General features: G+C 40.9%; 3 protein-coding genes across 4 annotated transcripts; 1 reads left to right on the top strand and 2 right to left on the bottom strand.

Moving 5' to 3' along the window:
- The first annotated feature begins 23,971 nt into the window (after positions 1 to 23,971).
- ANKRD22 (ankyrin repeat domain 22) lies at positions 23,972 to 58,892 on the top strand. 2 transcript variants are annotated; one of them, XM_004020017.6, is made up of 6 exons: positions 23,972 to 24,182; positions 44,968 to 45,159; positions 47,137 to 47,244; positions 50,719 to 50,796; positions 54,135 to 54,233; positions 54,496 to 58,892. In XM_004020017.6, exons 1-6 carry the CDS (start codon positions 24,162 to 24,164, stop codon positions 54,571 to 54,573), a joined length of 576 nt encoding a protein of 191 aa, XP_004020066.1. In that variant the 5' UTR covers positions 23,972 to 24,161; the 3' UTR covers positions 54,574 to 58,892. The 2 variants fall into 2 exon arrangements, with proteins under 2 accessions (XP_004020066.1, XP_042094419.1); XM_042238485.2 differs by lacking the exon at positions 54,135 to 54,233.
- LIPM (lipase family member M) lies at positions 56,879 to 82,927 on the bottom strand. The gene is made up of 9 exons (XM_004020016.6): positions 82,601 to 82,927; positions 74,823 to 74,940; positions 67,258 to 67,456; positions 66,156 to 66,265; positions 64,717 to 64,853; positions 64,440 to 64,586; positions 61,504 to 61,575; positions 60,049 to 60,120; positions 56,879 to 57,478 (listed from the first exon to the last, which is right to left on the bottom strand). Exons 1-9 carry the CDS (start codon positions 82,745 to 82,747, stop codon positions 57,218 to 57,220), a joined length of 1,263 nt encoding a protein of 420 aa, XP_004020065.4. The 5' UTR covers positions 82,748 to 82,927; the 3' UTR covers positions 56,879 to 57,217.
- Positions 82,928 to 102,780: 19,853 nt separating this feature from the next.
- LOC101123254 (lipase member N) lies at positions 102,781 to 124,960 on the bottom strand. The gene is made up of 10 exons (XM_027960402.3): positions 124,886 to 124,960; positions 123,506 to 123,621; positions 122,034 to 122,151; positions 120,020 to 120,218; positions 118,261 to 118,370; positions 114,571 to 114,707; positions 109,793 to 109,939; positions 108,809 to 108,880; positions 108,202 to 108,273; positions 102,781 to 104,480 (listed from the first exon to the last, which is right to left on the bottom strand). The coding sequence occupies exons 2-10, from the start codon at positions 123,608 to 123,610 to the stop codon at positions 104,247 to 104,249; spliced, it is 1,194 nt and encodes a 397-aa protein (XP_027816203.1). The 5' UTR covers positions 123,611 to 123,621; positions 124,886 to 124,960; the 3' UTR covers positions 102,781 to 104,246.
- Between the last annotated feature and the right edge of the window lie 6,481 nt (positions 124,961 to 131,441).

Below are 131,441 nucleotides of genomic sequence, written 5' to 3'. Positions count from 1 at the left end.
CTGGCTAAGGCACTGTCATGTAACCTACTTTATCCATGTCTCTGAATCTGGAATCTGATTCAAAGAGACATTTTTGAAATAATACCATTATCTGTAAACTGGCTTTCGTGCCCATAAACAGCAGTGCCAGAGGTGTCCTACGAAGGCTGTTTGGGTGGTGATTCCAACTACCCCGTGGCCCTGCCTGTTTGATGAGCCTGCTTTTCCAACCTTCCTGTCTCTCTGGTGTTCTATGTAGTGGCCTTCCAAGACATTTCCCTTCTGCTTAAGTTAACCAAATTGGTTAACTTGGTTTCAGTTAATTGGTTTCAGTTTTATCTACGAGAACTCTGAATTGGTTAACTTGGTTTCAGTTAATTGGTTTCAGTTTTATCTACGAGAGCTCTGACACAGTGCCATTGGGTTGATCCAAACTTTGCTTCCCTTTCATTAATTAAATTAATGAGAAGTAGGCACAGAGACTGGAGAAGGCAATGGCACCCCACCCCAGTACTCTTGCCTGGAAAATCCCATGGACAGAGGAGCCTGGTAGGCTGCAGTCCATGGGGTCGCTACTAGTCGGACACGACTGGGCGACTTCACTTTCACTTCTCACTTTCATGCATTGGAGAAGGAAATGGCAACCCACTCCAGTGTTCTTGCCTGGAGAATCCCAGGGACGGCGGAGCCTGGTGGGCAGCCATCTATGGGGTCGCACAGAGTTGGACACGACTGAAGTGACTTAGCAGCAGCAGCAGCAGCAGCAGCAGCAGCAGCAGCAGCAGCAGGCACAGATACTTCCGTGGTGGTCTAGTGGTTAGGACTCCATGCTTTTAATGCAGGGGGCACAGATTCAATCCCTGGTTGGGGAAGTAAGATCCCTCACCCTGCACAGAGGGGCTTCAAAAAATAATAATAAGTAATGACAATGACAACAATAATAAAGTGGGCACAAGTCTACTATACAACTTTTAAAAATTAATTAATGTTAGTTTGGCTGTTCTGGGCTGTGTTGCTGCAGGGGCTCTCCTCTGGTGGCAAGTGGGGGCTACTTAGTTGCCATATTTGGGCTTCTCATTTCAGTCAGAACACAGGCTCAAGAGCTGGGCTTCGAGGATATGGGATCTTCTTGGACCAGGGATTGAACCCGTGTCTCCTGCATTGACAGGTGTATTCTTTACCACTAACCCATCAGGGATGCCCTACAACTTTTATCTCAGAGAATTTTAAAGTGTTCTATAATTTTTCTTCCACTTGTGGAGATTCTATTTCAGCGTTAATCCCTTTAAAAGATAGGATTTTTCACTTTTATCCATTATATTAACAAAGATTGTGTATAAAAATGTTGACCTCAACGCTAGTGAGGATGCAATAAAATGAGACCCTCATCTGGTGGTACAATTTGGATATACTCCCAGGGATGGAATTTATCAGTATGTTAATTTATTTAACAGAAGCTATAAAATACCCACATCTCTTTGCCCAAAGTAATTCCACTTCCGGGAAGCAATTTATCCTAAGGAAATTGGAAATGAGTAAGATGTTTTTCCACTGAGATATTTATCACCAACTCTGGACTTTAAAGTTATGTTTATTATGAAGCTGCTTACAATACAATATTAAATACATAAGAATGGTACAAAACTGCATATATATATATATATATATATATATATATATATATATAATTTCAAGTAGGTAAAAACAGAGGGAAAACACATAAGATAATTTATTAAAATTACCCCCTAGAGATTAGTCATGGGCAATTCTAATTGTCTTCTTTATACATTGCTGTAATTTAGATTTCCTGTAAAGGACATGATTTTGTCTTATTCAGAGAAAAGAAATATTAAATAAAAATAAACAGTATTGTAATCAGAAAAATAGTAATGTTTTACCTGTCACAGTGGGCTTCCCTGGTGGCTCAGTGGTAAAGAATCAGCCTGCCAATGCAGGGGATAAGGGTTTGATTCCTGGGTCAGGAAGATCCCCTGGGGAAGGAAGTGGCAACCCACTCTAGTATTCTTGCCTGGGAAGTTTCATAGACAGAGGAGCCTGATGGTCTACTGTCCATGGGGTCTCAAAAGAATTGGACAAAACTTAAGGACTAAAACTACAATAGTCCATCACTGCCTCATTCGTAATAGTTACATGACAGATGTTTGAGAAAAATCTAAAGGTAGGAGTAAAGAAGGGAGGGAGAAAGGAAGTAAGGTCACACTATTTCACAAAATGAATTAAGGATAGTGTCTCCCCTGTCATTTGCTTAGTTGATGGTACATGTAGAAACTGTAATGCCATTCTAAATTGCTTTATTAAGTAATACTGCATTTGAGTATTTCCCAACTGTAATAAGTGGCAAAACAGTAATACCTTTCTCACTGGATGAGTAATAGGGAGATTTTTTTTTTTCCCTGTTCCACAACATCAGCGATAAGTCTGTTCAGAGAAGTTGGATGAGCACAGGGTGTTAGTGTTTAAGACAAACAGGCAACTTCTTGCCTCTGACTGGCCTTCACCTGGCTGCTTGCCAACCTTCCTTGGGGGCACCCAAAAGTCCACAAGTTTGGAGTAGTCTTTGTTCTTCCCATCAGTCAACATCCTAATAGAATCTTATTTGCTGAAACTGACAACACTTGCACCTTGGAAATAAAGCTATGGGACAAACCTAGACAGCATATTTTTAAAAAAGATACATCACTTTGTCCACAAAGGTCTGTATGGTCAAAGCTGTGGTTTTTTCCAGTAGTCATGTAAGGATGTAAGAACTGGACAGTAAAAAAAAACCTGGGCCTGAATTGATGCTTTCAAAGTGGTGCTGGAAAAGACTTTGGAGAGTCCCTTGGACAGCAAGGAGATCAAACCAATCAATCCTGAAGGAGATCAACCCTGAATATTCATTGGAAGGACTGATGCTAAAGCTGAAGCGCCAATACTTTGGCCACCTGATGCAAATAAGCTGACTCATTGGAAAAGACCTTGATGCTGGGAAAGATTGAAGGCAACAGGAAAAAGAGGCAGCAGAGGATGAGATGGTTAGATAGCCTCACCGACTCAATGGACATGAATTTGAGCAAACTCAGGGAGATAGTGAAGGACAGAGGAGCCTGGCATGGTGCCGTCCAGGGATTCTCAAAGGGTTGGACACAACTTAGAGTCTGAATAGCAACAATGGTGCAAAGAGAAAGTGGGCAGGGTTGAGTTTAGATTGATTAAGAGACTGAAATTGCATTTGTGCATTCCCCAAATTGTTTGGTGTGTGCACATAAAATGGTGGTCTTTGGAATGCTTCCCTGGTGGCTCAGATAATAAAGAAACTGCCTGCAGTGCAAGAGACCTGGATTTGATTTCTGGGTGGGGAAGATTCCCTGAAGAAGAGAATGGCAATCCACTCCAGTATTCCTGAGTGGAGAATTCCACAGACAGAGGAGTTCTCTGTCCGTGAAGAGTCGGTCATGTCTGAGCAACTTTCACTTTCTTTACTGGGGGTCCTTCCTGAGACCAGATGAAGTGGAATTCTTGTTCTTTGTTTCACAGATTTAAAATTTCCTGACTCTGGATTATCTTTAAAATCAAGGGGGAAAAGTGAATGAAAATGACCAACTCATTCTACTGGAAGAAAAATTCATCTCATAGATTGTGTATTTAAAAGCACTTACTTTAGAAATTATTATATTTTTAAAAACATTTGTTCTTAAAACTCTCGGGTTTGCAGTTGTTTATACCAATGGTTCTCAAAATATGGAAGTGACCCTTGAAATCTTTTCAGACAGTCAAAACTATCCAGTCTGTTCAGCAAGGTCAAAACTGTTTTCATGAAAACATAAATCCATGATTTGACATTTTTGTCCTCAATTTCTTATGAGTTCGTAGTGAAGTTTTCCAGAGCTGTGTGGATGATGTCTCCACAGCTAGAGTGCAGACACAGGTGTGAGAATCCAGTCATGTCCTATGAAGCCAGATGCTGAAAGAGATTTGTAATGATATAAAATAGGGCCAGTTTTCTTACTAATTTGCATTAAGTTTGGTGAAAATACCATTATATTGTAATGAAAGTGAGTTTGTTTGGTTTAACATGGGATCAGTTTATTATTTTTATTACAGGGATAAATATTTTAAATGTGTCTATATTATTTTCTAGTATAGTAAAAAATGGATAGACGTAACTCACATAAATAAAACTCTTTAGAGTCCTCAATAATTCTGAAACTTGTTTTAAGATTGTATAGATGTACACTTAAAACTAACACAACATTGTAAATCAACTATACTTCAAAAAAAGAAATTAAAAAGAAGATTGTACAGAGTTCTGAGGCTGAAAAGTTTGCAAGCCAATGATCTGTGACATCAAGGAGTTATTAATAATAAGGGGCTTGTTATTATCTAAATAGGGACTTTCCAGGTGGCTCAGTTCGTTTCACTCAGTCGTGTCCGACTCTCTGCGACCCCATGAATTGCAGCACGCCAGGCCTCCCTGTCCATCACCAACTCCCGGAGTTCACTCAAACTCATGTCCATCGAATCAGTGATGACATCCAGCCATCTCATCCTCTGTTGTCCCCTTCTCCTCCTGCCCCCTTCTCCTTCTGCCCCCAATCCCTCCCAGCATCAGAGTCTTTTCCAATGAGTCAACCCTTCGCATGAGGTGGCCAAAGTACTGGAGTTTCAGCTTTAGTATCAGTCCTTCCAATGAACACCCAGGACTGGTCTCCTTTAGAGTGGACTGGTTGGATCTCCTTGCAGTCCAAGGGGCTCTCAAGAGGCTTCTCCAACACCACAGTTCAAAAGCATCAATTCTTCGGCACTCAGCTTTCTTTATAGTCCAACTCTCACATCCATACATGACTGCTGGAAAATCCGAGGTGGCTCAGGGGTAAAGAATCTTCCTACTGAAGCATGAGACACAGGAGACACAGATTCGATCCCTGGGTGAGGAAGATCCGCTGGATTAGGAAATGGCAAGCCACTTCAGTATTCTTGCCTGGAAAATTTCATGGACAGAGGAGCCTGGCAGGCTGCAGTCCATGGGGTCTCAAAGAGTTGGCAAGACTGAGAACACACACCACCACCCAAGCTCTGAATAACCTATTTTCCCCTCAAACCTCATTGAGGAAATATATCATAACTATGGCAACTAGCCTGTGTCAGTAAACGCAGGAAACAACTGCTTCAAAAATGGAAACTGCAGGCACGTTTGGCTTTTTCCACTCCTGAGATTTATTTTGGTGCTCTCTTCCTGTGAGTTACTTAGGCTTCAGAGAATTCTATGCCCATTATGTTCTCATATATCCAGTATACTAGATACTCAATGAGGTTTCAGAATTCCTGGAAACTTGTCTTCTCCTACGAACTGCCCTGAGTCTCATCCTTCTGAGCCTAATTTTTCCTCCAGAACATGGGAATGATGGCCACGTTACAAAGGGGTGTGAAGCTCTTAATGAAGTTACAAAACTGATAAATACGAAAATATTTTGGAAACGACAATGAGCTTTACAGATAGAAGGCTTACTACAATTTAACATTTTGACATCCAGACTTTTGATGAAAATGTAAATTCTTTCTTCAACTGGCATTAATCCCTTGGATTCAGGTACATAAGATGTTGATAAATGTGGATAAATAATAGTAGTGTTTGGAGCAATAGACTTTTCTCTAAAGACCTGTGTTTGCAGAGGGGCTTACATATGGACATAAAGGATGTGTTTGGAGGGACAGACAGGTAAAGGAAGAGCAGGAGAGAGATGGTGTTAATAGAAGAGCATCTGACCCCTACCCTGACGGTCACAACATATCCTGTGATAGCAGCATCTCCCCTGGGGCTGCTTCATGTAACAGAAATCCTTCTGCGGTAAGCTTTGACTATTATTTAACAGCTATTCAGTAGATTCAAGCAGAAAAGCACACAGGATAGCATTGTATTTGTTATTTAAATTTGAAATGTCTGGGCAATGGAAGGAGAATATCTTCTGTTTGTAGAAAAATGTGCCCAACTGAAGTTTTCATCGGAGAGAATGAAACCTTCCTAAAATACAACTCTTAAACTTAATCTATTGCTGTGTGAGCAAAGACATGGCCTTTTCCAAAGACAAATAGTAAAAATAGCAGATCTCTAAAGATATCTGTGCAGCTGGGCTTAAAATTAGTCTCATAATGTAGATACATGCTAATGTCTTTGTCTGCTCAGGCCACTGCAACAAAAGGCCACAGACAGCGTGGCTTAAACTACAGAGTTTTCCTCATGTTTCTGAACACTGGCAAGCTCCTGTTAAGGTGCTGGCTAACTGGGTTTCTGGTGAGAGCACTCTTCCTGTCTTGCAGGCACCAACCTTCTCTCTGTGTCCTCACATGGAGGCCCAGGGGAGAAACAGATCTCTCTCTCTCTTCCTCTTATTGCTGCTACTAAGTCACTTCAGTTGTGTCTGACTCTGTGTGACCCCATAGACTGCAGCCCACCAGGCTCCCCCATCCCTGGGATTCTCCAGGCAGGAGTACTGGAGTGGGGTGTCATTTCCTTCTCCAATGCAAGAAAGTGAAAAGTGAAAGTGAAGTCGCTCAGTCGTGTCTGACCCTCAGCGACCCCATGGACTGCAGCCCACCAGGTTCCTCCATCCATGGGATTTTCCAGACAGGAGTACTGGAGTGGGGTGCCATTGCCTTCTCCGCTTCCTCTTATTATAAGGCCACTAATTCTTTAGGATTAGGACTCTACCTTTCTGACTATTTAATCTTGAAAAGAAAGTGAAAGTGTTAGTTACTCGGTTCTGTCCAGCTCTTTGAGACTCCACGGGCTGTAGCCTGCCAGCTTCTTCTGTCCATGGAATTCTCCAGGCAAGAATATGATGGGTAGCCATTCGACCCAGGGATTGAACCCAGGTCTCCTGCATTTACCATCTGAGCCATCAGGAAAGCCCTTATTTAGCCTTCAGTTCAGTTCAGTTCAGTTGCTCAGCTGGGTCCGACTCTTTGTGACCCCATGGACTGCAGCACGCCAAGTCTCCCTGTCCATCACCAACTCCTGGGGTTTATCCAAACTCATGTCATTTAATCACTCCCTAAATGTCTTGGGACACTCCCTCATGTCCTTAATCACTCCCTAAAAGTCTTGTCTTTAAATATAGTCATATTGAGTCACATTTGGGGGCACCCAATTCAGTCTCTGGCAACACATTTTCCAGGTATGCGATACAAAATAGAGCTTGAATGAAGCCGCATAGTTTCACACGAGCCTCTTAGGAACTATAGGATTCTTCTACCCCAGGGCACAAAACACTTATGACTCTCATGTTATGCACTCACTTACTCAGTTACTCTGAATAAATGTCAAACTTTGTCATCACAGGTCCCTCTGTCATAATGCATTATGTTTTTAGACTCAAATAAATACAGACACAGTCTGCCCTGCAAAAAGAGAGGGCAGACCAAGTACTGAGAAGTTATTGTTATTCCCTGTCTTTGACTTCCTCATTTTTTTAAATCAGAACGATTTTGTTATCATTTTTTTGAGGTAGAAAATAAGGTACATTTTCCTGAACAAGCAGAATTTTCAAGTTTGAGAATCCGAAGTTACCGCAGATATCATCTAGCCCAACTTCCTTGCTTCACAGAGGAGGACACTGAGATCTTGAAAGTGGCAATGACTTGTCAAGGTCACTGTAGACTGCACTACAGTTCAGTCTTGAATCTGTTCCATTACAGTCAGGAAACATGGTCAGCTCACCACTAGCTAGGGTTAGATTTTACTTTTACTGATTGTACATTACTTTCCCAGGCATGATATTGATTGGTTAGTTCTCTTAACCCTGAGCAACTAAAAGGTTGTATGCAAGGCCAAAAGGTGAGGGATTGTGTTTCTAGAAGGGGTAACAGAAAAGAGCAGAGCTGAGAAGACTGAAAATCTGCAAAACACATGACAGTAAGGGTCAGAAATAAAGTGGAACTCCAGGGCCATATAGACGCAAATGGATATCTGTTCTGCATGATGGAAGATAAATGAATTTGTGAAGTTGGATGTGGGGTGGCAAGATAGTCGAGGACAAAACATGGAGGCTTTCAGTCGGACAGACTTTACATCAAGAGCGAGATGGTTAAGGGACTTCCGTGATGGTCCAGTGGCTAAAGCTGTGCCTCCGCCTCAAGGAGTGGAGGTTTGACCCCTGACTGGGGAAACTAAGATCCTACATGCCGCGTGGTAGCATGACCAGAAACTATAAACAAATGAATTAAAAAATTAAAAAGCAGTTGATTTATCTAAGCCTCGGTTTATTGATGGGTAAATACAATAGAATTCTTATGAAGATTAAATAAACCATATTTAGCTTCTTCTGTATAAGGCAGGAAGGGATGGAAGGAGGTTTTAGTCTGGACTACAAAAAGAATGGTGCTGTTTTTAACCTAAAGCAATAAAATAGCCATTTATTTATTTATTACCACAAGCAGATCTATTTGGGAACAGGAAAGGCGAGGAAGCTGTACTTTTATAGAGGAGACTAGGACATTGGGAAAGCCTGTTGTTAACAAGAAGTCCGTTGGAGGAAATTGGGAGTTCAAAGTCTAGTAGCTTTTCATTGGCTGAGTTGTGGCAATCTCTCAGTGGAGCTGTTACTAGGTAAGAAGAAAATCTTCCTCCTGTTGGTGGTGAAGCAGTGTCACTTCCTGCCAGAGGTGCAAGGTACAGCTCTTTTTGTTGGAATCTGTATTGATGGCAAGTGGTAAATGTGTGAGGGCTCCCCCTACTGGGCCCCAAATCTATTTTCATGAGTTTCCCTTTATTAATTTTCACACTATTTTTGCTAGGAAAAAATCAAGCAATTACATAGGCTATGTGAGATGGTGCTGTGTTGGCAATGAATGCAGAGCTGCTGCTGCTGCTAAGTCGCTTCAGTCGTGTCCGACTCTGTGCGACCCCATAGACGGAAGCCCACCAGGCTCCCCCATCCTTGGGATTCTCCAGGCAAGAACACTGGAGTGGGTTGCCATTTCCTTCTCCAATGCATGAAAGTGAAAAGTGAAAGTGAAGTCGCTGAGTCGTGTCTGACTCTTCCTGACTCCATGGACTGCAGCCCACCAGGCTCCTCCACCCATGGGATTTTCCAGGCAAGAGTACTGGAGTGGGGTGCCATTGGCTTGCAATCCTGAGACTTTAACCTTAAGGTATAGATTTGGAGATTAGTTGCTGAATGGTGATCAGAAAATAAACAAAAGCCTAAAGGCTTAATGGGAAAGGCCTGAGCACCATGGATTTCCGTGTGTGCTGGGCTGAAGAAGGAAGAGGAGCTAGAAAAGAGCAATCTTAGAAGAGAGCCAGGTATAACTGAGTGTGGGAAATGTTGTAAAAACGCTGGCTTTTCCTGGCCCATTTGCTTACATCCTCTCACTTAATCCACACAACTCAACAAAGTAGGTTATATCATCACCTTTATTTTCCTGGTGAGAAAATGGAGTGATACAACCATGATGAAAGCTGGCATTCTGAACCACAGGGAGCAGAGGATCTCATTAAGTAAGGGGTGGTGAACAGAGCCAAATGCTGCAGGGATGGCAAGAACAAAGTCTGAAGGAAGGCAACTGGATTTTCCCATTTACGAGTCACTGGTCCTAAAGAGTATGCTTTCAGGAGAGGGGTAGCACATCAATCAGTTTACAGGGAAGTGAAAAGAAAGTTTTGGGAAAAAAATGGGAAGCCAACTGTGCATCAGTTACCCCAAAGGAAGGCAAAGACTAGACTGGTAATCAGGAGGTCCCCAGAGCCGAGCACTGATAGCTTCTTCATCTAGTCAGGGAAGCAAAGGGAAAGACCAGGTATCAAAAGGCATAAAGAAGACTGTGCAATATGCAAAGAAGTAATGAAGACAGCTTCATTACTTCTTGGGCTTCCCAGGTGGTGCTACTGGTTATGGACCTGCCTGCCAGAAGACTCAAGAGACCTGGGTTCAATCCCTGAGTCAGGAAGATCCCCCGGAGGAGAGCAGCAACCCACTCCAGTATTCTTGCCTGGAGAATCCCATGGACAGAAGAGCCTGGCGGGCTACAGTCCATGGGGTTGCAGAGTCAGACATGACTGAAGCAACTTAGCATGCATCCAGTGAAGACAGCAAGATCTTAAAGGATGGGATCAATAATGCAGGGAGAGAGGAACTATCCTACCAAATAAAATAATTCAATGGAAATCTGCTTCACTGACCCTAAACTATTCAATTTTAAGTTTCAAGGTGGGATCTTTGAGTCAAGGTTTGAGTGCAAGACTCTTTACTCTTGGTTCAGCATTTTCCTCTGAACCTGGATCATTATAACCGTGAACACAGGCTATGTCTGCCAAAAGCAAGGTCATTTACGGCAATGATTAAGAGAGAAAGTGCTTTGGAGTCAGACCTGGGTTTAAATCTTAGTACTGCCACTTTGCAGCTGTGTGACCTTTGAGCCAGTGAATTAACTTCCCTGAATGTTAGTTTACTCATCTATAAAACAGGGATAATAATTTACTTCAAAGGGAGTTAATCGCTATGCACTGAGCTGTTATAGTATGTACTTAGCACAGTGATCAGCACCCTGTGGGCACTCAAAAACTAGTCACCATTACAGTTAGTGGTGAAAAAGGAGTCCCTGGTTAGCAGGTCAGTCAGATGGGCAGAGTCAGATGGAGAGACTTTTCTGAGCCATCCCGCAAGTTCTTTAGCTACAAAATAGGATCAAACCAGTCAATCCTAAAGGAAATCAACCTTGACCATTCATTGGAAGGACTGATGCTGAAGTAGAAGTTCCAATACTTTGCCCACCTGATGCGAAGAGCCACCTCATTGGAAAAGACCCTGAGGCTGGGAAATATTGAGGGCAGGAGGGGAAGAGATGCAGAGGATGAGATGGTTGGATGGTATCATTGACTCAATGGACATGAGTTTGAGCAAACTCCAGGAGATAGTAAGGACAGAGAAGCCTGGTGTATGGCAGTCCATGAGGTCACAAAGAGATATGACTTTCACAAGTCATAAAGATATGACTTTTTCTCTCACAAAGAGAAACTGAACAACAAAAAAAGTGTGTTTATGGGCTAGGGGTAGGGGGCAGGGGGTACAGAGTCTGTCTATGTACTTACAGGCTATTTAGCATGCAAATAGCCAAGCTTACTTTTCAGGAAAGTGATGTGTTCTACTTGGAAGCCTTTGGATACTCTTTCAGTACTGGAGCGGGTTGCCATTTCCTTCTCCAGGATATCTTTCTGACCCAGGGATCGAACCCATGTCTCTTGCATTTCGGACAGATGCTTTACTGTCTGAGTCAGCAGGGAAGCCCTATATAAAGCCAAAAAGATATACTTGCAATGCAGGCTAGACTAAGGAGACAAATGCATCTGTCAGCAAATACTTCATTAAAATCTGATTTAACCTGATTAAAATCGGTTTTGACTTAGCCTAAGGAAGCTATTGGAATAGAAATAACTTACTCTAGCATTATATCAGTGACTAGAGAATGACTTGAATTCTGGAAAGCTCTTGGGTGATGGGGGATGGATTCATAAGTGATTATAAGCTTCTTCACTTTTTGCAGTTTTTCTAATTGTATGGTTTTTCTATTTTTTCAATATTTCTGCAAAGAACACCTATTACTTTTATAATAATAAAACTTTTAAACGTTATAGAAGAAATACATGTCTTTCACTAAACACCTCTTTATGAAAAGCCAGTTTGAAAGGGCATCTGGGCACTGTGTTCAAGATGGTTTGGAAGAACTTCCCTGGGGGTCCAATGGTTAGGACTTGGTGATTTCACTGATGGGGCCAGGTTCAATCCCTGGTTGGGGAATTAAGATCCTGCATGCTGTGTGAAGTGGCCAAAAAAAAAAAAAAAAAAAGCATTTAAAATTAAGTAGTAAAGGAGAAGATGACTTTTAAGGCTTTTCTCATTCTATCAGTCCATTATTCTTTAAATTAAGAGAGTTTTATGCAATATTTAATTAACTTGAAATGTTGTTCAGTTGCTTAGTTGTGTCTGACTATTTGTGACCCCATGGACTGCGGCATGTCAGGCTTCCCGGTCCTTCACTGTCTCCCTGAGTTTGCTCAAATTCGTGTCCCTTGAGTCGATGATGTAATCCAGTCATCTCATCTTTTATTGCCCCTTTCTCTTGTCCTTAACTTTCCCAGCATCAGTGTCTTTTCCGGTGAGTTGGCTCTTCACATCAGGTGGCCCAAGTATTGGAGTTTCAGCTTCAGCATCAGTCCTTCCAACGAATATTCAGGGTTGGTTTCCTTTAGGATGGACTGGTTTGACCTCCTTGCTGTCCAAGGGACTCTCAAGAGTGTTCTCCAGCACCACAGTTTGAAAGCAGCAATTCTTTGGTGCCCAGCCTTCTTTATGGTCCAGCTTTCACATCTGTACATGACTACTAGAAAAACCATAGCTTGAAATGTAGAGTTGGCGTTTAATCAAAGTAGCTACTCTTAGAGGGAAGATGATACAATATACACAATCCATCTTAGAAAACTGTTAGAATGAAAAAGAAAGAGAAAGTCGCTCAGTCGTGTCTGACTCTTTGTGACCCCACAGACTATACAGTCCATGGAATTCCCCAGGCCAGAATACTGGAGTGGGTAGCCTTTCCCTCCTCCAGGGGATCTTCCCAACCCAGGGATCAAACCCAGGTCTCCCACATTGCAGGCAGATTCTTTACCAGCTGAGCCACAACCCATGGCTCCTAACAGAGATGTTTATGCCACTTGGCAAACAATGCGCCAGATGGCACTGTAAGCAGTAAATACATTTCATTTCTCTCTCTGTGTGTGTGTGTGTGTGTGTGTGTGTGTGTGTGTGTGTGTGTGTGTGTGTGTATGTGATCAGTCATGTCTAACTCTTTGTGACCCCATGGACTGTAGCCTGCCTGGCTCTTCCGTCCATTGGATTTCCCAGGCAAGAATGCTGGAGTGGGTTGCCATTTTCTACTTCTGGGGATCTTCCCAACCCAGGGATCAAATCCAAGTCTCCTGCATTGCAGGTGGATTCTTGTGGATCCCTGTGCCACCTGGGGAGCCCTACCAAGTTTTCTACTTTCTTCTAGCTGCACTGGATGATTTGGAGGAGTTGTCTTGATTTTGTTTATTTGCTTGTTTCATGGCTTGTTGATAGAAAGGCAAGTCAAGGCACACCAGAATCCTTCCAAGAGAAGAAGAGAGATATGGCCAAATTCCAGTGTTTCTTTTCATATAGCTCAAATAAGATGGTTTCCTGTAGAGTCACGGATGACTCAGGGTTAGGATGAGGCAAGTTACAGGCAAGTCACAAGGCCTGCCAGAACCATTATCATCACTGGGGTTAACAAGGTAAGGGGCATGGCTGAAGACGGGATGACTCCCCAAGAGAATGGTGAGTTGGCAAACATGGGAAAGCAGCACCAGGGGAGAGGGTCCTAGGAAATCATGTTTGTTAAGCCTGCTGGCAATGGGCTCAGCCCATGGTAAGTGATAAATAAATGAGAGCTGTTATCTTTGATATCAAGGAATGGCTAGGTAGTCACTAAGAATGATGTTAAAGACTATTTTATAACATGGAAGAGTGTTACTATGTACTGTTGAAGGGCAAACATAGGATGCAAAAAAATCATGCAAAAAATGTCATTTCTTTCCAAATAGCTAAACAGTGTATACATATTTATAGGAAGAATAGTGAAGGGTATATAACCCCAAAACACTTTATTATAAATTGGAACCAAACACACAAAATCCCATAACAGCTTGAGACTGCATTTCATAGGCTTATAGGACCATCTCATAGGACCTCATAAGGGAGTAGACATAAATCCTTTTTTTTTAAACCCTGAAAAGCACCAGGAATAAAGTAAACTTGTAGGTCACAGTGTAAAGTAGGCTGCATTCTTCATTCTGGGTCAGAGTAATAAACTCACACCCTGAAGTGTATCGTTTGTTTCATACTGTGAAACTGGGTTTACAGCGAAATTGAAAGAGACTTAACAATTTAAGTCATCCAGCAGATTCTTGAGTCAGTGGAGAAATAATGGAAAATTTGCAGAAGTAGGTAGCTGTATCTTGAAAGAGCCATCAGTGTAACAAGATTTGTCAGTAATATATTTACTTCCTAAGTTTTACTTTCTGTTTTTACCAAGAAATACAAATAAACTCTCCTGTTTCTTGTTAAAGGGACTCTTGAGTGTCCCTTGGACTGCAAGGAGATCAAACCAGTCAGTTTGGAAATCAACCTTGAATTGGAAGGACTGATGCTGAAGCTGAAGCTCCAATATTTTGGCCACCTGATCTCTAGATCTCTAGATCATTATATCAGTGGGGACAAGCACACTAGTTACTTCAAAAGAAAGATTTAATATAAGGAATCAGTTAAGTGGGTATTGGAGGGTTGGAAAAGGAAAGACAGAACCCTAAACTAACTGAGAGAGTTCAGGGGCAGCCACTACCTCTTGGACTGGAGGAACAGAGAGCATAGGTTGGGATCATCAGAGTTCAGGAACTTTCAGGAAGGACCCTGAAATTCTTGGGACCCAGGCACGAAGAGGGGCCATTGTCTGGTTGTTGCTAATGCTGCAGGAGCTCAGCAGAGGTGCTGCATCAAGTTGGGAGAGAGAGAGCTGGTCCTGGGACCGCTGAAGGGTGTGATTAGGTTGGTTCAGGGAGTGTGGAAGGAAGCTGGACCAATGGCTATTCCTAGAATGAAAGGCTGTCCTGGGCTTACGCTGATACGATCAGCAAACATGGAGGAATGAGGGAGTCTCTTTCTCCCTCATTAGCTGTGTAGTCTCCCTTGAAATTTCCCTATTGGGAGAACCTAACAGGAAGCCAATGGAGAGAAAAGAAATGGTAGTTTACAGAGTTCCGATGTCAGCATCCCAGGCTAAAACAGAAAGCACTGTGTTTGGTGCCAGGGGATAGTACCCATCAAATGACAAAAATAAAACAGTTCAATATGATGTCCTTTGTTTAAGGGAAAGCAATCCGTGGATTGGAGGAGGAGAGAGGTTCAGAAGCAGTGGAGTACTCTGCCTGAGGGATGTTTGGGCAGGAGTGAATTTTATAGGTTGTTAGGAGCAGTGACACAGAAATAGGGCATGATGGGTTAGGAGTATGGAGATTTCTTCATAAGCCTGGCAGGTCACTTACAGAATAAGGAAAATGTTTGGACTTTTGGCTTAAACTGATTACTCTGGGGTTGCCCATCTGATCTTATTCGTTTATTCATTTATTTGGCCTCGCTGAGTCTTAGCTGCAGCATGCAGGTTCTTTTCAGTTGTGGCATGCCAGCTCTTAATTGCGGCATGTGGGTTCTAGTTCCCTGACCAGGGATTGAACTCAGGATCCTTGCATTAGGAGCACCGATTTCTTAGTCATTGGACCACCAGGGAAGTCCCTCTGATCTTATTTAGAACAAAGATATGAAAACAGGTTCTTGATGTTTGAGGACTGGCAGGCTGGAAATACTGTGGTTTTGGTCAAACTGTGTTTTTGGTCAATCAGAGCATTTATAAGAACACAAAAGTTAAGTAAGTTTTGGTCTGCTGACCTGTCTCCCTGCGGCCTTCAGAGTTCTTCCTTTCCTCTCCAATCCCACTACGGCTCTTCTGCTTTTGGAACCATAATCTCTCATTGACCTAATGCAACATCCTTCTCTCTGGTCTTGCTGTTTTCTCTCTTGGCTGCTTCAAATCCAGTCTCCACACAATGGCCCAAGTGATAGCTTTATTATATAAAGGAACTTCTGATCATGACATTCCTTTACTCAAGTGCCTGCTATGGGAGCCCTTAGACAATGTGATACGTCAAGATCTCAGAGGAAAACTCTGAGGTTGCGTGGACCACCCTCCCTAGGTATGCTCTACTGAACTCTCATGAAGATCAAGTCTTTGGGTTATACCTTGTAGGAACCTCTTTTTCCTCACAGACAGTAAGGTGCTGGGCAGCTGGAGTTGACTCTGTCCACAAAGGGGGCAACAGAGGATGAGATGGTTGGATGGCATCACTGACTCAGTGGACATGAGTGTGAGCAAACTCTGGGAGAGAGTGAAGGACAGTGAAGCCTGGCATCTTGCAGTCCATGAGGTCACAAAGAGGTGGACACAACTGAGAGACAGAACAACGAAACCCATATGAAGTGGACACTTAATTTTAAGGCTGCCAGTGTCTGACTCAAACATTGTTTCATGATAGAAGGCATTCATGGGTGAAAGTTGTTTCATAGAACTTTTTAACCCCCTATAATTATGGCTCAGTTTCCAGAGCATAAACTCTAAATAGGTTTAAAAAATTATGTTTCTCATACTTTAGTGGGCTTCCCTGGTGGCACAGCTGGTAAAGAATCCACCTGCAATGTGGGAGACCTGGGTTCGATCCCTGGGTTGGGAAGATCCCCCGGAGTCGGGAAAGGCTACCCACTCCAGTATTCTGGCCTGGAGAATTCCATGGACTGTATAGTCCGTGGGGTCGCAAAGACACAACTGAGCGACTTTCACTTTCAGACGTCATTATGACAGTGTTTCCCCATGAGGGCCACCAGAACATACTCCCCCTAACTATGCTTCTTTGGCAAATGAATTACTTTATTGAACTAAAGTCCACTGAGGGCCAGCAGATGCAGGAAAAGATTTAAAAGCAAGATGCAAGTTTTCTTTTTGTGAAGAAAATTTGCATCTATAATGAAAAAGCTGGAACCCTGGAGCTCCCTGCATTGGAAGCTGGGAGTCTTCAACACTGGACCTCCAGGAAAGTCCCTGTTGTTCTCTTATTAATCTATCTTTTCTTAAGAGACCCTCGGAATTCTTTGGTGGTCCAGTGGTTAAGGCTGCCCTAGTGTTTAGGACTCAGTGCTTCCACTGCAGAGGGCATGGATTCAATCCCTAGCGAAGTTAACTAAGATCCCATAAGCTGAGAGGCACAGCCGAAGGAAAAACAAGCAAACAAACTTTCCAGTTGTTAAGAGCCCCCAGCAAGAACCTAGAAGGGTAGAGGGAAAAATAAAAATTTTTTTCTCCTCTGCAGTGATACTCCATTCTCACACTACAATTGATCTGTCCTCTATCTTCACCTTTAATTCTCCTGTTGGCCTAGAAGAGGGTTTCTCTACCTCAACACTATTTGGGGAGGATAATTCTTGGCTGGGAGAGACTGTCCTGTACCAGGATGCTTAGCAGCATCCCTGGCGTCTACCTTCTTGAGACAAGTGGTGTGCCCCACACACCTGGTTGTGGCAACCAAAAATGTCTCCAGATAATGCCAGATGTCTCATTTTGAGTTAAACAGCAATTTCAGTTAAATGACATGATTATATAGTATAAGCATGTCCCATGCAACATTTAAGAAATTGATCTAAAATTTACATTTAACTGAACATCCTGTATTTTTATGTGCTAGATCTCTGGCTGTCTTACCTGGGGAAGAATAGCATCCCTGATCGAGAGGCTCTGGTTCAGAGGTTAATGAACGTGTTTCACCACTTGCAATGAATCAGCTGCTTTTTTATTACTTTGCTTTTAGTGTCTGCATCACGGACTCAGTGGGTATGAATTTGAGCAAACTCCAGGAGACAGTGGAGAGCAGAGGAGCCTGGTGTGCTGCAGTCCATGGGGTGGCAAAGTCGGACATGACTTAGCCACTGAACAGTACAACAATACCTACATTCAAACATTTGATTTTTCACGATTATAATAAGTATCATGCCTTTAGAAACGGATTATAGGGCAGGAAAAAGGATTTTCCCTCTACTCTTCTAGATTCTATGGCTGAGAACTCCCTTGTAATAAAGGCAGATTAACAAGAGAAAATGGAGCAGAAGTTTACTAGCATGTATATACCTCATGTACTGGGAGAGAACCAGGGAAACTCTTGGAAATGGCCAAGTCACCACCTTCAATACCATCTTCAGGCAGAAGAAGATTTTGGGGGAGCGGCAGTTATGGGAGGTGATCAAGAAAGCACAGGAAACAAGGGTAATGGTGTTAGGCAGATTTAAGTCATTCTTTCTCCTCGGATAAATTTCTAGAGATTTAGAATCACTCTTTCTCTCTGATGGGGTTTCCCAGGTGGCTCAGTGGTGAAGCATCTGCCTATAATACAGGAGACGCAGTTTGATCCCTGGGTGAGGAATATCCCTTGGAGAAGGAAATCGCTACCCATTCCAGTATTCTTGCCTGGAGAATTCCATGGAGAGGAACCTGGTGGGCTACAGTCCATGGGGTGGCCGAGGCAGACAGACTTAGCAACTGAGTAGGCACACGCACATTTTCTTCCAGGTACAGTGAAGGACACACTACAAATGGAGGCTTTCATTTTAAATGTAAATCTCCCTTGCAAAAGAGTAACTTCTGCTGTTTTCAGATCACCAGTCCAGGTTCGATGCATGAGACAGGGTGCTCAGGGCTGGTGCACTGGGATGACCCAGAGGGATGGGATGGGGAGGGACGTGGGAGCGGGGTTCAATATGGGGAACACATGTACACCCATGGCTGATTTATGTCAGTGTATGGCAAAAACCACTACAATATTGTAAAGTAATTAGGCTCCAATTAAAATAAATACATTTAAAAGAGTGAATTCTACTGTTTTCAGAGATTCTCTTGAGAATTTGCAGTTTTAATAATAATCAATTCAAAATAATCCTTATGTCAAAAAGGCCTATTTTAAGATGGCATATTCTGCTACCATTTATCAGGAAGGAAAAAAAAATTCTCTACTCTTCTAGGTTCTTTGGCTGGCCTAAAAATTAGTTGACAAGAAACAGATTAACAGGAAAAGATCAGATTTAATTTTGTACACACTGGAACCACACATACATGAGAAGTTCAGAGAGAGAAAAGTGAATGAGGTATATATGCCATCCTGAGCTAAGCAATGGAACAGGGGCCTGGGGCTTCAAAGGACAAGAAATTCATTTGCAAGATAATAAGAGGACATGTTTGGTAATTTAATATTTGCCCTGCAGTATTAAATGAGCCACTTAGATAAAATTTATCTCCAATAGCAAGGCTTTTTTTGGGAAAAACTCCAAACTTAAGTTCATCTGGGTAGTCAGTTCAGCTCAGTTCAGTTGCTCAGTCATGTCCAACTCTGCAACCTCATGGCCTGCAGCTCGCCAGGCCTCTCTGTCCATCACCCACTCCCAGAGTTTACTCAAAGTCATGTCCATTGAGTCAGTGATATCCCACCGTCTCATCCTCTGTCATCCCTTTCTCCTCCCACCTTCAATCTTTCCCAGTATCAGGGTCTTTTCAAATGAGTCGGTTCTTCACATCAAGTGGCCAAAGTATTGGAGTTACAGCTTCAGCCTCAGTCCTTCCAATGAATATTCAGGGCTGATTTCCTTTAGGAGGGACTGGTTGGATCTCCTTGCAGGCCAAGGGACTCATAAGAGTCTTCTCCAACACCACAGTTCAAAAGCATCAATTCTTCAGTGCTCAGCTTTCTTTATAGCCCAACTCTCACATCCATACATGACCACAGGAAAAACCATAGCTTTGACTAGATGGAGCTTTATTCACAAAGTAATGTCTCTACTTTTGAATATGCTGTCTAGGTTGGTCATAACTTTTCTTCCAAGGAGCAAGTGTGTTAATTTTACGCTGCAGTCAACATCTGCAATGATTTTGGAGCCCCCCAAAATAAAGTCTCTCATTGTTTTCACTCTTTCCCCATCTATTTTCCATGAAGTGATGGGACCAGATGCCATGATCTTAGTTTTCTGAAAGTTGGGTTTTAAGCCAACATTTTCACTCTCCTCTTTCACTTTCATCAAGAGGCTTTTTAGTTCCTCTTCGTTTTCTGCCATAAGGGTGGTGTCCTCTGCATATCTGAGGTTATTGATATTTCTCCCGGCAATCTTGATTCCCAATTTGTGCTTCATCCAGTTCAGCATTTCTCATGATGTACTGCTGAATATAAGTTAAATAAGCAAGGTGACAATACACAGTCTTGACGCAATCCTTTCCCGATTTGGAACCAGTCTGCGGTTCCATGTCCAGTTCTAACTGTTGCTTCCTGACCTACATACAGATTTCTCAGGAGGCAGGTCAGGTGGTCTGGTATTCCCATCTCTTGAAGAATTTTCCACAGTTTGTTGAGATTCACACAGTCAAAGGCTTTGTCATAGTCAACAAAGCAGAAGTAGATGTTTTTCTGGAACTCTCTTGTTTTTCGATGATCCAACAGTTTTTGGCAATTTGATCTCTGGTTCTTCTGCCTTTTCTAAATCCAGCTTGAACATCAGGAAGTTCACGGTTCACATATTGTTGAAGCCTGGCTTGGAAAACTTTGAGCATTACTTTACTAGCGTGTGAGATGAGTGCCATTGTGCGGTAGTTTGAGAATTCTTTGGCATTGCCTTTCTTTGGGACTGGAATGAAAACTGACCTTTTCCAGTCCTGTGGCCACTGCTGAGTTTTCCAAATTTGCTGGCATATTTAGTGCAGCGCTTTCACAGCATCATCTTTCAGGATTTGAAATAGCTCCACTAGAATTCCATCACCTCCACTAGCTTTGTTCGTAGTGATGCTTCCTAAGGCCCACTTGACTTTGCATTCCAGGATGTCTGGCTCCAGGTGAGTGATCACAGCATCGTGATTATCTGGATGGTGAAGATCTTTTTTGTATTGTTCTTCTGTGTATTCTTTCCACTTCTTCTAATATCTTCTGCTTCTGTTAGGTCCATACCATTTCTGTCCTTTATTGTGGTCATCTTTGCATGAAAATTTCCCTTGGTATTTCTAATTTTCTTGAAGAGATCTCTAATCTTTCCCATTCTGTTGTTTTCCTCGATTTCTTTGCATTGATCACTGAAGAAGGCTTTCTTATCTCTCCTTGCTATTCTTTGGAACTCTGCATTCAAATGGGTATATCTTTCCTTTTCTCCTTTGTCTTCTGCTTCTCTTCTTTTCAATGCTATGTGGTGTAGGGCCTCCTCAGACAACCATTTTGCCTTTTTGCATTTCTTTTTCTTTGGGATGTTCTTGATCCCTGCCTCCTGTACAATGTCACGAACTTCTGTCCATAGCTCTTCAGGCACTCTGTCTATCAGATCTAATCCCTTGAATCTATTTCTCACCCACTGTATAATCATAAAGGGATTTGATTTAGGTCATAGCTGAATGGTCTAGTGGTTTTCCTACTTTCTTCAATTTAAGTCTGAATTTGGCAATAAGGAGTTCATGATCTGAGCCACAGTCAGCTCTGGGTCTTATTTTTGCTGACTGCATAGAGCTTCTCCATCTTTGGCTGCAAAGAATAAAATCAATCTGGGTAGTTAAGAGAGGGGCAATGGATTCTCTTGAACCCACTGGATCTCCATTGCCTTTAGTTCAAAGCAATCTTTATGTTAACATGGCACATTTGGGGAAGCTTGTTTCAAACTCCCACACCTTCAAGATGCAGTCAAGAGAGAGATACAGATTCCAGTTAGAGGAGCTGTGGTCCTGATAGGAAATTAAAGGAGACTTCTCAGTTCAGTTAGGGTGTGAAGAGCTTGGAGAAGCCAGCAGCAACCTTAGCGTGGAGGTAGTGAAAGTGAAGAGTTCTGTTAAATAGGTTAGTTAGAAGAGGTTACAAAGGAAGCTAAAAAAGGTTACAGAAGATTTACACAAGAGTGAAGTACCCCCTGGAAACAGCATTGATGTTTAGGTCAATGGGAAAGACACTGAATGTCTTAAGAATAAAGAAACGCAAAATCGAACTAAGCCGAAGAGGAAGTCAGCTGCAATCTTAGTGCATATTGCAGGCTTCCGTCTCCAAGTCTCCAGCAGAAGTGTTAGCTAATTCTTAAAACAATTGGGGGGTTGGCGCCAAAGCGAAGGCATAGGGGTGTATAATTCTCATGATAACAACAATAAGGCTAGCCCTCTGCATCCATCAGTGGAGTAGAAAGAATTTCCCTGGGGAGGAAAAGAAATTCAAGAGCTCAGGTTGAATCCTAGCTCCTTAATCTTGACCAGAAAGAACCTCAGTTGATCAGAGAGTCCCATCCGTTTGCTTGAGATGATTGAACTCTTCTCTTGAGTGTGTGTTTTAATTCTGAGAATGTTTAGCACTTTGCTGTGATTGTGTTAAGTTCAGAGAAAATGTGTGAATATTTTGTATTATATTTGGTACCAAATATGACAACTTCCCTGGTGGCTCAGCTGGTAAGGAATCCACCTGAAATGCGGGAGACCTGTGTTTGATCCCTGGGTTGGGAGGATCTCCTGGAGAAGGGAACTAACCACTACCCACTCCAGTATTTTTGCCTGGAGAATTTCATGGACAGAGGAGGCTCTGAACTGGCAGGCTACAGTTCTCGGGGTCACAAAGATTGGGACATGACTGAGCAACTTGAACTTTCACTTGGTATATAAAATGTCTGGTTTTCCTAGATGGAGCTGCTGCTGCTGCTAAGTCGCTACAGTTGTGTCTGACTCTGTGCGACCAGAGAGCAGCCCACCAGGCGTCACCACCTCTTGGATTCTCCAGGCAAGAACACTGGAGTGGGTTGCCATTTCCTCCTCCAATGGCGCCTGTGGTAAAGAATCCACCTGCCAATCCAGGAGAAGTAAGAGAACTCCATTGGGTTGACTCCATTGGGTCAGGAAGATCCCCTGGAGCAGGAAATGGTCACCTGCTCCAGTATTCCTGCCTGTAATATTCCACTGATGGAGGAGCCTGGCAAACTACAGTCCATGGGTCTGCAGAGAGTCAGCCATGACTGAGTAACTGACTATTCACACACACACACACACACACACACACACACACACACACACACGCGCACACGCACAATGTCAACAGTGCTTAAGAGATTTGGCATGCTAGCCTATTTGACCCCGTGGCCTGGTGATTCCATGAAAAATGTATTGTTGTTGTTCAGTTGCTCTATTGTGTCTGACTCTTTGTGACTCCATGGACTGCAGCACACCAGGTTTCCCCCTCTTTCATCGTCTCCCAGAGCTTGCTCAAACTCATGTTCATTGAGTCTGTAATGCCATCCAACCATCTCATCCTCTATCGTCCCCTTCTCCTCCTGCCTTCAGTCTTTCCCAGCATCAGAGTCTTTTCCAATGAGTTGGCTCTTGGCATCAGGTGGAGAAAGTTTTGGAACTTCAACTTTAACATCAGTCCTTGCAATAAATATTCAAGATTGGTTTACTTTAGAATTGAATAGTTTGATCTCCTTGTAGTCCAAGGGAATCTCAAGAGTCCTCTCCAATACCACAGCTCAAAAGCATCAAGTGTATAGTAGAGATTTTAGACTTACGATTTCTAAATGGAATATTATAAATTAATTTGACTAAATTTGAAAAAAGAATGTTTAAGACAATTTAATATTTGTTTCATTAGAGTAAGTTTATTACATTCACAAGGTTGTTTAGCCTTGAAAGTATTACTTGTTATGCTCAGAATTACAGTGCTTATAAAGGAAAATGAAATATGGTAGTACTATAAGTATAATTTAAACCTTTCAAGGTAATTGAATTGACTAGAATGTAAATGGGACTAATTTTTCCAAAAGTTAGTTTCTTTTTGAGTTGCTCAAACTTTACTCAGAGATGCCCTTGAAAGTCATTATATTTATTTATATAAAATAGTATAGCTCACAAATTGGCTTTATTATTTTAATTAGTTTATATTAAAACATCAAGGAATGTTAAACAAACTTATCTGTGAATAAAGATAGCAATAATCCATTAGTTTTAAAGTTGATTTTTCACGAAGGTCAAGTCCTGTGCCAACATATATGGGTCTAACAAGTGAGTTTGTTTGCACTTAGCCTTTCTCAATAGCTACTGAAAACCAGATTTCAATAGGAAATGTCCCAAACACAGTACCCCTTTTGAGCCCTGAGTCTTTCCTGCCCCTGTGAGAACTTTCCTTCCCTCTTCAACTCTGCTTCCTTCTTTTCACATGTCACCATTGGCAGAGTAGATATGACTCAGAAACTGGTTCCTCAGGGTTGTAACATTAGATGATGCAAGACTGGGTCATTCATTACACAGTAAACTAATACTCTTGCTTCCCCGGGTTGGGCTCACTGGAAGGTGTGTTGCTGCCTGGGCTGCGGAAAGAGTACTCACCGGCGTGGGAAGATACGACTTGCCACTGACTGACCTGGGCTTCTAGAGACCTTTCTCTGGACAGGGAAGGATTTGGATATTAACTGGAAATACCTCGAGAAGATTCAAGAAGCTGTAGAGGTGAAGTAAATCCGTGAAGGACCAGCATGGGAATCCTATACTCTGAGGTATGTAAGTTCTCTGGTAATAAGATTCCCAGGGTGTTAAGACTGGCTCCTGCTTTTCAAATGGAACTTCCTATCCCTCTTAATATGTCTCCATTTCTCTTTTCTAATTTTCTGTAAGGGCACTAAGTCGAAATAAGGTCCTGTGTGCTAGTCTTTTTGATATGTTTAATATTGTTAAGGCAATATTATTTTGCAGCTCTAAAACTTCAGCTAGACAGAGTCATAGTGTGTACAAGTCATGATGTCCAGATGTTTATGGGGGTAATTTGGATTCACAAAATGAAATTTATGAAGATGGAGTTAATGGAGTTGTGTTTTTTGATGTCAAATATCCAGGGGTTAAGTAAAAATTGTCCTCAGCTGAATTTTCTAAACAGACAAAAGATAGCCTGGTTCTTTTAAGGATCCATTTGTATAATACAGAGTAACACCTTTTTTCTTGGTATTTGAAGGGAAATTCACCTCTAGCAGTTACTAATAAAGCCTCTGTCTATATAGAAGACAGATAAAAACAGAATATATTTTGATATTTTTCTTTTCACGTCTGATGGATACAGAAATACTTTGTCCTATATTGAGAGTAACCAGTTAGAATCAAATAGATTTTTACTAATGTTTTAAAGGAGAACAAGAGAGTGATGTTTAAATAAGAGAGGAAATGATGCTATTATTCACTATTTGCTCCCTCTCCTCTCTGACACAAATAGCCTGTCTGTCTGCATTTCATTGCAGACGCTCAGTAGAACCTCTTTGAGTGGTTCGTCTGTTACTAAAGGCAGTTTCTCAGTGTTGGCAGTTTTGTCTAATGCCAGTTGTGGGTGTGTGTTTCTGTAGTCAACTTGTTCTTTAATTAGTTTATATTTCTAGGTGTGTCTTGACCAATGACTGTAGGCTGGTGAAAAACTCACATAGATGAAAGTGTCAACACGTATAATATTCTAAAATGCTACTCCGGCTTTTCTTAAACCATAGATTGCCTAAGTGCCGGGGAGAGGAACTTGTTGAAAATGCAGTTTCAAGGGCCCCCACCCTAGAGAGTCTGTTTCACTCAGTTTGGGGTAGGGTCCAGAAACCTACTTTGTAGAGGAGCCTCTCAAGTGATCCTGACGTAAGCGATCAGCTTACCACCTCTTGGAGAGAAACACTGCTTTATTTATTGATTTTATATTTTATTTTGCTTTACAATGCTGTATTGGTTTTGCCATACATCAACATGAATCTGCCACGGGTGTACACGTGTTCCCAATCCTGAACCTCCCTCCCTCCTCCCTCCCCATACCATCTCTCTGGGTCTTCCCAGTGCACCAGCCCCAAGCATCCTGTATCCTGCATCGAACCTAGACTGGTGATTCATTTCTTATATGATATTGTACATGTTTCAGTGCCATTCTCCCAAGAGAAATACTGCTTTAGGCCAGTGCTTTTCAAATTTTAATGTGCATACAGGTCACTCAAACATCTTGTTCAAATATAGATTATTATTCTGTAGGTCTGGCTGGGCCTAAAATAATGCTGCTGGGCCAGGACCACAGCTGCGAGTTTTAGTCGTCCCCTTCTCCAAGGGATCTTCCCAACCGAGGGATCGAACCCAGGTCTCCTGCATTGCAGGCTAATTCTTTCCTAACTGAACCAATAGGGAAGACCAGACTGTAGTTTAGGCCCCAGAAATAACTACTTACAGAAATTCCTGTGTGAGCAGTGTAACTGTTAATGGCCTGCTGATGTGGCAGGTGGTTGAGTCAAGGCAAGGTAAGACATAATGAGTTACTTAGCAGTATCAATGTGGGCTTCCCTGGTGGCTCAGAGGTTAAAGCGTCCGCCTCCAATGCAGGAGACCCGGGTTAGATCCCTGGGTCAGGAAGATCCCCTGGAGAAGGAAATGGTAACCCACTCCAGTATTCTTGCCTGGAGAATCCCATGGAAGGAGAAGCTTGGTAGGCTACAGTCCACGGGCTCGCAAAGAGTTGGACACGACTGAGGGACTTCACTTCACTAGCAGTATCAATGAGAATATCCTCAGAAGCAGAATGAATGGTTCACTTTTCAGATATATTGAGGACAAAGCAATGTGGAATTTACTGTCATATCTGAAAGCAAATACAACAACCACATGCATATACACACATCACATGCTTACACAGTTCAGTTCAGTTGAGTCGCTCAGTCATGTCCGACTCTTTGCGACCCCAGGAATCGCAGCACGCCAGGCCTCCCTGTCCATCACCAACTCCCGAAGTTCACTCAGACTCACGTCCATCGAGTCTGTGATGCCATCCAGCCATCTCATCCTGGGTCATCCCCTTCTCCTCCTGCCCTCAATCCCTCCCAGCATCAGAGTCTTTTCCAATGAGTCAACTCTTCGCATGAGGTGGCCAAAGTACTGGAGTTTCAGCCTCAGCATCATTCCTTCCAAAGAAATTCCAGGGTTGATCTCCTTCAGAATGGACTGGTTGGATCTCCTTGCAGTCCAAGGGACTCTCAAGAGTCTTCTCCAACACCACAGTTCAAAAGCATCAATTCTTTGGCGCTCAGCCTTCTTCACAGTCCAACTCTCACATCCATACATGACCACAGGAAAACCATAGCCTTGACTAGACGGACCTTAGTCGGCAAAGTAATGTCTCTGCTTTTGAATATACTGTCTAGGTTGGTCATAACTTTTCTTCCAAGGAGTAAGCGTCTTTTAATTTCATGGCTGCAGTCACCATCTGCGGTGATTTTGGAGCCCCCAAAAATAAAGTCTGACACTGTTTCTACTGTTTCCCCATCTATTTCCCATGCAGTGATGGGACCAGATGCCATGATCTTCATTTTCTGAATGTTGAGCTTTAGGTCAACTTTTTCACTCTCCTCTTTCACTTTCATCAAGAGGCTTTTTAGCTCCTCTTCACTTTCTGCCATAAGGGTGGTGTCACCTGCATATCTGAGGTTATTGATATTTCTCCCGGCAATCTTGATTCCAGCTTGTGTTTCTTCCAGTCCAGCGTTTCTCACGATGTACTCTGCATAGAAGTTAAATAAGCAGGGTGACAATATACAGCCTTGACCTACTCCTTTTCCTATTTGGAACCAGTCTGTTGTTCCATGTCCAGTTTGAACTGTTGCTTCCTGACCTGCATACAGATTTATCAAGAGGCAGGTTAGGTGGTCTGGTATTCCCATCTCTTTCAGAATTTTCCACAGTTTCTTGTGATCCACAGAGTCAAAAGCTTTGTCATAGTCAATAAAGCAAAAAGAGATATTTTTCTGGAACTCTCTTGCTGTTTTGATGATCCAGCGGATGTTGGCAATTTGATCTCTGGTTCCTCTGCCTTTTCTAAAACCAGCTTGAACATCAGGAAGTTCATGGTTCACGTATTGCTGAAGCCTGGCTTGGAGAATTTTGAGCATTACTTTACTAGCATGTGAGATGAGTGCAATTGTGCGGTAGTTTGAACATTCTTTGGCATTGCCTTCTTTGGATTTGGAATGAAAACTGACCTTTTCCAGTCCTGTGGCTGAGTTTTCCAAATTTGCTGGCATATTGAGTGCAGCACTTTCACAGCATCATCTTTCAGGATTTGAAATAGCTCCACTGGAATTCCATCACCTCCACTAGCTTTGTTCGTAGTGATGCTTTCTAAGGCCCACTTGACTTCACATTCCAAATTGTCTGGCTCTAGATCAGCGATCACATCATCATGATTATCTGGGTCATTAAGATCTTTTTTGTACAGTTCTTCCGTGTATTCTTGCCACCTCTTCTTAATATCTTCTGCTTCTGTTAGGTCCCTACCATTTCTGTCCTTTATCGAGCCCATCTTTGCATGAAATGTTCCCTTGGTATCTCTAGTTTTCTTGAAGAGATCTCTAGTCTTTCCCATTCTGTTGTTTTCCTCTATTTCTTTGCATTGATTGCTGAAGAAGGCTTTCTTATCTCTTCTTGCTATTCTTTGGAACTCTGCATTCAGATGCTTATATCTTTCCTTTTCTCCTTTGTCTTTTGTTTCTCTCCTTTTCACAGCTATTTGTAAGGCCTCCCCAGACAGCCATTTTGTTTTTTTGCATTTCTTTTCCATGGGGATGGTCTTGATCCCTGTCTCCTGTACAATGTCACGAACCTCATTCCATAGTTCATCAGGCACTCTATCTATCAGATCTAGGCCCTTAAATCTATTTCTCATTTCCACTGTATAATCATAACGGATTTGATTTAGGTCATACCTGAATGGTCTAGAGGTTTTCCCTACTTTCTTCAATTTCAGTCTGAATTTGGTAATAAGGAGTTCATGATCTGAGCCACAGTCAGCTCCTGGTCTTGTTTTTGTTGACTGTATAGAGCTTCTCCATCTTTGGCTGCAAAGAATATAATCAGTCTGATTTCGGTGTTGACCATCTGATGATGTCCATGTGTAGAGTCTTCTCTTGTGTTGTTGGAAGAGGGTGTTTACTATGACCAGTGCATTTTCTTGGCAAAGTCTATTAGTCTTTGCCCTGCTTCATTCCACATTCCAAGGCCAAATTTGCCTATTACTCCAGGTGTTTCTTGACTTCCTACTTTTGCATTCCAGTCCCCTATAATGAAAAGGATATCTTTTTTGGGTGTTAGTTCTAAAAGATCTTGTAGGTCTTCATGAAACCGTTCAACTTCAGTTTCTTCAGCGTTACTGGTTGGGGCATAGACTTGGGTTACTGTGATATTGAATGGTTTGCCTTGGAGATGAACAGAGATCATTCTGTCGTTTTTGAGATTGCATCTAAGTACTTCATTTCAGACTCTTTTGTTGACCATGATGGCTACTCCATTTCTTCTGAGGGATTCCTGCCCGCAGTAGTAGATATAATGGTCATCTGAGTTAAATTCACCCATTCCAGTCCATTTTAGTTCGCTGATTCCTAGAATGTCGACGTTCACCCTTGCCATCTCTTGTTTGACCACTTCCAATTTGCCTTGATTCATGGACCTGACATTCCAGGTTCCTATGCAATATTGCTCTTTACAGCATCAGATCTTACTTCTATCACCAGTCACAGCCACAACTGGGTATTGTTTTTGCTTTGGCTCCATCCCTTCATTCTTTCTGGAGTTATTTCTCCACTGATCTCCAGTAACATATTGGGCACCTAATGACCTGGGGAGTTCCTGTTTCAGTGTCCTATCATTTTGCCTTTCCTACTGTTCATGGGGTTCTCAAGGCAAGAATACTGAAGTGGCTTGCCATTCCCTTCTCTAGGGATGCTTACTCACATCCCTAAAAGACTTTAACTTACTCAGAAACTCATAGGTAATTATTCAAAGCTCATAATTAATATTGAATCTTGAATAGTATTGACTGAAAAATGCATGCACAACCTAAAAGTTGAGAGTTATGTTTTATTCAGCAGACACTCTGAGGACCAAGCCCAGAACGCAGCATCTCAAGTAACCCTCAGAAAACTGCTCCAAGGAGGTGAAGGGAAGCCAGGATATATAGGAGCTTTGCAAGCAAGGGCAGGGAGTAGGAACAAAAGATTACTGTTAACCGAAGAAAGCTAGATATCTCAAGTTAAAGAATTTAGTGCTTTTCCGTGTATGGAAAGACGCCAGAGTCTGGGCTCACTGAAATCATTTCTTTGATATGCATCTCAGCTATCTGGGGCCTATATCCTGGTTTCCACATCCTGAGTGTTCTCAGGGCTCACTGTAGGTAGTGGCCGCAGTCTGAAGGCAGGTTATTCTTTGTTTTCTTCCGGAGTTCCCTCAGGGCTCACCAGGTCACCTTTGATGGTCAGAGGTGGCTGCAGCCTATGATGATTTTGACATCCTTTGTTTACTGATGTGGCAGGCAATAACGTAGTGATGGGATAAAAGGTATTTCCATGCAACTAATTATCAAATGCTACTACTCTGGGTAACTCAAAGAGGTGCTTACAACTTGGGCTCACATGGCATCTTAACAAAAGAACAACGAGTTTGTATATCAGTGGCAAGATGGGAGGAAAAGAACTTTGGGTTCCAAAGGCAGAAAATTGAGGGAAGGCAAATACATAAGCTAGCTAATGGAAGACGAGAGCTAGTTTCTGTAGATTGCTTTGTTGCCTCCTCTGGGCTGACAAGGGTAATATTGTGTTTTCTGGTAGAGAAGGAAGGGAGATACCTTCACAAATTTATATTCTGTTTTTAGTTAAATAGGAGGGCAGAGAACAATCTTTGTTTCTACTTTTTCTCAATTGCTTTTACCTGAAAATAACTGTTACATTAAGAGGTGAAAATTGGGGTGCATATTCTGCTACTCTTTAGAGTCTTGCATTGCTAATAGTTATGCTATTTTATATTAATATCTATTTATATTAATACCTAGCATATATATATTTATTGAGATATAACTGACATAACATTACATTAGGTTCAGGTGTATAAAGTTATGATTCAACATTTGTATATATTGCAAAAGATCACCACAATAAGTCCAGTTAACATCCATCACCATGTGTAGTTAGAATTAAACAAAAAATTTTTTTGGCCATGTGGCACGTGGAATCTTAGCTCCCTGATCAGGGTTTGAACCCACGCCCCTGCACTGCAAGCTTGGAGTCTTTACCACTGGATTACCAGGGAAGTTCCTAGAAACTTTTTTGATGATAACATTTAGGATCCACTCCTCTAGTTGCTTTCAAGTAAGAACTGTACTGTTACTAACTATAGTCACCAAGCTTACATTGCATCCCAATGACTTACTCATTTTATAACTAGAAGTTTGCACCTTTTGGCTTCCTTTACCCATTTCCCCCGCCTTCCACTTCCTTCCCTCTGTCTCAGGCAACCACCATCTATTCTCAATATTCATGTGTGCGTTTGTGTGTGTGTGCTTGTTTGTTGTTTTTCATTGTTGTTACTTGATTCCGCAAAGAGTCAGACATGACTGAGCAACTAATCACAGCACAGAAGTTAGAGCATCTGGTATTTATCTTTTTCTGTGTGACATACTTCACTTAGTGTAATACCCTGAAGGTCCATCTTTGTTATGAGCCCCTGCTAAGTTGCTTCAGTCGTGTCTGACTCTTTGCAACCTCATGGACTGTAGCCCACCAGACACCTCTGTCCATGTGATTCTCCAGGCAAGCATACTGGAGTGGGTTGCCATTTCCTCCTCCATCTGTGTCGTTACAAGTGGTAAAAGAAACTCGCTCCTTTTTACGGCTGAATAATATTCCACTGTAGATATAGATATACCACATTTTCTTTATCCATGGATTCACTGATGGACATTTAAGTTGTTTCTAATATATTTTTAAGAAAGAAGGAGAAACTAACACAACATTGTGAATCAAGTATACTCCAATAAATTTTTTTAAAAATAGAAGGAGGGAATGAGGGGGCATCCCAGAGTCATTCCTAATGGCTACAGTAGGGGATATGCTCAGAGCTCAGTGAGAGAAGTGGAGTGATCACTCCCAGTTACGCAAGCTGGATTTTTAAACAAGGCTGATTCATTTAAACCTTTATGACACATATCTGTTCACACTATTTACAGTAATAACAAACATATACTTTGGACTTTTATGTGCCTGGCTGCGCCTGCCAATGCAGGACACGTAAGAGATTCAAGTTCCTTCCCTGGGTTGGGAAGATCCCCTGGAGGAGGGCATGGCAACCCACTCCAGTATTCTTGCCTGGAGAATCCCATGGACAGAGGAGCCTGGCGGGCTACAGTCTACACGGTTGTAGAGTCGGACATGACTGAAGCGGCTTAGCACGCATGTACACATGAGGCAGAGACAGTTTCAGGAACCTGCTCAGAGTTATGCAACTAAAGAATACTTACTGGCTAGAGACCTGTGCAGGGGAATTCTGCTTACCTGCTGGTGAACCTGCTAAACTCTTTCCCTAAAGCTCTCTAAACAGGCATGTCACTCTCCATAAAGAAGCTGGCCTTAACCACTCTGCTCCCCACGAAGACACACTACGGCCCTTTCCCTTAGTTAGAAGAATAGGGTACTAAATCCAGGTGCCAGTGAGGTGCATCTTACTCTCAGCTGTAGAGAAGCGTTGCACTGGAAAGGATTGTTGCCAAACAAAAATTAGAAAGCAGAAATATGTATAAAAACTTAAAGTGCTCAAGACTTCATGCTTAGGAGACCTATAGAATCTTCTCTAAGCTCTTATACTTGTCAGCTGGGGAAGCAGGCCCTAAGCGGAATATCTAGAGAATCATATGATAAGTGATGTAGCCCTTTAAACTTTAGGAAAGTTAAATGTTAAAATTACCTATGAACAGAGGTGCTTACAGACACACACACACACACTCTTAGTATTAATGTTTTAGAAATGAATCTATTTTTCAGATAGGAAGATGATGCCGTAGCAAAAGAGCATACGGTTTAAAGAAAAGCTTATCATATTGAAATAAACAGTGAAAGAAAGCAATTTCAGCTGAGCAGGGCTTTTTGGGGAGAGCTGGTACCCCTGAGGAGGAGAGCTCAGTGGGGAGAGAAAGAGAGATGTAATGAGTGGAAAGGCCATAGGAATGGAAATCCGGAAGACCTGGAGTTTAGTCCCCATTGTGCCAGAAACTCTTGGCCCTTACCGGATACCATTTAACCTCTCCAGGTCACAGTTTTGATACACATAAAGCAAGAGGGCTGGGTGAGATCCAGTTCAGCATGAAACACTGCGTCATTTCAGATGAGGGAAAAGGAGAAGCAAAGGCAGTTGAAAAACAAAATTCTCCCTCTTAATTTTGCAAGCTGTGTCTTCTTTGTTTGTATATTGCTCCCTTTGCAAAATTTTGGCACTATGTATTTAAAAAGAGCACCAAAGAGCACCCGGCTGATGTCTTGATTCCTTCCTTGTATATTTTAAGTATTTTACAAATGATAATAAGGTACTAAATCACTTTTCAAAGAGGAAATGATAACCTCAATGTATGAGCAGAAACCAGAACTAAGTGCTAATAAATATTTATTCATGCATTCAGTCACCTGTTTGTTTAATCAACAATATTGATCACATACTACATTCCAGGCCCGTGCTAGTTCCTGGTACATAGTGATAAAAAATAAAATAAAAGTGGATCTGGACCTCTTGGAGCTACCAGTGTGAAATGAATATACAAATTGAAAAAAAAAAGAATTATATGAAAAATAATTATAGTGAAAAGAGGAAGCAAGGAAGCAACAGGATAAAGAAAAAGTATCTAAGAGGGGTGTATGTATGGAATTAGATTTGTCCTGAAAGGCTTCTCTGAGATAGTGACATTCGAGCTGAACTCTGGGGAAAATGAATCAAGCTTAGAATCTACTCTTGGAGATAGTGTCCTGGACAGAGGATGCATGTGTGGAGAATCTGAAGCATGGGAGGTTGGGCCAACTGGACTAACTGAGCAGTGTATGCAAGGCATGCTGGTGAGAACAGTTCATCTAGGCACAGGCAAGAAGAAGTTTTATTGTCTATTCAGAATTTGTGCTTTCTTGTGCTCAGGTTGTGTCTGACCCTTTGTGACCCTATGGACTGTAGCCCATCAGACTTCTCTATCCATAGGATTTTCCAGGCAAGAATATTGGAGTGGGTTGCCATTTTCTTTTCCAAGGGATCTTTCTGACCTGGGGACTGAACCCACATCTCTTGTATCTCCTGCATTGTCAGGCAGATTCTTCACCACTCTGCCACCAGGGAAGCCTGGAATTTAAAGATTAATGAATCTGACTCAGGATTGATTTGCTTTTTGTCATCACTGCTCCGGTGATTCTAAATAATGTCAGTTTAACATGGTCCTCCCCACCCTTGGGCCGTCATGGTTTGGCAGCAAGTCCCGGAGTACAGAAAGCAGGAAGTGTGACGTTAATCTCTGTTGGTTTCGACCTATAGCAGCTGGAAGCAGAGTTCTAGCTCCTGGCAGAGACTGATGTTGGGCTACGGCAGCGAGAGTGTCAAATCCTGGCCACCAGACCACCAGGGACCAGTGATCGATGACAAGACCCTGGCCCCGCAGCTGTGTGGAAATGAATTTCCACGTAGAGATGGACAGTTGTGAAGCAAGTAAAGTGTCTATTAGCAGAAAAAAGAGTCCATATGGAAAGACACACAGGCAGGCTCAGAGAGAGAGAGTGCTGTCCCCCTGGTAGTTTGAATTACTTTTATGGGGCATTTCTTCTGGGTTTCCTTTGGCCATTCACCTTGCTTTGCTTGGTTCTGATATATTTGGTGCACGCCAGGATCCTCCTAAGTGTGCGTATGCGTCTCTTAGCCAAGATGCATTCTAGCAAAGAGGCTCCTGGGAAGTTGACATCACTTGCTATGAGGTGATGCTGCCTCCCTTTCTGACCTTCAAGGAGTCTTTCTGCACATGCGTCACCTGGAAGGTCTCCTTGCCTTCGAGAATGAGGAATATGTGATCGTTTATCTCTGACCTGGGTAGGGCTCAGCTCCTCTCTTGCTCCAGCTATTTTGGAGTATCTATCCACAGGGAAGAAACCCCAGCTGTTCAGACTGGGGCCCATCTATCTCCTGCCTCAACACTACTTCCTCCTCAAAGCTCTGCACTTACTTCTTTGGAGGTCTGAGCTGGTGGGGAGATACAGGGCTTCTGATGTGTGAAATCTAGCAGTTAGAACCCATGCCTCCTCTGCCCCTTCTCCGCAAGCAAGCCTGCCTTCTCCTGGTCCCCATCACTGACCGCAGGGCTTCTCAGTCTCAAGCGTGGTAATGATGCTTCTTTAGCTTTCTGGCAGTGAAGACATCATCACATTCTCAAGAGGATATTTGTTGGAGAAAGAATAGAAAATAGATAAATGTGTGCCTTGCCTTGATTTCCCCTTCACTGCTACTACTCCTGATAACCCAACCACTGCTGAGACTATCCTTCACGTAACATAAAGGATAGTGGACCTAAAGACAAAAAACAGCAACAACAACAAAAACATCTTGTGCCTTTTTAAAAAATTTGTCTGAAAGAAAGAATTTACTGGGAAATTTAAGTCACAGTATGTGAAGAAAGAAGTCATCAGAAGGAAAGGCTTGAGATTTATTGTACAAATAAAATTAAACCTTCATTATTGTTCCTTAAGATTTCCTGAATTGAAGAGGAGGAAAATGCTTTTTGGACTTTTCTGGGAAGACATTTCGTTAATATACAAGGCTCTTTACCTGAACCATGTTGCATCAAAAGCCACTCATCCTCCTCAGAAGTTGTTAGGGAACATTTTAATTCCCCCCCACAGACCTTTTTTGCCATGCCGTGTAGCATGCAGGATCTTAGTTCCCCAGCCAGGGATCAAACCTGTGTGCTCCCTGCATTGGGAGTGCAGACTCTTAACCCCTGGACCACCAGGGAAGCCCCAGGGAACATTTTAAATGAGTGGATCTTCAGTATGGAGATGGTTAGCAAGCAACTTATCAAGGCAGAGTTCCACATCACCTTTCTTTAGACAGACAGCTTAGGAAGATCCTCTGCACTTAAAGGGAAGCAATACTGAGGACGGCAGTGGTGGGAGAAACTTCACTTTCAGAGAGTCTCTAATGGTGCAGGGAGCTCAGATTCTTCCATGTTACTAGAAATGCAAACCCGTGGACTGTAACCCACCAGGCTCCTCTGTCCATGGAATTCTCCAGGCAAGAACACTGGAGTGGGTTTGCCATTCCCCTCTCCAAGGGATCTTCCCAACCCAGGGCTTGAATCTGGGTCTCCTGTATTGGCAGGTGGATTCTTTACCCTCTAAGCCTAAAAAGGTGAGATACACAGTGGGCAGAGGTGGGCTTCCAGCACCCAGCTCCTGACTATTTTTAAGGCCAGACACATACACTTCCTCTTCTTCTGGCTGATCTGCGAATTAGATGGGCATGAGGAAGATACACAGGAGAAAATCAATCGAACGTTTGATAACATGTTTACATGGGAGAGACCCAGGATAACTGAGGAGCTCTCCCAAATGGCTGAAACCCTCACGTTAAATACCATCTTCAGCTAAATATGAAGAGGATGTCGGGGTAGTGATTTGAGACTTCAAAGGGGAAGAGGGCAATTCACGTAAAGGTGAAAAAGCACAGAACTTCCCTGGTGGGCAGGTGGCTAAAACTCCATGCTCCCAATGCAGGGGGCTCAGATTTGATCTCTGCTCAGGGAACTAGATCCTCATGCCACAACTAAGACCCGGTGCAGTCAGAAAAACAAAATGAACGTTTTTCTTTAAAAAGATGAAAAAGCAGATATTTGGTAGATGGATGTTTGCTGGGCCTGCATAAACAGTGGGACACAAAGTGAACTCTGACTTTTAGGCTTTGCTGAATTTTCCCATATTCCTTGCAGAGACCTCTGGTGATAGCTCTATTTTGGAACGGGCCTTTTTTTAAAAAAAATTATAGTTGATTTAGAATGTTGTGCCAATCTCTGCTGTATAGAAAAGTGATTCAGTTTTGCATATACATACATTCTTATTTTTATTTATTTTATTTTATTTTATTTTATTTTTATAAATAAATCACATTTTAATCACCTGGCTTTGTTTAATCCACAAGATCAAGTTCACAGCTTTTTATAGTCTGTTTTCCCAAACCATGTGACCTAATGTGTTCTCTGAAACCTTTCATATTTTAAGAAAAACTTGTTCCACCTTTCATTTTGCAACCCCAGAACTGACTTTCCCTACATTCCCCATCAATGGCCAAAGCAGTCACCTCAAAGAAACAGTGCTGGAATGGTGGTAAACTACAGTCTCAAAGACCCCCAGAATAGTTAAAAGAAAAAGAAAAAAAGTTATCAAGGAAGACAGCCTCCAGTTTTCCCTGGAACGGCCCTCCCCGAACATCGCACTCGCTGAAACCTTCCATCCTGTGGCCGCTCTGGCCAGGACCCTGGAGCATCCCATTCCCTCCGCCATCTGCAGCAGGCTCTGCAGGGCTGAGAAGGTGTCGCCGAGACAGGTCTGAAATTTGTTTCTGCTGGCGACCCACGGGGTTCACACCCACACCAGGCCAGCAGCTCTCAGCCCGTGTGCCCTGAGCCAGCCGAGAGCCAGCAGCAGCTCTCAGCCCGTGTGCCCTGAGCCAGCCGAGAGCCAGCAGCAGCTCTCAGCCCGTGTGCCCTGAGCCAGCCGAGAGCCAGCAGCAGCTCTCAGCCCGTGTGCCCTGAGCCAGCCGAGAGCCACGGCAGCTCTCAGCCCGTGTGCCCTGAGCCAGCCGAGAGCCACGGCAGCTCTCAGCCCGTGTGCCCTGAGCCAGCCGAGAGCCAGCAGCAGCTCTCAGCCCGTGTGCCCTGAGCCAGCCGAGAGCCAGCAGCAGCTCTCAGCCCGTGTGCCCTGAGCCAGCCGAGAGCCACGGCAGACGGAAGGCTCGTGACATGCATCTCACAGTCCCTAGACAGACAGAAACAGGTATCATTTGCTGTACTTCCCACTCTTCTGGGAGTTCTCTCCCGTGGAGGTCAGTTTCCCTGGAGCTGAACTCCTCAGCCCTGGAAGGAACACAGGTACTGTGGGATTCGCACGCCTTCCCACCAAGTCCCACTTAGGTGTCACTAGTTTGGCAGAGATCTCTGGAGTTCAGAGAGAGAAGAGGAAACACCCCTTGTTCTGAGGGTATCAACTGTGACAACACATCTCTGCCATCTCAAGTAGCAAACTCTAAGGAAGAAAAGTTTCTACATGGTAATACTAATGCAAAAATCTCGGGCCAGGATCATACCAATTCAATGGCCTATATAGGAAATTCCTTAGGTTTCTCTTACCCATGGGTAAGAGAAACATTCTTATTTTTAAGTATCTTTTCTATTATGGTTTATCCCAGGAGACTGGATACAGTTTATCCATTCTAAATGTAATGGTTTACATCTGCCGCTGCTGCTAAGTTGCTTCAGTCGTGTCCGACTCTGCGCGACCCCGTAGATGGCAGCCCACCAGGCTCCCCCGCCCCTGGGATTCTCCAGGCAAGAACACTGAACTGGGTTGCCATTTCCTTCTCCAATGCATGAAAGAGAAAAGTGAAAGTGAAGTCGCTCAGTCGTGTCCGACTCTTAGCGACCCCATGGACTGTGTAGGCCACCAGGCTCCTCCATCCATGGGATTGTCCAGGCAAGAGTACTGGAGTGGGGTGCCATTGCCTTATCTACCAACCCCAAACTCCCAGTCCATCTCTCTCCCTCTCCTCAGCCCCCTGGCAACCACAAGTCTGATCTCAACCAATAGTCTATGAGTCTGTTGCTATCTCATAGATAGGTTCATTTGTGCCACATTTTAGATCCCACATGTAAGTGATATCACATGGTGCTTGTCTTTCTCTTTCTGACTTACTTCCCTTAGTATGATGGTCTCCATATTGCTGCAAATGGCATTAGGTTCTATTTCCATATAGGTCATTTCCGGGCATTGAGTAGAGCTCCTTGCGCTATACAGTGGGTGCTTTCTAGTTATCTATTTTATATATGCTGCTAAGTCACTTCAGTCGTGTCCGACTCTGTGCGACCCCATAGACAGCAGCCCACCAGGCTCCCCCATCCCTGGGATTCTCCAGGCAAGAACACAGGAGTGGGTTGCCATTTCCTTCTCCAACACAATTTTATATGTGGTAGTGTGTATATGTCAATTTCAATTCCCCAGTTTACCCCTCCTCCAATAATTAGTGATGGGGCTTCCCCAGTGATGGGGCTTTCCAGCAGTAAAGAATCTGCTTGCAATGCAGGAGACACAGGAGACTTGGGTTCGATCCCTGGGTCAGGAAGATCCCCTGGAGTAGGGAATGGCAACCCACTCCAGTATTCTTGCCTAGAGAATCCCATGGACAGCAGGTCGCAAAGAGCTGGACACGATTGAAGTAACTTAGCAGGCACAATAATTAGTTATGTTGAGCATGTTTTCTTGTTCCTATTGACCCTCTATATGTCTTCTTTGCAGAAATGCCTAACATCAGTTGGTAAAGAATCCACCTACATTGCAGGAGACCCCGGTTTGATTCCTGGGTTGGGAAGATGCCCTGGAGAAGGGCCAGGCTACCCACTCCAGTATCCTTGGGCTTTCCTTGTGGCTCAGCTGGTAAAGAATCTGCCTGCAATGTGGTAGACCTGGGTTCAGTCTCTGGGTTGGGAAAATACCCTGGAGAAGGGAAAGGCTACCCACTCCAGTATTCTGACCTGGAGAATTCCGTGGTCTGTACTGTTCATTGTGTTGCAAAGAGTCAGATACAGCTGAGTGACTTTCATACACATGGCAAAGAATCATAATAGGCCTTTTTATCTAAATTCTTCAGGTAACTAAGTGGGAGGTAAAAAAGAAAGACTTCCTGAGTCTTCAGTTTCTTAAAAATAACCAGCCTAAATTAATCCTCATGCCAAAGAGACATATTTTGGGGTATCAAATTTTGCTCCCCTACATCATTAACCCATTCATCTATTTAAACATAATTGGTATTTATTAACTATGTCTATATTTATTTATGATAAAAACATGTTAGCATAAAGCATGAAGGTCAAACCTCAGATTTTCTGGCAAAAAACTCAGCTAATATAAAGTTCTCTATATCTTGACTATCTTTTCTCTGTTGCTTTGAACCAAACTGTTCAAATTTCCTTAGCACCAAATTGTCATTCTCTTTAGTAAGGTTAATGCTTTGACTTCTGTTTCCTATCCCATCATTACTCTTTCAGTAATTATTTATCTGATAACCATCTCTGCTCATCTTCACTGGCTCCTATGTTTTAAAAAACTAGTTATAAGGGTATAGTTTATATTAATTGAGGGTTTATTATGAGTCAGACCTGAGCTATGTGCTTATCTATACAGTCACACTTAATCCTTTTTGTAACCTAGTAAAGAAGATGTGATTATTAAATGAAGAAACAAACTGAACACAAATTGTTTCAGTTGTCCAAATAGCACAGCTGTTGAATGGCAGAGCTGAGATCAGAACCTAGGAACTTTGCTTCCAGTGCCCGTGTTTATAACCACTTGAAACCACCGTCTTGTCTGTAAGGGGGGTAGAACTTTGGCTGGTCCCTGCTACTCCCCTCTGGGTACCCACTGGCTCCCTCTTAGCTTTCACTACCAAACTTACAACCCACTCCAGTATTCTTCTCTGGGAAATTCCGCAGAGTGTGATCAGAGAGGAATTTGTGGCAAGTTTGGTGTGTGACTCAGTCATGTCTGACTCTTAGTGACCCCATGGACTGTAGCCTACCAGGCTCCTCTCTGTTCATGGGTATTTCCAGGCACTAGTACTGGAGTGGCCATTTCCCTCTCCAGGGGATCTTCCCAACCCACGGATCGAATCTGGGTCTCCTGCATTGTAGACAGACGCTTTACCGTCTGAGCCACCAGGGAAGTCCAAGCCTGTATGATCTTGATCTCTGAATGGTTATTAATGATCAGATCCAACAATCTTTTCTTGCACTTGACTTTCTTTTTTTTTTTTTCAATTTTTATTTTTACTTTATTTTACTTTATAATACTGTATTGGTTTTGCCATATATTGACATGAATCCACCACAGGTGTACATGCGATCCCAAACATGAACCCCCCTGCCACCTGCCTCCCCATAACATCCCTCTGGGTCATCCCCATGCACCAGCCCCAAGCATGCTGTATCCTGCATCGGACATAGACTTGCGATTTGATTCTTACATGATAGTATACATGTTTCAATGCCATTCTCCCAAATCATCCCACCCTCTCCCTCTCCCTCTGAGTCCAAATGTCCGATATACACGTCTGTGTCTTTTTTGCTGTCTTGCATACAGGGTCATCATTGCCATCTTTCTAAATTCCATATATATGTGTTAGTATACTGTATTGGTGTTTTTCTTTCTGGCTTACTTCACTCTGTATAATCGGCTCCAGTTTCATCCATCTCATCAGAACTGCACTTGACTTTCTTAATTCTATCTTCCTTCTTGAAATTTTTAAACTTTTTTTTAAAGCAGATATTGCTAAATACAGAAACTATGTGTCTAGGTTATAAGAAGCCTAGGAATGATGGAAAAATAAGGTCAAGTTAATATTGTAAGTAATGTCGCTCAAATGGGATTGAGAAAACACACCAAGGGCTTGGCAACTCTTGCAGGAAAACTGTCCACTTTTCCTTTCCTCCTCATATGTAACTCTCAATGGAGATTTTGAGCAGCCCAAGCAGAGGGAGCTTTGTGTGGTGTCCTGTGTGAATTGTGGGCTCTTAAAATGTTTGATCTGGAAAGCCAGATTACTACATGAAAGACTCCACGTTTTTAAATATTGTCAACAAAAATTTAAAAAAAAGAAAAATTAACAATTCGTATAGGATGTCTAACCAAGCCAGGAAGACACTTTACTTTTTAACAGAAAATTTAACTCTAGAGCCACCTGTTTTTAAGTTTTGGAGACCATCATTTCCCATGAGTAGTAGTGATCAGAGGCAAAGTTTCACAGGTATATGGTTAAATTTTTAAAAAATGAAATGGGTTTTCCCAAACCGCTCAATCTAGCTAATATGACAGACTGTTTTTCCCTTCTGATTAGACTGTTGTCAGTGCTTTTATGACTCCGAGCTGCCCCCTAGTGGAGATATCGTGTATAACAACATAGAATTTTCTCATCTGCTTGTACAAGTCATCCAACAAATCATTGTGTGATGTCTAAATAAAAGTTGAGAGTGAAGGTGTAGTCGCTCAGTCGTGTTCGACTCTTTGAGATCCTATTGACTGTATGTAGCCGCCAGGCTCCTCCGTCCGTGGGATTTTCCAGGCAAGAATACTGGAGTGTGTTGCCATTTCCTTCTCCAGGGGATCTTCCGGACCCAGGGATGGAACTCACGCCTCCTGCATTGCGGGCAGGCTCTTTACGGTCAGTTCAGTTCAGTTCAGTTCACTTCAGTCGCTCAGCTGTCTCCGACTCTTTGTGACCCCATGAATTGCAGCACGCCAGGCCTCCCTGTCCATCACCAACTACCGGAGTTCAGGCAAACTCATGTCCATTGAGTCGGTGATGCCATCCAGCCATCTCATCCTCTGTCGTCCCCTTCTCCTCCTGCCCCCAATCCCTCCCAGCATCAGAGTCTTTTCCAATGAGTCAACTCTTCCCATGAGGTGGCCAAAGTATTGGAGTTTCAGCTTTAGCATCCTTCCAATGAACACCCAGGACTGATCTCCTTCAGAATGGGCTGGTTGGATCTCCTAGCAGTCCAAGGGACTCTCAAGAGTCTTCTCCAACACCACAGTTCAAAAGCATCAATTCTTTGGCTCTCAGCTTTCTTCACAGTCCAACTCTTCACATCCATACACGACCACTGGAAAAACCATAGCCTTGACTAGACGGACCTGAGTCGGCAAAGTAATGTCTCTGCTTTTGAATATGCTGTCTAGGTTGGTCATTACTTTCCTTCCAAAGAGTAAGCGTCTTTTAATTTCATGGCTGCAATCACCATCTGCAGTGATTTTGGAGCCCCAAAAGATAAAGTCTGACACTGTTTCCACTGTTTCCCCAGCTATTTCCCATGAAGTGATGGGACCAGAGGCCATGATCTTCGTTTTCTGAATGTTGAGCTTTAAACCAACTTTTTCACTCTCCTCTTTCACTTTCATCAAGAGGCTTTTTAGTTCCTCTTCACTTTCTGCCATAAGGTTGGTGGCATCTGCATATCTGAGGTTACTGATATTTCTCCCGGCAATCTTGATTCCAGCTTGTGCTTCTTCCAGGCCAGCGTTTCTCATTATGTACTCTGCATAGAAGTTAAATAAGCAGGGTGACAATATACAGCCTTGACATATTCCATTTCCTATTTGGAACCAGTCTGTTGTTCCATGTCCAGTTCTAACTGTTGCTTCCTGACCTGCATACAGATTTCTCAAGAGGCAGGTCAGGTGGTCTGTATTCCCATCTCTTTCAGAATTTTCCACACTTTCTTGTGATCCACACAGTCAAAGGCTTTGTCATAGTCAATAAAGCAGAAAGCTCTTTTTCTGGAACTCTCTTGCTTTTTCCATGATCCAGCGGATGTTGGCAATTTGATCTCTGGTTCCTCTGCCTTTTCTAAAACCAGCTTGAACATCAGGAAGTTCACGGTTCACGTATTGCTGAAGCTTGGCTTGGATAATTTTAAGCATTACTTTACTCGTGTGTGAGATGAGTGCAATTGTGCGGTAGTTTGAACATTCATAACAATCTAATTTTATAATTAAGAAAAGCTTTGCCTCGTTTGCATTTGGGCCATATCTTTTCCTGGCTTCTCTTGCAACCTCTCTGGACACTATTTCTTTACCTCTTGGCAGATACTACTGATTAATTTAATTAATACTTGCTTTAGTCACTAAATTATGTCCAACTCTCCACAACTCCATGGACTGCAGTCCGCCAGGCTCCTCTGTCTATGGGATTCTCCAGGTAAGAATACTGGAGTGGGTTGCCACTTCCTCCTCCAGGGGATCTTCTTGACCCAGGGATCGAACCTGTGTCTCTTATGTCTCCTGCAGTGACACGCGGGTTCTTTACTACTAATGTCACCCAGGAAACTCATAAGTGATAATAATAGCTTCCATAAACTAAGTATGATTCATGTGCTAGGTATTTTTAGTGTTTTTAAATACTGTCTAATTAAAATCAATCTGAAAATACTTAATGTTTTTCTCCTCTTTCCCCAGTGCTGCCCAACACTGCATGACCTCTGAATGGTCATTAATGATCAAATTCAGCACTCTTTTCTGGGGCTGTGATGGTGAATAGAATTAAGTTGTTTCTATTCAAGTGGAATTTCTAGCCTGAGCTTCAGTGCTTCCCCACACTCACTGTGGCCTCAACACCTCCTGATTCACACTGGTGTGAAACACACAATTATAAATAAGAAAAGAGGTATAATTATGCCAGTTGCTGTAAAGGAATGCTGCAGTCAGGAAAAACTTGGATGAAAATAACTTATGACATGAAGGATAAGCTAGAAGTTAGCCAGGTGAGGAGAGAGGTGAAAAGTGTTTTGCTTAGCTTGTTTATTTTGCAGAGGGGGTAGTAAGGGCAGAGGCCCAGATGGGGAAATTAAACATGGGGTTCCCTGGTGACCCAGTGATAAAGAATCCATCTGTCAGTGTAGGAGATGTGGGTTTGATCCCTGCGAAGACCCTCTGGTGAAGGAAATAGCAATCCACCCCAGTATTCTTGCCTGGGAAATCTCATGGACAGAGGAGCCTGGCAGGTTACAGTCCATGGGGTTGCAAAAGAGTCTGGCATGACTTAGTGACTAAACATCAACAAATTGAAAAAAAGAGAGAAGTTCAGAGGGAGAGCAAAGAGGGAAAATTAGGCAAGATTAGGTAGGCTCAGAACCTCCCATTGTGTTTTGCAAAGTTCCTTATAATGCTTTCATAAAATAAACAGCATCTAATTGCAACTAATTACATAATTCATTATTTGTATATTATTTGTCTGAAATAGGTCTTTCCCACTGTGCAGAGCTCCTTGGTGGGGTGTGCGGGAAGGGAGCAGGTGGTCATATGTCCTTAACCCATTACTTGCTGCTGCCCTGAACTCCTCCCATAGGCCAATTCCATTTTAAGTAAAATCCTGCTTTCCTGACAGACATTAATCCATGAACCCAACACATGATTTCCTTACTGAGTTGGTAATATTGTATCCATTCTTTCACTCGCTGGTCTTGGATGGACATGCCTGTGTGCCAAGCAATTTAGGAAGTCATAACAGGTTCCTTGTGTACTTATGCTTGTCCCAGACTTAAAAGTAGGCATAATGGAGACTCAAGATCTCATCTACAAAGCAGAGGACGACTGTTCCAAAACACTGAATTTCAAGGTATCAGGTGATTTTTTTTTCTGTAGTTTAATTATTCCTGTATTTCAAAACCTGCATTTGTTTTCCTCTCCTCAGCCCATCTGCCAGGCGGCCTATCAGAATGACCTGGGTCAAGTGTGGCGGTGGGTGAGGGAAGACGGCAACTATATCAACATCCAAGACAGCTTTAATGGAGACACCCCCTTGATCTGCGCTTGCAGGCGGGGGCACATGAGAATTGTTTCCTTCCTTCTGAGAAGAAATGCTGATGTGAACCTCAAAAACCAGGTGAGGCTGTGACTACAGTAATGCCTTTCCCCTTGGCCCAGTGGAAGCAGTGGACTTCATTTGCTTGTTGCTTGCAGCTCTTAATATCAACAAAAATTTTTTTGGCCTTACTTTAGAGAGACTGACACTTACTGAGGCCATGTTATCAGGCTAAAAAGCAAAATAAAGCATAGTTCCATGAGCAGGCATATTTTGTGGGTTTTGTGGCAATTATGTCCTTGCATTTATGAAAAAGCAAAACAAAACCGGAATGGTTCACTCATTTGTCTGCCAAGAGCGTCTTCCTTTCTTTTCCTCTTTCTCCTCCTCCCCAGGCTTCTCTTTGCCCTTCTTCTTTCCCTGCTCATCTTCCTCACTATTACAAACGTAATTGGCAAGAGTTCCTGGGAAACAAGTACTGACCTGGTGCTGCTATTTCATTAGTTAGACTTTTGTCTACTATGTCAATGTTCTGATCTCCGAGAGATTCTATAATTTGCTTATGGACTAAAAGAACTTCAGTAAGAAATTTGCAAAGAACAAATATGAGGCTACTTGAAACCAGACAGGAGATGCTGTGAACATCCTTTCAGAACCCGATGGGAATGTCCAGTTCTGGCATCACAGTAAAGTCGGCATTTAAAGGACACTGAGTAAACATAAAAAGTCACTCTTGTAATAACCGTGCATGTCCAGTACCCACTCAAGTACGTTCAATGACGGAAAATAGCCCATAAGGCCCCACCGGCCCCTTCCAAGTCACTTCAAAGTCCACATTTGGAGTAATAATTTATTACCAGAAAATGGATCACTGCTGGACTTTCTTGTTTGTGCTTCCTATTTCTTGTGTTGTGGGGCTTAAAAGCAAGTCACGGCTGGGCTGAATCTAACAGATAGGGAGTTTAGTGGAGTGTGACATGATTGCCCCAGCACCCAGCTGAGGAACCAGGTAGGTGGCCTTGTGGTGAGAGCGGGTGGCCAAGACAGATGTGTCTGGGTTCATGCCCTCTCAGGAGACTTGGTGTTTAGGAAGCTGAGAGAGGGAGATGTTTGTCAACACCAGGATGGGCTGAGGAGGCAGCTTAGCTCTGTTTGGCAGAGAACCTGAGCCAGCCTGCTCATGGAGGTCATGGAAAGGACTTCAGTGGCTACTTAAGAAGAGACTTTATGAGAAGTGGTATTTGGTTTGCAATTTAAAAAATATTTTTAATGTTTTTTAAAGGTTTAATCTGTTACATTTTCCCCTATTATTAATTCTTATACATTAATAATTTGAACTGGTGCTTTCTCATTTCTTAGGTCTATGAACTGCCTTCAGGAAGTTCTCCTAACCTAGGAGTTAGGAGTAAGGACTCCTAACTGGAGTCCTTAAAAGCAAACAAACAAAACGCTCTGGTGTGTACCATTGATGATTAAGGAGGGGCGGTGGTGGTAGCTTGGTTGCTAAGTCATGTCTGACTCTTGTGATCCCATGGACTGTGGCCTGCCAGGCTTCTCCGTCCTTGGGGATTCTCCAGACAAGAATGCTAGAGTGGGTTGCCATGCCCTCATTCAGGGAATCTTCCTGGCTCAGGGATCAAACCCAAGCCTCAAACCTGCACCTCCCGCCTTGCAGGTGGTTTCTTTATTGCTGAGCCACCAGGAAAGCCCAGATTAAGGACTAACTATAGATTTTCATACTAAATTCAGTCCTTTGTTTATATCTCAATGCATTTTCCCCCCAAACAGAGTGCGATAATCCATCTTCTGATAATTGGTAAAATGTACATTTTATTTACTGTCTTCTTCTGTGGCCCAACTTTTCCTTTAGACTTACTGTGTTCAATATTCTGGCCAATGGCAAACGGGGTTTATTTGTTAGATGTACTCTTCAGAAAAGGGGGCCATGGGTACCACAAAAATAAAAATCACAGACTAAATTTTTTGATATTATAATTTAAATATCTGAATTTTGAAAAAGTGTTTTATTAATAAAGAGTCCTTTTATGAATTTTTTAGAAACAGAGAACCTGCTTGCATTACGCCGTGAAGAAAAGATTTACCTTCTTTGATTATCTACTCATTATCCTCTTAATGCCTGTCCTGCTTATTGGGTATTTCCTCATGGTGAGTACAATACTCATGAGATAAGTGAGTAAGAGTTCGTCAGCATGAGTCATTAAGATTTGCTACACTGGTGAGATGTAAATAAATGGTAACAAAAATAAGCTCTTGGTTTGTATTCTATAAAGGGCATTACCAACATATATGCAATGCTATGACTGAAGTAAAGCAAGAAGAAAGGAACCCAGGTCAATCAATCAATGATAAAATAATCTATACAATGTTTGTTTGGAAAAATAAATTAATTTTGATTACGAATCTTCTGAAGGAAAAGCAAAAATTCTAAATATTAAAAAAATCCCCTTCCTACTGTTTATTTTCTCTCTCTCTCTCTCTCTTTTTTTTTGTAAGGAGAGTGTAAGTCTGTACATATCTTTCTGAGTTTCTGACTTTTAGGACTCACCCTGGCGTGAATTAAAAAACAGATCCCAGGAGATTTGCATCAGAAGCTGACAAACATAAGAGATCTTTACAGAGAATTTGAAGCCCACCTTTCCCCTTGGTAGATTTATTCATGCTTGAAGGAAGCTTTGGAGTGCAATAATCTGCTTGCATAAAGAAAGATGCAGTTGGTATGTGAATACAGTCCTATTATGAGTAGAGAATGAAGCTTGAGTTTTTTTCCCAAATAGAATGGCAGATTTGCACTAACTCATTCACTTTTTCCCATCTGGTTCCTCTTTTGGCAAGTTCCACGTTTGAGAGATGACTCAACATATATGCAATTCATTTCAGTTAAGTGACCAACTCCCTTCCCTTCTTGCTAATAGAGTATGGCTGTTAGTTATTCTTGTCAACATAAGCTCCAGAACAAACTCTGCTGGTAGGCAATGTGATTATCACCTTGAGTAATTAAATGTTATAAATTTTGAAGAACTATAATTAAATATGGTAACATTGATTCTGATACTTGGATTTATGAGAGAGCAGGAAAACTATAATTCACTGACAAACATATAATCTGTTTATACTCTCAAAAAGTTCTTAAAAATGTATATTTAGTCTACAGCATTCAAATATTTGTAGTTTTGGTGTGTGTGTGGGGGGAGCAGAATCTGCCATTCACTTCCAAGCCTTTTTAGAGATTATGAAGAAAAAGTCTCAACTAGGGTTGGTCAGGCTGTTTCAGAATTTGTTGACACACAAACTTGCACTCTAAAACGGTGCAATGTTTAAAGCTGGAGCCTGGGCAAAAAAGATGAATTACAGTGAATAAGTCAGCTCTGATTGTACATGTATTATATTAATTCACGGGGCCTGAAGTTGTGGATATAATGGTCATCTGAGTTAAATTCACCCATTCCAGTCCGTTTTAGTTTGCTGATTCCTAGAATGTTGATGTTCACTCTTGCCATCTCCTGTTTGACCACTTCCAATTTGCTTTGATTCATGGACCTGACATTCCAGGTTCCTATGCAATATTGCTCTTTTACAGCTTTGGACCTTGCTTCTATCACCAGTCACATCTACAACTGGGTATTGTTTTTTCTCTGGCTCCATCCCTTCATTCTTTGTGGAGTTATTTCTCCACTGATCTCCAGTAGCATATTGGGCACCTACTGACCCAAGGAGTTCCTCTTTCAGTGTCCTATCATTTTGCCTTTTCATACTATTCATGGGGTTCTCAAGGCAAGAAAACTGAAGTGGTTTGCCATTCCCTTCTCCAGTGAACCACATTCTGTCAGACCTCTCCACCATGACCCTCCCGTCTTGGGTGGCCCACATGGCATGGCTTAGTTTCATTGAGATAGACAAGCTTGTGGTCCATGTGATCAGATTGGCTAGTTTTCTGTGATTATGGTTTCAGTGTGTCTGCCCTCTGATGCATATTGAAAAGCAGAGATATTACTTTGCCAACAAAGTTCTGTCTAGTCCAGGCTATGGTTTTTCCAGCGGTCATGTATGGATGTGAGAGCTGGACTGTGAAGAAAGCTGAGCGCTGAAGAATTGATGCTTTTGAACTGTGGTGTTGGACAAGACTCTTGAGAGTCTCTTGGAGTGCAAGGAGATCCAACCAGTCCATCCTAAAGGAGATCAGTCCTGGGTGTTCTTTGGTGCTGAAGCTGAAACTCCAATACTTTGGCCACCTGATGTGAAGAGTTGACTCATTGGAAAAGACCCTGATGCTGGGAGGGATTGGGGACAAGAGGAGAAGGGGACGACCGAGGATGAAATGGCTGGATGGCATCACCGACTTGATGGACATGAGTTTGAGTGAATTCTGGGAGTTGGTGATGGACAGGGAGGCCTGGCGTGCTGCAGTTCATGGGGTCACAAAGAGTCAGACATGACTGAGCAACTGAACTGAACTGAAGTTGTAAATTTATGATGCATAAGGAATAAATGACATGAGAGGAAATAATCTGGGAAGGGATCAGAAAGGACTGTGTTTCATTAGAGGACAGGAGGAGAAAGGCAGATATTGAGGTGGGAGGGAACTGCAAAGAGAAGACAGCTGGATGGAGCTTCCTAAATGATAAAGGGGCTTAACTCCAGGACACACCCACTTGAATAGGGACAGCCATGCTCCCTACACAGTGGAATGGTGGGGGATGCTCAAAGTGTCCCCCAGAATCTCAGAAGACTAGACAGGAAAGGTGGATTTCTGAGGAGCCTAGTTAATTTCATTCATGTTTTCAATCATTCACCTTTTTAATTATAAACCTTTTATGTGCCAGACACGGTGCTAGGTATTAGCAATACAATGATGCACCAAACAGGTTTGATCCTTGTCCTCATGAGAGTTAGATGGTAGTGAAGAATGAGTCACTCAATCAAACAGTGAAAGAAACTTATGAAACTCTCATGAGGTAGTTGGTACACAGAGGTGGTCAATGGAGAGGGATGTTGCCTGGACAGGTAGGTCAGAGAAAGCCTGCTGGAGGAAGAGGGGCATAGGGTGAGATATTTACCAGGCAAAGAAGAAAGAGAGGAGGCTTCTAGGCAGAAGAAACAGTCAGTGCAACTCTTCTATGGCACAGTGGAGCCTGTGGGGATGAAAGATTAACAGAGGCCAATGTGGCTGGAGCAAGGTGAGCTGGTGGCTGTGGTTGAGATGGCTGAGGCCATACGTGGAGGGCAGAATATATAGGGATTGCCACAGGCTGAAGATTTTGCTTTTGTCCCCAGAACAATGGGATGTTATAGAAAGGTTTTGAGTGAGGAAAAGAAAGACAGGTCACTGGACTCCAACCTCAGTAGCATTTGGTGGGTCTGGCGTGGCGCTCTAGATTTTGCATTTCTAGGTCCCCAGATGCTGATGCTGCTACTCCAGGATTACACTCTGACAACCATGGCTTTCCCTAGTTGTTATGGGGGGGCAGGGGGGAAGTGGGGAGAATTTAAGAATGATACAGAGATGCAACGGGATGTTGGGATTAAAATAGAGCCTACTGATGGGAATATTCCAGATATAAGATGGAGACCATGTTTGTAAATAACCCTCTCTTGTTCTTCTTGTGCTTGCTGTTGTAACAGGTGTCAAAGACGAAGCAGAATGAGGCTCTTGTACGGAAGCTGCTTAATGCTGGTGTCGAAGTTAATGCCACAGACTGTGTAAGCTTACATTTTTAGTCACTTTGAAATAACATTCAAAATGGCATTTATGGGTAGTATACTGCTAAGTCGCTTCAGTCGTGTCCGACTCTGTGTGACCCCAGAGATGGCAGACCACCAGGCTCCCCCACCCCTGGGATTCTCCAAGCAAGAACACCAGAGGGGGTTGCCATTTCCTTCTCCAATGCATGAAAGTGAAACGCGAAAGTGAAGTCGCTCAGTCATGTCCAACTCGTAGTGACCCCATGGACTGCAGCCTACCAGGCTCCTCCATCCATGGGATTTTCCAGGCAAGAGTACTGGAGTGGGGTGCCATCGCCTTCTCTGTATGGGTAGTATACTTGTCTCGAAAGAGTCAGACATGACTTAGCAACTAAACAGCAACGATACTTGTCATCTATAAATTGCTTGTTTTTTATTTTGTGAAACACTTGAACATTTAGCTGCTCCTTCCTCCTTTCTTGCCTTTCTTCTTCCTGCCCTCCTTCTTTGCCTCGCTCCCTCCTGCCCTCCTTTTTCTTCTTCCTTTTTACTGTGTCAGGCAACCTTGAGATTGCCACTGAACTCACGGGATTAATACTTTTATTGAATACAGGACATTTTTAAGAGAACTGCTCCACCAGTAGTGGGAAGGTAATGAAAATGGAGGCTCTGATTACAAAATTCCATTCTCAGAAGTTAAGCTGGGATCCCAATGCCTGTGCGTAAACTGACAGATCCCTTGCCAGTTTTTACGTATGCGAGTTGTGGCAAGTTTTAAACTTGCCTGACTCTTGGGTGGTAAGATGAGGACATCACTAGTTCTTACAAGGCTCTTCATGTGAGGCACTGAGCAGAGTGACTGGCACACAGTAAGGGCTCAATGAATCCTAACAGCTGTTGCAGCCAAAACCCCAACCCACTGGTGAGAAGGTCCCCAACTGCAAACTAAGGAAAAATAAGGGCAAAGGGCAAAGAGAAACCCAAATGACAGTAAAGACAGTGATAACAGAAGCAGTGTAAGCTACTTTCTTCCTGTTTAAATATAAGATTTTGAATTCGCCTTTTGCCCCATACCCTTGTACTCATCTTCTCTTACATGATAATATAGGGATCAAAAGTTTACTGGCATGAAATTTTGCTTATATTAGTAAAATGAAACTTTGATTCCCAGTTCTTTATTGAAAGGGCACGCAAGTTGAAATTTGATCCTAAGACAACCAATATTCTTAGGTTTTCTTTATGATCCATGCTTGTACATCCATGCTGTGTATTTTATGCTGTGTACATCTGTGTGTGTGCGTGTCTATTACCATTTTTCTGTGATAGAGAAAATGTCCCCACCCCTGTTTGCATTATTGTAATTTTAGTTTTGGTTATATTGGTATTGTTTAAATGGAGGTAACACACTCTGTGTGTGTGTGTGTGTGTGTGTGTGTGTGTGTGTGTGTGTGTGAGAGAGAGAGAGAGAGAGAGAGAGAGAGAGAAAGAGAGATATAGTAGGAGAATGCCCAAGAGAATACATTTATGAAATGAATGTTTTCCCTTTTATTTAGGGTAGAATTTTTGGATTAATTTGGCTAGACTGTGCATCATCATTTTCTTAGATAACTTTGAAATGTATTAAGTAAGATGTTTAAAAAGCCTAAAATATTTGTTGCAGGTATTGCTTGGTCTTCTTATTTAAATTCAAAAGTGAATTTTTTTTTCTTTTTTAAATAGTTTTTGCTTTAAGTATTATCTAGCCACTTGCGGTTAGAGACTTTATTGGATGACTTCTGATGTCTTGTCTAATTCAAGATTCTGCTTATTTAGTGTTATTTGTTGGAGAAGGCAATGGCAGCCCACTCCATTACTCTTGCCTGGAAAATCCCACGGACTGAGGAGCCTGGTGGGCTGCAGTCGATGGAGTCGCTAAGAGTCGGACGCGACTGAGCGACTTCACTTTCACTCTTCACTTTCATGCATTGGAGAAGGAAATGGCAACCCACTCCAGTGTTCTTGCCTGGAGAATCCCAGGGACGGGGGAGCCTGATGGGCTGCCGTCTATGGAGTCGCACTGAGTTGGACACGACTGTGGCAACTTAGCAGCAGCAGCAGCAGCAGTGCTATTTATATAACTAAAAATATGTAAAGCACGTGGAATGTCTTAAAAGATCATTTCATCCAGAGCTTTTTAGTTTCTAACTTAGTAGTTGATGATTTTCAACGTGCTACACCAAGGATGTATATAAATGAGTCAACAGAGAGTGTATCTATTTTAAAAAATGTGTTCATGATAATAATTGCAAACTTAATTTCCCTTAAAAAAGGTTTAAAACTTTGCCTATGACTGAAATTTCCCTAGCACATTTTTCTCATTATCTATGTCTCTCTCCATCTCTGGATAGAAAATCACATTTCTGCATACACACAAGCACACACATGCAGACACTCTCTTTCATCACTATTTTTCAAAAACCATCTGAATATTAAGGCCCCTTTTCCAAATCTAAGTAATGTAGTATATTGCATTTTTAGGTAATTAGATCCTATTTATTTCATATGGAAAAACTCAGATCCAGATCTTCATTTAACATGTTATCATTTAATAAAAAATAAATGATTGCAGCATTATTTCCTATGATCTTAGAGGAATTTCTGGGGAATAAGATCCAGAGTCAATTTTATTAGTCTTGACAGTCAAGCATACTATTTCTTCACTTCTTGAATATTATTATTCAAAATCATAGTTATTTGGCAGCTTCTTAAAAGACAAAATTTTGGGCATGAATATCTCAGCTATAAATTTCCTTTGACTGTCAGCTAGTGTTTTAAATTAGACCCATCTAGTAGGTCTGCTATTGTATAATACATAATATAAGCTACAACAAAGCAAGGATGGGCAATGACTATGTGGACCAACACTGATTTCGTAGGTGTGCTATAACATCTGAGCACCAGCAACCTTCTTCAGACTGGAGGGGTTTTGATTATGAACCATAAAGGATGATATTTGTAAAAACTTGGGAACTTTTTAAGAGAAAAGATGGTAACATAATCAAGGTGGTGATTGTCCAGAACTGTAGAAAGAAACCTTGGGATAGTTCAGCATCAGCCTTTTATAAGCGGAGTTTGTTTAGTGGAACAGAAAACAAGGGAAGATATGGATGACTTACAGGCTGTTGGTAATATACACACCAAGGCAGTACAGACGTTTTGAGCACAGGAAATGTAATTGCACGTGGATGGTTTGCAGACTGTTGGCTTGGCTTAGCTGTACAAGACAAACTATGAAAAAATGTGTGCTAAAGAAGCCACATGCTCAGTGTGTAAGGGTTCCGATGGGTCCATTGCAGTGCTGGTCTTTTGCGTTTCAGTATGGCTGCACTGCGCTACACTACGCCTGTGAAATGAAGAACCAGACTCTCATTCCTCTGCTCCTTGAAGCCCATGCAAACCCCATGATAAAGAATAAGGTAAGGATCTGTGGACCACGGTCTGAGGTCCTTCCAGCAGCATCGCCTTCTAACGTTGGCCTTGTGTTGACATAAATAAATTGCCCCTGCAGTTGTTAATAGCAAGTTATTAAGGAATCAAGTTATCCCATTAAAGTTAGAACCCAGTGGCATTCAAAGCCCTTGCCAAGCCTGTGAGTCAGTCACACTAAACTGTTTACTAGAGCCTTTGCAGTGACATTTGACTTTCTTGGCGATAACTACAGTTTCTTTTTCTTCTCAGCATGGTGAGACTTCCCTGGATATTGCACAGAGATTAAAATTTTCCCAGATTGAATTAATGCTAAGGAAAGCATCATAATCTTTGCGATCTCATATGAAGAAGTTAGGCCTGGATTGTGTCTCAATCTTGGACTATGGGTCTGCAGACCACTCACTCTGGAGACCCCCGTGGTATGGGGATAAGGTTGGTTGCCATGGGTAACATTTTTGAAGAGCTTTGTATTTCTAATGTCTTTTGCTCAGTGGAGTTCATTGTGGTCACAATCCTTTTCAGAGAGACACTAAAGATGTTGGACTCTCCACATCAGTCAAAAAAAGTTGGTGTTTCAAAGTCAATTTCTCCTGAAGGAAAGGATCAGTGTTCTTCTCTCTTTTCAGTTGCACTGCTCTTATAAAGAGCATGTCCCGTCCGTATCCTGCCCCAAGAGATAAACTGTTCCTCTGAGGCTCCTTTGAGTAATAAGACAAAGAATCAAGCATATATATTTGTACAGAATGGTATATGTATGTGTGTAGGTTTAGAGATTTTTATGTAAATATTCCAACTTCAACAAAATCATGTATCAGTTGTCAACCACAGATATTGGCAAATGCTTCCAGTCAGCTTTTTTTTTTCCCTTACAAAGAGCCAGTGTACCAGCACATCTCGAGATGTTTTGCTATCAGTTTACAAATTAGAGCCGTCTTGATTTCAAACGTGATTATGTGACTATCAGGTTGTTTGTTCAAAAATATTTTTATGATTCTCTTGTGAATGCAGGGCAGTTACCTTGTCGGTGTAATTTTTATTGATAAAATAAAAATATTGTAAATTATTTGAATAAAATAATTCTTTACAAGAAAGAACTATGTGATGAGGTGGCGTCTGGATTAAACTTCTAGAAGAGAGATAGTGAACATTGAAATATCTGTCTCAAGTTCTTTGTCAGTGAGACAGAACAGAAATAAGCACATTTAAAAATAATTGAATTTTGCAAAGCAAGACTGCATCTTAATTATTTTTATCCATGGACTACACAGTGTGTAGAAACAAATGCAGTCTAAGAATGAAAGGTTTACCATCTCCAAACGGAACAAAGGTCTAACAAAAAAATAAAATCCAGGAAAATTTATTGAACTCTGCACAGTTCCTTAAGTACATACTTTGTGAGGGAAGTAGTTGTGTGTAGATATAGATTCTGAAGCCCTTAAATGTCTCTTACTACATTGTCTAAGATCCATTCACATTGAACTGAGTTATAAGGTGACTTTGAAGATTTAAAAACAAAAAAGTGAAACTTCCAACAAATTGCCAGTATGCCTTTGGTTTGGTGTCAGAGTTCTGCAAAATCACCATATCATGTAATTCATAACTGCTGTCTTTGAAACTGTGTGAAAATTGAACAATTTCCTAAAGAAATAAATCCAGATTTATAAACGAGTTACTTTGCCAACAAAGGTCCATCTAGTCAAGGCTATGGTTTTTCCAGTATTCATATATGGGTGTGAGAGTTGGCTTATTAAGAAAGCTGAGCGCTGAAGAATTGATGCTTTTGAACTGTGGTGTTGGAGAAAAGTCTTGAGAGTCCCTTGAACTGCAAGGAGATCCAACCAATCCATTCTGAAGGAGATCAGCCCTGGGGGATTTCTTTGGAAGGAATGATGTTGAAGCTGAAACTCCAATACTTTGGCCACCTGATGTGAAGAACTGACTCACTTGAAAAGACTCTGATGCTGGGAAAGATTGAGGGCAGGAGGAGACGGGGACGGCAGAGGATGAGATGGTTGGATGGCATCACTGACTCAATGGATATGAGTTTGAGTGAACTCCGGGAATTGGCAATGGACAGGGAGGCCTGGTGTGCTGCAGTCCATGTGGTCGCAAAGAGTCGGACACAACTGAGCAACTGAACTGAACTGAACTGGGTATGGTAGTCTAATAACAGTATCTCTGTTAAGATCAAAACATGTTGTATTATGTTCATGATATTTTTAAAACTTTCTTCCTGGTATTTAACTTTTGAAGGCAGAAAACTGGGCTGGACATTTGTAGCCAGTAGGTCTCCTAGCAACAACCTGTAAATTATCAAAGAAGCTTGAGCTAGAATCTAGGTACTGAAATACACACGCATACTTTATTGGAAAAACTCATAAATATCCTAGAAGATAATCTTCTTTGACTCTCAGCTATGAATCTTGGCCTTTTCATCTATACTGTACATTGATTTTTCTTTTTTGGTTAAAGCAATTTGGCTTCCTGAGGTAGTGTTATGTCTCTGTAGCAATAAGGTAAAAACATCTAGCTTATTTTTTCAAATTCAGCAACCATCTGGAGATTCAAGACCTCTGACTCCAGTTCATCATTTTATTTTATTGCTCCAAAAATATGGCTCATAGACATGAACAAAAGTTTTAGGGAAGTTTATTTGAATGATGTAGAGAATGACTAGATAATTCCTAGCTGTCAGCTAAAACCTACCTTTCAAGATGACAGAATACACAATAGAACATGAAAACTGTGTTTACCCAATGAGCAGTTCAATTAACTGAAAAAATTAAATGTCAGTTTTAGCCTCAAATGCAAAAATCTGAAGAAATGAGTACAATCTTAACCCTAATGTCTGCCCTCCCTTTAACTAATATGGTGGGTTTCCAATGCTGAAAATCTTTAATATCTTTCATTCTTGGCCCTATCATTCATAAGGTTTTTCCTAAGACTAGTTAGTAACAGATGCTTCACAAGCTTACACTGATAGCTCCCCAGGAAAGGGAACTTCTTCCTGTTTCATCAGATGTACAATTTCATTGTACATACGGTGAGGAGCATCCAGACCCCAGATGAAATCCACGTGAGCCCATTCAGGAATGTTCTTATGGTAGATGAGGTTGGTCACCTCGGAGAGCAGTGTTCTCACATCCTCCGGATTTGAAAGCCAGTCCTGACCCCCGGTCCACATTGCCGTAGGAACTGTCATGTCTCTAACTCTGTACCTTACGGGAGTTGGCTAGAGAAAAGAAATCGTTTTTAACTGTACAACATTTGGACTTCCAAACTCATAATCTACTTTTCTAATAAACACAGTGAATGTGCTCTGTGTTGTGATGAAAGTGCATGGGCACTGGAGCCATTCAAAACTTCATTAAGAGTTTCCACTCCAACTCCTGCTTAAGCTCATTTAACCTCGGTTTCTTCATCTGCAAAACGTGGATGATGCCTGGAACAATTTACCAAGTTAAATGAGAAAACATCTCAGTTGCCTAGCCCCTTTGGCACTGCATGTTCAATTCTTTCCCTTCCTATTAGTAAATATTTAATATATAAATTGCCTTTAAAAGATAATACTCCTGTTTTTTTCAAAGATAATTTCACAACATTTCGTGAGGTCAGATTGAAGAGAGTCTACAGAGAAAGGGAAGAGGATGGAACCTACCTAGAAGGACTTGGCTGTTCACAGGGGTTTTCTGTTCTGTGTCTCCAGAAACATGGGGAAGCCAATGGCACAGAAACTTAGGGAGTTTGAACCCAGAAGTGGTGAGAATTAGACCCCTGCTCTAGTCGCCCATCACCCAGAGAAAGGATATCTAGGATTCCTAGTTCTTGAGATCTTCTCTTATTCAAACAGAACTACCAGATCAGTTTGGCTGGCTGAGAGCCCTTGATGTTAATAAACAACGAGAACTCTCAACAGAAATGTCCACGCCCACTTCTCAGAAAATCCACCCTGGACCCAGGACTCCAATCCTGGGAGTCTTTATTTCTCTTTGTGGCTTTTAAGAATTTGAAGGTACAGCATCTGATACTGTGAGTTATAATAAGACATATGTGTATGGTCTTCATCCACGTTTGAGGTCAGATCCACTTTTTAAAGAGTAACTAGATGTGAAAGGTTGTAATAGTCTATGGAACCTATAATATGTTTTTCTCATCTAACAGGTGAAAAGGTTGAACTGAATATCAGGACTGGCTCTAAGGCTGTGTGCTTCTGTGATATCTTTTTGTGTAATAACACCTTTTGGTATGTGTGTTTTTCTTTCCATGACATTTTCTGTCACCTATTTTGCATGCTTTGCTTTCTAACTCATGACCTTAAATATTGATTAATTAAATATACCTTGGAACTGGTATGCTTTCTCTAAAGATATATTTTAGGAAACAAGAAGGATCTAAAAATATATAGCTGATACTGGTGATTGAGAGTTTGCTCTTCAGTGGCACTGCGGTGGCCTCTCCAGTTTCCTATACTTTTATATCTAGACTGTAACAGAAAAATGGATGGTAAGTATGATGTGAGACTCTCAAGAGATTCACCTGTGTGTGTATTCTGCTACCTCCAGCTTTGTGTTTGCATGGTCAATATCTGTTTACATTCATGTATGAGCTAACCAATAAACTTCAGTGGAGATTTTATGCTCAGAAAAGTTTGATGCCCATTACTTTTACTTTAAATTTTAGTCCATAGCACTTACCACACACACATTTTCTTGGGTAATATTTTTTCATATTTTTCACTTGTAGATTACAGATTCATTAAAAGTGTAACCAGGGAGAATTCTTAAAAGTTACTTCGTCTAATAATTTTCATTTTAAAGAGAAACAGATTGAGGCCTGAAGAATTAAAGCAGTCTAGCCATCATTACACAATTTTGTAGGGTAGAGGCCCAACTAATGCAATAATTCTCACTTGTTATTAATACTCCTTTTATTGTACCATGAACCAACCTCACTCCTGCCATCGTCATTTTTTTCTGGTTGTCATTGTTGTTTTTAAATCTTGAAAGATCTTTCTAGCAGCCACCAGACTACACCCTTCCCTTCACTGTCTACCCAGTCTTGCTCCTAAGAGGCCCAGTCCCTTGTTCACAGAGGCAGCATTACCAGAAAAGTTCTCCTAAGCATTATAACAGTTTTTTTTTAACTTCTAAAAATCTCTTGTCAAAGCTTTAAATTTTCTCATTCTTAAGTGAAGTTGAACCAGAACTACTTTCTACTTGAATTCTTTTTTAAGAATTTATTTTATGCCATGCACATAGTTGACTGACAATGTCGTGTTAATTTCTGCTGTACAGCAAAATGATTCAGATATATATTCTTTTTCATTTTCTTTTCAATTATATTCACCAGATATTGAATAGAGTCCTCTGTGCTATACAGTAGGAGGCTGTTGTTTATCTATCCTATATATAATAGTTTGCATTTGCTAATCCCAAACTTCAGGTCAATCCCTCTCCTAACCCCTCTGCCCTGGCAACCACAAGTCTGCTGTTCTCTTTGTCTGTAGGTCTGTTTTGTAGATAAGTTCATTCGTGACATATTTTAGATGCCACATATAAGTGATAACATATGGTATTTTTCTTTCTTTTTCTGACATGCTTCACTTAGTGTGATAATCTCTGGGTGCATCCATATTGCTGCAAATGGCATTATTACATTCTTTTTTTTTAAGGGTGAGTAGTATTCTATTCTACTTGATTTCTTGTACTTTATTTGCATTTCTAGAATAAACTGCCAGGATAACTTTTCTCTCATGCATTTCAAAAGGATATGTTTTCAGCAAATGGTATTCGATTTTCTTACCTGATTTCCTTTTTCCAGATTTTTGGTCTCACTGCCCCAGTCAAATGCCCGGAGTTCCCCAGAATTCATTGCCTAAAAGGAAACAAAAATTTAGATGGCATTCAAATGTGTTAAGGGGTAAAGATGGGAGGAAGGGTGGAAACTGCTGCCAAATCTGCAGTTATGAGGGAAGCAGAGAATAAAGCCTGAAGCTGCTTTCCATTCAACTTCAGGATAATCTTCAGGAGACTGTAAAGACAAGAATAAGGTCCTTCAGGAAGAAAAATGAGCTATAGAACTTGACCACCATATTATACAACCCCGGGAAGTGTATTCCCATCATAGTCTGTGTAGGTGGATATCCTGCACAAACCTACAGTGGGAGAGTACCCCGTACAGTTGTGCAATGTAGTGACTCTGGAAGAAGAGGACCAACACTTAATCCAGTTTAGAAGTCTTTGATTTTGATGATAAAATGCCTCTCCCCATTCTTCTCTCTCTCTTTCTCCTGCTCTCACACACATCTACTAAAATATAACAATGACCTTTGAAGAACAATTTGACTAGGTTCTAAATTAGAAAAATGGACAGTACCAATATTTATGATTTATTAATGTCATCATAACTATTACAACTTTTTGTTGAGTTAAAAGTCTCTCATTTTTAAAAAACAAAGTAGTATTTTTAGTATATATGTATATACATTAGCTGCTCAGTCATGTCTGACTCTTTTGCAGCCCCATGGACTTTAGAGTCCACCAGGCTCCTCTTCCATGGAATTCTCCAGGCAAGAATACTGGAGTGGGTGGCATTCCCTTCTCCAGGGGTATTTTTAATAGGTGAGAATCTAAGGTTGGTGAGGTTCTAACTCTCTGTCCTATGTGCATTTTTATTCCCACAGCCAATTGGGGTCACTCTGTAGTATCATCTCTAATGAGCAATATCAGTTTTGTTGCTTCTTCACATGTGAAAGAATAATTACCAGTCATGTTGTTCCTTGAACCAATGCAGAACAAACTCACCACACTGTGCCTAGAGAGAGTTCCTGTAACTATTAATCAGGACATTCCTTCCTCGGCTACAGGTGAAATCTGCAGCACAAAGGACTTCCCTGGAAACCTCTTTGGGGAATTAGACCTGCGTTTGCATTTTTTTTTTGACCATGCCGTCCTGCTGGAAAAGCCTATCTCCAGTCTCATCTTTGAGGTGGCTAGGGACTGAGAAGGTCTCACCTGGACCGTCTGAATTCACATTTTCAGAAGTCTACTAAAGATGTCCTAGGGCCAATCCTTTCCTCCCATATTTTGAAAAGTTTCAATGTTCTAGATCAAACTCACAGTTGAAATAGTGTTGGCAGAATCACGTGTCATCTTGGAATAAAGGTGAAACAACTCCTGGGCTGTCCGAAGAGCGTTGACTTTTCCAGACAAACTGCACAAACACCTTAAACAAAGACTACAAATTCAGCATCCTTACCTGGCTCCAGTGCAGGATATTTTGCACAGATGTTCCTGAAGGAGTATGAGCAACATAGACATTTGCTCGGCTCTGTAACAAAGTATGAGTAGTTTGTGGGACATGAATGGAAAAACTCACAAGATTTGCACCTTGTTAAGATCAAATCTTCAGGGTGTCAAACTCAGAAAAGGGAACATCATTAAAGTCTCAGCATTTATCCATGAAATAGAAAACTACATATGCAGATAATTTAAAAATGTCCCTAAACCTATCCCAGGCACCTAAATTTTTCATCTGAGAAAAGCTTCTCATTAGACATCTGACTTTACCTTTTAAAAAGTTTTCCTAAAGTAATTAAGGATAAAGATGCAAAAACTGAGATTGCATTCAAATCTCACTTCTGCTGTTTAATTTTTAGGAGAAATTAAGAGCATAGCTTAATCCACTAAATGACAGGTTATTAATCTGTAAAGTGGGAATATTGATAATACCTGTCTCATAGGGTTATTATAGGGAATAATAGCCTGACATACAATAAAATGCTTATCAAATGATAGCTGTTCATCATATTTTTGATTAAAAAAAGGCAAAACAATCTTCAGGAATTAAAAACATGTTCCTCCAACTGTTGACAGATAGCCCTCTGCTGTCTGGTGTCCTTGGGGAACTGTCCCCTCTGCAGAGAGCTGCACTGCCCATCTCCCCATGACTGGTGCTGTCTGCATTAAATGACTATTTGATGTGGGGGTTATAAAGACCCAGCCCTCTCATGCTAACTTGGGACAATTCTGAAGGATCATCCCATCTTTACAGATCCCTAGAGGGTCAACTGCCGGGGTCCAGTCCTCGTGGATCCACGGTAATTCAAAGCAGGGATGGCGTGGCGAGGAAAAACTTATTTATTTAGAAATATAAAAAGAGATTATAAAGAAAGAGTATAGTAGAAAAATTAGTAGAGAAAAGAGGCTGAATAACTTGGTTTCCATGGAGAACTAATAAAACCTCAGGACAAGAGCTTTGCACCATCTACGTTAGGCCACTGGTGCCTGTTTGAATAGTGGAAGGTGCCCCGCTTTGGGCTCCCTCTATCATGGATCTTAGAAGCTGGGGCATGTAAGTAGACATGGCAAGCCTCCATGCCCCAGATGGGAATTCAGCCTGAAAATAGAGTAAGAAAAGAAGACACGGGGGAAACCAGTCTTTCCAGTGACTTGCCCATCCTCTTTTGTCCGGAAAGGCCTTACATACTTTTGATTTTACATAGAGATCAATGGATAATACAAAATTATGCAGCATCAGCAGCCCTGACTCTTATCGAGACCAGGTTTTCTCTCTGCATACCTAGTTGTATATACAAGTCTTAGGTGATTTACATCATCTTCAGGCCAGAAGGCCAATTAACATTTTACAGCCCTTTTCTGATAAGGGTTTGTCAACCAGAGACTTATTTGTCTTAAAAGTGTTGTTCTTCCCAAAGTCTGGTGCCACTCTCAGAAAGCACTAAATAAAGTTACATTCTTACATAGGAAGGACATAACAATTTATAACAAGGAAAAGGAGTGCAGTGATTTATAACAAAGAGAAAAGTAATTAACTCAAAAGTCTAGTGTTGCTAACGTCAAAACTACTATATTCCTTTTTCTGTATTCCAATTACATTGATTAGTATCCTTCAGGTGCCTAAAAGATAAAGAATATGGAGGCCTGGAAGCAGTCATTGACTCAACAGTGAAACCCGTCACCAATATAATTTTTAGCTCTTTAGAAAAAGGCTTTGTATCTTTAAGATGCTTCAAGCTTTGTGCCTCTCACCATTGAGGGGCTATAAACAATTCACAAGTTATAAAAGTCTGGGCAGACCGGTCAGGTAAGTTAGAAAGCTATCAAAGGGGTTTAAGCCAAGACATTCTTTTTATATGCAGGAGACTGTTAACTGGAGCCCTAAGTTAATTCCTTTTAGAGGCAGAAGAGTGGAAAGCACAGTACAATAAGGCAGGCAGACTCTGGTTTTTGGGGGTAGATGTTCAGGAAAACCCAGGGGGAACCCCTGAGGTCAGATCACGCCTTTGCGTATGTCTGGCTTCCTTCCTCATAACCTTTGCTACGGGCGGGATTCCTCATGTTGGCTCCCGGCAGTCAACTGAGGTTCTCACTAAGGCTACATCTCAGTTGGACTTTTTTGATCTACCAAGTCCTGTTGCCTTCCCTTTCCTATGTGTTGTTATCCCAAGGCCATAGCCTGAATCATTCTGCACACAAATCTCCATCTCAGAGTATGCTTCCTGGGGAACCCACTGTCATACTTGCCAAATGTCATACTATGCCTTGTCTGTGCTAAGTTGCTTCAGTTGTGTCTGACTCTTTGCAATTCTATGGGCCATAAACTGCCAGGCTTCTCTGTTTACAGGATTCTCCAAGCATGAATACTGGAGTGGGTTGCCATGCCCTCCACCAGGGGATCTTCCCAACCCAGGGACCAAACCTGTGTCTCTTACATCTCCTGCATTGGCAGGCAAGTTCTTTACCACTAACACCACCTGGGAAGCCCTGGGAAGCTGTCTTAGCCAGACTGAAACTCCCAGGCAGCCTATCACAGAACTTGAACTACAAACCGGGAAAGTCTGAGTAAAAAGAAGACATGGATGGTGCACAGCAGTTTTCCCTTTTGACTTATGGGTTCTAATCACATATTTTTGCAGATGTTAATTCACTATAGTAAGGCTGCTTTCAGACCTCTTCAATCTTGAATCTATGGAGTTAATGTGTCATCATGTTAAACTTGACTCAGCCCATGTTGAAGTATTTTTTGCATAGTATTCTGATTTGAAGAAAACTGAGTTTCTTGGAGCATCACTTCCCTAAATCTTTCCTGGCGTTAGCTCACCCTCAAGGAGGGAGACTAATAATTGTTTGCTTTGTTCTGGGACACTGAGAATTGACTAGGCTGCCACTTACCATGTTCATATTCTTTGCATTAAATCCTCCCAGGAGTAAGATGATGTTGCTACAAATCTGATCCATAATCACCTGGCCACAAAGGTAAATAACAAACTGTCTAAGAAATCGGGTCTGGTAGAGAAATTCTCTTTTGCCAAACAATCCCTGTAAAAACATGAAATGAAATAGTCATTATAGGAAAAAAGAAGTGTCTCTAATGTAAAAGTGTATTTCCTAGCCAATGGGCTGGAAAACTCTTGTGTATAGGCAAGGAATTTTCTGAGGAGTCACATACCTTGATCATCATATCTGGCAGCAGCAAAAATTTGGTCCCAGGGCTTTTTGCATATTTAATAGTAGCTATGGGTGCTAAAGCAAAATACATTTTTATTTTCTGAGCCAGCTCTGGCATGGTGGAAAATGCAATAAAGCCTGCAAAAAAGAAATATGTCAACATGGACATCGAATATCCTAGAGTGAATAAAATGCGTATTTTACTTCTATCAAGATGTTTCAGTAATTGTTTTGTTGTTTAGTAGCTCAGTAATTATGTGTGCTAATGGACACAACTGAGAGACTGAACTGAACTGAACTGAATTATGTGTGTTCTAACTCTCTTGAGAAACTATAAGCTCCTTGACAGGCAAAAACAATGGCAGCAACCACATCTCTGAGCTTCCTCTGACGTATAGGATACTTGCTGCCCATTACTAGGTTCTCAGTGAATTATTAAATTATTGAATCCAATAATATGGATTTTGAGAAAATATGTATATTGAGAAGCCACTATATGTTAGACACTTTGCAGGAGACTTTCATGGATCTTACTTAATTCTCAGATGCTTGTGAGGTATTTTTCATACATCTTTATAGTGAGAGACATCAAGGATGAAAGATATTTTCTTGTTTATTGATAAAAAGCATGTTCTCTAACATAATGGGTATTGAGATAACAGAGTTTTGCTAGTTTTCTTGGATCTCCAGCTTTTCTGGAGCCCAAATTGGAACACAGTAGCTCAGGTAGGAAAAAAATCCACCTGCAGTGCAGGAGACCCTGGTTCGATTCCTGGGTTGGGAAGATTTGCTGGAGAAGGCATAGGTTACCCATTCCAGTATTCTTGGGCTTCCCTGGTGGCTCAGCTGCTAAAGAATCTGCCTGCAATGTGGGAGACCTGGGTTCAGTCCCTGGGTTGGGAGGATCTCCTAGAGAAGGGAACAGCTACCCACTCCAATATTCTGGCCCGGAGAATTCCATGGACTGTATAGTCCATGGGGTTGCAAAGAGTCAGACACGACTGAGCGACTTCCACACACACTAGTAGAAATGTTCAGTGAACTGGATTCCAGTTCTTATTTCTGCCCATAGACTAGGTCTGGGATATTGGTAAAGTCAGTCTGTGCCTCAGTTTCCATACTTATAAAATAGAGACGAATACCCCAGATTGCAAAGGGACAATCTTTCTAGAGCCTTCGGGAGGAAAATACTATCACAGACAGCCAGAGCATGGCCGTTATATTTGAAATACTCTGTGTCTGTTTCAAAAGCACCTGCATACTCTCTGTCTAAGCTGATATTTGCATGTTGTGGGGCAGGAGGGTGGGCAGGGAGAAATCAGAATCTCACGGCCCTGAAGAAGCCAGATCTGAGAGAAGTGTGTGATGCCTGGCCTGGCTGTGCTCATATACGCTCATATTTCTCCTGAATATACAAACCTGATTTTTTTTGGAACCTACCCATGGTGGTGCCCTGTGAATAGCCGACATAATAAATCTTTTCTTGGCCCGTTTTCTGCAAAATAAAGTTCATGACTGCAGGAAGGTCAAACCTAGCCATCTCATCATAGCTACAAGGGGAAAAGACAAAGTTAAATGAAAAATTATAACCAGAAACAAACAAAAGAAGCCCTCCAGGGTTTACAAACACCCTTGAGTTGTCAGCCCCATCCATCAGCTTGTTACTGTGCTCCTCACAACAGGATGGACTTGTTTCAAACCCATGGTGCGTGGGTGCCTCTGGGATCATGGGCTGTTAGCAAACTGCTGTTTTCGCTGCTGCTGCTGCTAAGTTTCGCTAGATATTATCAAAGAGAAATAACCATCTTAATCAACATTTAGTGAGCACAAGCTCCACCTCCTGGTGGAGGTGTCCTTGTTATTCGACTAGCAGAATAGCATGGGGCCAACCAGATTGTTTTTTTTTTTTTTTTTTTGGCCATGCCAGGCGACCTGCAGGATCTTAGTTCCCCACCAGGGATTAAACCCATACTGCCCTCAGTGGGAGCATGAAGTCTGAACGACGGGACTGCCAGAGAATTCCTATGCAGATTCTTGATATGAAATGTATTAAAGATGCTGCAGGGTCCCTTCTCTGGTGAAATGGATAAACAGCAAGTTGAATATCAACAGATCATTCAAATAAAAACATTAAAAAACTTCTGTAAGAGTGTGAGAGATACAGTAACCAAATTGACGGCCCCTAAGGCTTATTCATTCTCCTTATATCTTTAACATTGCCTGTCCTCATCTTCTTCTGGGGGTGGGAGTCATCACTTAGGGAAGAGTCAGTCCCAGGATATCCGCCTACAAGGAAATGGACCTACGTTTCTCCCATCCCAGTCTCCATCACCTTACCCCACTGGCCATACCAACCTCCTACTTGGGGAACTCAGTTAACTGCCCCTAGAGAATCACTAGTCAACTATGACAACTGGGGGACATAGTGTTGTGATATTGATGGGCCAACCAAAGTAAATTATCCCAATACCAGGAGCTCTAATTCTTTACTCAGTTCTCCCAGATATCCATGCCCACCTTCACTCTCAAGATTTACATATACCTGAAAGCCCAGAACTCATCTTGGTCTATGGAGAGGGTCTTGTGCTTCCGAGACCAAGTGTTTCCTCTGCTGTTTCCCAGCCACACGTCAAAACCAGCATCTGCCAGAATGAAGCCCAGGCTGTTGTTGGGCAGGTTGGAAATCCAGTTGCTAGCATCTCCCAACAGGCCATGCTGCAGTAACACCACAGGTCTGGGACCTACAAAAAAGTGAATTTCAACAGCATGTAATGTTCTGCACCTGCCTTATCCCTTAATGTGTTTGAAGGTTTAAAGTTAGACAGACCTGTGTTCAAACCTCGATTCAGCTGCTTGCTAACTTGATTACCTTGGCCAGTTACTTAACCTTTCTGCCTTGATTTCCTCATGAAGAAAATAGTATTTTTGTTATGATTAAGTAAAATAGTGCACAAGAAGCAGATGGCAGAATGTCTGGCACAGAGAAAGAATCAATAGCGCTTGCCTTCTAATATTGCTTTTGTGTAGTTACCATTATCATTAGACTTGCCTGGGGTCAAAGGATATTGGAAGTGCCCCAGGAAGAACGTATAGTATAACGATTAATTTAATTATATATAATTATAACTATAATATATAAATTAGAAAATAATGTCATTATATTTTGATAAGCTATATTATAAAATTATACATAAATATATGTGCATATTAATATCATAATATCAATAATGTATACTATGGGCTGTAAAGAGTCAGACATGACTTAGTGACTGAGCAATAAAATTAATACACAATTTAAAACTAGGATTATAAAGTATATAAATTATTGAAATACTATTAATATATACACTTATATTAGCTCAGTTCAGTCACTCAGTCGTGTCCAACTCTTTGTGACCCCATGAAATACAGCATGCCAGGCCTCCCTGTCCATCACCAACTCCCGAAGTTCACTCAGACTCACGTCCATTGAGCCTGTGATGCCAGCCAGCCATCTCATCCTCTGTCGTCCTCTTCTCCTCCTGCCCCCAATTCCTCCCAGCATCAAAGTCTTTTCCAATGAATCAACTCTTCGCATGAGGTGGCCAAAGTCCTGGAGTTTCAGCTTTAGCATCATTCCTTCCAAAGAAATACCAGGGCTGATCTCCTTCAGAATGGACTGGTTGTATCTCCTTGCAGTCCAAGGGACTCTCAAGAGTTTTCTCCAACACCACAGTTCAAAAGAATCAGTTCTTCGGTGCTCAGCCTTCTTCACAGTCCAACTCTCACATCCATACATGACCACTGGAAAAACCATAGCCTTGAGTAGATGGACCTTAGTTGGCAAAGTAATGTCTGCTTTTCAATATGCTATCTAGGTTGGTCATAACTTTTCTTCCAAGGAGTAAGCGTCTTTTAATTTCATGGCTGCAGTCACCATCTGCAGTGATTTTGGAGCCCCCAAAAATAAAGTCTGCCACTGTTTCCACTGTTTCCCCATCTATTTGCCATGAAGTGATGGGACCAGATGCCATGATCTTCGTTTTCTGAATGTCGAGCTTTAAGCCAACATTTTCACTCTCCTCTTCCACTTTCATCAAGAGGCTTTTTAGTTCCTCTTCATTTTCTGCCATAAGGGTGGTGTCATCTGCATATCTGAGGTGATTGATATTTCTCCTGGCAATCTTGATTCCCACTTATGCTTCTTCCAGCCCAGCGTTTCTCATGATGTACTCTGCATAGAAGTTAAATAAGCAGGGTGGCAATATCCAGCCTTGACGTACTCCTTTTCCTCTTTGGAACCAGTCGTTGTTCCATGTCCAGTTCTAACTGTTGCTTCCTGGCCTGCATACAGATTTCTCAAGAGGCAGGTTAGGCAGTCTGGTATTCTCATCTCTCTCAGAATTTTCCACAGTTTCTTGTGATCCACACAGTCAAAGGCTTTGGCATAGTCCATAAAGCAGAAATAGATGTTTTTCTAGAACTCTCTTGCTTTTTCCATGATCCAGCGGATGTTGGCAATTTGATCTCTGGTTCCTCTGCCTTTTCTAAAACCAGCTTGAACATCTGGAAGTGTACGGTTCACATATTGTTGAAGCCTGGCTTGGAGAATTTTGAGCATTACTTTACTAGCATGTGAGATGAGTGCAATTGTGCGGTTGTTTGAACATTCTTTGGCATTGCCTTTCTTTGGGATTGGTATGAAAACTGACCTTTTCCAGTCCTGTGGCCACTGCTGAGTTTTCCAAATTTGTTGGCATATTGAGTGCAGCACTTTCACAGCATCATCTTTCAGGATTTGAAATAGCTCAAATGGAATTCCATCACCTCCACTAGCTTTGTTCATAGTGATGCTTTCTAAGGCCCACTTGACTTCACATTCCAGGATGTCTGGCTCTAGATGAGTAATCACACCATTGTGATTATCTGGGTCGTGAAGATCTTTTTGTACAGTTCTTCTGTGTATTCTTGCCACCTCTTCTTAATATCTTCTACTTCTGTTAGGTCCCTACCATTTCTGTCCTTTATCGAGCCCATCTTTGCATGAAATGTTCCCTTGGTATCTCTAATTTCTTGAAGAGATCTCTGGTCTTTCCCATTCTGTTTTTTTCCTCTATTTCTTTGCATTGATCACTGAAGAAGGCTTTCTTATCTCTTCTTGCTATTCTTTGGAACTCTGCATTCAGATGTTTATATCTTTCCTTTTCTCATTTGCTTTTTGCTTCTCTTCTTTTCACAGCTATTTGTAAGGCCTCCCCAGACAGCCATTTTGCTTTTTTGCATTTCTTTTCCATGGGGACGGTCTTGATCCTTGTCTCCTGTGCAATGTCACGAACCTCATTCCATAGTTCATCAGGCTATATATATTTACTATATAAATAATACATAAACATACACTTGTATAATTATAAATATTATGATATTTATACACACACATATGTATACACCCATACACCATACACTTAATGGCTTAATTATTATAGGTCTTTCATATCAAGAGGACTGGCAAGCCAACTTGAAGGAATTTCAACTGTTAAACATGTGAAATTTTTAACATCAAAATAAATAATGATGATATAAATTACATCCCACTGAATAAATTAAAAATGTATGAGTTAACAATGACACCAACAAAAAAATAAACAAGTAATTATGGAAGAAAAAAACTCTTAGTTAACAGCATGTGTGTGAAAGTGTCATTCACTTGTGTCCGACCTTTGTGACTCTCTGGACTGTAGCCTGCCAGGCTCATCTGTTCATGGAATTCTCCAGGCAAGAATACTGAAGTGGGTTGCCATTGATCTTCCTGACCCAGGGATCGAACCCAGGTTTCCTGCATTGCAGGCAGATTCTTTACTGTGTGAGCCACCAGGGAATATGGAAACTTGGATGGTGTTATAAATTCATCCATGGATGCTAAAACTAGTGGGTAAAAGTTTGAAGAGATATAGGATATTTACTTGTCTTGAAAATATCTCCTCACAAATTATTTATGAATTCCAGAGTGAAGAATATGAACTTTATGGTAGAAAAACAGCAGACACCACCTTAGCAAAGTCATCATTGCTGCTAAATATTGCCAAAATGGAAATGCCTGACTTCTTAAAAGATAGTAGCTCTTGTCATTCAGTAAACTGAGTTCTTATCAGTGAACTGAGTCCATACTCAGTCCATATTCAGAGCCTCCATATAAGACAAAGGCCTTTCTAGAGAAAACTCATTCAGCATCTGGGCAGTCTTCATGAATGCCATTTGCCTCATTTTATGCTTCTGGAGAGAGAACTCGAGGGCTGCTACTGCAAGGCCAGGATAAAGGAACTCAGAATTATTTTAGGCTTTCCTTTATGTCTGGTCCTTGAGTTCATCCTCTTAACCTTCAAGGAGATGACCTTAACATGAGGTGATCAAATCAAGGAGAATCAGTGCTCCTCTTTGGAACGCTAAGGACATTTCCCATGATTGAGGCCAGCTTGGTTCTCCTTAGCAGTACGCTTTGTACTTATGGTTCACCTAGTGAATGAATTGGCTTAGAAATGATTTATTTTATTTCAAATATCCCCTTGAGTCATGGGCTTTCATTTAAATTATAGCTAGCAGGTGAGTGTGTAAGGGCTGCTGAAAGATCTATCGTTTCTGAAGACGGCCCAGCCTATGTTACCTCTTGATGTAAATATTTGAAGCTAACAATGATTATTTGAGAAAACAAAATTTAAAAAAGGCTTTTGTCACAAACTTATAGACATCTTTCAGTTGTTTCACTATGAATTTTATCGGCCCTCTTTTTGAAGAGATGGTGAGAAATCCTTCTCCGTCATTGCTGGGAGATTTCTTCCTTGAAGAGGCCAACGGGAGCTGCAGGAACAATATCAGCCACTAGAGGGGAGTATTCTGCACCCGATAGCTCAGTTGGTAAGGAATCCGCCTGCAACGCGGGAGACCTGGATTCCATCTATGGCGTGGGAAGATCCCCTGGAGAAGGAAACGGCCGCCCACCCCAGTATTCTGGCCTGGAGAATTCCATGTACTATGTAGTCCACGGAGTCGCAAAGATTTGGACATGACTGAGTGACTTTCACTTTCACCTTGAACTCCAATTGCCTGGGCAATGAGGGAACAGTCTAAATAAACAGTATTTAAGAAAACAATCTCCATCCCTGAACAGGTGCTGCAGGTAACCCCTTAAGCTTATGAAACGCGGCAGTCTCCTGATTGCTTGGAAGAACTGTGGCTTGCTTTCCCTCTAGGATTCGGGGGGCTTAGTGAAAAAGTTCTTTCCATCTCCAGGCTATTCATTTATTTATAAAATATTCATTCATTCATTCCACATATATTTGGCACCTGCCATGTGCTTGGTACTATTTTAGGCACTGGTTATACCCTTGAATAAAACTGATAAAGTTTCTTGCTGAGTTTACATCCTGGTTGGAAGAGACAGTTAATAAACAAACGAGGAAATATCTATCATATCAATGGTGTTAAGGGCTATAAGGAAAAGTAATCAGGATAAAGGGCCAGATCTCCATAGTTGGCAAGGGTTTGTTATTTTGAACAGACTGGTTAGGAAGAACATGGCAAAAGAGCTGAAAGAGAGAGGCCAGAGAAAACTGCATGGGTATCTGATGGAACTGCGGTCCAGAGAGAGAACTGTAAGTTCAAAAGCACTGACGTAAGGGCATGCTGGACATATATAAAGCACAGCTATTTACCTGGTGTGAAAAAAAGCTGCACATTCCCACCAACAGTGCAAAAGAGTTCCCTTTTCGCCACACCCTCCCCAGTAGAAAACCATAGTTTAAAAGGACACGTGTACCCCAAAATTCATTGAAGTACTGTTTACAATAGCCAGGATGTGGAGGCAACCCAAATGTCCATCAAGAGAGGAATGGATAGAGATGGTGTGGTATATATACACAATAGAATATTAGTCATAAAAAGAAACAAAATTGGGCCATTTGTTGAGATGTGGATGGACCTAGAGTCTGTCATGCAGAGTGAAGTAAGTCAGAGAAAATCAAATATCATATAACAATGTACATATGTGGGCTTCCCTTGTGGCTCAGCTGGTAAAGAATCTGCTATATGGGAGACCTGGGTTCAATCTCTTGGAAAGATCCCCTGGAGAAGGGAAAGGCTACCCACTCCATTATTCTGGCTTGGAGAATTCCATAGTCCATGGGGTCACAAAGAATCAGACAGGACTGAGAGACTCACTTCACAATGCATATATGTGGGATCTAGGAAAATGGTACAGATATATCTATTTGCAGGTCAGGAATAGAGAGAGATACAGACTTAGAGAATTGATACTTGGACATGGGGGAGGGGGAAGGAGGGGTGGGATGAATTTTGAGATTAGGCTTGATATATACACACTGTGCTGTGTGCTGTGCTTAGCTGCTCAGTCGTGTTCGACTCTGTGTGACCCCATGGACTTAGCTCGCCAGGCTCCCACCATGTGTAAAATAGATAGCTAGTGGGAACCCGCTTTATAGTACAGGGAGCTCAGCTTGGTGCTCCGTGATGACCTAGGAGAGGTGGGATTGGGGTAGGGAGGAAGGGAAGTCCAAGAGGGTGGGGATGTATGTATACATCAAGCTGATTCACTTCCTTGTACAGCAGAAAGTAACAACATTATAAAATAATTATACTCCAAAGAAAAAAATAAAATAAAATGAAAATATATTGTTTGAAAAAGCTGTACAAATGTAAATTAGAGTAAAATAGAACCCTGAAGCTTCTTTATACCAAAGCCAAATAGCATTCATTCAGCATTTTCTGGTCCTAGTTAAGAGAGGAATCTTAATTTGAGTGCAGGTTTTCCAACATACTAGCAAGTACTAGCAGAGATTCTCGAGGTAATTTAACCTCTGTGAGTGGCAGTTTCTTCAGATTATTATGAAAGCTAAATGGCATTAATGTAAATGAATTTAGCATTGTACCTGGTATATGAAAGAAGACAGTAAGAAATTAAATTATCTGTACTAAGGCAATGGCACCCCACTCCAGTACTCTTGCCTGGAAAATCCTATGGATGGAGGAGCCTGGTAGGCTGCAGTCCATGGGGTCGCTAAGAGTTGGATATGACTGAGCAACTTCACTTTCACTTTTCACTTTCATGCATTGGAGAAGGAGATGGCAACCCACTCCAGTGTTCTTGCCTGGAGAATCCCAGATATGGGGGAGCCTGGTGGGCTGCCATCTATGGGGTTGCATAGAGTCGGACACGACTGAAGTGACTTAGCAGCAGCAGCACTCATGACAGATAATGTAGTTGCTGCTGTAAATATAGCTCTAGCCTTTTAAAAGGAATAGAGCCAAATGTAGCTGAAGGATGGGTACACTTTAATTAGTAATGAAAGTGAATTTCTTAAAAGCCAACAGTGGCTGAAAATCATTATTTAAAAAAAGGGATTGTAAGAGCAATGGAAACATGCACCAAAACCTTAAAATATACATATAGTGCTCAGTTCTTTAAAAGACTAGTGAAAAGCTAAGCAACATCTGAAATATTTACAGGATACTTATAAGACTATCTGGATGGGAAATATATGTGCTAGGGTGGATATCAGATGCCATGTTGGAGTTTATATTCTTTGTGAGCAAGGTTTGCAGTGATCTATTTAAGAGATCATCAGGGGATATTCTAGAATATCTATATAGGAGGGATTGGGGGGAATGAATTAATTACTAGAAGGGATAAAAAATAAGCTTTTCTTGAAGGTGTTTTTTGAAAAGCAAATGCTGTGTTTAGAGACTTCCCTAGTGGTCCAGTGGTTAAGAATTCCCCCTCCAATGCAGGGGATGTGGATTCAATCCCTGGTCAGGGAACTAAGATCCCACACGCTGAGGGGCAACTAAACCTGTGTGCTGCAAGTAGAGAAAGCCTGTGTGCTCAGCACAGCCAAACACAACAACAACAACCACAACCATACCTCACTGTTTATTCGAGATACTTGGGAGTGGGACGGTGGTGATGGGAATTAAGAAGGAGCTGAAGCCACCTTCTGGCTGGCATAATGGGCCCAGTCTGCACCAAAATTCCATGTTTCTTTCTACATACTCATATCACAAGGAATTCTTTACTGTAGGGAAGACTGCGATGTTGGGATAATATAGGGGAAATCATACCTGTCTTCTTAAGTTGCACGAGGCCTTGAGGAATCCTGTTAACAGAAAGGATATATCCATCTTCTGTTAAGACTTCATACTCCTCACAAGGATAACCTTTATGTTGGATGATTTCACTCTACAGAAAAAGCAAAAAAAAATTTTTTTTTAGTTCAGTTCTGTATGGTTATGTTCTCAATGATTATAAAGTAAAAAGTAGATTTCTTGAGCATGGAAGAAATAGACAAGAAATTCCTTGCTTCTCACTAGCTAATTAGGTTATTGTTGTTTTTTTTTTTTTTTTAAAAAAAGTAAACCCTCTCCAGTTCTCATTTTCTTTATCTTTAATGTGGAAATCTCTAGCCTTTCCCATTCTGTTGTTTTCCTCTATTTCTTTGCATTGATCACTGAGGAAGGCTTTCTTATTTCTTCTTGCTATTCTATGGAACTCAGCATTCAGATGCTTATATCTTTACTTTTCTCCTTTGCTTTTCACTTCTCTTCTTTTCAGAGCTATTTGTAAGGCCTCCTCAGACAGACATTTTGCTTTTTTGCATTTCTTTTCCATGGGGATGGTCTTGATCCCTGTCTCCTGTACAATGTCACGAACCTCCATCCATAGTTCATCAGGCACTCTATCTATCAGACCTAGTCCCTTAAATCTATTTCTCACTTCCACTGTATAATCATAAGGGATTTTATTTAGGTCATACCTGAATAGGCGAGTAGTTTTCCCTACTTTCTTCAATTTGAGTCTGAATTTGGTAATAAGGAGTTCATGATCTGAGCCACAGTCAGCTCCTGGTTTTGTTTTTGTTGACTATATAGAGCTTCTCCATCTTTGGCTGCAAAGAGTATAATCAATCTGATTTTGGTGTTGACCATCTGGTGATGTCCATGTGTAGAGTCTTCTCTTGTGTTGTTGGAAGAGGGTGTTTGCTATGACCAGTGCATTTTCTTGGCAAAACTCTATTAGTCTTTTCCCTGCTTCATTCTGTATTCCAAGGCCAAATTTGCCTGTTACTCCAGGTGTTTCTTGACTTCCTACTTTTGCATTCCAGTCCCCTATAATGAAAAGGACATCTTTTTTGGGTGTTAGTTCTAAAAGGTCTTGTAGGTTTTCATAGAACCGTTCAACTTCAGCTTCTTCAGCGTTACTGGTTGGGGCATAGATCCCACCCATGATAAGGTCATGTGGAGAGACCTGACGAGCAAGGTGAATCAGGTCTTGAGGGGTCCTCTGCCTGAGCATCTACCCCAAAACCAAAATCTGTCTGTTTACTGTCTGCTATACTATACTCTTCTGACATTACAGGGAGCTATCCCCGACCACCTTTCTCTGGAAAAAGTTAACTTAGGGCTCCAACTGGTCTCCTGCATATGAAAGGAATGTTTCAGCTCAAATCCCTCTGATGGCTCTCTAACTTGCCTGACAGTTGGAAACTTTTACAACTTGTGATTGTTTACAGCCCCCAACCGTGAGAGGCATGAAGCTTAAAACATCTTAAAGATATAGAGCCTTTTAGAGCTAAGAATTAGTTTGGTGAAGGGTTTCTTTGTTGAGTTAATGTCTGCTGCCAGGCCTCCATATACTTTATCTTTTAGGCACCTGAAGGATATTAATCAATGTAATTGGGATATAGAAAAAGGGATACAGTAGTTTTGATGTTAGCAACACTAGACTTTTGAGCTAATGAACTTTCTCTTTGTTATAAATCACTGTACTCCTCTTTCTTCCTTATAAATTGTTGTGTCCTTGCTATGTAAGAATGTAACTTTATTTAGTGCTTTCTGAGAGTGGCACCAGACTTTGGGAAGAACAACACTATTAAGGCAAATAATTTCTCTGGTTAACAGGCCCTTATCAGAGAAGGGTTGTAAAATGTTAATTGGCCTTCTGGCCGGAAGATGATGTAAATCACCTAAGACTTGTGTATATAGCTAGGTATGCAGAGAGAAAGCCTGGTCTCAATAAGAGTCAGGGCTGCTGATGCTGCATAATTTTGTATTATCCATTGATCTCTATGTACAACCAAAAGTATAAAAAGCTTTCCCGGACAATAAAGGATGGGCAAGTCACTGGAAAGACTGGTTTCCTCCATGTCGAATCTCTCTCTCTCTCTTTCTCCCTCTCCCTCACTCTCTTTTTCAGGCTGAATTCCCATCTGGGGCGTGGAGTCTCTCCGAGTTTACTTACTTGCCCTGGCTTCTAAGACATACGCGAGCGGGAGCCCAAGGTGGGGCACCCTCCACTATTCAAGTGGGCGCTGGTGGCCTAACGTAGATGGTGCAAGTTCCTTGTCTTGGAACTTTATTTGTTTTCCACGTAAACCAAGTTATTCAGACTCTTTTCTCCACTAATTTTCCCACTATACTATTTTTTCTAATCTCTCTTTATATTTCTAAATAAGTAAGTTTTTCCTTGCCACGCCGTCCCCCTTTCGAATTACCCTGGATCCACCGGGGCTGGACCCTGGCAGGGCATAGATTTGGACTACCATGATATTGAATGGTTTGCCTTGGAGACGAACAGAGATCATTCTGTCGTTTTTGAGACTGCATCCAAGTACTGCATTTCAGACTCTTTTGTTGACCATGATGGCTACTCCATTTCTTCTGAGGGATTCCTGCCCGCAGTAGTAGATATAATGTCCATCTGAGTTAAATTCACCCATTCAAGTCCATTTTAGTTCACTGAGTCCTAGAATGTCGACATTCACTCTTGCCATCTCTTGTTTGGCCACTTCCAATTTGCCTTGATTCATGGACCTGACATTCCAGGTTCCTATGCAATATTGCTCTTTACAGCATTGGACCTTGCTTCTATCACCAGTCACACCCACAGCTGGGTATTGTTTTTGCTTTGGCTCCATCCCTTCATTCTTTCTGGAGTTATTTCTCCACTGATCTCCAGTAGCATATTGGCCAGCTACAAACCCTTTTCCTACTGTTCATGGGTTTCTCAAGGCAAGAATACTGAAGTGGTTTGCCATTTCCTTCTCCAGTGGATCACATTCTGTCAGACCTCTCCACCATGACCATCCCATTTTGGGTGGCCCCACGGGCATGGCTTAGTTTCATTGAGTTAGACAAGGCTGTGGTTCTAGTGTGATTAGATTGACTAGTTTTCTGTGAGTATGGTTTCAGTGTGTCTGCCCTCTGATGCCCTCTTGCAACACCTACCCTCTTACCTACCGTCTTGTATGGTATGGACCTAACAGAAGCAGAAGATATTAAGAAGAGGTGGCAAGAATACACGGAAGAACTGTACAAAAAAGATCTTCACGACCCAGGTAATCATGATGGTGTGATCACTCACCTAGCGCCAGACATCCTGATGTGAAGTCAAGTGGGCCTTAGAAAACATCACTACAAACAAAGCTAGTGGAGGTGATGGAATTCCATTTGAGCTATTTCAAATCCTGAAAGATGATGCTGTGAAAGTGCTGCACTCAATATGCCAACAAATTTGGAAAACTCAGCAGTGGCCACAGGACTGGAAAAGGTCAGTTTTCATTCCAATCTCAAAGAAAGGCAATGCCAAATAATGCTCAAACTACCGCACAATTGCACTCATCTCATATGCTAGTAAAGTAACACTCAAAATTCTCCAAGCCAGGCTTCAGCAATACGTGAACTGTGAACTCCCTGATGTTCAAGCTGGTTTTAGAAAAGGCAGAGGAACCAGAGATCAAGTTGCCAACATCTGTTGGATCATGGAAAAAGCAAGAGAGTTCCAGAAAAACATCTCTTTCTGCTTTATTGACTATGCCAAAGCCTTTGTGTGGATCACAATCAACTGTGGAAAATTCTTCAAGAGATGGGAATACTAGACAACCTGACTTGCCTCTTGAGAAATCTGTATGCAGGTCAGGAAGCAACAGTTAGAAGTGGACATGGGACAACAGACTGGTTCCAAATAGGAAAAGGAGTTCGTCAAGGCTGTATATTGTCACCCTGTTTATTTAACTTCTATGCAGAGTGCATCCTTAGAAATGATGGGCTGGAAGAAGCATAAGTGGGAATCAAGATTGCTAGGAGAAATATCAATAACCTCAGATATACAGACGACACCACCCTTATGGCAGAAAGTGAAGAGGAACTAATAAGCCTCTTGATGAAAGTGAAAGGAGAGGGAAAATGTTGGCTTAAAACTCAACATTCAGAAAATTAAGATCATGGCATCTGGTCCCATCACTTCATGGGAAATAGATGGGAAACAGTGGAAACAGTGTCTGACTTTATTTTTTTGGGCTCCAAAATCACTGCAGATGGTGACTGCAGCCATGAAATTAAAAGATGCTTACTCCTTGGAAGAAAAGTTATGACCAACCTAGATAGCATATTGAAAAGCAGAGACTACTTTGTCAACAAAGGTCTGTCTAGTCAAGGCTATGGTTTCTCCAGTGGTCATGTATGGATGTGAGAGTTGGACTGTGAAGAAAGCTGAGTGCCGGAGAATTGATGCTTTTGAACTGTGGTGTTGGAGAAGACTCTTGAGAGTCCCTTGGACTGCAAGGAGATCCAACCAGTCCATTCTGAAGGAGATCAGCCCTGGGATTTCTTTGGAAAGAATGATGCTAAAGTGAAACTCCAATACTTTGGCCACCTCATGCGAAGAGTTGACTCATTGGAAAATACTCTGATGCTGGGAGGGATTGGGGACAGGAGGAGAAGGGGACAACAGAGGATAAGATGGCTAGATGGCATTACAGACTCAATGGATGTGAGTCTGAGTGAACTCTGGGAGTTGGTGATGGACAGGGAGGCCTAGCGTGCTGCAATTCATGGAGTCGCAAAGTCTGGGACACGACTGAGCAACTGAACTGAACTGAATGTGGAGATAGAACTAGAAGGATAGTTTTTAAAGTGTAGCCTTGAGCCAAGAGCATAGCATCACTTGGACAATTGGTAGAAACACAAAATGATCAGTTTCCAGTCAAACCTATTGAATTGGAAACTCCGAGGATAGGGTCCAGTAATTTGGGTCTTAGCAAGTCTCTTAGGAAATTCTGATGCACTCTAACATTTGAGAACCACTGGACAAGAACACTTATTCCAAAACTTGAGCATATGTCAGAAACATTGGGGGCACTTAAATATTCCTGAGTCACTTCAGGTTAGGAAATAGGTAATTCCAATGCATTGGTAGAATATAAAGCTGCACTCAATATGCCAACAGACTATAAAGCTGCCAAATCTCCTAAGTATTTGAGAAGGAGGGAATTATTCCTATTAGCTGCTGGTTTTAAAGGAACAGGAGAGGAGAAAGCTAGGTGCAAAGTGGCCAGTGTAGTATATAAGATAAAAGGGCATCGGAGTTAAGGAAAAGGCTGTGGGGTCCCAACGCTTGAGTTTTAAAATCCTGACTCTTGCACTAATACATAAACTGTGTGGTCTTAGGAAATTTAGTTAACCTGTCCCTATTGCTCAGGTTATTTGTTCATAAATTAGGTACACCAATAGTTTATTTTGGCTTCCCGGGTGCCTCGGTGATAAAGAATCTGCCTGCAGTGCAGGAGATGCAGATTTGATCCCTGAGTCAGGAAGATATCCCCTAGTGGAGGAAATGGAAATCCACTCCATTTTCTTGCTGGGACAATCCCATGGATAGAGGAGCCTAGAAGGCTACAGCCTGTAGGATCTCAAAGACACATGAGCACCCACACATGCTTTTGCAATAGTTTGCATTCTGTGGGATTACTGCAAAGAATGTAAAAAGATAATTCACATATGACACCAACAAGATTGACTGGTACATAGTAGGGACTTAACGAGCATTAGCTACTACTGTAATTAAAAATCTCTCCTACCCCTTCAAGTAACTCCTACTCATCTTTCAGAATTCAGGTTAAGAAATCTTTCTTCAGAAAAACGTTCTTAATTTCTCTATTTTATATTTTCTTTTTGATTTCACTGCTCTTGTGGTTGATAATTGAGTGTCTGTCTTCTCTGCTGGATTGTTAACTCCATGAACTCAGGGCTTTGATATGCTTAGATCTCTCTAACTTTGGTGCCTAGCCCAGTATTGAGGCCTAACAGGTGCTCAATTAACACTAGCTGGAAGAATACTTGAGTGAGGCAAGTTGTATACCAAAATATAGGATAAATTATATCCTTATGAATTAGTGTGTGTATATGCTCAGACACTTAGTCATGACCCATTATTTACAACCCTATGAACTGTAGCCTGCCAGGCTCCTCTGTCCAAGACATTTTCCAGGCAAGAACACTGGAGTGGGTAGCCATTTCCTTCTCCAGGGGATCTTTCCGATACAGGAATTGAGCCTGTGTTACAGTGTCTTCTGCATTGACAGGCATATTGTTTACCACTGAGCCAGATCTTTGGGAGACATCCTTCTGGCCCTTAGAAGTTCCCATACAGATTCTTCTGGGTTGTTGAGTGAAGAGAATCTCTTTAGTTGTAGATATAGCCAATCTCCCTGGGCCTCACCCACTGGGTGTGCCCAGCACCTACACAACACTCAGGCTTCAGGAGCCCTAAGACTAAAATCCATTAAATTGGACTCTGCATAGAGAATTGTACATGGAGAGTCAAAGTAAGATAGAAAATCCTTATAATCTCTCATATAAATTAAGTGAAGTAGAATAGAAGTGCTGCAGAGTACTAATTTATATGGCTTCCCCGACGGCTCAGTGGTAAAGAATCCATCTGCAATGTACCAAATGGGAGTTTGACCCCTAGGTGGGGACGGCCCCCTGGAGAAGGAAATGGCAACCCATTCCCAGTATTTGCATGTGTGTAGATTCAGAATATTTCAAAAGCCTATTTAGAGTTTTAGAATTCATTCAAGGAAGTTTCTGTAAAAAGCATCTTAAATCTGTATAAAGGTATATTAAGTCTATGATAAAGCTATGGAGCATGAACATTACAGAGAATCACCTTATTCAGCTGGAGGCAGCCTCTTCTTCCCTGGGAGGATTTGTTGCACAGTGGTTACAATTATAAGTTGTGTGTTCAGGCAGGCCTAGATTTGAATTCTAGTTCTACCACCTACCAGGGATGTGGCCTGATTTGAGTTGCTTAACTTCTTTCATCTCAGTTCTTTGATTTGGTCATATCTATAGCATACGACAGTGAAGATGAAATAATATCTTTTCAGCTTTCATCACAATGTCTGCTGTGGGATAAGTATTACTATATCATGAATGTTATTAAAATTCAGCTAAGAATGTGAGCAGAAGCCAAAAAAACATTCTGTGAGCTGTCTAGAGAGGTCACATCATTCATGAATTTTACTGACAGGAAGGCCTCTCTATCATTTATAATGGTCCTTTTATTGCCAGTCAACAGATTTACCAGTTCAAACTAGGATTAAATAGATTAGAATGGCACAAAATGTTGCTAAAAGGGGCTGTCCTGAGAGTAAGAAAGGAGGTATAACATCTTTCTAATATTGGAAAAAGTAGAAGAGGAATACAATTAGCACAGATGATATGGAAATAATCATAGCTCTGAGCTTGACCCAAGACACTGCAATCATTTAACTGTTCATAGGATGAAGCTAAGAATTCAAGAAAAAGTTAAATTGTGTTTGAAGCTCAAAGGGATTATTATTTGCCTGAATTTACTGAAACTGTTCGAGGTGAAGCCACATCCACTCACACCCAGCTTAGTGTTTTCTTTTCAGGACAATATATTCATTTAAAACTATGCTCAACTTGCAAAAATCACCACCACATATAAATATGATATATAATGCAGATAATACACAGTCGTAAGCAACAAGCATGTAAGGTACTTCCTTTCCCCCCAGAGCTGGAAAATCCCAACTTACAATATTCATGAATGCTTCTGGGTCCACAGTGATAGTCGGCATAGGTCCTGAATTCACATTTCTCTGGAACAAATGCGCCACCAGGATCAGAAGCCACATCTCGTTTCTGTATGAAACAATCCATTCTCTTGACAAGATTTTTGGCATGTTCCAACACCTGCATTTATCTCTTCCTGGTAATATAACAACTGATTCTAAAGTCAGAAGAACCTCTAGGTTTAAAAACTCTTTCACATGTTGGCCAGCTATAAGTTCTTCTCCGAATTCCAAAGCATATTAAATAAGCTTGGTTGGTAGTAACGAAGGAACATAAAGTAGAATGGAAACACCATTTAGAATGTCCCAATACTATCTGGCTCCTCCCATTCCATCACATGAATTGGTGTGTAGAAAGAACTTTCTCTGATGCAACCTGCAATTAAGTGCATTTGATACAACCCATAAAAATCTCTGTTCACCATCAGGTAATATGAACCTTGTTGTGCTTAGCCACTCAGTCGTGTCTGACTCTTTTCAACCCCATGGATTATAGCCCGCCAAGCTCCTCTGTCCATGGAGATTCTCCAGGCAAGAATACTGGAGTGGGTTGCCATGCCCTCCTCCAGGGGATCTTCCCAACCCAGGGATCGAACCCAGGTCTCCTGCACTGCAGGCAGATTCTTTACCACTGAGCCATGAGGGAAGCCAGTATGAACACAGGAAGGAAGCGTCATTTTCTTTTTACCTAGTTCTTCAAAAAACTTTTTACTGGAATAAAGTTGATTTATAGTGTGTTAGTTTCAGATGTACAGCAAGTGGATCTGTTATACATATACATATATCTCCTCTTTTGGTCATTACGGAGTATTGAGTAGAATTCCCTGTGTTATACAGTAGGCCCTTATTAGTTATCTATTTTATATTTATGTATACTAATGTGTATATGTTAATATGAATATTCCAATTTCTCTCCCTTTATCCCTTTGTAACCATAGGTTTATTTTCTACATCTGTAAGTCTATTTCTGTTTCATAGATAAGTATATGATATCACTTATATGTGGAAACTGAAAAAAAGGTACAAATGATCTTTTCCTTATTTCTTATCTTACCTTTCTTTTGTTAAGTAGAAAGACATGAAGTCTGCAGAAAACTTTATAACCCTAATTTATAGCCACATTCTAGGGCTTTAGTGATCACTGTCCTTTGGTTGAAGGTCAATGTAGTGATAAGCATTTTTACTTAAAATGTGGAAAAAATTTTAAGATATTTTCTATTTTCAGTGATGGGTAAAAACGTTGATCGAAAGACTGAATCCTCCATGTTTAAGTCATTTCTAGCTCGCTTAGCTAAATAGATGATGGGTTTTATTTGGGGTTGTAATCACTAGTTAATAGCTGAGAGATTAATTTGATGGATGCCTGGTAATTAAATCATCTGCAATAACTAAAGCGAGTTGCAGCCTAGTTACTTTCATGAGCTAAATGTCCCAGTTCAGCCAACTGTTTGAGCAATGCCTTTCCCAACTAATATTTAAGCAAAGCAGGAGAATAGTCTTACTGTCATTGTAAGTAAAGAATGTGTTAGAATTTAGGAAAAAATACTATTTAAAGTAAAATATTTCTTTGCTTTGACATCAAGTCTTCAGAACTGAGGTACCAGCAGCCGCACTAAACGAGAGACTTTTGGAATGTGGTTGGTGAAGGAACTAAAGCTAGAACAGGAAAGGTGAGTCTGTGAGTAAATACCACCCACACTTTCAGCCTCACCCACTCTGGGCTGCCTGGCATAGACATGAGGAGACGAGCTTGCAGCTCTTATTTGGACCAATCTCAACATCTCCACCACGAAAGATCTTATGTGTGCTAAGAGTATGCTTTGACCTAATTTAAGAGAGCAAATAGATGGGGAAATAGAGGAAACAGTGAGAGACTTTATTTTGGGGGGCTCCAAAATCATTGCAGATGGTGATGCAGCCACGAAATTAAAAGACACTCCTTGGAAGGAAAGTTATGACAAACTTAGACAACATATTAAAAAGCAGGGACATTAGTTTGCCAAAAAAGGTCCATCTAGTTAAGGAGAGATAACTCAAATAAATAAATAAATCTAGGAATTTAAAAAGGCAACAGTATAGCAGGTACCACAGAAATACCTTTTAAAGGTATTTTAAAGGATCCAATGAAACCATATGAACAATTACATGTCAACAAATTGGACAACCTAGAAGAAAGGGATAGATTCCAAGGAACATGATTCTCAAATTCTCTAGAACTTCATCAGGTGATAAGTTTAGGGTATGAGTATTTATGAACTCACCTAAACAGATTATACCTTCTATAATATCAACAACCTCAATATTGTACCATGGTTATTTTTAAACCTTCTAATTTTCCTTGTGCATAAATGTAAACATAAGTACATTCTGCTGTTTAAATAATGTTTAAAATATTTCCCCCCTCCCCCAAAAAAATAGATGTTTATTTCTTTGGCAGTGCCAGGTCTTAGTTGCAGCCCTCAAAATCTTCTATCTTCTTTGAGGCATGCGGGATCTTCAGTTATAGTAGGCAGAATCTAGTTCCCTAACCAGGGATCAAACCCAGCCTCCCTGCATTTGGAGTGCAGAGTCAGCCATTGGACCAACAGGGAAGTCCCCCTAAATTTTTTAAAAATTAACTACAACTAATTTTAGAGTTTAATAGCTTTATTTGAAAATGAAACAATTTATAAGAAAAGAATATCACATATTGATTAATGCAGCTGAGCGATACTTGGATCTTGCGCATGCTCAGTTATGTCCGATTCTTTGTGACCCAGGGACTGTAGCCCACAAGGCTCCTCTGTCCATGGGATTCTCCAGGCAAGAATACTGGAGTGGGTTGTCATGCCCTCCTCCAGGGGATCTTCCCAACCCAGGAATCAAACCCTCATCTCTTGTGTCTCCTGCATTGGCAGGCGGATTCTTTACTATTGTGCCACCTGGAATAAATGCAGCTGAGAGATAGTGATTGATCTCAAAATGAGAATTATACATTTTTAGGTATGTGTGACGAATGGGAGGGCAGATAAACCAAAAGAGCATTTGCCAGGTGGCCCAGAGTCTCTTGTGAGATAACTCACGTTGAGAGAAGGAATAGGACATCTGTTTATACAAGAGCTTTGGTCATTTGATCATAGTGTGATCCTGACGAGGGCAGTGACTTGGGCCTTCAGGCACATTTCATGGTATAACCTTCACTGGACTTTGGACTCTATAATCCAAAACTGGACTGGCTTTTGGATTCTAGAACCTGAATGAATTATTTTAATAAAACTCTGACTTTGGGGGAAAGCAGCGCTTGAGAACCCTTTAAACTGAGCCCTAATTAAATTTTTCCTTGAGTATTCAGGATGTACCCACTTTTTCTTTTTTAAACCTTTAATCCAGCATGTTTCCAAAGAAAATCACCCTCTTTTTTTTCTTTCTCAATTCCTCTTTTGCCCCCTCAATTTTAGACTCTTTTCCCCCTTCATCCTGAAAGCTGGAATCTTAGACATTTTCTTATATTCTATGAGTCTGAGAGAGCTCCGGGAGTTGGTGATGGACCGGGAGGCCTGGAGTGCTGCGATTCATGGGGTCTCAAAGAGTCAGACACGACTGAGTGACTGAACTGAACTGAACTGTATATTTACTTATTTATATACAGCTCTGGGAGTCTCTGTCATATAAAAGGTTTTTTCACTTCAATATTTTACATTATCTGATTCAATGTAAATATTGCATAAAGCTACACTGTATGGTTGGGTGGCATCACCAACTAGATGGACATGAATTTGAGCAAGCTCCAGGAATTGGTGATGGACAAAGAAGCCTGATATGCTGCAGTCTGTGGGGTCACAAAGAGTTGGACACAACTGAGCAAGTGAACTAACTGACATTGTATGTATCAAGATAGAGTGTTGTGCCAAATATTCCTTGTTGATGGCTTACAGCTTGTTTGTAAAGTTTTGTTATTATAAATAATACCATGCAATTACTCTCGTATGTATATACATATATGTATGTGTGTGTGTGTGTGTGTGTGTATATATATATATATATACACATATATAGTGAGCACATATGAGAGTATTTTAATAGAAAAGATTTATAGATGTAAATACTGGGTCAGAATATACCATCTACATTTCCATAGCTACTGCTTAGTCACCTTCAAGAGACCAAATTAATGTAAGTTCTCCCAACAGGGCATGAACATGCTTGTTTCTCCATGTTTTCCTTCACCCATTCTGCACTTCGTAAATCTTTTAAATTTTGCCAGTATGATGAGATCAAGACATCTCATTGTAATTTTAGTTTGCATTTTTTTTTCTTTCTTTCTTTTTTTTGGCAACATTACACAGTTTATGGGATCTTGGTTCCCTGACCAAGGATTGAGCTCAGACCCTTGGCACTGAAAGAACCGAGTCTTAATCACTGGGCCACCACCAGGGAATTCCTCCATTGGCTTAAGTTTTAATGAAATTGAGACCTTTTTTTTTTTCTATCATCATGGTAGATTTAATGCATCCATAATTAAGGAGGGAAAATTTAGTATGGATATAAAATTTTTGAACACAATTAATATACTTGTTCTTTTTTGGGTAACAATAATATATGCTATCTTTTTGTCCATAATACAGTATCATTTATATAAATTGAAAAAATTTTTATTGGAGTATAGTTGACTTACAGTGTTATGTTAGTTTCAGGCGGACAGCAACATGAATCAGTTACACATATACAAATAGCCATTCTTTTTTTTTTAATATTCTTTTCCCATATACGCCATTACAACATATTGAGTAGAGTTCTCTGCGCTATTACTGGTTATCTATTTTATATATAGTAGTATGTACATATATATCAATTCCAATCTTCCATGAAAATGAGACTTTTAAAATGTTTTGGCTATTTGATTTTCTTTTATGAATTGCTTTTTATTATTAGCTTGTTTTCTCTGTGGTTTTCAGTTTGTCTGGGCTTTTAATTTTCTATGGATATTTGTCATCAGTTTGTTATATATATCACACATATTTTCTCTTTAAAATTTTTCAATTGCAGTGCCTTTCTTTAGTTATTAATTCATCACGCAGAAGTGCTAAGATATTACGAGTTAAGTCTCTTGAGGTTTTCACTTTGGGTTTCTGGATTTTCTGAACCTTAAGACAGTTTTTCTTTACTGAGGTTATACAAATATATTTCATATTCTTTTAAATATTTTCACAATATTTTTTTCTTAGAACTCTGGACCATTTGAAATGTATTTTTCAGTATGAGTAGGTATTTAATGTGTATTATTTTTTCTTTCTCTATAGTTATTTAATTTAACCAGTATCAATTATCATATAGTCTTTTCTGATTCCACTACTTGAAAGCCACCTTTACCCTTTCACTTTATATCGCAAAATCCTGAAGCTTCTAAGCTTAGCATGATTTTCATAGAGCAATTCTTCTCAGAGGGGAGTGATTTCATCTCCCAAGGAAGCTTCAGCTATGTCTAGAGACATTTTTGGATATCACCACTATAGGAATATCACCACTATAGGAATCTGACTCTAGTGGTAGAGGCCAGGAATGCTGCTAAGCATCTGACAGTGCACAGGATGGGTCCCCAAAGAATATCCCAATCTCAACTGTCAATAATGCTGAGGTTGAGAAATCTTGGCCTATAGAGTCATCACAGTGTTGTTTAGTTGCCAAGTCATGTCAGACTTAGCAACTCCACAGACTGTAACCTATCAGGCTCCTCTTTCCATTGGATTTTCCAGGTAAGAATACTGTGGGCTGCCATATCCTTTTCTGGGGCCGGGGGGGCGGGGGGTGTCGGGATCTTCTTGATTCAGAGATTGAATCTGCATCTTCTGCTTTGGCAGGCAGATTCTTTACCACTGAGCCACCTCTGAGGTGACTCTGAGGCCCACAGAGTCATCACAGTATATGAATATAAGCTTGAAAAAAGTCCTGTTTAGAAAGGTGTGTGAACATATTTTTAAAATCAGCATTTAAAACTATTGTTTTTTGTATCTGTTGACAAATTCTCTGAGAGTTGTTTTGCAAATGAGCTTGTCATCACGATTTAGTACCTGTTTTGCAGGCAAGAAAAACAAAAGACCTTTCCTCATTGTCATTTCTATGCAATGCTCCCTATTCTCATAACTAAAATATTTTATGCTCACCAACTGTAGAACACCATGTTTTATCCTCTGGATGACAGATACATATATTAAGTGTGTGTTCAAAGCACTGGCTCTTACTGTATCAGATAGGGATCAAGTTTTCAAACCTGATGTCACCTCTCATATGCAAGAAAATCAGACTGAGAATCATCTGATTGATGAGGCTGGTTTCAGTTCCCACCCTAAACCAATTGAATCAGAGTATCTGGGCTTGGGGTCCAGGCATCAGTATTTTTAATCATATGAACCAGATGGTTCCAAGGAAGACCGGGGTTTGGGGGTTGCTGCCTTGCAGCGCTCACAGACATCCTGCCTGCAGGAGGAGAAACTCTAATCTCTGTGCAGCAAATTGTTCCAGCCTTGTTCCTTCCCCAGAGATGAATTTGGTTCCAGATAGTGAAATAAGACTGGGGGCTTCCAGGGCTAAAGATTTTCCTTGTAGTCACCAGCATAAAAAATGTGGTAAAATGATGATTCATAATGACTCACAATTTCTTTGAGTTTTTAAAATGTGTAAGGAGAAATCATAGGGGTTGAAGAAATAAAAATAACAGCTAATGATAGTTTATTAGCTTCCGTTCATCTCAAGGTTGATTTAAACATTAATTATCATAAAACTGGACTGCACTTAAAAAATATAGTAAAGCCTAGGGAACAAGAGCATGAGGATTTGGTCTAAATGATGCTAGGTAGAAAACACCATGGAGTACCTAAGTCCACCCATTGGGACATCTTGCAAATAGTCTGATCAACTAAACTTTCCATGGTTAGCATTTATGGCCACCCAGTCCCAGAGATAAAAGAGCTTTCAAAACAGCAATGACAGGGCTGAATTTCAAAAATTGCTTCAACAACAGTGAAAGAATTTTCTTAAATACATTTAACAATTAGGGGGAAGTTATCTTGAATTCTTTAAATCTTGGCATTCCCAATTTTTCAGCTTTTAATAGATACATTGTATTAATTATCAAAATGATTTCCTGAAGAACATGTCAAAACCCAGAAAATTTGCAGTGAATTGACAAAAATTCTGATACATCTTTCCAACAGGGACTATAGAGCTTATTCTTAATCACATTAATACAGAATAAATGAAATATATCAAAACAATAACAAATCCAGAAACTTCATGTAAATAATTTTAAAACAATACCCTTAAAGACATAAAAGAAAAGCAGTTTTTCCTGCTCTTTCAAATATATGCTATACCAATGAAGGATGGTATAACTAAGGATCATAAAAGACTCTAGCTGTCATTGAGTTGCTTAAAAAAAATTTTTTTCCAGGGCCATTGAAGGGGTAAGTGTGAGAATGTGTAGATTTAGTTATGATGCCTAGAAACACCAGTTGAAGCCTCAGGTCGCAGGGGCACCTTGCAGAGGGTCCCACCTGGAAGGGACAATCAATGGTAGTGGAATCTAACAGATCTGTGTTTAAATCCCAACTCTGCCTTTCACCAGCTGTGGACCCCTGGACAATTTTCTGATTTTCTTTTTTCTTACCGATAGATTGATAACAATAATAACACCTTTCTTGCATCATTGTTGTAAAGTTTAAGCAAAGTATGTGTGTGAGGTGCACAGCATGATGCCTGGCACTCAGAGGCTACCTACTAAGTGGTTATTTATTGTTCCTAACCTTATTTCTAGGATTATGTTCAATTTGCCAGGCTTGAGGTGGAGAAGACTGGAAATAAGGTTGATTACTTGGAAATTCTCTACCTCATATTTTAATATATACGTAGAACCTGAAATGGGCAACCCCAGCAACAAGCCACGCTCTTTAGCCGGCAGAGTTTGCTGTATGAGGTTTGGCAAAGCCACTTGGGCTGGCCAGGCTGCTCTGGGTGCCATAGGCTTTGCTATGACAGCACCTAGCAAGCAGGCAATTTGGAAGTTCTCGATCTAATAACTCGTGTGGACAGCCAAAGTAGAAATTTACTTTAAGGTTACATAATTTGGTTGTCTGTAGCAATTAAAATATCAAATTTATTATTAGCTGTGTGTGTACTTTGAACAAACCTTTTCTGAAACAGGCAAAAACTTTTAAAAGACCTTCCACATTTTGCCCTACTGGGGATTGTCCATCTGCAACACCTTTCTGGAACCTGAAAACACTGACTCTGAACATGTTTATGCATGTCATGCTTCAGTCGTGTCTGGCTCTTTGTGACCCTGTGGACTGTGGCTTGCCAGGCTCTTCTGTCCATGGAATTCTCCAGGCAAGAGTACTGGAGTGGGTTGCCATGCCCTCCTCCACGGGATCTTCCCAACCCAGTGATCAAAACTGCATCTCTTGAGCCTCCTGCATTGGCAGGTGGGTTCTTTACTGCTAGCGCCACCTAGGAAGCCCAGAAGTTTTTATAAATTCATCTGCTGCTGCTGCTAAGTCACTTCAGTCGTAAATACCCTTAAAAAATTTCCTTACTTATTTTTTTCCCCTTTAAGAAGTCACTCCAGTTCCAGAGCATCTTTTTCTGCCCTCGTCTTTCTCCAGTAGATAGCCAAGTGAGAAGAAAGACAAGCATATTCTCTTACTTATAATATAAGATATGAAATAAAAGCTCTTTTTTTCTCTTTCTTCCCAAAAGGTTATTGCTTATTTTCCTCTTTTATTTACCTAAATGTGCAATTCATTGTCTTTAAAAGAAATTTTCTCCCAATATAAATTTTTATAACTCTCTGATGGGAAATCTGGCAATAAGTATTAAAAACTTAAGCATTCTTACTTTAGAAATTTATTTCTAGGAGCCATCAGTAGTGAATAAAAATATTTTCAAGGAGCAGGGTGAAATGTTGGAAACAGCAAAAATAGCCACATGAGTGAAATAGTTACAGAAATTCTACTTTATCCTTACCACCCAGTACTATTCTGTTATTACAAAAATATTATAAATGTTTTATCATAGCTAATGCAAAAGTGTTTATGTTTTAATGGGGAGAACGAAGGCTACTCCACAGCATTTATTGGATATTTTTTAAGTTATAAGCAGACGTGAGGAGAAAGGGGACCAGAGAAAAAGCTATCAAAATATTAAAAAGGAATTTTCTCTGGGGAGGGGATTACTGGTTATTTATTTATTTAATGTTAGCTTTTCTCTATGTTTAAAAAAATGTCTGTCATTAACAAATTTTACTTTTGCAATGATACAAGAACACAGTTATTTTTTTTTCAAACTTGAGAAAACACTCCCAAGCCTATTTTAATCTAATAGAAAGGCAGTGTCATTTAGGAGCAAGAAGAACTATAGCTGTGACCTACCTCAGTACAAAGTCCATTCGCTGAAGGTTCAGGAAGGCTGTCTCCTCAGCTCAGACACTACAGTATAAAAGGAGGCTGAAGCAGAAGAGGGAGCAGGATACCGACCACACAAAGCTTCTTGCCCTATAATCGGCCATCGTTTAGGTAACCAGCTTCACTGCCTCAGGCCTAAATTCGTCTGTAGTTGCTTTCATCTGTGGCTACCCTTTTCTCAGATGCCCTCGTGGAATTCATTAGGCAGTGTTTCCTGAGTGCAGATGTGCAAGACTGGGCTATGGAAGATTTTGGCTGATAGCCGTGCATGGTATTAAATAATGTTGTATCGCTTCGTATGAGAATTGGTCTCTGTGTTAGTTTCCTATTGCTGCCGTAACAAATTACCACAAACCTGTCCTGTGCTTAGTTGTTTAGTCGTGTCTGACTCTTTTAGACCGCATGGGCTGAATGTAGCCTGCCAGGCTCCTCTGTCCACGGGGTTTCTCGAGGCAAGAATACTGGAGTGAGTTGCCATGCCCTCTTCCAGAGGATCTTCCCCACCCAGGGACTGATCCCAGGAATCTTGCATTGCAGGCAGATTTTTTCCATCTGAGCCACCAGGGAAGCTCATGATATAAGTTTATGCTCTTATAGTTTTGAAGGTTAGAAAGTCGGAGGGGTTGATCAGGTTGTATTCTTTCTGGAGACTTCCGTGCCTTTTCCTGCTTCTAGAGGCTTTCTGCATTCCTTGGCTCCTGGTGTATCACATCAGTTCTGGTTGTTGCATTGTCGTAGGTCCTTTTTTTGACTTTGATCTTCTTGCCTCCCTCTTGTAAGGACCCTTGTGATTACATTGGGCCTATGCAGATAACCTAGAATAAACTCTCCACCTCAAGTATCCTAACTTAAGCACATCTCTAAATTTTCTCTTGCCATGTAAGGTCATATATTCACAGGTTTCTGGGATTAGGACATGGACTCTTTCAGCTGGAGGCGGGCAGGATTATTCACATTATTCATCCTACCATAGTCTCTCTATATAATTTCTTTCACTCTTTTGAGTGCATCAAGAAGAAAGTCTAACTTTGGTTTCTGTCTCTTTTTCTAACACTTGTTAACTTCTCTTGCAAATAAAGAGCCCATATTGAACAAAAACAAGGCAGTTCTGAAACTCAAGTGTCCTGAATAGTAATCAATTTTATTCTCAATCATCTCCTTTTCATTGTTGCTATTTATGCATCCGCACTCTGACTCTATGTGATCCCATGGACTGTAGCCCACCAAGCTCCTCTGTCCACAGGATTTTCCCAGCAATACTGGAGTCGGTTGTCATGCTCTCCTCCAGGGCATCTTCCTGACCCAGGGATTGAACCCAGATCTCCTGCCATCTCCTGCATTGCGGGTGTCTTCTTTACTGCTGACCCACCAGGGAAGCCCTATTATGTTTCTGGTTCTCCTCAAATTCTAGCAAATAATATTTTCCCCTCTCATTTACAGTAATTGTAGGAAGTTTAGTTTTAACAGTAATTTAATTACATAGGCAAATTGATTTTGAGGCTTTTAAATAAGTAGTACTAAAGGTGGCATACAGATGCGGCAAACATTGTGACTGAGGAATGTGAATGACTACAGTTTAGGGGATATTGCCGTAGTGGAACACCACCCTCATTAAAATTAGGGAAGAATCAGGGGATCCAGGGATGGTTCTGCCTCTCACTTAGCTTTGCATGAGGCCTCCCTGGAACAGACAAAATTTCCTTTCCTTTCCTTTCGACTGTTTGTTCTGTAACTGCTAGAGGATTAGCCAGCAAGACAGAAAAAGACATCCTTTTTCATTCTGGGCATTGGCAAATTGCCAGTGGAAGATCTATGGGGTAACATGCATTGAGTGTTGGATTAGTGCATATCACCTTGCAAGTCTTGCTGAAGGGGAAAGAAAAGTCCTTGAATGCTGGTGGTCTTATTCTAGCAAATGACTATAGATCAGGGCAACATAAGGAGGAAAAGGTCAGATCCATAGGAAAAGCAGCAATACAAAGCTGCAGCATTCAGACAGGAGATGATCCTTTCAGTTTGAAGGTAGGGAGGAAGAGGTGAGAAGGGACTAAATGGAGAATGAGGAAGATCCAGGGACTCTTCATGATGAAGACATTTTTCTTCAGAGACTTCACCACGCCTTTCCTTAGGAAGCATTTGAGGAGGGAGGCTTCATCATTGCCATCACTTGGGTTTTTTTCTTGACACCATCCTCGGTATGAGAAAGATTTCCTGAGTCCCTTGCCAAACTTGCTAATAATGTGCTGATATAAAACTAGCGTTTAATTTTCTCTGTTAAAATCATAAGATATCTTAAATTATGAGTCTTCTGTTAATAAAGTTTATGAAAGGATTTTCTTTACCTTTTATGTAATGTGCCCATGAATCATAGATTCTATGTCTTTTCAATATTTCTTGTATTTCACACTGACTTGCTCAAATCTTTGATCATTTTTAGAAAACTAAGTCTTTTCAATAAAATAATAGGTTTTTTAAAACTTGTAATTTTCTGTATTTGCCTTTCAAACCTTAAATAATTGGAAATATGGATATGCATTGCACCAATCCCCCCACCCCAAAAATCTATTTAAAGAATTATTTAGTAGTGAACAATTTTTATAACATTTGCATTTCCCATCATATACCTATATCAGTTTTATGGTATGAATAGTATTGTCTCACTAGTTCATTATTTAACTGTTGTTAACATGTAAACACAAGCAGTTTCCACATAGCCTTGTGATAAGTCTAAGCATGGGTGGCTGCGACCCGAAGCACTAAGCGCGGCCGAGAGGAGCTACCCTACGTCTGAGGTCAGGGGCAGCTGGGAGGACACACCCAGCTCCAGGTCAGAGGCAGCAGCTGAGAGGAGCTACCCTGTGTCTGGGGCCAGGGGTGGCGGCCGAGAGAAGCTACCCACATCCGAGGCCAGGGGAGGCCAGGAGAAGCCACCTCACACCCAAGGCCAGTGGCGGTGGCCCTGAGGAGCCACCCCGTGCCCGAGGCCAGGGATGGTGGCCAGGAGAAGCAACTGCATGGGCACAGGAGGGCCTAGAGGAGCTATCCCATGTTGAATGTCAGGAAGGGCGGTGGTAAGGAGATAAGCCTCGTCCAAGGTAAGGAGCAGCAGCTCTGCTTTGCTGGAGCAGCTGTGAAGAGATACCCCATTCCCAAGGTAAGAGAAACCCAAGTAGGATGGTAGGTGTTGCAAGAGGGCATCAGAGGGCAGACACACTGAAACCATACTCACAGAAAACTAGTCAATTGAATCACACTAAGACCACAGCCTTGTCTAACTCAATGAAACAAAGCCATGCCCTCGGAGCAATCCAGGATGGCGGGTCATGGTGGAGAGGTCTGACAGAATGTGGTCCACTGGAGAAAGGAATGGCAAACCACTTCAGTATTCTTGCCTTGATAACCCCATGAACAGTAGGAAAAGGCAAAATGATAGGATACTGAAAGAGGAACTCCCCAGGTTGGTAGCTGGCCAATATGCTACTGGAGATCGCTGGAGAAATAATTCCAGAAAGAATGAAGAGACGGAGCCAAAGCAAAAACAATACACAGTTGTGGATGTGACTGGTGATAGAAGCAAGGTCCAATGCTGTAAAGAGCAATATTGCATAGGAACCTGGAATGTCAGGTCCATGAATCAAGGCAAATTGGAAGTGGTCAAACAAGAGATGGCAAGAGTGAATGTCGACATTCTAGGACTCAGTGAACTAAAATGGACTGGAATGGGTGAATTTAACTCAGATGACCATTATATCGGGCAGGAATCCCTCAGAAGAAATGGAGTAGCCATCATGGTCAACAGAAGAGTCCGAAATGCAGTACTTGGATGCAATCTCAAAAACGACAGAATGATCTCTGTTCATCTCCAAGGCAAACCATTCAATATCATAGTAATCCAAGTCTATGCCCCAACCAGTAATGCTGAAGAAGCTGAAGTTGTACGGTTCTATGAAAACCTACAAGACCTTTTAGAACTAACACCCAAAAAAGATGTCCTTTTCATTATAGGGGACTGGAATGCAAAAGTAGGAAGTCAAGAAACACCTGGAGTAACAGGCAAATTTGACCTTGGAATGCAGAATGAAGCAGGGCAAAGACTAATAGAGTTTTGCCAAGAAAATGCACTGGTCATAGCAAACACCCTCTTCCAACAACACAAGAGAAGACTCTACACATGGACATCACCAGATGGTCAAAACTGAAATCAGACTGATTATATTCTTTGCAGCAAAAGATGGAGAAGCTCTATACAGTCAACAAAAACAAGACTGGGAGCTGACTGTGGCTCAGATCATGAACTCCTTATTACCAAATTCAGACTGAAATTGAAGAAAGTAGGGAAAACAGCTAGACCATTCAGGTATGACCTAAATCGAATCCCTTATGATTATACAGTGGAAGTGAGAAATAGATTTAAGGGCCTAGATCTGATAGATAGAGTGTCTGATAAACTATGGAATGAGGTTCCTGACATTGTACAGGAGACAGGGATCAAGACCATCCCCACAGAAAAGAAATGCAAAAAAAGCAAAATGGCTGTCTGGGGAGGCCTTACAAATAGCTGTGAAAACAAGAGAGGTGAAAAGCAAAGGAGAAAAGGAAACATATAAGCATCTGAAGGCAGAGTTCCAAAGAATAGCAAGAAGAGATAAGAAAGCCTTCTTCAGCGATCAATGAAAACAAATAAAGGAAAACAACAGAATGGGAAAGACTAGAGATCTCTTCAGGAAAATTAGAGATACCAAGGGAACATTTCATGCAAAGATGGGCTCGATAAAGGACAGAAATGGTATGGACCTAAGAAAAGCAGAAGATATTAAGAAGAGGTGGCAAGAATACACACGTAGAACTGTACAAAAAAGATCTTCACGACCCAGATAATCATGATGGTGTGATCACTAATCTAGAGCCAGACATCCTGGAATGTGAAGTTAAGTGGGCCTTAGAAAGCATCACTACGGACAAAGCTAGTGGAGGTGATGGAATTCCTAATGAGCTATTTCAAATCCTGAAAGATGATGCTGTGAAAGTGCTGCACTCAATATGCCAGCAAATTTAGAAAACTCAGCCACAGGACTGGAAAATGTCTGTTTTCATTCCAATCCCAAAAAGGCAATACCAAAGAATGCTCAAACTACCGCACAATTGCACTCATCTCACATGCTAGTAAAGTAATACTCAAAATTCTCCAAGCCAGGCTTCAGCAATATGTGAACCGTAAACTTCCAGATGTTCAAGCTGGTTTTAGAAAAGGCAGAGGAACCAGAGATCAAATTGCCAACATTCGTTGGATAATCAAAAAAGCAAGGGAGTTCCAGAAAAACATCTATTTCTGCTTTATTGACTATGCCAAAGCCTTTGACTGTGTGGATCACAATAAAGTGGGGAAAATTCTGAAGTTATGACCAACCTAGATAGCATATTAAAAAGCAGAGACATTACTTTGTCAACAAAGGTCCATCTATTCAAGGCTATGGTTTTTCCAGTGGTCATGTATGGATGTGAGAGTTGGGCTATAAAGAAAGCTGAGCACCGAAGAATTGATGCTTTTTAACTGTGGTGTGGAAGAAGACTCTTGAGAGTCCCTTGGACTGCAAGGAGATCCAACCAGTCCATTCTAAAGGAGATCAGTCTTTGGTGTTCATTGGAGGGACTGATGTTGAAGTTGAAACTTCAATACTTTGGCCACCTGATACGAAGAGCTGACTCATTTGAAAAGACCATGATGCTGGGAAAGATTGAGGGCAGAAGCAGAAGGGGACAACAGAGGATGAAATGGTTGGATGGCGTCACTGATCAATGGACATGGGTTTGGGTCCACTCCGGGAGTTGATGATGGACAGGGAGGCTTGGCGTGCTGCTGCAGAGTCGGACCTGACTGAGCCAATGAACTGAACTGAACCATATTATTTTCATCATTATTATCTGTATTTGGGTTGGCTCTGTGGGAGGTGTGATGATACTGATGAGATTTTTGTTTGTTTTATTTTATTTATTATTTTATTTTATTTTATTTATTTTTTGGGAGGGGTTTCTTTTTTTTATTTAAAATTTTTTATTTTTTTATTTTTTAAATTTTAAAATCTTTAATTCTTACATGCGTTCCCAAACATGAACCCCCCTCCCACCTCCCTCCCCACAACATCTCTCTGGGTCATCCCCATGCACCAGCCCCAAGCATGCTGCACCCTGCATCAGACATAGACTGGCGTTTCAATTCTTACATGATAGTATACATGTTAGAATGCCATTCTCCCAAATCATCCCACCCTCTCCCTCTCCCTCTGAGTCCAAAAGTCCGTTATACACATCTGTGTCTTTTTTCCTGTCTTGCATACAGGGTCGTCATTGCCATCTTCCTAAATTCCATATATATGTGTTAGTATACTGTATTGGTGTTTTTTTCTGGCTTACTTCACTCTGTATAATTGGCTCCAGTTTCATCCATCTCATCAGAACTGATTCAAATGATTTCTTTTTAACGGCTGAGTAATACTCCATTGTGTATATGTACCACAGCTTTCTTATCCATTCATCTGCTGATGGACATCTAGGTTGTTTCCATGTCCTGGCTGTTATAAACAGTGCTGCGATGAACATTGGGGTACATGTGTCTCTTTCAATTCTGGTTTCCTCGGTGTGTATGCCCAGCAGTGGGATCACTGGGTCATAAGGTAGTTCTATTTGCAATTTTTTAAGGAATCTCCACACTGTTCTCCATAGTGGCTGTACTAGTTTGCATTCCCACCAACAGTGTAGGAGGGTTCCCTTTTCTCCACACCCTCTCAAGCATTTATTGCTTGCAGATTTTTGGATCGCAGCCATTCTGACTGGTGTGAAGTGGTACCTCATTGTGGTTTTGATTTGCATTTCTCTGATAATGAGTGATGTTGAGCATCTTTTCATGTGTTTGTTAGCCATCCGTATGTCTTCTTTGGAGAAATGTCTATTTAGTTCTTTGGCCCATTTTTTGATTGGGTCGTTTATTTTTCTGGAATTGAGCTGCAGGAGTTGCTTGTATATTTTTGAGATTAGTTGTTTGTCAGTTGCTTCATTTGCTATTATTTTCTCCCATTCAGAAGGCTGTCTTTTCACCTTGCTTATATTTTCCTTTGTTGTGCAGAAGCTTTTAATTTTAATTAGATCCCATTTGTTTATTTTTGCTTTTATTTCCAGAATGTTTGTTTTATTTTAGAAGTGACTGAAATTTTGATGGGACTAAAGTGGCAACCCACTCCAATATTTTTGCCTAAAGAATCCTGTGGACAGAGGAGCCTGGTGGGCTGCTGTCCATGGAGTCGCACAGAGTTGGACACAACTGAAGCGACTTACCAGCAGTAGCAGCCAGTGTTCTTGCCTGGAAATCCCAGAAACAGAAGGGCCTGATGGGCTACTGTCTATGGAGTTGCTCAGGGTCAGACATGACTGAAACGATTTATCAGCAGCAGCAGCAAAGTCCTGTTACATGATGACATTGGTTCAGTTCAGTTCAGTTCAGTTCAGTCGCTCAGTCGTGTCCAACTCTTTGTGACCCCATGAATCGCAGCATGCCAGGCCTCCCTGTCCATCACCATCTCCCGGAGTTCACTCAGACTCATGTCCATCGAGTCCGTGATGCCATCCAGCCATCCCATCCTCGGTCGTCCTCTTCTCCTACTGCCTCCAATCCCTCCCAGCATCAGAGTCTTTTCCAATGAGTCAACTCTTCGCATGAGGTGGCCAAAGTACTGGAGTTTCAGCTTCAGCATCATTCCCTCCAAAGAAATCCCAGGGTTGGTCTCCTTCAGAATGGACTGGTTGGATCTCCTTGCAGTCCAAGGGACTCTCAAGAGTCTTCTCCAACACCACAGTTCAAAAGCATCAATTCTTCAGCACTCAGCCTTCTTCACAGTCCAACTCTCACATCCATACATGACCACAGGAAAAACCATAGCCTTGGCTAGACGGACCTTAGTCAGCAAAGTAAGGTCCCTGCTTTTGAATATGCTATCTAGGTTGGTCATAACGTTTCTTCCAAGGAGTAAGCATCTTTTCATTTCATGTCTGCAGTCACCGTCTGCGGTGATTTTGGAGCCCCCAAAAATTAAGTCTGACACTGCTTCCACTGTTTCCCCGTCTACTTCCCATGAAGTAATGGGACCAGATACCATGACCTTCGTTTTCTGAATGTTGAGCTTTGAGCCAACTTTTTCCCTCTCCTCTTTCACTTTCATCAAGAGGCTTTTTAGCTCCTCTTCACTTTCTGCCATGAGGGTGGTGTCATCTGCATATCTGAGGTGATTGATATTTCTCCCGGCAATCTTGATTCCAGCTTGTGTTTCTTCCAGCCCAGCGTTTCTCATGATGTACTCTGCATAAAAGTTAAATAAGCAGGGTGACAATATACAGCCTTGACGTACTCCTTTTCCTACTTGAAACCAGTCTGTTGTTCCATGTCCAGTTTTAACTGTTGCTTCCTGACCTGCATACAGATTTCTCAAGAGGCAGGTTAGGTGGTCTGGTATTCCCATCTCTTTCAGAATTTTCCACAGTTTCTTGTGATCCACACAGTCAAAGGCTTTGGCATAGTCAATAAAGCAGAAAGAGATGTTTTTCTGGAACTCTCTTGCTTTTTCCATGATCCAGCAGATGTTGGCAATTTGATCTCTGGTTCCTCTGCCTTTTCTAAAACCAGTTTCAACATCAGGAAGTTCACAGTTCACGTATTGCTGAAGCCTGGCTTGGAGAATTTTGAGCATTGACATTGGTTAGGAAAAGTATTTCTTAACCTATCAAGAATACCAACAATTTGTTTGCATTCTACCTCAAAGCACTTAAATCACACAGAACTCTAAAATGCAATGAGAATCACATCAATGTTTTGCAATCATGGGCAGAGAATTGTGTAGTTAAGTCAGTGGAAGCTTTAGAGAACTGACATTTTCCCTTAGGTCCCTGTACATATTAGTGATGGTGCCAGCATAAAATTCAGCTTTGGTTGAGTTGCTGTTGTTTAGTTGCAAAGTTGTGTCTGACTCTTTGTGATCCCATGAACAGTAGCCCGCCAGGTTCCTCTGTCCGTGGTTTTCCCAGGCAAGAGTACTGGAGTTGGTTGCCATTTATTTCTGCAGGGGATCTTCCTGACCCAGGGATCGAACCTGCAGCTCCTGCATTGGGAGGTGGATTCTGTACTGCTGAGCCACCAGAGACAAGGAATTAACTCAAATTATAATTCTATATTCTCTTTGAACCAGTAATTCTGGTTCAAAGATAATTTATCTTGTAGGTACAAATGATATTTGTATAAACTTTAAACTGATATTTGTATAATATTTTCTACAATACTGTGTAATTACAAAAAATCCTAATTCATCATAATCTCAATGATGAATTTCCATGTAACCTTTAATAATGTTCCATGTGAACTGATGGAGAATGATTTCCAAGAGATAGTAAGTGATCAAAGCAAGACATGGTAAAGACTATACAATATGGTACCAAAAGGAGAAAAAACTGGGTATCTGTGGATTCATTTGAATAAGCATAGCATAGTCTGTAGAAAGACACACAAAAATATTGGTAAGAGTTAGGTGTCTTTGAAGGAAAGAGTGTATGATAAGGAGTTGGGAGAAAGAGGAAAACTTACTTTTTATTCGCTATTTTTATCTTTCAGATTTTGTGCCTATGTATGGCAGAATGGAGTATCTTCCCCAATTCTTCATTCTTGAATAATAGCATTTTATATCCACACTTTTTTGCATGTGGTTTGAAGTGTCTTCCTGTAGGTGAAGCAGACTATTCTGCTTCATTGAGGTAAGGCTTGGTCCTGTGATCTGAATTAGCTGAAGGCATGTGAACCAGCAGAGGTTCAAATATTCTAGCGTGATCTCATTTACCCTCTCGTGTTCTTGGGATCTGTCACATGAAGAACATAATCCTGAGGGCTGCTAGTTCCAGAATGAAGAGAAGGTATGGAGCAGACCGGGACCCAACTTACAGCTTTGAGCCAAGCTGTGCAAAATGGAGCCACACCAGCCAAACTGTGGACTTGTGAGCATAAAAAAATAAATGTTTGCTGTAGTAAGCTACTGAGTTGTTTATTGCACAGGATTGTTGTAGCAGTAGCTGAATAGGACAAATCCTATTGAAGCTCTCTTAATTGACCCTCGCTTAACCAGATTCCTGTATTAACCAATGCCATTTTTTCTCCATATAAACATAACTGATGCCCGTTGCCTCTTAAATATTCATAACTAGTAGGCTAATCTATTACAGTCACATCCTTCCACTCCTTTCAGTTGAGTCATATGCTTACTAAGAGTTAGATATCTGTTCTCAGTCTTATCTATTTGTTCTATCAGTTGAGTTATTGATAATTCATAATTATCAATGAGTTTTGATTAATGTAATTAAATGTGACTAAAATAGGATGTGGGCTTCCCAGGAAGCATTAGTGGTAAAGAACCTGTCTATCAATGCAGGAGATGTTAGAGACACAGGTTCAATTCCTGGGTTGGGAAGATCCCCTGGAGGAGGGCATGGCAACCCACTCCAGTATTCTTTCCCAGAGAATCCCCATGGATAGAGGAGCCTGGTAGGCTATGGTCCATATGGTTGCAAAGAGTCAGACATGACCAAAGCAACTTAGTATGCATGCACACAAAATAGAACGCATTGCTTGTATGAAAACTACCATGTAATCTTTGAACGAGCTCAATAAAAGTCACTAAAAACTGTGATAAAATTAGTTTAATCTTGGTAAATAAATACTATAAAGATATAAAAGATTTCCATTTAAACTTGCTTCCCAAATTTTAAAAAATTGTCATCCCTTTTAAAGACACTAAAACTAAAAATGATCAATTCTAGATTATTTATTGGAGAATAATTATATGATATTCAGCATCCAAAGACCTTGACCCTGCATGCAAATATTTTTGAACTACTACACTTATCTGTTTTAAGTTAAACTGTTGAAAGTATGTATTGTGCATTATTTATTAAATTTATGATTCCTTGAGGCTCATAGACAGTTTTCCATTAATTACATCTTCGCGGAAAGAAAGGTCTTTTCCAGGTTTGCACCTGGAATTCACTCCTGAAGGAGTTCATTCAGGAATATAGAGCTGACACTAAAGCTTCATGCTACTTTTGGAACTCTGTACTGAGTCCTAGACTCAGTGTCTGGCATCAGTTAGAGACTGAAATAAAGCATGACTTTAGAATTTCTAGTGCCTGTCTTCTGGTCCTCAGTTAGGCTTTCAGAAAGCTGCTTTAAATGTTAATGGGTATTAATGCAATAGTATAAATTCTACTTTGATAATGAAGGCATAATGGTTGATCAGTTTAGTTTATCTTTAAAGCAAAACAAGAAAGAATGAGCTCTCAAATGCTATCACTTAAGACTACTGTCTATGAGTTCTAGTACACTATTTTCAAAAAGCTTTGTTCAATTTAACCTTGTTTTAAAGACAGTAGTCTACAGTGAATACTTTTAACAACTAAAAATTCAGTTTATCTTAGTCATCCTCAATCTTGTCTCCGCACCCTCCCCACTCCAATCCCCCAGCTTGTAACAGTAAAACTCCTGGAATAGTTTGATTTGGTTAGTTTTCCATTCTGCTATTCTTTTCAAGCTTGATGTGGATCAGGCTTATTTCATGGCTTGCCTACTAGATGACCATTTGACTATTGCTCTACCTGTGATTTTGAGAAAGCCACAGATTACAGCCATCTGAAATATTTTCCCAAATGACCCCCTGACAAGATTTTTCTAGGCCAGCACTCCTATGCTTACATTCAATCCTTTGAAAAGATGGGATGGGGAGTGGGTATTATTTGCATGAAGCCACTATATATATTTGAAATAAGAAAGACAAAGGCCTCTTTTAATTCTTCCCTGAAGTGTATAGTTAGCAGCAAAGAGTTTACTAGGGCTTCTTGGAGAAAAGCATGGACTTGGCTCTGACTGAAAGGAAGAGATTCTGAGAGTTCAGATGTGGACATTTGCTTGAGAAAGAGCAACAGAGTTGAAATAATTCCTAGCTGGGATGCCGTGATAAGAGAACACCTCAGCAAAAGCAACAAGGTGAAGGATGCCGGTGTACATCTCACTGCTACTTAAGTAGACTAGTATTTCCTCCCCAAAGCCTCTTATGGGCTTGGAAGCAACTCCTATCTGAAAAGCAGGTATACTGCAGTTAGGGATATGACTTCATCAAATCTATGATTTTGCTGTACACTCGTTGAGCAGCATCGAGGCCCCAGATGAAATCAAAGTGGTTCCAATCTGGCAATAGTTTGAAGTAACGCAGATTCCTGATTTGGGGGAGTATCCTGGCCACATCTCGGGGTGTGATAAGAATATCATTTCCACCAGCCCAGATGGCAGTAGGTACTTTCATGGCAGTCAGGTCATACAGTGGAGGACGACTCTATGGAAGAGAGAGAAAGGACATTCATGAGAGGAAGCTCCTCAGAGCAACGACTGACTCCAAATAAGTAGAGAGACTACTAGATGAGTATTTACGATGGCCATAGGAAGACAGCATACAATGGTCCCTATATACAAGGAGTGTGAAGGAACAAGGCAAAATGGCTAAATAAATGTTTGTATACAAAGGAGGATATGTTAAATGCTATAAAACATTCCCCAAATATGATGGAAGTGAAGACAAAGAAGAAATTATTTTCAACTGAGGTTTCATGTAAAGAGCAGTCATTTGAAGGGCTTCCCTGGTAGTTCAGATGGTAAAAAGGCTGCCTGCAATGCAGGAGACCTGGATTTTATCCATGGGTCAGGAAGATACCCTGGAGAAGAGCCTGGCTACCCACTCCAGTATTCTTGCCTGGAGAATCCCACGGACAGGGGAGACTAGCGGGCTACCATCCAAGGGGTTGCAAAGAGTTGGACACGACCGAGCAACTAACACTGTCATTTTCACTTGAGGGATGGTTGTATTTTAAAGATAAGGATGAAGGTGTGAGCACTTTCCAGCAGGCAGATAGAGCATGTGTGGCGTGGTCAGGAATGGCAAGCTGCCCAGTGCACCCAGAAAAAAACTATGTAAGGGAATACAGTAGGATATAAGACTGGAGACAGTCAAGGTCTAAATGTCAGGTTCAGGCAGTTGGGCATCCTTCAGAAGTTTTAGAGACAAGGCAGGGTCATTTCTCACAGCTCTGCCTAGTTTGTGGGATGACTTGAAGAAGAAATTTGTTGGGAATGGGTCCTGAAAAAAATCTAGGGAGGCAGTTTGGATTATCCTCAGAGCAGGGTAACTGAAGCTGTTGTTTAGTCGCTAAGTCATGTCTGATTCTGTGACAACATGGACTATAGCCCACCAGGCTCCTCTGTCCATGAAATTTCCCAGATGAGATTACTGGAGTGGGTTGCCATTTCCTTCTCTGGGGATCTTCCTGACAGGGATCAAATCCACATCTCTGGAACTGGCAGTCCTATTCTTTGCCACTGAAGCACCAGCAAAGTGGAAGCTGTAGAGATGGCTAAATTATTCAAACACAAAGGGGAGAGATATGGGAAGGATTGTGGAGAATTCTGATAATTGAGAGTGGTGAGGGTTTGAGAGTAGCTAGTGAGAGGATAAAGAGAGCAATCAAAAAGGGAGGGAAAGAAATCAGAATGTTACATTATGGAAATCCAAGTCTGGGTGGTAATTTGCAAGGAGTCTATGGTAACTAATACTACAGGTGAGAACAGGCAATTATGTTTGGCAGTTAAAAGCCACAAATGATCCCATGGACTGGGGCCTGCCAGGCTCCTCGGTCTACGGGATTTTCCAGACAAGAATATTGGAATGAGTTGCCATTTCCTTCTCCAGGGGACCTTCCCCACCCAGGGGTTGAACCCAGGTGTCCCACATTGTAGGCAGACTCTTTATAGTCTGAGCCACCAGGGAAGGTACCTTAAATAGAACAGCTATAATAAAAAGATGAGGACTCAAACTACCTTTTTCAGTGTTCAGGAGTGAGTAGAGAAGTAGAGATACTTAAAATTTTTAGATATTAAAAAATGTTGATTGAAAACAGAATGATGGAAGCATGGATTGATAGAATTGAAGGCTTGAGGGAAGGGTTTCTGTTTGTTATTTTTTTTTTTTTTGTATGAAACAGGAGTTCATTTAAGATAGTAAGAGAAGGCAGTAAGAATAGATAAGAAGAGATGGGGTCGAGGACACAAGACAGGATAACTTGGATAAGAGGACCATCATATTCTGAGAGTGAAAGGAAAGACAGAATCAAAAACACAGAGAGATTTTAAGGTAGATTAGAGGGAAGTTAAGAAATTTCATTCATACAACAAATGATTATCAAGGGACTAGTAAGGGCTAGCTACTCTACCAGCTGGGACAATACTGGGGAACAGAACAGAAGGAAATTCCTACCCTCATAAAGCTTATATAAGTTAATATTTTTATTCTCAAGAAAACATACAATGGGCACAGAGGTTGTGTTGGGAACTTATGAAGAGGACACACTGTTGAGAACGGAATAAAAATTGACTTCCAACGATACAAAATTACAAGCAAATAAAATAGAATTGGCCTGGAGTAGGGTAGGACCAGCTAGCTTACTACAAATTCTGAGAACATTTACACTCTCAATATTTGTCATCACATCATACACTTCAATCTTAAATCTTTTGGGTCAGCTTTACCTCAATAAAGCTGGAAAAAGAGAACTTGATAATAATGGTTTTCTGTGTATGTGATTTTTTGGTCTTATTTTCTTGTAAATATAAACAATATATAAATATAACATGTTCATGAAAAACAATGAAAGAGAACAAAAGAGCGTGAAATCCAAAATAATAGCCTCCTTTTACTCCTTTGTATGCATCCACTTCACCTCTCCTTTCTTCCTTTTCTTGAGAGTTATCACTTTAACATGTGCTCTTTATTTTTTGGCCTTTTTCTAAGCACTTGCAAATATATGCATCTGTGAATTTATATTGTCTGAGGAACAAGCGAAATCTTTTGCGGGTAACAAAAATGTTCAATATCTTGCTTGTGATGTGGTTACATGAATGGATATATTTGTTGAAACACTAAGTTGAACGTGCAAAATCAGGGACTTATACTGTATGTAAGTCACATCTTAATCATGCTAATTAAAAATAAAAATAAAAATTATACACCACTCTCATTGTCTTAGAAGCTAGTGGATTCATTTCCCTAACAATTCAATCTGTTACTGAGAAATTGAAGGCTTCCCTGGTGGCTCAGCAGTGAAGAATCCGCCTGCAATGCAGGAGACACGGGTTCGATCCCTCAGGGGAAAAGATCCTGGGAGAAGGAAATGGCAACCCACTCTGGTATTCTTGCTGGGAAATTCCATGGGCAGAGGAGCCCGGCAGGCTAATGTCCATGGCATTACAAAATAGTTGGACATGGCTTATCGACTAAACAACAACTAAGAAATTGACTGGTTTGATTGACTCATTTGATGTCCAGAAGCAATTTAATTGACCTATGTTTGCACTGATAGCTTTAGGTATGCCAGTTTGGGAAAATAAAGGAAAATTTTAATCTAACGTTTTTAATTCATACTGAGACGCCCAGCTAATGACTTAGAAAAAAACAGGAAGGTGGCAACAGCGTTGATTAAAAGCATAGGATGGCTAAATGAATATATAAATTTTAGTATGTAAAGTTAGAGGGAAAAAGATGCCTTAAGACTCAACTCTTCACAGGTGGATAATTCTCTTAACTCCTATGTGCAATTTTATTTTTTTGTTGGTATCAAGAAGTATGTATTCATTTACTATATAAATTTTTATCATACAATTTAAATTATTATGCAGCTATTAAAATTATATTAAAAATCTCTCTTACAACATTAGTTATGTTTTGCTATGACTATAAGTAAATGTTGAGATTGGAAGAAATATAACAAAATATTGATCATCTAGTTATCTCAGGGTGGAGGGATTATAAATGATTTAACTTCCTTAGTATATACTTCTTTTATTTTTAGATTTTTTGAAATAAATAAATATTTAAAATGCACTTTGAAAAATCTCTGTCTACCAGTGTGAATGTGACCAAGTGCCAGGTAGGATTCTTTTTACTGTCAAATAATGTATCATTATAATTTTTCAAAGCCAACCTTCTAGGGTTGCTCTGAGTAACTCACCTGATTGTAGTGACGCATGTTTTCAGCTTCACTCCCCCAGTCATAAGCTCTGAATTCATCAGAATGGTAAAGCTGGAATGAAATGTTTTATAGAAAAGCAGTATTCAGAATAAGCATTACGACTGTTAATAGCAAATCTTAGAAAAGTATACTGTATGCTCGGAAGAAAATAAGGCTTCTGCATCACCAGAGGATATAAATAAATTTTACCAGTGTGCAAAACAAGATCAAGAGAAAGGGAGGCAATGAATTCCTTGGATTGAAGGAAAAGCTAGTGAGAACCCAAGACTCACTGTGGGAAATCAAATGTCAGGTATTTCTCTCTCTGGGAAGGCTCAGTTCTTCTGAGGTTCTCCCAGTTTATGTTCAGTTTCAGCTCAGAGCCTACTTTACAAGCTCATATTTAAAATGGGATTCATTTATGTGACCGACTTGGTCTGCACATACCTTGTTCTTTCTCTTAAAATCCAGGGAAATGCAACTATAAAGATGGAGAAAAAGGTAAAATGGAAGCTAGCTGCTAAGCTTCTTAGAACAGACATGCTAACTCTGTCATTTCAAATATAAAGAAAATAAGGGGAATGGTTTTCCATGACAAAGACACTACCTGTTTTATATGCAGGATGTTCTGTATTGATGATCCAGTGGGAGCATGGGACATATACACATCCATTCGGCTCTGAAGATAAAACAAAACAAAACAAAACATATTAAAGCAATTATCACCCAAAGAAAAGACTGTGCCTTTAAGAAGCAGAGAATAATTATGCTAAGAATGAATAAACAAATATTGCAGTAGAATGGCGAGGCAGAATCCATTCCATTCCATTCCATGCTGTCTTATATGTTTCAAGTGGTGCATTTGAGGCTAAAGTGACCCACCAAGAGAGGGCACAAAGAATAAGTTTAAAGTCTCTTTCCTAGGATTTTATTTTATTTTTTAATGCATTGTATTATAAAATCAAGGTGACTATAGCAAGGGGTGGCTAATTGCAAACATGGGAAACTGCTACCTATTCTTGCACAACTGTTATATTAAATTTGACCAGAGATGAAAGGATGAAGCTGCCTATTCTCTTCTTCAGTCTTCACACTGAATATCTAATCTTCTATGCAGAGAAAATCTCTGCCTTTGAAATGAGTTCAGAGTACCACATTAGTTTATGTAATATGATAGATACATCAAAATGAAACAAAGGGAACTTCCCTGGTGGCTAAGTGGTAAAGAACCCACCTGCCAATGCAGAAGACACAGGTTGGATCCCTGATCTGGGAAGATTCCACATGTCGTGGAGCAACTAAGCCCATGGGCCACAACTATTGAGCCTGTGCTCCAGAGCCCAGGAACCACACTACTAAAGCAAGCATGCTTGGAACCCGTTCTCCAGAACCAGAGAGGCCACTGCAATGAGAAGCCCATGCTCCTCCACTAGAGAGTGGCCCCCACTCCCTGCAACCAGAGAAAGCCTGCACAGCAACAAAGACCCAGCACAGCCAAAAATAAATGAACCAAATAAAAAACAAAAAGAAGAACCAAAGGAAAGCTGGAATTTCTAAAAGCATCAAATGGCCCTAGAATCTTTATACATACCATATTCATGTTCTTCTTGTTGAATCCTGCCCATAAGGACAGAAATTCACTACACATCACCCACAATATTTTATTGTTGCAGATTTTGATAGAAGGTGACTTCCCTATACTTTCTTCTGAAAAGAAACCTTTGGTACCAAACAACTTCTGTAAAAAATAAAAAATAATTATTCTTTCAAGAATCATTTGCAGATTTCTTGACATTCCCTTCATCCCTGGAATGAGAATTCTTATATTCATATTTATATTTGTATATTTTTTTCCCATTTTGCTCAAGGAGACCAAGTTATTTTGGAAAAGTACCTATTTATAAATCAGTCTTTACCTAGGGAATATCATCAAACATAATTTACAAGGAGATGGTAGCAATGATCTTCAGCCCCCAATTAGCTAATTTATCCATTGTGAAAGCTCCCCTGAAATCGATCTAATCAGTGATTGCCTATATTTCTCATTAACTGGCAAGAGAAGTAGAACAGTTTCTCCTTTAAGGTCAAACATTGCCTTGAATAGGAAAGAAAAGCAGGGTTTTACCTATGTACACATCACCTTTCTGGTAGTGTACCAGAGTGCTTGACTTTCATGCTGAAAAGTAGAGGATGGTGTGCTGAAGGGAACGTGCCATTGGATAGAAGAAAATGATGTCATGGGCAACAGCATGATTAAAACTTCTAGAGTTTATAAAAGTGAGCTTGAGTGGGGATCTCTGATGTAATGACTGGAGCTTCTAGGGGTAACAGATATTATGGAGGGGTAGGAGTAGAGAATGGGACTTGAAGTGGCAGAAAGTTTGACAATAGGGAATTAGAAACTGAGATAAATCAGGGAAAATACCTACCTCAGATCTGACCTATGTAGGCAAAGCAATACATATGCAAAACAGGTATACTTAGTGATAGATGTGTCTATCTCTGGATTTACTAGTTTGCCTGCTTGAAGAAGGCAATGGCAACCCACTCCAGTACTCTTGCCTGGAAAATCCCATGGACGGAGGAGTCTGGTAGGCTGCAGTCCATCGGGTCACTGAGAGTCGGGCACGACTGAGTGACTTCCCTTTCACTTTTCACTTTCATGCACTGGAGAGGGAAGTGGCAACCCACTCCAGTGTTCTTGCCTGGAGAATCCCAGGGACGGGGGAGCCTGGCGGGCTGCCGTCTATGGCGTCACACAGAGTCGGACATGACTGAAGCAATTTAGCAGCAGCAGTTTACCTGCTTAACTCTGACCCAATGTAGAAAATATCCCAAATTAATCGATGCCAACACATTTTGAAATAGAACTATCAATCACACAAAAGGGAAGTTACATTGTGGTTTAGTCGCTAAGTCGTGTCTGACTCTTGCAACCCCATGGACTGTAGCCCGCCAGGCTCCTCTGTCCATGGGATTTTCCAGGCAAGAATACTGGAGTGGATTGCCATTTCCTAATCCAGGGGATTTTCCCGACCCAGGAATCTAACCCAGGTCTCCTGCATTGCAGGCAGATTCTTTACCAGCTGAGCTATGAGGGAAGCATTGTGCTCAGTCATTCAGTTGTGTCTCACTCTTTGCAAATCCATAGACTGTAGCTCTCCAGGCTCCCCTGTCCATGGAATTTTCCCAGCAAGAATACTGGAGTGAACTGCCATTTCCTCCTCCAGAGGATCTTCCTGACCCAGGGATTGAACCCATATCTCTTGCATCTCCTGCATTGGCAGGTGGATTCTTTATCGCTGAGCCACCTAGGAATCCCTAAGTTTAATGTTGCTGTTGTTCAGTTGCTCAGTCATGTCTGACTCTTTGGGACCCCATGGATTGCAGCACACGAGGCCTCCCTGTCCCTCACCATCTCCCGAAGTTTGCTCAAATTCATGTCCATTGCCTCGGTTCATGTCCGTTCAGCCATTTCATTCTCTGACACCCTCTTCTCCTGCTCTCAATCTTTCCCAGTATCAGAGACTTCTCCAATTAGTTGACTGTTCACATCAGATGACCAGAATACTGGAGCTTCAGCTTTAGCATGAGTACTTCCAACAAATATTCAGGGTTGATTTCCCTTAAGATTGACTGGTTTGATCTCCTTGGTGTCCAAGGGACTTTCAGGAGTCTTCTCCAGCACCACAGTTTGAAGGTATCAATTCTTTGGCACTCTGACTTTTTTACAGTTCAGCTCTCACAACTGTACATAACCATTGGGAAGACCATAGCCTTGACTATACGGATCTTTGTTGCAAAAGTGATATCTCTGTTTTTCAACACATGTCTAGGTTTGTCACAACTTTCCTGCCAAGAAGCAATCACCTTCTGATTTCATAGCTGCAGTCACCATCTGTAGTGATTTTAGAGCCCAAGAGAAGGAAAGCTGTCACTACTTCCACCTTTCCCCCCTTCTATTTGCCATGAAGTGATGGGACTGGATACCATGATCTTAGGTTTTTTAATACTAGTTTCAAGCCATCTCTTTCACTCTCCTCCTTCATTCTCATCAAGAGGCTCTTTAGTTCCTCTTCACTTTCTGCTACTAGAGTGGCAGTATTTGCGTAACTGAGGTTGTTGATGTTTTTCCTGTATATCTTGATTCTAGCTTGTAGCTTATCCAGCCCGGCATCTCTTATGATGTGCTAGTGTATAGGTTAAACAGAGTGGCAACAGACAGCCTTGTCATACTGCTTTCTCAATCTTGAATCAATCAGCTGTTCTATACAGGGTTCCAACTCTTGCTTCTCAACCCACAGACAGGTCTGGTATTCCCGTCTCTTTAAGAGCTTTCCATAGTTTGTTATGATCACACAGTCAAAGGCTTTAGCATAGTTGGTGAAACAGAGGTAGACGTTTTTTTCTGGAATTCCCTTGCTTTCTCTATGATCCTGCAAATGCTGGCCATTTGATTTCTGTTTCCTTTTCTTTTCTAAACCCAGCTTGGACATTTGGAAGTTCTTGGTTCACATAATGCTGAAGCCTCGCATGCAATATTTTAAGCATGAGCTTACTAGCATGGGAAATAGGCACAACTGCCCAATGGTTAGCACATTCTTTAGTACTACTCTTCTTGGGGATTGAAATGAGGACTGACCATTTCCAGTCCTGTGGCCACTGCTGGGTCATCCAGCTTTGCTGACATATTGAATGCAACACCTTGATGGCATTATCCTTTAAGGATTTGAATAGTTGTATCGGAATTCCATTGCATCCATTAGCTTTATTAACATCAGTGGTTCCTAAGGTCCACTTAACTTGGCACTCCAGAATGTCTGGCTCTGGGTGAATGACCACATCATTGTACTAACCCAGTTCACTAAGATCTTGGTTGTAGAGTTCCTCTATGTTTTCCTTCTATCTCTTCTTAGTCTCTTCAATGCCTGCTAGGTCTCTGCCGCTTCTCTCCTTTACTGCACCCATCTTTGGGTGAAATGTTCCCTTGATATCTCCAATTTCCTGAAGCGATCTCTAGTCTTTCCCCACAAAATATGATCCATTGGAGGAGGGAATGGCAAATCACTCCAGTATATCTGCAGTGAGAACCTCATGAACTGTATAAAAGGACAAAAAGATATGACACCGAAAACACTATTGCATAGGAACCTGGAGTGTTAGATCAATGAATTAAGGAAAACTGGACGCGGTCAAGCAGGAGATGGTAAGAACAAACATCGACATCTTAAGAATCAGTGAACTAAAATGAACGGGAATGGGTGAATTTAATTCAAATGACCATGACATCTACTATTGTGGGCAAGAATCCACAGAAGAAATGGAGTAGTCCTCATAATCAACAAGAGTCCAAAATGCAGTACTTGGGTGCAACCACAAAAGTGGCAGAATGATCTCGGTTCATTTCCAAGGCAAACCATCCAACATCACAGTAACTCAAATCTATGCCTCTACCACCTGAAGTCGGTAGAGAAGCTGATCAGCTGAAGCTCAAGGCCCAGAAGACCTCCTAGAACTAAGTTTATTAAACAATACCAAAAACCTACTATCAAATCAATCATTAGGGCTCATGAAAGTTCTTCCTTGTGTTAACTCACAAATCCTTTTTTTCCCATTCATACCTCTTCACCACAAACCAAGATCTCATCTTAAAAATGAATTATTGATATCCTGACTTGTTTCTTTGATCTCATTTTGGCCACAACTTATTTTATCCTTCAATTCACATTTAAGGGGCAATCTTGATAAAATACTAGTCAATGAGCTTTTCAGAGAAACAGAAAGCAAACAGAGAAAAACTTTTGATGGATAAAATCTTAAATTCACAATTGACCATCAAACCAGCTTTCCAACCATTGGAAAATAACCAATAAATAGTTGAATGAATAATTCAGCTGTAAAACATTTAGGCTTTGGCATTTTAGCTTTAGTAAATGGAAGCAAGCTCCCATATGGAAAGGGGTATATTATTCCAGCTTATCTAACATCAAAGTCAAGGACATCAGTGATCAAATTGAAAAATGTCTACCATTTGAGCAGTGTAAATTCATTGACATGCCCAGTGGAACAAGAACAGAACAAGGAAACTGCCACAGTAGTCAGCTCAGCTAGAAATTCTGACTTATACTCAGGTCTGTTAATAACTGAGTATAGTGAGTTATATATGAGAGCTGTAGACACTGTGACACACACACACACCCACACACCCACACACACACACGCACACACACGCACAGCACCTGACCCCAGAGTCTGGTATCTACAGATTTCAAAATGTCCTACTTTTGTTTCATAGTAGATTTTCAAATAATAAGGGTCTATCATCCAAAAGGAGATCCTCATATACACTGTGGCAAAGGAAGAACTTACCTTGATTGCAGAACTTGGAAGTTGGAAAAATCTGGTAAAAATGCCTGTGGGATATTTGAAGGAGACCACAGGACCCAAGGCAAAATTCATTTTGATTCTTTGTGCCAGTTCAGGCATGGTGGCAAAGGCTACAAACCCTAAGAGAATGGGAGATAAGACAATCTCATAAAAATTAGGGGTAGTGATGTAATGTTTCTACTAACAAAAGTGAAGCTCTCCTTTTTCATTTTATTCTTCTACTGCAGCAATCATGGGGGATGAATTGGGCGACTCTTCTGAGTTATTTGGCAAAGTTAATCTATTTTCAGCCCTGTCTACTCTCAAATCTCCATTTCTTTCTTATTCTGGACAATTTAACTTGGTTGGGGAAAGTTAGGAATAAATTGCTGAAGCAACTCCTGCCAAGTAAACTGAGGATGCCCTCAACCCCCACCAAGCGGGGGCTAGGTGCTGGTAGTATTGTCATTCTACCCCAACTCTGAGATGACAGAGTGAGTCACGGAACCTCGAAATAAATGGTCAGTTTGTAGGAGGTGAATCGATCAGCTCTATGCATCACCATCTAGCTATTCTGGAGGAGGAAATGGCAACCCACTCCAGTATACTTGCTGGGAAAATCTCATGGACAGAGGAGCCTGGCAGGCTACAGTCTGTGGGGTTACAAAGAGTTGGACATGACTGAGCACACACACACACACACACAGAGTTATTTCACAGTTTTTCTTTTTCACAGTGGGATGAGATTGCATTGCTCCCAGTTCTTCATTGGATGCTATGAAACCTCCAGAATCTTCTCTGCTTCCAAAAGGTCCACCATGGTCCCAGTAAGGACCAAGTGTCTCCATTTATAAAGCAATAACACTGCATTTGTACCTAGCAATATGAGGGTGAAGGTGGTGGGGCTCAGCTCCACACAGGAAAGTCTATGTGGAGGATCTCTTTGTTTTGGTTCCCTGTTGTGCTTTCCTGGGCCCCCCTCCATTGTGTGTGTGTGTGTGTGTGTGTGTATGTGTGTGTGTGTGTGTGTGCATGCATGCACGAAGCCATAGCAGAAGTTTTTTTTTTTTTTTCTGAATTTCTTGTTGAAATATTGAAACTGTCTTAACCAGAAAAGGAGCTGGCTGGGCACTGATACAAAAACTGAAACAGGCATAATAGCTCCCCCTATAAGATGTCTAGCAGCAGCAGTAGCAGCAGCAGCAGCAGCAGCAGATGTCTAGAAATGTGCAGAGGTGAGTTTTTGATGGTCATACTGGCTGAAAAGTCCTACTCCACATGGTATTTAATGGGCCGGGCCTGACTTGTTAAAAGTCCTATGAAGAATCGGTCCTTCCCACATAACAGAAATTTCTCTGCTCAGGATGCAAATCATGCTCACTGAAAAATGTCATGCTTGAAATGCAACCCAGAAACCTGATAAAGTTGACTATTTTCCCTGCCAATCAGGTAATGAGGGCATATCTAAGTCTTACCTACTTTTCTAGTCACACTCAAATCTTCTTTCTCCATACAATCTCTCCACAGCACCCAAGAACCCCATCAGTGAAGTCAAGATTACCTGGTGTGAATTTTGGGTGCCATCTCTAATGTGTTAAGAGACCTTGAAGGAGCCAATCAATTTCTTTGAACTTCTGTTTTCTTTTTCTATGAGATGGGAATAATAGTGGTAGGCTTGTTCTAAAGCTTAGAGAGGGATATTGTAGCAAAGGTCCTGAATGAAAAGCCCTAAACGTAGAAAATGCTCCTAAGTGTTAGCAGCTATGGTATGATTATTTTCCTGTTAGTGGCAGGTTTTTTTTTTTTTTGGGGGGGGGGTGGTGGATAGGTCCTCTTACTACTAGTTCTTTGATATTCCTTTAGTATATTCTCTCTAATGCTCATATGCTGCAAGCTAAGTTGCTTCAGTTGTGTCTGTGTCTTTGCAACCCTATGGACAGTAGCTGGCCAGGATCCTCTGTCCATGGGTCTCCTGGCAGGGCTATTGGAGTGGGTTGCAATGCCCTATCTCCAGGGGAGCTTTCTGATCCAGAGATCAAACCCAGGTCTCTTATGTTTCCTGCATTGGCAGGCGGGTTCTTTACCACTAGCGCCACCTGGGAAACAATGCTCACAGCCTCACAGACTCTCCTAAATTTGTAAGCTGCCTATCAGTATAAATAGGCTTCCCCTGTGGCTCAGCTGGTGAAGAATTCGCCTGCAATGTGGAAGACCTGGGTTCGATCCCTGGGCTGGGAAGATACCCTGGAGAAGGGAAAGGCTACCCACTCCAGTATTCTGGCCTGGAGAACTCCATGGACTGTATAGTCCGTGGGATCACAGAGTCAGACATGACTGAGCAAATTTGATTTTCACTTTATCAGTATAAAACACTGGTAAATACATGTTTGTTCTTGATTATAACAGTGGTAATGTAGGATTATTTATTCGGAGAAACCAATGGCAACCCACTCCAGTACTCTTGCCTGGAAAATCCCATGGGCGGAGGAGCCTGGTAGGCTGGAGGCCATGGGGTCGCTAAGAGTCAGGCACGACTGAGCGACTTCACTTTCACTTTTCACTTTCATACATTGGAGAAGGAAATGGCAACCCACTCCACTGTTCTTGCCTGAAGAATCCCAGGGATGGGGGAGCCTGGTGGGCTGCCGTCCATGGGGTCGCACAGAGTCGGACACGACTGAAGCGACTTAGCAGCAGCAGCAGCAGGATTATTTATTATTATCTCTCACACAGTTTCACCCAAACTAAGAGTGCATTTTCATTTAACCCAGTCTCTTAAAATTAGAAATTTTAGTGGAAGATTGAGAACAAATTCATATTTTTAGTAGTATAGGGTTTTAAAATTTTTATTTGGAGCTAGATTATTGATTTCCTTTTTGAAAAATCTGGGAAACCATTAAGGAGTGTACATTCAAAGTACATTTTTTGGACTTGAAAAAAAAACTTTTTATACAGTGCTTACAGTTAATTGTGTGCTAAGTCACTTTAGTCATGTCCGACTCTTTGTGACCATAGGGACTGTAGCCCTCCAGGCTCTTCTGTTCATGGGGTTCTCCAGGCAAGAATACTGAAGTGGGTTGCCATTTCCTCCTCCAGGGCCTCTTCCTGAGCTAGGGATCAAATCCACGCCTCTTATGTCTCCTGCATTGGCAGGCGGGTTCTTTACCACTTGCGCCACCCATGAATCATACACTAAATGTATATGCCCGATTTACTTATTATAGTAAGTTTTTGCATTCTGATTCACAAAGAAAACATTACTGTATCTTTTAAAATTTGCTCAAATATGAATATAAGCTCTCTTTTTTATTTTTTAATATCCCATGTGGGTTGTGAGGAAGGTATGATTGATGTATATTTACCATTCTTCAAGGATATTTCATGCCATTTGGCTTTACTTTTTCAGCCTGGAGGAGATCTAGAGACTCCGTCTTCAGAAATATTTCTTTGGAATTCCTGGCAAATTACATCACCATAACAAATGTGCTGCAGTGACGGGAAATGGATGAAGGACTCTTCCTACAAACTCACAGTCTCTGAAATTCAGGTCTACAGCCACTAGAGTTATATTCCCATCACAGGACATATAATTAGGGACACTGTAAATGTAAAACAGTGACTCTGTTCCTGATTCAAAGGTGAACTCTTACGTGGCTCTGACCCTTGTAAAAATGTTGACCCTTGTAAACATACCTATTGTAGTACCAAGCGAATATCCAACGAAATACAACTTCTGCTGACCAGTTTTATTTACAATGAAGTCTATTATTCCAGGGAGATCATATTTGGCCATTTCATGAAAGCTGGAGAATAAAACAGGACCTTATAAGTATTTGCAGCTAAGTTCAAAACAGAGCACTTGCTCATTTATTTTTTTATACACAGAATTTTGTGCTGTCCACTTACCTGGTTTGTGTTTCATTATTTATCCAGTTACATGTAGGCTATTGTGGTTTTTGTTCGCCACACTTATATGTGTTACTTTCTAGTAGCAGGAATGATTTCAAGGCTTGTGTATACTACATTTTCTGAAATTCAGTCTTGTCATTCTTCCTCTTCACTCCCTTCTCTTGCATTTCTTTTGCTGCCCTTTACTTAACCTGGTTTGCACGCCTCTCTTTCAGTCTCTCCCAGGGAACTTCAAGATGCTTAGGGCCATTTAACACCCAGATTTCAAAATTTCTCAGTTGTAAATCATGATTGTATCTTGTACTAGCTGAGTAGCTTTCCGTAATTTACTTAAATGCTCTGACCTTAAGTCTCATCATCTGTAAAATAAGCATGACATGCTATATGGCAGGGGAGCTATGGGGGCTGGATAGTATTAAAGGAATGACTCCAGCAGAAATTAGACATTCAATCGGATGTTGCTATTACTATTTCCGTCCATATATGGTTATATTCAATATATACCAAAATCTTATAGTACTGGTTCAGTCAACATTAATACAAATGTTGAGGGAACAAAAAATGCCTATATAATATATGGTTGAGTTAGGTACTTTACAAACTAAGGACCTGCTTATTAAAAGAACATGAGAGGAAATATAGATTGGTACTTTCCAGTATAAGGGAATCATTGTGATGCCTTACAGTAAACAAGCTACAAGTTCCCAACCAAGGACCAGCTGCATGAAATATTTCCTGATGCTTGCTCCTGGGCAAATGCTCTAATCCTAACAATCTGGCCTATTCTTCCTTTCCTTCCAACTTGTCAGTAGGTACAGAAATAAGGTATTTCATTAATATGTTTCTGTTCTAGCAGCAGGCTTCAAACAACCAGGAAGTTTAAGCCTGAGAAAGAATGCTCACTGCAGGCATCAGCTTGTTCTCTGATGACAGCAGAAAACGCCTTCATTAAAGCAAGCAGTCAGCGTGTCAAAAGATTCTTTCCTATTGCCTATTAACAAGGTTGTAACGATCTCATATTAGAGTTTTCCTGAAAATGGTATTCTATACATTCTCAACCACAGTTCCTGTAGGTAAAATATAGTACTGATAAACATCATCTTTGCAAAGCTAATTGACAGTCCAAGAGAATAAACAATTGTAATAACATCACTAGGATAAAAATATAAGCTTCGTGAAGGTGGAGGCTTGTTTACTCTTGAACACTCAGGGACTAGAACAGTACACAGAATAGGCACTCAATAAATATTGGCTGAATGAGTGCATATGTTGTCCCAGAAATTTTCTAAGCTGTCCTTTGAGACATACTTTGTATTGGATAGGAACGTATGTTAAAATGACCTTGTTGAAATGATAATTAACTTCTCTGAGAATAAGTGTAAATCAGAGCTTCCTGCTGTTTCTTTCCTTTGAGCTGTTAGTAGAGACTGCAAGGAGCTGTGTGACTCCAAGTATCATACATTATTATTAATACCATCCACACTATTATATTTAAAGGACTTGTCTCAAATTGTGTTCATGGTTTTTCTTAGATACAGTTTACCTAAAGGCCCAGAATTTCTCTTCCTTCACTGAGAGTGTTTTGTGTCTTCTTGACCAAGTGTTCCCCCGACTGTTTCCCATCCATACATCATAACCAGCATCAGCTAGAAGGAATCCAAGGCTGCCATTGGCAAAATTCTCAAGCCAGGAGGCATTGTCTGAAAACAGAGCATGCTGCAGATATACAACTGGTCGGGCACCTAGAGGGAGGCAAAAAGGCAGAGAGAGAAATTTATAACAACTAAAGCATCTCAGAAACATAAGAATCACACACACACACACCCCACTGGAAAAACCCAAAAGAGACATATAATAAATATATTTTAATGTCCAGTCTTGCCCAAATTCTATCCTCCCTTCTTAAGCAGTCTTTCCTATACATTTTTCTCCTTTTATGCTTCATAGTGGCTCCCCACAACTCCTCATCATGCTTGGTATTGCAAGAGTTAGCAAAAACAAAAATAAAGATAAACAAAAAGACCCAAGATGCCCCGTTAAATTTACATTTCATATTAACAATGAACTCTCTTTTTATTTTTATTTTTTTATTTTATTATTTATTTATTTATTTATTTATTTATTTTTTTAATTTTAAAATCTTTAATTCTTACATGCGTTCCCAAACATGACCCCCCCTCCCACCTCCCTCCCCACAACATCTCTCTGGGTCATCCCCATGCACCAGCCCCAAGCATGCTGCACCCTACGTCAGACATGGACTGGCGATTCAATTCTTACATGATAGTATACATGTTAGAATTCCCATTCTCCCAAATCATCCCACCCTCTCCCTCTCCCTCTGAGTCCAAAAGTCCGCTATACACATCTGTGTCTTTTTTTCCCTGACTTGCATACAGGGTCGTCATTGCCATCTTCCTAAATTCCATATATATGTGTTAGTATACTGTATTGGTGTTTTTCTTTCTGGCTTACTTCACTCTGTATAATTGGCTCCAGTTTCATCCATCTCATCAGAACTGATTCAAATGATTTCTTTTTAACGGCTAAGTAATACTCCAGTGTGTATATGTACCACAGCTTTCTTATCCATTCATCTGCTGATGGACATCTAGGTTGTTTCCATGTGAACTCTCTTTTTAACATATCATAAAATGAGGCATATGAAAAACTCATTGCTCTTTATCTGAAATTCAACTTTAACTGGGCATCTCAAATTTTATATAGTAATCCTACCCATGTTGAACTCCCATTTTTCATTTTGAAACTCTTGAATTCTTAAGCAACATGATTTTAGCTGCCTCTGAATGTGGATGGGAGATGAGATAAGGCAGAGCGATCACAGTAAGTGATTTGGTAAATAAAGACCACTGAGCCTTTGCAGATACTTTGCTTACTCTTCTCTCTCCCTTCTCAGAAGATCTGTGGTTACATTTCCCTCATCGTTCAAAAGGATACATAGCAGCACCGTTTGCAATAGCCAGGACATGGAAGGAGCCTAAATGTTCGTCAGTAGAAGAATGGATAAAGAAGATGTGGTATGTGTATACAACGGAATATATCTCAGCCGTGAAAAGGAATGAAATTGGGTCATTTGTAGAATTGTGGATGGACCTACAGAGTGGCATATAGAGTGAAGTAAGTTAGAAAAAGAAAAACAAATATCATATATTAGCACATACATACGGAATCTAGATAAATGGTATAGATGATCTTATTTACAAAGCAGAAATAGAGACACAGATGTAGAGAACAAATACATGGATTTCTAGGGAGAAAGGGGGTTGTGTGGGAGAAATTGGGAGATTGGGATTGACCTGTATAGACAATCTCTTTCCAACAACGAGGAAATCCACTAGATCAGTCTTGCCCTTTGTATTTTTCAGTTCTTGCCTGCCTTCAGAGAATTGGAATACAATGAGACTTCCTGTTAACTATATAAAAGCTAATCCAAAATTCAAACCAATGTTGATAAATCAGTCACTATCTTAATGAACGGCAAGTACTAAATTTTAGTCATGTGCAATTCTCCTTCTCAAGATAGACATGTTTGGTACCTGTGATCTTAGTGTCTTTTCGCCCATGGGGAATCCGATTGACGCTGAGTATGTACCCGTCTTGAGTGGTTACTTCATACTCCTCACTGGGGTAGCCATTATAGGTGATGATTTCACTCTGCTCAGTAAAAATAGAAGCATTAGCTACACATTTTCTCTAAAGGTTATCAAAAGGAGCTAGAACAAAGCAGCTAGTGTGTGCTTATTAGGGTAAATTATTTGAAATCTGCAGCCCCAGGTAACAGTGAGATTAATTTACTATGTAAAGTCATGATTAAAAACATAAATGGACTATTAGAAAACGTCTGCTAGTGGTAAATGTTTTGGGGGAGTTGGAGATAATATCCATCTTTGACTCATTCTTCTGACAAAACTATATTCTCAAGTCAGTTGTCTTTTTTAAAGTGCATATAGACATATTTTATTTGAAATGTAGTTAATTTACAAATTTGTGTTAGTTTCTGGTGTATAGCAAACTAATTCAGTTTTATACACATACACACAATATATATGTATTATATATATTCTTTTTCATATTCTTTTCCATTATGGGTTATTTATAAGATATTGAATATAGTTCCCTGTGCTAGACAGGAGACGAAAGGACCTTGTTGTTTATGCATTCTATACATAACAGTTTGCACTTGCTAATCCCAAACCCTCCCCTGTCCCCTCCCTTTGTAACCACAAGTCTGCTCTCTGTGAGTCTGCTCCTGTTTCATAGATAAGTCCATGTGTATCATATTTTAGATTGCATATGTCAGTGGCTTCATATGCTATTTGTCTTTCTCTTTCTGACTTACATGGTGTAATCATCTCTATCTAGGTCCATCAATATCACTGCAAATGGCATTATTCTTTTTACGGCTGAGTAAATTTCCATTGTGTATACACAAAATGTAGGTATTACATCTTTTTAAAGTTTTAATTTTATACTGGGGTATAGTTGATTAACAATGTTGTTTTAGTTTCAGGGGTACAGCAAAGTGACTCACACATACACACACACACATACACACACATATATGAAATAATTGACATTTATGTATATAAATGTCAGCTGCGAGACTGCTCTTGGTTCAAAGGTACTAACACCACAGTCCAGTAGAGAGAAGTCACATATATCATCCAGAGGGATTAAAATCTGTGTGTGCTCAGTTGCCAGTCATGTCTAACTCTTTGAGACCCCATGGACTGTAGCTCACCAGGCTCCTCTGCCCATGGAATTCTCCAGGCAAGAATACTGGAGTGGGCAGTCATTCTCTTCTCCAGGGATCTTCCCTACCCAGGGATCAAACTCAGGTCTCCTACATTGCAGGCAGATTCTTTACTGTCTGAGCCACCAGCAAATCTCTAAAAATCACTTATGTTTAATCTATATCAGAGATTTTCTGCTATAACAGGAACTTCAATAATCTTACAACCTATTAATCTGCTTTATTTGATGTCCTTTGGAATTCTCCATCACTTACAGTACTCATCCACACTTCAGGATTTGGTTCTTTTTCCAAATTGAAGAATCCAGCAGCATTTAAAGTTCCACAAATCAAATAGGCTGTTGTTAAAAACAGCCACATGGTGGGAATGCCTGATAGAAAACATTTAATAATCACAAATTGTTATATGTCAAAATTGATTAATGAAATGAAATAGTCCCCCAGTGAAAGCTTGAATAACATCCTGAGAAAGCTGAGACAGTGTGGAAAGGAGTAAATATAATGAGCTAACTCCAAACACTATTAATCTATTTTTTTCACATAGAAATTGCCCTGACATAGTCCAGTTCCAGATATGAAATGAACTAGTATGAAGGTTTATTTTATCTCTTATTTTAATCCAAAATTTTCACTTAATTTAAATCTTTGCTGACCTGTGAGTTGCCAGGTTATATAAAGATTCAGAGGACAAGTTTCCACACCACGGAGAAGCTAAAAGTGGAGTTATCCTTTAAGCTCCTCTAACACCCCACAAAACAAACAAGAGCAGTGAACAATGACACTTCAAACAAACAGGTTTATGGTGAGTTTCAAGTGATGAGACTATCTCTCTTGTGAACAACCACAGGCAAATTTTGCGCATTTGAATGTGCAATGTCTCTTCCTTAGCACAGATTAAAAACATGCCTCCTCAAAGCAGTTTGGCCAACATCACAATGCTGAGTACTTATCAAAGCGGAGCTGCAGTTCAGTGGTCTGAGTTTGAAGTCCAGCCTCACCATGAACAAGATTTCTGACCTTGGGCAAGTTATTCAGTAGCTTTGTCTCTTGTTTTTCCTGCTGGTGATATTAGGATAATAAAACAACCTACCTTATAAGATTGTAGGGAGGATCAGTGACATATAACGCATTAATCTCAGGGTAAGCTCTTTCACTATTTTTTTTTTTTAATCCAAGAATGAGCGAGAGAATAACATCAGAGAACCTTTATGATAATAAATTAATGACAGACTTCTAGAGAAATTCAGAGTTTACTTTCGAAGTTCAGTAGCTTTCCATAAACTGGCTCTCTGGCTGCAGTTGATTTTATAGCTATAAATGTTATATAATTAAAACCATTTTTGAAATTAATACTAGCTAATGTGTATTGAGGGCTCAGCTTGTGCCAGGCCCTGTTCTAAATGTTTCATGTATGTTATTTAGATATTGAAGAAATGCCATTGAAATAGCTACTGTTATTATCCTCATTTTATCAAAGAAATTAGCGAAAGCTTAGAGAGATTAAAGATCTGTCCCAGGTTACAGAGCCAAGAGGTGAGAGAACTAGGACAGGAACACAGGAAGCCTCAGTGCAGAGCCCTGTATCTGACTACCACTCCCAACCTGCCTCCCAGTTGCTCTAAGTCTTGATCTTACCTAGTTACGAGAGCTTCCCCTGTTCCTGAGGACTCCTTATTGAAGAGGGACTTCTGAACTTTTGCTTGTGACAGTGAGATATGATTGCAGCCAGAAGCTAGAAAAATGAGAGACAGGAAGCCCTTGGAAATGAAGAAATCCTGGACAGTGACACACACCCAAGGTTAACCAGTTTGACTGAATCCTCATTTCCACTGAATGTCTGTCACCCTTGGGAGGGTTCAGCAACATTTTCAAAACAAGGCATCCAATGTGGAAGTGTGTACTCAGGATCCTAAGGCAAAATCAGAGTTAGCAGTTATCTGCCTTCTCAATACCAGAGTTCACTGTAAGGGTCAACCGAAGCAATGTTTGTGAAAGTACTGGCAGCCACCAGGTAACAGGCAATGTGCAGGAAAGTGATTGATTGCAACAGCTGACAAGTTGAGGCCTTCCTGATTCACTTCTTTTTGTATTTTTTAAAATTTGTTTTTTAATTGGAGTATATTGCTTTGCAATGTCGTATTGGTTTCTGCTGTACAACACTGTGAATCAGCTATATCCCCTTCCCTCTTGAGCCTCCATCCCCCCGCCACAGTACCCCCATCCCACCACTCTAGGCCATCACAGAGCACTGAGCTGACCTCCCTGCGGAATACCTTCCCACTAGCCATCTACTTTACATATTGCAGTGTATATCTGCCAATGGCGCTCTCTCAATTTGTCCCACCCTCTCCTTCCTGCCCTGTGTTCACAAGTCCATTCTCATATTTGCATCTGCATTCCGGTCCTGCAAATATGTTCATCAGTACCATTTTTCTAGATTCCATGCATATATGCTAATATACAGATTTGTGTTTCTCTTTCTGACTTACTTCCCTCTGTAGGACAGGCTCTAGGTTCACCTTTGAGGCCAGAGAGTGTTTGGATATATCAAAGAAGCAGAGGAAATGAACCCTTATGCCAAAGGGATTTGACCAGCTGTTAACTTTGGCCTAGAGGCCTGAGGAGAATGAAGACAATTTAGCTCTAAATCCCACTGGAAACACTGGATGGTAGAGGCAGAAGTGCCTTTATTTCCTACTTCACTTTGAATGCTGGAAAATCCCTAGCAGTAATTGAATCTCTTTCTTTTCCCAGCGGGAAAATGGTAAGTTGATGCCCAGGATAAAGTAGTTCCAGTTCTATTAGTCTGGACTCATTCCCAAATCCTTTCAAAAACACAAATGTTCATATTTGTCCAGATCCTAAGATCTGTTCCACTTGAGCCAGTTAAACAAACGTAGAGTGACAGGAAACAGTCAGCTTGTTGGAATAGGTGGAAAGCTTAAGTACCAGTCCACGCTCATTCAGGCTCTTTGATGAAAAAGACAACCATACTTTGCCTTCAGTGACAATGGGCAAAGGTGTGTGTGGCAGTGGCAGAGGTGTGTAGATTTGTCTGGGTCCTCTCACGGATTGAGATTTTAAAAACAATCCTTGTAACAAAATTTCAGTGAACTCACTGGAGAATTCTAGGAAGCACAAATGTTGCCATGACTTCTTGCGGAAATAGCATAAATGTAGTTAAACGTCTCAGGTCTTTATGGATTGTAGATTTAAAATCTCAGAAGGATTTCAACATCATTGCCTTCTTATAGTCTTACTCAGCTTTGAGGTTTATCTAAAGAATCTGGAGACTTCTTCCAACCGATTTCCTTGTAAAGGCACAAAGTCATCTTTTTACATTAAATTCATAGGAATAAACAATCTTGCTTTATACTAACCTGGAAAAAGCCCACTATTATCTGTAAAGTGCATTGCACACTAATAAAATAAAAGTTATTACTCAAGAGCTTTTCTTCTGTTCAGACTCCAAACTATCCTTAAGTTTGGTGGCCACTATGGCGCAATCTGATGTCTTTGACACAATCTACATTCTCTCATTTCTCCACATATTTAAAAAATTAAAAAATGCATAATTATTCACATTTTTCTATCATATTTCATAGGGGACACTTACCTTTATTCTTTTCTCTATACCAGTGCTGTCCAGTAGAAATATAATGTGAACTACATATACGATTTACATTTTCTTACAGCCACATGTTTTAAAGTATAGAGAACAAATGACTAATGAAAAAAATTAAAAAAGAACAGATGACATCAAATTTTTATTTAGAATTCATTTTATAATCATTTTATAAAATTTAATTTTATTTCCATGTCTTTTAAACCAATAGATCCAAAATATCATCATTTCAAAATGTAATCAATATCATCATTGAGGAATTTTCCATTCTTCTTTTTTCGCACTGTCTTTGAGTTTGAATATTATGTTACAGTGTAGCACATCTCCATTAGTATTACCTCATTTAAAGGGCTGAACAGTCACATCTGGGGCTTCCCTGGGGGCTCAGAGGTTAAAGCGTCTGCCTCCAATGTGGGAGACCCAGGTTCGATCCCTGGGTCAGGAAGATTCTCTGGAGAAGGAAATGGTAACCCACTCCAGTATTCTTGCCTGGAGAATCCCATGGACGGAGAAGCCTGGTAGGCTACAGTCCATGGGGTCGCAAAGAGTTGGACATGACTGAGCGACTTTACTTACAGTCACATCTGACTAGTAGTATTTATTGGAGATTGCAGCTCTGTACTCTCAGGCTTATATTCCTTTTTTCTTGTTTCTCCTTTTATTTTGTTGAAACTTTTCAACCAGATTCTTTATTTTTCATATCGTACTCACCCCAAATACCTAACTTTGTATCTTACGTGTGCTGTGCTAAATCACTTCAGTCGTGTCCAACTCTTTGTGATCGCATGGACTGTATGTAGCCTGCCAGGCTCCTCTGTCCATGGAATTCTCCAGGCAAGAATACTAGAGTGGGTTGCTGTCGGGGTCCAGCCCCAGTGGAACCAGGGTGATTTGAAGGGGAGATGGATAGGCGAGAGAAAAACTTATTTATTCAATTAGAAATATAAAGAGATTAAGAAGAAATAGTATAGTAGGAAACTTTGGTGGAGAAAGGAGGCTGAATAACTTGGCTATGCCTTCCTTATATTTGACATGAATTCAGTATCTGCCTATCAAACCTCCTACTATTTGAATCATCAGCCGTATCTTCTCAAGTGTTTGGCCTCTGCTCCCCAAATGAGCTTTGAGCCTTACTGTCCAGCAAAAAAGACGTGAGCATAAATACTTAGCTACAGTCCTTTATCATTAGCGTGATATCCAACAGTGTTCTTGTGGTCACTACATTTGGAAGAATGGTTTGTTACACTGACTCTATCTACTCCAATAATAAATGTCAAACTACTATTTAAAACCTTTTTTTTTTTTTAAGATTTAACATTTCCTAAGAGAAAATGTCACCAGAATAATATTATTTAAACTTATTTACAGATTTGACAGCTTCCTGGATTTAACTCTTCTCAGAGTATTGACTGAATAAATAGCAACAGTTTGCTAAACCATATACTTCCTCTGTGTTTTATTCCCTTGCACAAACAAGTAACATTTTTATACTGGGGATTCCTATGTGTTTTATTACAGGAAAAGAATGCACTGCTGTGGCCAAAAAATTGAAATAGTTCTTTTGACAACTATAGTTTCTAATATAAATTATAAAGACATGTTTTGATTTATGCTTTTCACCTTCTTGTAAGTTTCAGTTACGTGACGGAAGCATGCGTAAGTGTTCAGCATGGGTAAGTGCAATCGTTTCTGGGACACTGACAAGTCAAGGGCTAGGATTGGCCAGTCTGATATGCCATAGTCACCAAAGAGGTGCCTCCCTGTGAAACCTTTTGGTGCCCTGCCAGCCAGTCTTCTCCTGCCAACACTCAGATCTTCTTTAATACTCCCCCTCACACCTATAGCTCCTTTATTTAAGTATGCTAAGACATTTTTGAGAAATGAGTCGTAGCCAAATATGTATTCATTACATGCATGAAAAGTATTCCAATTACCATAGTACCTAGTCAAGTGCTTAGAGGACAGAGATGGCCAGCCATTCAACAGCTATTTATTGATCACTGAATGTGCCTGCGTAGTTCTGGGTGCAATCATGAATGAGACAGGCAGAACCACTGTCACAAGACAGTTGTTTTCCCACCCATGTCCATTTGGAAATGGACAGACTTCACATTCTCTGCTTTTCCTTCTGTCTGTAGACACCCAAGTCTTTCCTTACAACTTAGATCATTTATTTCCTCCTCTGGGATGTCTGCTCAGACACTTTAGCCTTGTTCATGTATGACTATATTCATACCTGGGCTTCACTGGTGGATCAGACGATAATGAATTGGCTTGCAATGTGGGAGACCTGGGTTTGATCACTGGGCTCGGAAAATCCCCTGGAGGAGGTCATGGCAACCCACACCAGTATTCTTACCTGGAGAATCCCCATGGACAGAGGAATCTGGTGGGCTACAGTCTATGGGGTTGCAAAAAATTGGACAGAACTAAGCAACTAAGCACAGCACATAGACATACCTAGATCATAACATTGAGAGCATAGGAAAGTGCTCTTGAGAATTAGAGCAACCAGCTAGTTATTTGCTGTTTGATTTTGGGTACCCTAGTTATTTCAACTACTTATCCTCTTCATATGTAAAATGGATATACTAATATCTAACTCATAAACAATTATAAGGACTAAATGAGATAATACATGTCTAGTTTGGTTCTTGGTGCATAGTAGGAAATAAATATTAATTCTTATTTCTGCGCACATGCTTCTTCTCTTTCTGCCTCCATTGTATTAGGCAGTATGGCACTGGATAAAATCTTAGAGCTTATTTATTTGCTTATGTGAATAAATGGAGATTAATTGCTTGACAAATACTATTATTCTGGCAATACTGCATTGTGAGAAGCAATATAGATTCATGGTTAATCAACAATACTGGCCCTTATATTGAGATAGCTTTTCCCCCAAAAAGTGGGTCTATTACTTTGGCAAGTTATTAATTTTACAAACAAACTGTTATGTCTATAGAGACGTGTAAAATGGACAGAACATGGAGTCCATTTTCAGGACTATTCTGAAAATCCAACAAGATAATGTATAGAAAGCACTTAGTATAATATCTGGCAAATGTGAAGGGTTTCAAAATAATAGGTAGAGGCTATTTCTATTTTTAATGTTTAGTAAGATAAATATATCAAAGTCTCAAGATGGCAGGAAAATAGGATTTTACATATATCATTTAATGTCTTGGTATACTTCATTCCTATGTAAATTAATATTTCTATTTTCCATATGGGAATTTGATCGTGATTAAATATATTAATCAATTATCTTTGCATGAGTGAAAGTCGCTCAGTTGTGTGTGACTCTTTGCAGCACTGTGGACTATACCCCCACCAAGCTCCTCTGTCTATGGAATTTTCTAGGCAAGAATTCTAGAGTAGTTTGCTATTACCTTCTCCAGGGGATCTTCCCGACCCAGGGATCGAAACCAGGTCTCTTGCACTGCAGGCAGATTCTTTACCATATGAGCCACCAGGGAAGTGCCCCACCCAGCATTTTACAAATAATATTTATTAATCTCTTTCTATGTAACGGCATTGTCAAATTCTAATGCATTATCTCATAACAACTCAATAATAGAGATACTAATGTTGTCTCTGGGCTTCTCTGGTGGCTCAGTGGTGAAGAATCTGCCTGCTAGTGCAGGAGACATGGGTTCTATCTCTGGGTTGGGAAGATCCCCTGGAGAAGAAATTGACAACCCACTCCAGTATTCTTGCCTGGGAAATCCCATGTACAGAGGAGCCTGGAGGGCTAGAACCCCCCAAAATAATCAGACACAATGTAGTGACTAAACAACAACAAATATTATTTCCACCTCACAGTTAGGAAAATGTGATTAAAGTGATTCGTTAACTTGTCAATGGATATAACGATAATAATAGGGCTAGGAACCGAATCTAAACAATGCGACTTCAGGGCCTATGTTTAAGTACTGTGCTTTACAAATATGCTTCATGTCTTAATACGTCTTTGGTATCCATGACAGCAGATGATGCAGGCGGGAATGAATGCCACTGTTTTGTAGAAAAGGAAATTGCTGGAGTCAATGTTACATGATATTTTTGGTGTCATGCGGCTAACCAATTGTGGAGTTGGCTCTGGAACTTTCAATATCTAATGCTAACATGAGTATTTGTTGTTGTTGTTTAGTTGCTAAGTCATGCCAGATTCTTTTGTGACCCCATGGCCTGTAGCCTGCCGGGCTCCTCTGTCCATGGGATTTCCAAGACAAGAATGCTGGAGTGAATTGCCATTTCCTTCTCCTTCCCGACCCAGGGATCGAACCTTCATCTCTAGCATTGCAGGTGGATTCTTTACCACTTAGCCACTGGGGAAGCCCAACAGTAGCATTATCCATAACCATTCCTTGTTACCTCTCAATCAATAGAAAGAACGATAATTACAGCTCTAAAAGCACTTTGAATAGAACACAAGATAGTACAGAAATGAGAATGATTTTTGTTATGATGATCTTTATAACTACTGGTATTATCCTTGAGGTCCTTTAAAGGAAGGACTAACAAGAACTAGTTCATTCCACTGAGCCAAATGTATCCACGTAA

Source organism: Ovis aries, chromosome 22 (genome assembly GCF_016772045.2).
Source record: "Ovis aries strain OAR_USU_Benz2616 breed Rambouillet chromosome 22, ARS-UI_Ramb_v3.0, whole genome shotgun sequence".
NCBI lineage: Eukaryota > Metazoa > Chordata > Mammalia > Artiodactyla > Bovidae > Ovis > Ovis aries.
This window is presented reverse-complemented; position numbering and strand designations above follow the sequence as displayed.

Excerpts from the sequence above, each read along its gene's own strand:
- LIPM (XM_004020016.6), bottom strand. The coding sequence starts at position 82,747 with ATGCCAAAAATCTTGTCAAGAGAATGGATTGTTTCATACAGAAACGAG. Across the intron at positions 64,854-66,155 it reads TTCACAGGGCACCACCATGG|GCTTTATTGCATTTTCCACC; the intron begins GTAGGTTCCAAA and ends TCTTTTTTGCAG. Across the intron at positions 60,121-61,503 it reads ATATCCTGCACTGGAGCCAG|GCAATGAATTCTGGGGAACT; the intron begins GTAAGGATGCTG and ends GTTTCCTTTTAG.
- LOC101123254 (XM_027960402.3), bottom strand. The coding sequence starts at position 123,610 with ATGTGGCTGTTTTTAACAACAGCCTATTTGATTTGTGGAACTTTAAAT. Across the intron at positions 122,152-123,505 it reads CTGAAGTGTGGATGAGTACT|AGTGAAATCATCACCTATAA; the intron begins GTAAGTGATGGA and ends TTTACTGAGCAG. Across the intron at positions 108,274-108,808 it reads ACATCCTGCATATAAAACAG|CTTTACCATTCTGATGAATT; the intron begins GTAGTGTCTTTG and ends ATTTCATTCCAG.
- ANKRD22 (XM_004020017.6), top strand. The coding sequence starts at position 24,162 with ATGGGAATCCTATACTCTGAG. Across the intron at positions 50,797-54,134 it reads AAGTTAATGCCACAGACTGT|TATGGCTGCACTGCGCTACA; the intron begins GTAAGCTTACAT and ends TTTGCGTTTCAG. Across the intron at positions 54,234-54,495 it reads ACCCCATGATAAAGAATAAG|CATGGTGAGACTTCCCTGGA; the intron begins GTAAGGATCTGT and ends TTTTCTTCTCAG.